General features: G+C 41.6%; 2 protein-coding genes across 9 annotated transcripts; one reads left to right on the top strand and one right to left on the bottom strand.

Moving 5' to 3' along the window:
• Positions 1–36,622: 36,622 nt before the first annotated feature.
• pdzph1 (PDZ and pleckstrin homology domains 1) lies at positions 36,623–97,686 on the top strand. 4 transcript variants are annotated; one of them, XM_080189053.1, is made up of 13 exons: positions 36,623–36,871; positions 42,850–42,956; positions 45,203–47,911; positions 49,586–49,783; positions 57,208–57,378; positions 63,072–63,173; positions 66,049–66,159; positions 67,238–67,416; positions 70,763–70,920; positions 72,254–72,296; positions 74,543–74,729; positions 87,891–88,026; positions 89,750–97,686. In XM_080189053.1, exons 2-13 carry the CDS (start codon positions 42,902–42,904, stop codon positions 89,847–89,849), a joined length of 4,149 nt encoding a protein of 1,382 aa, XP_080045179.1. In that variant the 5' UTR covers positions 36,623–36,871; positions 42,850–42,901; the 3' UTR covers positions 89,850–97,686. The 4 variants fall into 4 exon arrangements, with proteins under 4 accessions (XP_080045179.1, XP_080045182.1, XP_080045181.1 ...); XM_080189055.1 differs by lacking the exon at positions 36,623–36,871 and adding an exon at positions 38,043–38,128; XM_080189054.1 differs by lacking the exon at positions 36,623–36,871 and adding an exon at positions 41,438–41,582.
• A 5,500-nt stretch (positions 97,687–103,186) lies between these two features.
• macir (macrophage immunometabolism regulator) lies at positions 103,187–119,899 on the bottom strand. Of its 5 annotated transcripts, none has more exons than XM_080189060.1 (4): positions 119,778–119,899; positions 118,949–119,008; positions 118,432–118,759; positions 103,187–109,155 (listed from the first exon to the last, which is right to left on the bottom strand). In XM_080189060.1, the coding sequence occupies exon 4, from the start codon at positions 109,131–109,133 to the stop codon at positions 108,510–108,512; it is 624 nt and encodes a 207-aa protein (XP_080045186.1). In that variant the 5' UTR covers positions 109,134–109,155; positions 118,432–118,759; positions 118,949–119,008; positions 119,778–119,899; the 3' UTR covers positions 103,187–108,509. The 5 variants fall into 5 exon arrangements, with proteins under 5 accessions (XP_080045186.1, XP_080045184.1, XP_080045183.1 ...); XM_080189058.1 differs by lacking the exon at positions 119,778–119,899 and having other exon boundaries at positions 118,432–118,522; positions 118,662–118,759; positions 118,949–119,067; XM_080189057.1 differs by lacking the exon at positions 119,778–119,899 and having other exon boundaries at positions 118,432–118,522; positions 118,616–118,759; positions 118,949–119,067.
• Positions 119,900–126,324: the final 6,425 nt, after the last annotated feature.

Genomic DNA, 126,324 nt, shown 5'->3' on the forward strand with positions numbered 1-126,324 from the left:
TGGCTTGGTAACATGACTCTTAACACGATCTTTGCATATTTAAATTGGCTGCCAAATCCCATCTCTCATTGCTATTAAGGTTTTACTGGCCTTCTGCCTCCATTCCTGCCACCTGGAACAGTAAAATTTTGCCCTTGTGTATCTAATCAGTGACTGGGAATATCGATGCATGCCATCAGTCCAGCCAAACGTCACAAATGCTTTCCTTTTAAGACCATCATCTGAACCAGGTTTATTTAAAAGCCTTGATTAATTACACTAGTAAGCCAATTACAAACGGCAGCAGAGTGCAGATATAACCAGATCCATTCAGTTATCTGGATTATAGGTCATACAATTGCTAATTGAAACAAGGCCTCAGATGCCTCTGCAAATCACACTGAATTTACACTAAAGCTACACCATGATTTCCAAGAATATTATTATCTGCTGCACGCTGAATAATTTTGCTGACTGTTGCACTTTTTTCTACTGCCTTCTCAACACCCTTATTCTATATCATCAAAAAATAATCTTCCGATTGAACCACCAGACACTAGGGAATGAATAGATAATTCTCTATCGAGAACCATGATTTTACATCATGGTTGCCAATGATGGTTAAAGAACTAGTAGATGTACATATATTCCCCTGAAGCAGTCAAAAGGTCATTGCAATGAAAAAATCCATCAGGCATGCAGTAGACAATTTAATTAAGAAAGATGTACACATAGATATAAAAGACTGAGGGGGTCTTACTGAGATGTCCAAGATACTTAAAGGAACTTACATGTTGAATCTTGAACTGTTTTGCTATGATTCTGAGGAGAGGGCATGAGATGAAGATTAGATCTGACTGTTTGATCCATGATGATAAACATTTGAAATTAATTTTCCACAGAATTGGTTGAGGGCAATAACATTAGCCATTTTAAGAGAGAATTAGCCAGGTGATGAAACTCAGTTGAGTAATATAGGTATTGGTGAGTTCTCATTTCCAATTCTGGGATGGCCCAATGGACTGGTTTTTGTGGTCCTATGTTCCTGCATTCTTATCTGCAGGTACTCATTTGAAGATTCTATGATATTCATTATTCACATTACATTACATTTATTAACATATATATGTTATGCAAATCATAATATTTGAAAATGTTTGTGCGTGGTAACATTCATCTACCTAATGTAGTAATTCCACAAAGATGAGTGTATCAAATGGAACTGAACGTTGGCTTAGAGAATGAAAGTTTACTCAAATAGCCACTAGATGGAGGCCATGGGCTGATACTGAAAATTAGAAACTAGTATGCAATGAACACAACTGGGTCAATGGCATTATACAAGCATCTCTTAATGAAATGCTGTCACCCCATCAGCCAAAGAAGCAAGTCTGAACATCTTATTACTGAGCTTCTGATGTTGTATGTATCTGATCAGGGCTAAGTTCCAAAACTGGACCTTTTTTTGCTTCAGTCTTGAAGCTATCCTTTGTTACAGTAGTTATATTTCTCTTATTTTCACTTAATTATAAGAGATAAATTGAACTCCTATAGTGTTGTGTTTTGACAGCAATCATAGATGTGATTTTTCAGCCACATTGTGCCCAGCACAAGTTGTGTTAGAACGCAGCGAGGTTGGGGAATTGCGGGTGAGGAGTTTAGCATGTCCAGTGTCGGTGCGAAACCATGTTGCAAACCTCCCAACCACTACTCCGGGAAATAATCAAGCGTGTGATTCAGATTTGCATATTTAAACAAATATTTAAATACACTGAGTTCATTTAAGGCCGGATTCTCCCTGCTCCCAGGATGTTCCGAGGCGGGGGGTGGGGTGGGGTTGGGGGGGGGGGGGAAGCGGATGGAAAGGTCCATAGCAGAGGGCCGGGATGGTACTAAGAAGGTGGATCTGAGTGAGGTGGGGCTTGAAGAGGTGCAGCGAAAGGAGAGTGGATCTGTGGGGTTGGGACAAGACGGGGGGCGGGGCCTGAGTGGGAGTGGGCCTGCGGGATGGGGCATGACGGGGTGTCACGAAGATGGATCCATTGGGAAGGCTCCAATGCCCCGATGCTGGTGATTTTTGTTGGGGAGGTGGGTGGGAAACATCCCTTCAATGGGGGTGGGGGGTCCCTGACGTTCATGGAGAGAGGAAGGGGGTCTTCAACTTCATTTTGAAATTGGGACCCTTTAAAATTGGTGCTGATCTCTGTGAAGCCACGCTTGCCAGCTTGTTTAGGGGCTGCCTCTCTCAGAACAGGTGCAAAATCCACCCTTCTTCCAAAAAAATGTGGGAAAATTCCGCCCATATCGCTGAATTAAACAGCTTTGTGTCCCATTCCAGGAATTTAACCATAATAAAGTTAATGTCACTTTAGGGAGGGAGTGCTGCATTCCCAGATATTCATAATCAACTGAAGATAACCCAACATTTTGTGCAGCAAAAAGCAGAGCCGTCAAGTAAGTTATTCACAGTTGGCAAGACAACCTAGATAACCATAAGACCATAAGACATAGGAGCAGAATTAGGCCACTTAGCCCATTGAGTCTGCTCCGTCATTCAATCATGGCTGATATTTTTCTCGTCCCCATTTTCCTGCCTTTTCCCCATAACCCCTGACCCCCTTATTAATCAAGAACCTATCTATCTCTGTCTTAAAGACACTCAGTGATCTGGTCTCCGCAGACTGCTGCAGCAAGGAGTTCTACAGATTCACCACTCTCTTGCTGAAGAAATTTCTCCTCATCTCTCTTTTAAAAGGTCTTCCCTTTAATCTGAGGCTGTACCTTCTGGTTCTAGTTTCTCCTACTAGTGGAAACATCCTCTCCACATCCATTCTATCCAGGACTCGCAGTACCCTGTAAGTTTCAATAAGATCCCCCCTCATCCTTCTAAACTTCAACAACTACAGACCCAGAGTCCTCAACTGTTCCTCGTACAACAAGCTTTTCATTTCAGGGATCATTGTTGTGAACCTCCTCTGGACCCTTTCCAAGGCCAGCACGTTCTTTAGATATGGAGCCTAAAACTGCTCACAATACTCCAAATGGTGTCTGACCAAGCATTATACAGCCTCAGTAACAAATGAACAATCCACAGTCCTTCAAGATAATCTGTCATTTTATGAAGTGGATTGAGAGATAAACATTGGGAATAACTCACGTGGTCTTTTTCAAAATAGTACCCATGTGAGCTTTTACAGCCCCCTGAGAGGGCAGATAGAGCTTTGCTTTTACATCTCATCTGAAAGGTGGCACCTCTTGCAGTGCAGCACTCCCTCACTACTATACTAGATTGTCAGTCTTGATTTTGTGCTGAAGTTCTAGAGTGGAATTGAAATGCACTATCTGACTTTGTAGCAAAAGTAAGTAAAGGAAAATACAATTGGACACATTTGCACCATTGACCCATCCAACTTGGATTGTGGGCTGAGAAAGGCTGGGCATCACTGAACATGTCAATAGTAATGGAATGGCAGAGCTTGGGTTCTCATGCAAGCTCAGGGGGTGTCAGAATAGTGTGGTGGTATAGTCTGGAGCAGCAATCAAAGATCCATTGAGACAAATTTTGCAGGAAGAGTGTGCAAGACTCATGTCACATCTTGCCCACAGTGTTCATCGTCCCGTGGCTTTGTCTTCTCAGGAATAATGCACAATGTTTCTCCCAAGGCAGGATTGTCATTCACACACTGACAACTACCTGAGGATTCTCAATCCTTTGGAAACAGTGAGGCTTCAATTGATATAAATGCATTGCAAGGTGTTGGCTCCATTTAACTGGAGCCTTCCATGTGCAAAGTCAATATAGTTCATATAATATAGAGGATAATACTCCAGATTGTAAAGGTACTTCAGAGTAAACATAGGTCTACTGTCTGAAATGTACATATTATACATTAATGTTGGTAGCCATGATGATGTAATAGGATAATTAGACCTCACTGAGCATTGAGAAAAAAATCCCAGGGGTTAGGGAGTTGCCACTCAACTGGCAGCTCTCTAAAGTGGGATTTTGTCCACAGATGGGGTGAATGTCACACCTGTAGCTAATTCACTGAGGTTTAATTGGCTGCAGGACTGCCAGTATCAGCAGAAATGGATTTTGTGTTGACTCTTGAGAGGCAGGTTGGGAGACACCACCATGCAAAAAATCCTGTCCCTGGTAATTAAATCAGACATAACTGCCCCATGTTAATGACCACTGTGCAAAATATTACCTACCATACCAAAGACTGAGCGATAGCAAATTGTTCTACACTCAACCAAATTCCCTTTTCCATTTAAGTCAATGGACAAGAAAATAGGGCTGTGTGTAAATGAGGAATCCAATTATTTACACACAGTTGCCAAATGTTGATTTTCACTGTGATGTATTTTTCTGCTGCTGCATTATAGCTTGGTATAATCTGACATGTACCATCGCAGCCTCAGGATTATAATTCAGTAACATTCTGAAACTAATTCGGAGTTTGGATTTACTCTTAGAAAGATTTTGAAGTCTGAGTTTAATCAGGGGATTATTTTACAGCTTTGTTAATTGTAAATGATAGATGAAAGTACAACAAAACCCTACTTTATAATCTGTAGAGTATATATAAAACCTTTAGAGTATATATAAAAATAACTTGTATGAAGTAATTACATAGCAAACAGTCTAAAAGAAACAAAAGCACAAAATGCTGGAAAATCTCAGCAGGTCTGACAGCATCTGTGGGGAGAGAATAGAGCTAACGTTTTGAGTCTTGATGATCCTTTCTCAGAACTGCCAAAGGGTTATCTAGTGTTGAAACATTGGCTGTATTCTCTCCCCACAGATACTGTCAGACCTACTGAGATTTTCCAGCATTTTCTGTTTTTGTTTCAGATTCCAGCATCCACAGTAATTTGCTTTTATTTCAGTCTAAAAGAAAAGTTAATAATAAATTTCTTGTAATTTAGTGTTGTATCATCCCATCAATTAAGTGATTTGTTTGCTACAAATCACGTTCTCTATGTCATATTACTAGGTTATATCATTTCTCGGTGCAACACAATATAAATATTTCTACAAAAAAAAATCAGTGAAACTCAACATCATTAGAACATGCCAAATGGTAGACAAATTCGCCACATCAAATTATGTGATTTAATTATGGGATGTTCTGTCTAATATAAGAGGAAACAAAAATTGTACTGAAAAGAAACATAAATTATCCACCAATAATAGAATTATACAAGTTGGATTGTGTTACAAGGATGTAATCCTTCTTGGTATTAATATCATTAGGAAATGAGACATTCATAAGATCATCAGAGACTCTTGGTAGGCGATGGCTGCACTACGCAGATATGTTATTCCACATCCATTTTAACAATAAAACGTTACCAATTGTAATATAAATGCACCCTTCTCATATTCTCCAATACATTAGTAATTGGAAAGGTTGTCATTATTGGATTGCAACTCTGCTCCTATTTTTCTACCTTACACTCCACATTCCTCGCACTGACTTCTGACCAGGGCCTGCTAAAAAATGTAAAGCAGAGCTGCTCCTGGAGTCCTTCAGAGTAGTGTGGGAGCATGTGGGAAAACTGAGCCACTCTCCCTTTTTACAACATTAGCTGCCAAAGTTTAGCGAGTTTAAATGCCACTTTGTTTAAAAGCCCCTTTGCAAGCCAGGGAGAGAAGGTAAGCGTATAAGGTATTGGGCCGGGTGGGGTGGTGTGGCACAGGCAGTCAGGATCATCAGGGTCGGGACTTAATATTATAATTCCCCAGGAGTCAGAACTGGTTTTAACCCTTCTAACTTTTCTTGGGTAACTATTCTACTAAGTAAGCTGGAACAATCTTAAGTCTCTGATTAATATCAGAGTTTGGAAGGGTTCCAGAAAACTGGTCAATGAAAGTTTAAACTTCCCAGGCAATCCCTTCTAAGAACTTCCCCAATGCATCTTCTGTCCAATGTATGACCCCAGATAGGGTGATCTGGGTCATAAAATTACATTTAGTCACACAAATAGATCTTTGCTTTCAATTTTTATGGATGAGAATCTTCGTAAGACAGTCATGTTTTAAAATGTTTAATTTAAGGTGAAATAGAGTGACCTAAATAGGGGGATGGTGAAATCATACTAAACTCTGCCCAGAAAGAGGCCCATGTGATTTGGTTGTTATGGGGAAAGAGGTCCAGTTGAAACCAATTTTCACACCTTGACACAAATGGGGATCAGCTAGTTTTTCTGTACACTGACTCTCAGCCCCAACGCAGAAACAGCCGCTGTGCAATGAAACAGTCAGTTTTGTGTTAGCCGTCAAAGAAAATTGATCTTCTGTACAAAGAGATGGGACTGCTGGAGATTGAATGGCCAAGGAGTCACCAGAGTGGTCCTTGCTACTGGAAGTCAATTCAAGGATACTCAGAAGACTGAGTAGCACAACTTTCAAAAGATACTTAGAGACTCAGCCTGCTGTCACAGGGGAAAGAGAGGCCTGCTGCAAATTTGGCAGGAGTTTGGAACTGAACCTACAAGGTTACTTATCTGCTGGGGGCATGGCACGATACATAAATGGCTTATAATGTTTTTTTGATTGTGTCAATTTGTTAATGGGGAAGGATATATTCTGTAGTTTGGTGTATTGGCTTCCTAATTAAGTAATGATTAGTTTATGTTGATTTTAGTTTGCTACAAGGATTAAAATGTAAAACCTTGTGCTATTCTTTCCATTATTTGTTGAGAAATTTAAATTTATTTTTAAAAGTTATTGTTCTCTATGGGGATCACTACACCATAAGTTAATATTCTGCTGTCTTAAATTTTCTGAAAGGTATATAGAAGTAGAAAAAAAAATGCAATCAAAAGTTCACTTAGAATGGTGCTTTGGCGCTACATTTAATTCCATTATCACATTTAATAGTGTGAGTCAGTGCAATATCAAAACACAATTTTTAAGTCAGCAATGCTTTTTCTTTTATTGTAATTATGTATGTGCCATCAAAATAATAATTGATAGAGAGTGACTAAGGCTATTATGTAATATGAACTACCCCCAGCCCTATTACTCACTCCTACTTTTCCATCATTCTGCAATACTTTCAAGGTAATATTACAAAGAGAAAGCATCAATTATTGCAGCAGAGAAAGGCATCTTAGGACAGCCGGGATGGTTGAAATCCAGAATATTCACCATTGGGATCAGGAAAAGTATTTCTGATTGTCCACACGCAGCAACTGGGAATGATCCGTTTGTTGTTGTCTCCCAAACACCCATGTTGCCACATGATGTACTGCCTGTACGCTGCATGTCTCAGTTCGCGGTTGTGGTTTTCAGCAGGGTGTGAGTGGAGGCCAAACAGCTCATTACGATATATCAGCATTAGACGCAACACTGCTTCATTCAAGCACAGATTCGCCATAGCACAGCTTTTACTTATACAATGTTGCTCCGTCTTCCCGCAGCACACTTTCTCTATGTCAGTCGGCATCTCCCAACAAAAGGCACAGACACACCAGCTGGGTACTTCTGTGGAAGTTCCATGTAAGTAACAGTCTACTGGAGCATCCTGGAGCAGGTCTATGATCAATCCTGGATTCCTCTTTGCCAACCGCACAAAAGTATCTTCAAGCTTTGAACGGCTAAGTTGGGAAGCCAAAGTCTGCAAAGAATTGTAAATAATAGGTGAGAATGCTAACTGTGATCCTTTGTCAGTTATTTTATGACATTTGGACACACATTGGGCTTCACTAGCACCACTGGCAATGGTGCCTCGGATGCCCATCACCCTGTTACTGGGGCATTGCCATTATTTCCAATGTGGCCCTGCTTGAGAAAGCCACTCCCATGGGTGCCCCCTGTATGTGCAAGAATCAATTGTTCTGGCATTGTCCTGATGTCATTCAGCCTTATTAGATCCATGCAGGCCCATTAAACCATGCACATTATATTCTTAAAAAAAAATTTGCCTGCAAGATGGGCACCATCTGGCCTATGTAAAAGCAGTAAAAAGTCTGACAACACCAGGTTTTAGTCCAACCTATTTATTTGATAACATACTCACAAGCTTTCGAGGGGACTGCCTCCATTCACCTGACGAAGAGGCAGTCCCCTCAAAAGCTTGTGAGTATATTATCAAATAAATAGGTTGGACTAAAACCTGGCTATGTAAAAGGCCAGACTCAAAAGGCAAAAGGCAGGCAAGTTGATTTTCAAAAGCATCTGCTATTGCAAAGTGTCTGGAAATACTCCTGTTATGTTCTTGGCAGTGTAATTCCTGGATTTGCCAGAAAATGCTGTTGCATCCTCACAGTAATGGCAAAGGATTAGATGACTAGACTGCAACAGATATGGGAGCTGCAATGGCAGTGCCTCTAAGATTGCAATACCACAGGGAGTTAGAGCAGAGGTTGTGGAAGGATCAAGCTCTGCATCATGCCCCCTTGCTAATTTGAAGCCTGATTCCTTCAAGCTGGTCCCTGAAGATTGTCTGGCAAGCCAGCAAATGCACTCAGGGTCTTGGTGTACTTGCCTGTTCAGTGTTCTCTTGTACCTTATATCATCAAAATCAGCATCTGAGTCTGCGATCTTGCCATCTGATAAATGGCAAAGAAAAACATCCTCTACCCCTGACCTGGTTACAGCCCACTCACGTCTAGTGATTTATCAGGCTGACACCAACTCTATAGTGGCTTCCAAGCTACAGGCAGTGTCAGTGTCTCAGCTGGTGGCTGCAGGCATCAGAGCACGTGACAAACCTCTGCATCAGTACTGTGCTGTTGCTCTATCTCTTCCTCATGGGCTGCTGGGCTGGGCAGACAACAGGTTATTGTTGTCTGAAAGCAGAAGGGAAAGCTTGGCCTGAGGGAAATGGGTGATGGGAACAGCGAACAGAGGCCATCTGCACTTTGCTTATTGTGCAAGGTAACAGGATGTGGCTGAAATGGGAATTGAGAAAAGGCAAACATTAAAAACATAACGTCATCCTCAATGTTCAGTCTCAGTGACATGGGCCCCTTGATGCTAAGAGCCTTTTCTCCATACTTCTCTCCACGCAGAAGTCCTTGTCCTCTACAGGTTTTGCACTATTCCTTTCTATTATGTGCCACCTTGTACTGCAAAAGAGAGGGAATAAGTCAATGATTGTGTAACACTGTCTTTGGATGATATCCTGCCATAGGTGAATGGCTGGAGATACATTGAGGTAGCAAGAGATGGGTGTGATACTGACAACACTAGCAGATATGCAAAGATGAGGTGAGGTATTTGGATACTAGACACAAGTCCTGAGTGCCAGAGAGTGCAGATGGGGTGAATGATGGGGTACGGTACATTGAGCAGCATGAAAGGTGGGTTGTGTGATGACAAGACATGCATGTCTCGCGATCTTGTGCTACTGCTGGGACCTCATGCCACCCTGGCCACTGCTCCTCCTTCCTTTTGAGGCTCTTCTTCAGAGTTTCCCCTTCTCCTTCTCAGAACAGTGACATTTCTCCACCTGCCCACCTCCACCACTAAAATCACCAGTTCCCCATCTGTGACCCTAACACCATCTCTCTGCCCTGGTGTTTCATGTCCCATGTTTTAATTTGCAGCAGTATTATTCTGTGTGGCTCCTCTTTAAGGGGGATGGGCAGCCTTTAAGAGTAGAAGGCTGATTGTAACACGCGCTATTAGCGCAACATTACTCAGTCACCAGTAGAATGCAGAGGCAGTCAGCAGCATTGGATTTGATTGGCTCTGAGGTATACAGCATCAAATTTATGTTCTCCCCACCCTCGGTGAAATTAGTGATGCCAGGTCACAGAATGCAACCCTTGCGCCCCAAAAATGGTGTAAGCCCATTCTAAGCCTTTAATTCTTTGCAACAAATATGTATCAGGCAATCTTTTCTGGTTACTGTCATATTACCTGGATTTCTTTATCCATTTCCTTCTCAATCTTCTGTTGTGCTTTCTTACATTGTAGAGTTGCACCGGCAGTTGTATTTGAAGTGCTAGTTCGTCTGTTCTTATTCTTTATTTTACTACTCTGTGATGGACAATATTTAGCACGTCTTTTTCTAACTTGTCTTCCATGTCCTTCTGCTTGTACAACTGATTGATTCCTGTTCATCATTATTAATGTTAACATTTAGCAGCAAGTAACATCTTTCAGCATTTTTTCTCTCGCCTTTGTTTTATGCAACTTATGTCTGAACTATAAATTTTATTTTAAGATGTACTTTATTTTAAAATATATTCTATAGGTCAATATGGCCCATGGTTTGGGGCACAGTGCCCTGACTGCAGAAGTAACCCTGAGTCTTTGTAGCAACAAATGAGTTAATCAAAGTACTGTGGTTACTGGATTAACCACAGTAAATCCACTGTGGAAATTCACAGAAAATTCTGGAAATACTTGGCACATCAGGCAGAGAGAAATTCATGGATGCTGCCTGACTTTCTGAATGTTTCCAGCATCTTCTATTCATAAGGGCAAGAGATGTGACTAGAGACATTGAGAGCACTGTCCTAAGCTTGAGGGGGATGTCTTAATGGTGGGGGAATATGCAGAAAATAAAATATCTCTCCACAAGTCTGATAAGAACATCACTGTGTAATTTACTCATTAACCCATATTGCCATTTGAAGCTCAATTTAAGGATTTAGACTTAGAGTCATAGAGGTTTACAGCTTGGAAACAGGCCCTTCGGCTCAACTTGTCCATGCCGTAATTTTTTTAAAATTCCTACGCATTCCCAATTGCCCGCATTTGGTCCATATCCCTCTATATGCATCTTACCCATGTAACTATCTAAATGCTTTTTAAAAGACAACATTGTACCCCCGCCTCTACTACCACCTCCGGCAGCTTGTTCCAGACACTCACCTCTCTCTGTTGTAAAACAAATTGTCCCTCTGGACACTTCTGTATCTCTCCCCTCTCACCTTAAACCCATGCCCTCTAGTTTTAGACTTCCCTACCTTTTGGGAAAAAATATCGACTATCTAGCTGATCTGTGCCTCTCATTATTTTATAGACCTCTATAAGGTCACCCCTCAGCCTCCTATGCTCCAGAGGAAAAAATCCCAGTCTATCCAGCCTCTTGTGCAATTTTTTTCATTGTTATCTGATTACAGTCCATTGCAATCTTTACAAAAACACGGATAGAAAACTAAGGAAATAATTTGCAATTTCAACTGCCAATATGGAGACTTCAGAGCAATTTTACTTGTAAATGTTTCAAAATTCCTGGCAAAGAGAATATGTGATAAACATCAGAAGCTAGAAACATCGTTATAGGAAAATTTCTACAACATCAAGAAAGATTACATTCATATTTCAAGCTTTGTACGATGTTTTCCCTGCCCTTGCTATTCCCACTCTCTCTCCCATTTTCATCTCCTTTATGCCTCTGTATACCATTCTTTGGGTAACAGAAAGAAAGAATATCCTCATGCTTTCAGTGGTCAATGTTCTGTTTAGCCATAGACAGCACTGTATGATTCTTTGTCTAGTTCTGTCTCAGTTCAGCTGGAAACATTCTCCTCACAGTAAGGCTGTGATAAGGCATTTTTAAAAATCTTATCTGGTCACTCAAGTGCAAGAACATGGCAAAGAGCATTGATAACTTCAGGGTGTCAAATCACAATGCTACTTTCTCACAGACAGATTCCCTTTTGTCCTTTTCTCCTATTCCGCGTGGGAAAGTGTAGCATTTTGTATCATTTCTATGTTTATAAATTGTAGAAAACTTACCGAATAATTTCATGTTTTGTGAGAAATGTGAGCTCCTGCATAAAGAAATAAAGTAAAATATATCAATAAACAATCCTTGAAACTGTATGATTATGACAATGTATTTTGCCGGGCTGTGGATTTCTTCACAATTTAATGGATGTGAATGAAGTGTGTCTAGTGATCAAATAGAAATAGAGATAGATTTTAAATTCTGGATCATCAGTTCAGATCCTGGTACGACTCCACACCAAACACATGCAATGCCATTTTCGAATGGAGATTGCCTAACTGGGCTGGGATGGGTCAGGGGCCTCAGAAATGTTGTCAAAAGCAACTGGGAGGTGGGACACAGTCACCAAGGGCGTTTTGAAAAGGAGGGCAGCAGCCATGCCTGTTGCTGCTGTTCAGGGTGAAGAATGGTATCAGGCTGATGCTGCCAGAAGCTAGTAGACACTGGCAGCCTCCCAGAGCCCTCACAAGATTGTGGCTGAGAGGCACAGGTTTTGCTCCAGAGACCAAAAGGGCGTGGTTGGAGGCAATGGAGGAGATAATCAGCCATGGCATCACTGGAAGAATGCAGGAGCAGTGCTTGAAGCACTTCAATGACTTCATAAGATCTTAGAGGGCAAATGGTAAGTGACTCCCAAGAGACAGACCTCCAATCTTTGTATACAACAGCATGGTCACAAGTTCAGCAGATTGCATACCCGCAGTGTTCCCAAACAATGTCAAAATAAGTGGCCAGTATTACAAACTCTATAAGCCTCTATAATTATGTTTTAAATTGTCACCTTTAATTTAACATCAAAGAGTATTCTGGAGACAGGCCTAGTGATCATACTAATTCTGTTTGGAGGCAGGCCCATGTCATCTACAACCAAAACTCACTGAGCATCGAGCGATGGATTTCATAAATTGACGCCAAAGAAGGGGCAGCTGTTTTCTGGACAAAGCGGCACAGTGGAACAGAAGGCAGCAGCTAGTGCAGTAAAGAGCAGAGGAAATGAAGACTTGTATAAGAACATAAGAAATAGGAGCAGGAGTAGGCCATCTAGCCCTTCGAGCCTGCCCCACCATTCAATAAGATCATGGCTGATCTGTCGTGGCTCAGTTCCACATTCCCGCCCTCTCCCCATAACCCTTAATCCCCTCGCTTATCAAAAACCTATCAACCCGCGTCTTAAAAATATTTAGCGAGGCAGCCTCCACCACTTCAACGGGCAGAGAATTCCAGAGATTCACCACCCTTTGAGTGAAGAAGTTCCTCCTCAACTCCGTTCTAAACCGCCCCCCCTTTATCTTGAGGCTGTGCCCCCTAGTCCTACTGTCCTTTCTGAGCGGGAAGAGTCTCTCCACCTCTATCCTATCCATCCCATTCATCATCTTATACGTCTCAATGAGATCTCCCCTCATTCTTCTAAACTCTAACGAGTACAAGCCTAGTTTATTCAGCCTCTCCTCATAGCTCAATCCCCTCAACTCCGGTATCAGCCTAGTAAACCTCCTCTGCACTCCCTCCAAGGCCAAAATATCCTTGCGTAAGTGCGGCGACCAAAACTGCACACAGTACTCCAGCTGCGGCCTCACCAATGCCCTATACAGCTGCAGCAAGACCTCCCTACTTTTATATTCAATCCCCCTCGCTATGAAGGCCAGCATCCCATTCGCCTTCCTGACCACCTGCTGCACCTGCAGGCTGGGTTTTTGTGACTCATGCACAAGGACCCCGAGGTCCCTCTGCACCGTCGCCTGCTGCAGTTTTTCACCATGTAAGTAATAGTCCTTCCGACCATTATTCCTACCAAAGTGGACAACTTCACATTTGCCAACATTAAATTCCATTTGCCAGTTCCTGGCCCATTCGCCCAGCCTATCTAGATCCTTCTGCAGACTCTCCACACCCTCCGCACAATTTGCCGTTCCACCAATCTTGGTGTCATCAGCAAACTTCGACACCATACACTCGGTTCCCTCCTCCAGATCATCTATATAAATGGTAAATAGCTGAAGCCCCAGCACCGACCCTGGGGCACTCCACTAGTCACCATCCGCCAATCCGAATAGCACCCATTGACGCCCACTCTCTGCCTCCTATTTGACAGGCAATCCCCTATCCACACTAACACTCTACCCCCAACTCCATGCCCCCTGACCTTCTGTAATAACCTCCTGTGAGGCACCTTATCAAACGCCTTCTGAAAATCAAGAAACACCACATCCACCGGCTCTCCTCTATCCACCGCCCTAGACACATCCTCATAGAACTCCAATAAATTTGTCAGACACGACTTCCCCTTAACGAAACCGTGCTGCGTCTGCTCTATCAAACAATTCTCCTCAAGATGCCTCGCTACTTTCTCCTTGATCACGGATTCTAACATTTTACCTACAACAGACGTTAAACTAACCGGCCTATAATTCCCTGCCTTTTGCTTGCCACCCTTCTTAAACAATGGCATAACATTAGCCGTTTTCCAATCTTCCGGCACTTCCCCAGAATCCAGCGACGTTTGAAAAATAATCACCAAGGCATCCACTATCACCTCCGCCATTTCCTTCAGAACCCTTGGATGCATTCCATCCGGTCCTGGGGACTTGTCCACAATCAGTTCCTCCAGTCTGTCGAGCACTGCCTCTCTGGTAACAATAATGTAATTCAGGCCCTCCACTCCTACCATCTTTCCATCGCTAACACCCGGCAAATTATTCACGTCCTCCTCCGTGAAGACCGAAACAAAAAAGTTATTCAAGGCCTCAGCCATTTCCCCATCCCCTACCACTAAGTCCCCCCTCTCATCCTCTAAGGGTCCAACGTTCACCCTAGCCAGCGTCTTCCTTTTTATATATTTATAAAAACTCTTACTATCCTTTCTTATATTAAGCGTTAGCCCAGCTTCATAGTTTATCCTACCCTTCTTTATCTTTGTGGGAGTTATCAGGCTAACTGGTTCTCTGTCCAAACAGATAAGACTTATGGAGATTTAAGGAATAAGGAGGCATAGGAATGGGCTTTGCGGCTGGAAGTCAATTTGGAGATCCTTAGAAGACAGTGACGCAATTTTCAAAAGTTACTGGAAGACTTGACCTGTTGTGGCAGGGACAAGGGAGATCGCTAAATGTCAAGAGGAGCTTTAAATTGAATCTTTTAGGCTACAAATTCTGACTAGGTATGTTGAAGTTATTGTCTCAATAACTTCAGACTGTGTCCTTTCTTCTCCATCTTGGCCCTTCTTTTTATATCCAAAACATTTTTTGTCCCAACGAAGCCCTCCCCTGCCGGTTCTTCTGTCACTTTTTCTTAAATTTCGCTTCCACTGAGCACTGACCTTTATACTCCCATTGACACATTCTGATATCTTACCTTTATGCAACTATTAGCATCTTCTCCAGCCATTAACATTTTCTCTGTCTTGTGACCTACACATCTCTCCCAGCTCCCACCAATTACTGACCTTCTACCCTGTTCTAGCTGCTCCTATCCCACTTTCATATTTTTCCCTCCCTTTAACTCTGAAGATGAGTCATACGGACTCAAAATATTACATCTGTTTTTTCTCTACACAGCTGCTGCCAGACCTGCTGAGGTTTTCCAGCATGTTCTGATTTTGTTCTTTAAGACAACATATCTGCTGGAAGTACGATGTGAAGTAAAGTCACGTCATAATGAATATTTGAGTTGTATTGATTAATTAATAGCCCCTATCATCACTATCCATAGCTATAGGCTATGACAAGCATATAGAAGTGCAAGTTGACACTGCAACCCAGAATTGCTGGGGGGGGGCAGTTGAATCAGTTGCTGGGCAGTTAGTTTGAATCAAATTGGTGCCAACAACATGGGGCGTGATTCTCATTATGGATAAGGTAGATCTGGGACCTATGTCCTTGCCCAAACCATGGTGGAAGTCATGGATCAGACCTGTTGCCAGAAAGAGAACTCAAAAAGTTAGTTAATGTGGAAGTGGCTTTTTTAGCTTGGTGTATTAGTTGCCCACTAAGTAATGGTTTCACTGTGTTGATTTCAGTTTATTTGTTACAGTAAAAGTGATAATCTTATCATTTAGTCACTTCCATTAGTTACTGGGGAATTAATTTATTTTTAAAAGTTATGGATCTCTTCACAGACTGTAACAGCAGTCACACTGAAATTAGCCACTTCCACTTGTAGGGGGCACAAGTGAGCAGGAGGCACCACAAAGGAGCATAACAGCTCATGTCAATGCCATGCTGTAAGAGTTGAGGGAGGGCATCATTCTCTGCTCATCCTGCAGGAGAAGTGTACACGCAATAGCTGAGAACTGGCACAGACAAGAAACAGAGTGCCAGACCTGCACTACCTCACAGCCATGAAAGAGGCAGCATTGGACATAGAGCAGTGTCATTGTGGCAGGTCTTTAGTGAGAGCAAAATTGGAAGCTGAGAAGATCAGGGCTATTTAATAGCTCTATCCTCAGATTCCTGCCTAATGCATGATGTGACATGTCGATTAAAGTCATCTATGGGCTTGGTCATGCTGAGACATTTGTTGAGTTGTTCAAGTTTTCATCAATACCTTCATCTTCCAGACTCTCCTGCAGCCTTGATCACACAAAGGAGCAAAAACAAATTACTCCAACATCCTTGGTGAGGGGGAGACTCTGGAGACTCTGTACCGTCCTAACTTCACTCTATTCATCCCCATGGGGCCACAATCTCAAAAACAGTAGGGAGCACAATGGGTGCGTCACATCACCAATGAGCATTAGAAGGAGAATGAGGCAGAGTCAGCTGTGTAAAGTCCCCTTCTGAGCAGAGAGGACAGGAGTAGCCATAATTTGCTGAGAAAAGATATAGGGCCTCAGGTGGCATAGACAAGGTGGGTCTTCCTGTCTCCCCAGAGGCAAATGAGATTTCAAACATCAGGGATCCTTGAGGTATTGCTTGGGCAGTGAATAGAGAAGTCCGGGCAGTATGTGTACTCTATCATGGATGGGTCAAGGACTGCAGCGCATGGGCTCCTGGTTGAAGAAAATGGCCACTCTCTTGGAGAGCCATACACAGCAGCACCCTGAGTGGATGCAGTAACAATGCATTGAACTGTGCAGAATGCTCAGTGTCACCAATGTGACACAAATGCTTAGTGGATGCCAGCTGCATTGAGCCAGTGGCCTTGTCCAGCTGGCAATAGCACCAGGAAAGTGCAATGAAAGAGGCTGATGAGGGAGGCCTGCCTCAGGGAAAATCGGCATCATCCTCCTCAACCCCTCTGATTCAGGCAACATCCATGCCATGTGGCCCAGTTAACAGGGGCTGCCTCTGCAATGACACAGATGCAGCAGCCTGTTGGAGGAGTGCTCACAGGCCCCTATAAGATATGGATGGAAACCACAGTCATCTCAGCTGAATGCTGATATAATGGAACAGGCCTCCACCTCATCCTTAGCCACAGGGAAGCATGATGCAGGAGTGGGAATATGTTCAAGGCACATATTCCCACCATTAGCTGTACTTTATTAACTGTACTGTTTATATTTTCACAGATTTATCTAGTTATAAAAACATTGTCTTTTGGTATTGCTCAAACTTACGTGCATTTACGTGCATTACGTGAGGCCGCAGCTGGAGTACTGTGTGCAGTTTTGGGCGCCGCACCTGCGCAAAGATATTTTGGCCTTGGAGGGAGTGCAGAGGAGGTTTACTAGGCTGATACCGGAGTTGAGGGGGTTGAGCTATGAGGAGAGGCTGAATAAACTGGGCTTGTACTCGTTAGAGTTTAGAAGAATGAGGGGAGATCTCATTGACACGTATAAGATGATGAATGGGATGGATAGGATAGAGGTGGAGAGACTCTTCCCGCTCAGAAAGGACAGTAGGACTAGGGGGCACAGCCTCAAGATAAAGGGGGGGGCGGTTTAGAACGGAGTTGAGGAGGAACTTCTTCACTCAAAGGGTGGTGAATCTCTGGAATTCTCTGCCCGTTGAAGTGGTGGAGGCTACCTTGCTAAATATTTTTAAGACGTGGGTTGATGGGTTTTTGATAGGAGAGGGGATTAAGGGTTATGGGGAGAGGACGGGAAAGTGGAACTGAGCAGCGACAGATCAGCCATGATCTTATTGAATGGCGGGGCAGGCTCGAAGGGCTGGATGGCCTACTCCTGCTCCTATTTCTTATGTTCTTATGTTCATTTATGTAGTGTGGTGGGGATTGCCTTGAGAGCCTAAAGGGAAGGGGGTGTGTGTGGGGTAGGGGCCATAAAAGTCTTGTGGGTGTCGGGTCTGTGAGGTGATATTAGTGATGGAGACCCCATGGTCCATATCCTTAGGAAAGGGAAATGGGATTAACCTGATATGTGTGATGGTTGAATGGTTCAAGTTCAGATTGAAAGTCAGCTGACATTGGCCTGGGAGACATACAACTGAAGCATTGATGAATCAGCACGGACCTTGGCCATGCTAGCCTCCCAATCGCCATGAGACCTGGGATGGCATCAAAGATTTCTTTCAAATGTGTGTGCACTGTGTTCCCCTGGTCACAGGCCAGCTGGACATTCAATGAGTGTGCATTCTGTTGAGAAATCTAGCTGGCTTCTCCATCAGTGTCATAATGCTTAGAGAGAGTAATCAATTCTTATGATTCTTTAGATATTGGGAAACCCATGGATGGCAGCAAACCCCTGTGCGATCCGTGTCCGCACTGGCCGCTCTATCAAAATGGATGTATTTCCAGATCTTTGGAATAGGGGATCAATGACATGCCTGTAGCTACTGACTGCACTGGTACTCTGTCAGTGGCAGGTAGCTGACTCTTGAATAGTTTGTTAGGCAAAGATGATGACAGGTAAAGCTTGTTCAGAAGGGGGTTATAGAATCATAGAATCCTGAAGGAGGCCATTCAGCTCATTGGCTCACCAATCACAATCTCACCCAGACTCTATTGCTATAACCCCTAGCGAGTGCCCCTGACACTAAAAGGCATCTTAGCAAGGCCAATCAACCTAACTCTTAAATCTCTGGACTATGGAAGGAAACCCGGAGAAAACTCACACAGACACGGGGAGAAAGAGCAAACTCCACACAAACATTGACCCAAGCCAGAATTTGAACCCAGGAGCCGGGAACTGTGAGGCAGCAGTGCTAACCACTGTTCCATCATGCCACCCCAGTCAAGAAGATAAGATATTTTATCTCAGTATTGCCCACTATTTTATAGCAGAGACATTACATTAAATCAGTCTAATGGCACATCTTGCATTCATAACTAGCTGCCACCAGTGTAACCTCAGTGTATCTGGATGAGCTGATCCCTCTTAGAATAATCTTGTTGTATTCCCCATACATAAACTTCGCATCCCATAAAAACTTGAAGCTGCAGCCCTGTGATTCTCGCCTGGAGAGAGCTTGTATTCTTTAGTACTTGCATAATCCTAGATTACAAGTGCACTTTACTTCCCTCCAGTCCAACACAGAAGACAGTATTATCAAGACACTCAAGTTGATCTCAGATTCTGAAATATGGAAAAGCAGAAGCTTTTGCGCAATGACAGCAGTAAATGGCCTAATCTTGTGAAAGTAGTCTGCTCCTGACAGCAGTGACAGTTTCTTCATAAACAATGTGTAGCATAGTTCTTTGAGCCTGTATTACTCAAAAGGACACTTGATTCCTTCACTTTCATGTTTCAGGCTTCTTAATCCCGTAGGCTTAAAATATATACCCTTTTCTAAAAAAAAACTCTGATATTCTAGCTTATAGATTTGATCATATTAACTGCTCACTTGATAATATCATGTTCAGGTTGAATGTTGTAAGCGAAGCTATTTCCATCTCCAAAGCAAAGGCTCTAAATTTGTTATTTAAATTTTCTATCTTCATCGCACTTACTGTTCTCACAATTAAACTAAATTAAAAAGATCAAGGGAACATAGATTAAGGATATCATGTCATTTATGCACCATTAATGCAATAGATTCTCATGTCTTCATCTTTTTGACAGCTTTGACAATACGTCTCCAAGCCTCATGGTATTGATTTTAAAGCAGTGTGCAGTCAATTGCCATCGTGCCCAGAATTTTTACTGTATTTACCACAGAAGCAGTACGGTGGCACAGTGGTTAGTAGTGCTACCTCACAGCGCCAGGGACCCAGGTTTGATTCACGACTTGGTCACTAACTGTGCAGAATTTGCACACTTTCTCCGTGTCTACATTAGTTTCCCCCGGGTGCTCCGGTTTCCTCCCACAATCAAAGACGTGCTGGTTAGGTGCATTGGCCGTGCTAAATTCTCCCTTAATGTACCCATACAGGCACCGGAGTGTGGCTAAATAAATAAACTTAAAAAGAAGCATAGAAGATTTATGGTGTAGAAAGAGGCCGTTCAGCCCATCATGTCTAAATCAGCCCAAAAGGAAAAGAGAAAAACCAGCTACTCATTTTAACCCCAATTTCCAGCACCTGGTACATAGTCTTGTTGGTTCCAACACCATAACTGAACTCTGAGGTTATGTACACTTGTGGCAAACAGGTACAATTGCTTCCCAGCTCATTTGTTTCTGCTGGAAAGGAGGGGTTTTGAAGGATCTAGCATTTTTTGACTCCTTACCTCAGCAGAGTATTGTTCACTGAGTCTTGTCCTCGACCCACCAGCCCCAAAACAACCATGGATTTTTCAAAAGCCCACCAAAACATTCTGAGGACCACTCGGGAGAAGGTGTGACATTCCCCATGGGCATACCTCTCTATGCCATCTTTAGGGAGGGAGAGGGAGCATGGCACTTGGAGGCACACAGCAAATATGCTAGTCCACCAGGTACTACCCTCAACAGCATGTAATTCAGCCAGCACAGATTCAAGGATCTACACCAGTTTATATGGAGATGGTACAGGATGGAGATTTTACTTCTCATAATCATAGTTACCTGGTACTCCTTGAGCTGAACCTGTGACAGTCGATCATTTGCGATACGCCATGGGAAGGTTAAATTTTGAAAGCTCCATGAGCTTGGTTTAAGAATATCTAATATTCTTGATTTAAGTCCAGACTCTGCCATTTTTTCAGCCTCACAGGTACACCTTCTGTAACAGATCAAAGACTATCAACTCCCAGGAGCAATAGATGACACTAAGCACTAGGAATGAGGAAGAATGTCAGTTATTCAAGTTGGCTTTGCTCTCAGGATGTAATTGATGTCACTTAACAGTTAGCATTCCATTCTAGAATATGGTTTTAAACTCATAACAACCATTTTGGAATATTTATAACAACCTTTGTTGCTAGGATGCAGCCTCTTATGATGTTGCTTTCCTTGCTTTGTTACTTATTTCAGCCTTAAGGCTTCCTTCAAATAACATGAGGTAAAAAAGGGCTTTGTTGGGGCAGCCAAAATGGCGAATATCAAAACTCCGGAGCTAGTTAATTTCGAAGACACTTTGGCCCAGAAAATGGCATGGCTGTCAATATAGTATTTTAGAAATGATACATTTCAATTCCCCTACACTGAACACAGTATTCAATGATATTTAAAATGAGAAAGTGTGACGATAAGGATTGTGACATCAGACAGATAGGTGGCACAATTCTGCTGGTGATATAATAACTGCTGATGATGTAATAAATTAGAGATCTTATTTTAATCTCTGTCCTATGGCTGTTGACGATATCACATAGCATGTTGTGGTGCAATTTTCAGTACAGTTACACCACGTCACGTAGATGCCATGACCAACATGTTATTCTATATTCTTTCAAAAAATATACCTGGGTAGCTAGGCTGTGACATGTGCAAAGTATTTCTTGAATGAACTGTTGTTGCAATGTAAAACTGATAGAGCTATGATGGAATGAAAATTATCTCAATACCTTACCCAAAGCATGGGTTTACTTCCTTATTGTTAAATTACCATCAGCCTGAAGGAAGAAGCTACTAGGGTTTTCCTGTCAAGCAAAATCAATAAAGAAGATCTGGGACGTTTGTGCGTCTGTGTGCATGAGGGGGTAATTGTCCCAAAAAAAACTAAGTACGTGACAGGCGGGGAAATGAGAAGATTTTCCTACCCGTTTTTTGGGTGAGCTGAATGGAATGAATCTAACATGACTCACTCCAGCAGAAGGGGGTAGGTGGCCCCCTGATTGCCCACTTCCGAATGCTTCCCCCGACTCCCCTCCCAATCACCAGCCTTCATGGCTCCCGCCCCCATGTCCAGCCTGACCTCATCCCCCATGGCTAGCCCAATAGCCCACTCCCATTGTCCAGCCTCGATCACCTCCTCCAAATGTCCAGACCAACCTCCCCCCATGGCCGGCCTAATTCCCCCACCATGTCCAGTCCTGATCGCCCCTTCCTCCAACTCCACTGATGCCTAATACAGAGAGCACAGTCCCCAATACCACCACTGATCAGCCTTACCACCCAGTAGGCCCCACCCCACCTCTTTGACATTGCCGGGTGCCCAGTGGGCAGTGTCAGGGTGCTCAGTGGGCAGTGTCAGGGTGCCCAGTGGGCAGTGTCAGGGTGCTCAGGTGGCAGTGCCAGTGCCCAATGGCATCCCTCTGCCCCTGACTTCCAGGAGGTCTCAATGGCCTCTGCCCCCACCAGTGGGGTGATCACGCCTGGTCCCCTTCAATGAGGACAAGTTTTAATCCCCACTGGTGGGAACCTCACCTGACAGTGGAGGAGACACTAGCAAGCCCAGAGAATATTGTCCCAGGCTCGCTAATGGTATGGAAATTCAGATTTCCGTATGGTAATCAGCCTCGTGCTGATTTTCGGCATGATGCTGATTATGTTAAAAAAAAGGTATGAGAGCGGTGACTGGCTGGATACTAATTGAGATTCCTGTTACAGGTCCCCAGCTGATGTCTCCCGGGCCACTGCGTTACTTGAACAGTGCAGCACACCAGGAGAATTGTGCTCCCCTCCCCCGGAGTCAGAATAGGACAAAAATAAATATATTGGGCCTTACTTTATTATTTTAATTCTAAGTGCTCAGCAGACTTGAAACTGGGAGTGTTTCAGATCCGACTTTTAGACCTGTTCTCGGGCACCCCCATACGCACTCTGCCTGCAAAAATATCAGTGATTCCGAATTGCGCTGCAGAAGCCTGTGGGTGGAGCTTAACATGCCTGAAATCCTGCAGCTCCAGTCAGAGTCTCCAATTGCTCATACCCAGGAAAATAAATGATAGAATGCAGCTCCCTCACTGATCTCAGGCAGAGTGGCAGCAGATTCCCATTCCCCCTCACTGATCTCAGGCAGACTGGCAGCGGAACTACCCTTCCCTCCCCACCAATCTCAAGCAGAGAGCTGTTGGACATCCAGCACTTACCTCCTCATTAACTGGAGCGTCTGAATCAGATTTTTGTGGAGTATGTCTGTCTTGCGCCGAATCTCAACGGGCAAATGCAGTGGTAAAGGGGGAAGTGCCAGAAAGTTAGGGCATGCAGCTCATTAAGTCAATTTAAATGGCCGTCACGCCTGTTTCAGTCGCAATCCCATTTTCAGGTCTCGGTAAAGGAGGAATCAGCACGGAGGTGGGCCCGGATCGCGCTACTTGCCTCACACCCGACATCACCAAGTTTTCGCGCTCAAAAATGGACTCAACTTGATGGTAAAATTGGGCCGATTGTGTTGCTTTCTATGTAGGACTTGGAGGAGATGTTGTAGCAAGAGACTGGCAGGTTGCTGACTATAACGACATTTCCAGTCTAGCTGGCTCATGCCATCTCCCAGCTGAACTGCACCATGACCAGGCCAACAGATCAACTTGAGCAAAGTCTCAGAATGCTTGACAGCAATTCCACTGCCAAGACCAGTTCAGTAGCTTTATCCAATACAACTCTCAAGAAAGAGTGTCTCATAGCATTATACTTAGTTGTTTTCTGCATAACATTGCCCTACAGTTAATTCAGTCTCTGGTTTACGATTTCTGGTCTCCCAGGCCCACAGTTTCTAGAACAGAGATGATGTTTAAAGTTGAAGTGAGGTTCTGGTATAGTGAAGGGTTCACAGCAGGTTATGAGGTTTCATGTAGTTGAATATCTAGGGAGGTTGGTTCTCACGTGAAGTGGAACAGCTAAAGTACTTTAGCTGCTTGATGACTTGCAGTTGGTTTCGAAGTCCAGTTCTTAGATTGGCTGATCACTGAAGGTTTTGATGACCTGTTGTGTCCTGGGGTAATAAAGGTGGAGCCACTGAACCCAGTTATGATCACATGACAACTGGGTTAACACTTCTGAAGCTTTTACAGTCTAGGTTGGGTGGGGAGATACAATGGGAAGTTGATAGCAACCACTGACTTCCATAATGATAACAAATCATGAGGCTTGGCTGAGAGCTCAGAAGTGCATTAATCTGTTGAAGGACATAAACCTCAGGGAAAACACTGTTTGATTGACAGCTCTGACCTATGCTGTGAATTGCACAATATTTATTAACACAAAATAAAAGGTATTTGCTGTTTCAGCTGGTGAAACTTTAAAGATTCTGAATGATTGGTACTTTTATTGGGCTGTGGTAAATAGTTCTTTTAAGTAGGTAGGAAGTTATCAATGAATAACTATCTTTTAATCTTTTGTACTTTTAATATTGTCACGATAGGGATCATTGCTTTCATACAGCATCTGATGGGTGCATGGGCATTGAAGTGTCATAGCTTATCATGAAGATCTATAGCTGTTGCTTGGGGGAGTGGGGGACATCCTTGACATGGGGAGTATAAGGCTCCATGGGAAAACTGATGTGGGTCCACAGCCTGGATGGAATGGTGTGGGGGAGTGGGTGGGGGAATATGTGGAGTACTTTTTGAACGTACTTTTTAAAAGAGGCCCCTTCATGCAAACTATGGTTCACAATACCTCCAAGGTGCCAGGAACCAAGACTCTTTGAAAACCTGATCCAAGAAAATTCTCTTCATGGAAAATGTGTCAGTTCCAGTCAAATACAATGAGCATAAGTGCCCATCATTGTGGAAGGGTGAAAGACTGTAGGAGGTGCATGTTGTCATTTATTCTTACTGTCAGTTTTTAACTTCAGGGTTTTATAAAGGATTAACTTGTGTGAACACATGCTTTTAGGCTCAACCACAAACACGTTTATTAACAAAAAAAAATCCTAATACAGGGCGGCACGGTGGCACAGTGGTTAGCATTGCTGCCCTACACTTTCAGGGACGTGGGTTCAATTCCTCCTTTGTATGGAGTTTGCACGTTCTCCTCATATCTGCATGGGTTTCCTCTGGGTGCTCCAATTTCCTCCCACAGTCCAAAGATGTGCAGCTTAAGTGGATTGGCCATGCTAATTTGCCCCTTTGTGTCCTAAAATCTGTAGGTTAAGTGGATAAGCCATGGTAAATGTATGAGGTTATAGAGGGGATAGGGCAGAGGAGAGAGGTGGGTAAGATACTCTGTCAGAGATCTGATGCAGACTTGCATGTATGTAAGAGTGTTTTTCCGAGACAAAGTATTAAGCTGGCTTTCACAGGAGGGATTTCCCTTCTTAATTACAGTTCAGCTAACACAAAGGATTGCAGAGACAAGTCTTCTGGTTACAGACATTTTCTTTATTTCCCAAGCTTGGTTCTATATACGAGGGAGAAAGATTTAGGGCGGTTCCAAATAACTCTGAAATTATGTCACTCTTAGTATTGCAATTATACAATTTTCAAAAGCCATGTGCCCACCCCTTGCTTAACCTAGCTGGGTATGAGCCAATCATTATCAGTATTGATTATTTACCTTGACCAATAAAAGTTACCTTCAACAGCATGGGACTATGTGAGTTCACGGACTCTGAAAGTCTTTCTCATAGTCACCTGACACTCCTCTCAGACCTTGTTATCTGGTGTAATGTATGTCCTATTCACTAAACTGTCTGAGACCTCTAGCATTGTCCTTGGCTAGTGAATATTCTATTAATTAAGGCCATCCAGAGACACTGATAAGAATTGTTTCTCACTTCATTCAGTAGCTGCATTGTTCTGATAAATGTGGTTATTTTTATTTGATTAGATTCCATCATGCCTTAGAGCATTGTGTCATTAGCCAAGGTGTATGCTTTTAATATAAAATGTGTTTTCAAAATTACATGTCTAAATTCTCTAACACTGCTTATATGTGTCTCTATGCAAACAGTACCTTTGTAAACTATACTCCAGGCACTTTTTTGTACTGTATTCAGTCTGATCTAATCTACACTCAAGTTATTCTACACTACTGTTTACAGGCTAAAAAGCCTCTTCTGCACTGCAGGGATTGTATGATTCTATAAGAACTCTGAACTAGTGGAATGACACCATGCAATCCTTGAAACAATGAAAAAAAACCTCCATGAAGAACCACAAGCGAAACCTCACATTTCTGCCCAAAAGCCAACTCAAACCCCCTCAAGATTTAGCTGCTACCCTTAAACTATCTTTAAACCTCAGCCCAATTTCCCTCAGACCTGGCTGATACTTGCAACTCCCTAACAATTGGTCCTTCTGGTTGGAACTGTGAATCAGGTTGACCTTTCCCAACTCTTCTTGGTGACTACAGTGTAATTACATAATGTATTGGTCTTTTTATTACAAAACTTTACCAGAAATATCAAAGCTTATTTCCTGGAGATACTTCATTTGAATGGTCAGTGATTAATACCTTTGAATATCTTTTAGCTTGATTTTTGCCTTGGTTCATTCCATTCAGTGTGATGTTTTTTCCCACGACCAAAACAATGAACCCCATTCAGACGTGATGTCTCTGGTTCCTAAATTCATACAAATGTGATAAAGTCCCTTTCTCCTTAGAATTTGTTGATGCTTGTTTGTATAATAGCTGTTATCTGGGAGCCATCAGCTCTGATGGTCTCCCAATTTCTTTAATTGGATTGTCTGTGACCACTGTTTTGTCTTTGAGATGGTAATGTTCCAGTGTCTTTACACAGTCCCTATCTGCTTCAAGAAGACAACCAACATCCCAGTACTAAAGAAAACCAAGCAGCGTGACTTACTGATTATTGTCTGCTGGCTCTGACATCCATCATTATGAAGTCCTTCAAAAAGCTAGTCATGGCACAAATCAATTCCAGCCTCCTGGACTACCTGGATCCTTACAATTTGCCTACCACCATAACAGTCCACAGCAGGTGCCATCTCCCTGGCCCTGCACTCAACCCTGGAACACCTAGATAACAAAATCACCTATGTCAGACTCCTATTTATTGACTGCAGCTCAGCCTCCAAAACCATTATTCCTATGAAACTGACCTCCAAACTCCATTTCCTGGGCCTCGGCTCCTTCCTCTATGACTGGATTGTCAAATAGGAGGCAGAGAGTGGGGGTCAATGGGTGCTATTCGGATTGGCGGTTGGTGACTAGTGGGGTGCCCCAGGGGTCGGTGCTGGGGCCTCAGCTATTTACCATTTATATAGATGATCTGGAGGAGGGAACCGAGTGCAGGGTGTCGAAATTTGCTGATGACACCAAGATTGGGGGAAAGGCAAATTGTGCGGAGGGTGTGGAGAGTCTGCAGAAGGATCTAGATAGGCTGGGCGAATGGGCCAGGAAATGGCAAATGGAATTTAATGTTGGCAAGTGTGAGGTGGTCCACTTTGGTAGGAAGAATGGTAGGAAGGACTATTACTTACGTGGCGAAAAACTGCAGCAGGCGACGATGCAGAGGGACCTCGGGGTCCTTGTGCATGAGTCGCAAAAACCCAGCTTGCAGGTGCAGCAGGTGGTCAGGAAGGCGAATGGGATGCTGGCCTTCATAGCGAGGGGGATTGAATATAAAAGTAGGGAGGTCTTGCTGCAGCTGTATAGGGCATTGGTGAGGCCGCAGCTGGAGTACTGTGTGCAGTTTTGGGCGCCGCACCTGCGCAAGGATATTTTGGCCCTGGAGGGAGTGCAGAGGAGGTTTACTAGGCTGATACCGGAGTTGAGGGGATTGAGCTATGAGGAGAGGCTGAATAAACTAGGCTTGTACTCGTTAGAGTTTAGAAGAATGAGGGGAGATCTCATTGAGACGTATAAGATGATGAATGGGATGGATAGGATAGACGTGGAGAGACTCTTCCCGCTCAAAAAAGACAGTAGGACTAGGGGGCACAGCCTCAAGATAAAGGGGAGGCGGTTTAGAACGGAGTTGAGGAGGAACTTCTTCACTCAAAGGGTGGTGAATCTCTGGAATTCTCTGCCCGTTGAAGTGGTGGAGGCTGCCTCGCTAAATATTTTTAAGAAGCGGGTTGATGGGTTCTTGATAAGAGAGGGGATTAAGGGTTATGGGGAGAGGGCGGGAAAGTGGAACTGAGCCACAACAGATCAGCCATGATCTTATTGAATGGCGGGGCAGGCTCGAAGGGCTAGATGGCCTACTCCTGCTCCTATTTCTTATGTTCTTATGTTCTTATGGATCCTGAACTTCCTAACTCACAGACCACAATCAGTAAGGATTGGCAACAATACCTCCTCCATGATCATTCTCAACACCAGTGCCCCACAAGCCTGTGTTCTCAGCCCCCAACTATACTCCTTATACATCTGTGACTGTGTGGCCAAATTCCCCTCCAACTCAATTTTCAAGTTTGCTGATGACACCCACCAAAGTGGTCGGATCTCAAACAATGACGACACAGAGTATAGGAATGAAATAGAAAATCTGCTGAACAGGTGCAGTGACAATAATCTCTCTCTCTCAATGTCAATAAAATGTAGGAGGTTGTCATCGACTTCAGAAAGCATAAAGGAGAACATACCCCCTGCCTATATCAATGTGGACAAAGTAGAAAGAGACAAGAGCTTCAAGTTTTTAAGTGTCCAGATCAACAACAACCTTTCCTGGTTCCCCCATGCCAACACTACAGTTAAGATAGCCCAGAAACACCTCTACTTTCTCGGAAGACTGAGGAAATTTGGCATGTCAGCTACAACACTTACCAACTTTTACAAATGAATCATAGAAATCACTCTTTCTGTTGTATCAAAACTTGGTATGGCTTCTGCTCTGTCCAAGAAACTATAAGAGGTCGTGAATGTAGCCCAATTAATCACGCAATCCATTGACTCTGTCTTCACTTCCTGCTGCCTCGGGCAAAGCAGCCAAGATAATTGAGGACCCCACGCACCCTGTACATTCTTCTTCCACCTTCTTCCATTAGGGAAAAAGATACAAAAGCCTGAAGTCACGTACCAACTGACACAAGAACAGCTTCTTCCTCACTGCCATCAGACTTTTGAATGAACCAACCCTTGCATTAAGTTGATCTTTCTCTACACCTAGCTATAACTGTAACACTACACTCTGCACTCTCTTGTTTCCTTCTCTATGATCAGTATGCTTTGTCTGCATAGTGTGCAAGAAACAATATTTTTCACTGTATGCTAATACATGTGACAATAATAAATCAAATCAAAGCAAATCAGTATCAACTTGGTTTCAGTATCAATACGTTTTGAGGATTAACCCCTTACTATACAGTTGAGGTTTGGTCTGTTTGTTTAGCTCAAAATATCTAAGCTCAGATCTTTCTTGGACCTGGTGAATTAACAAGGTAAATTCATAATAAATCTAGAAACTTATTTAATGAAAGTCCAGTTGGAGGGGATTCTGAACCCACAAAACCAGCCTTGTTAAGAAGAAACTGGTTAGCAGCATTTAAGTTAAATTGGAACAAGTTTTCTCCTACCAAAGAAAAATTCATATCACAAGATGGCATGATGATAGGTATCCTCAGGTGTATGAAACCAATAAAATGATTCAAGGATACAAGGCAAATGTATGGGTTCAGAGGAAAGCAAGGCGAGTCATAGAATCCCCACAGTGCTGACAGAGGTCATTCAGCCCATCGTGTCTGCACTGACCCCAATCCCACCCAGACCTTATCTCTATAAACCCACGTATTTACCCTGCTAGTCTGTCTGATCCTTAAGGGACAATTTAACATGGCCAATTTACCTAACCCAGACATCTTTGGAGTCCATTGTAGGTTTCACCCAGTATCTTGTGCTCTAATGCAGGGGTCTCCAAACTACGGTCCGCATCTGGATCAGAGTTTGGAGACCACTGCTTTAATGGAAAACATAGAGTAAGAACATTAATTCTAAAGTCTAACAGAGTAACTGGGTTACTCCAATAGTGATAATGCCAAAGTCAGATGGGAGATTAGAAGTAATCGTAAATGTAATCCACCCGATACTTTGTAAAATATGGAGGATCTGTTCACAGTGTTGGCAGGACATCAGATTTTTTCGAAGTTAGATCTAACAAATACCTATCTGCAACGTGAGTTAGATTATGAGTGTAAGGCATATTTAATTGTTAATACACAGATCTATTTCTGTTTCATAAACTGCCAGTGGTGTTCCTTCAGCTTCCAGGATTTTTCAAGTTAATGATCCAAAGTTTCCAAGCAATTTAGGGACTACTGTGCTTTTTGGATGACATACTTTTCTGCTCCAAATAGGCAGGCCCATGATGTTTGGCTGAAAAAGGTGTACCAGCATTTGGAAAAACAGAGAGTTTGGGTGAGAGCATACAAATGTGAAATGTTTCAAAACTCTGTGGAGTATTTGGGTCACAGAGTAGATAAAGGTGGATTACATCCTACCAAGAGTAAGGTTCAAGCAATAAGAAATAAGTCACACCTTCATACGATCTAAACTCAGATCTTTTTTGGATCCAATGAAATAACACAGAAAATTCCTATCAAATTTGGAAACCTTGTTGCAGCCATTAAATTAACTCTTGAGAAAAGTTGTTCTGTGGAATTGGACAAAAAAATGTGTGAAAGTATTCAAGTTGTATAACAGTCAACTGGTAGATGATATATACGTGTACATCACAATGAGTCCAAAACTATGAAGCTAGCGTTGGTGCTGCTCCCTACAGAATAGGTGCTGCAGCTCTGATTTGTTGGATAGTGGTGAGGGGAGACCAATTGCATTACACCCTCTCACTGCCAATGAGCAGAAATATGTTCAGATAGAACATGCAGCGTTGTGCTTGATTTTTGAGTCAGAAGATTTCATAAATACTTACATGGTCAAAGTCTGATGATGGAAATGACCATAAGCCACCGATGGATACATTAAATCCAAAGGGGGCGATTTTACCATCGAGTTGTGCTCGTTTTCGGGCACGTAAATTTGGTGAAGTCAGGTGTGAGGTGAGTAGCACAATCCGCGTCCGCCTCTGTGCCAGTTCCCACTTCACCAAGGCCCAAAAATGACCACGATCGGGAACTGACCCAAAACGGGTGTGACTGCCATTTAAAATAATTTGCATGTATTCAATCCACTTAACGAGCTGTACGCCCCACTTTACAGGCACGTCTGCCTTTACTGCCGTGTTTGCCAATCCAGAATCGGCCTGGAACAGACACATTAGTGAGGGGATAAATGCTTACTGTGCTGCTTACAGGGGTCCTTTTGTGGTGGCCATGTTGTTTTTTAGGTCGGGTATATGGGGAATGGGGGCTATTGCTCAGCAAGCTGTCAAAATACTAATTTGCAGCATGGACTCGATGTCAGCACTGACCTCGGGTCTTCTGAATGCTGCTGGGTCCTACTGCACTCAGCACTCTTCCAGATGAAGAATGTGCACAAATCTCTTAGAAATTGTACTGCTGCAGCCTCAGGTCTTTTCAAGGAGCTGTGTTGCTGAGGGGCATGTGGGTGGGGAATGGGGGTCTGTGTTGCTGGGGAATATGTGGTGGGGAATGGAGGTCTGTGTTGCTGGGGGGGCATAAGAACATAAGAACATAAGAAATAGGAGCAGGAGTAGGCCATCTAGCCCTTGGAGCCTGCCCCGCCATTCAATAAGATCATGGCTGATCTGAAGTGGCTCAGTTCCACTTTCCCACTTTCTCCCCATAATCCTTAATCCCCTTGCCTACCAAAAACCTGTCTACCCGTGTCTTAAATATATTTAGTGAGGTAGCCTCCACCACTTCAACGGGCAGAGAATTCCAGAGATTCACCACCCTTTGAGTGAAGAAGTTCCTCCTCAACTCCGTTCTAAACTGCGCCCCCTTTATCTTGAGGCTGTGCCCTCTAGTCCTGCTGTCCTTTCTGAGCTGGAAGAACCTCTCCACCTCTACCCTATCCATCCCTTTCATCATCTTATACATCTCAATAAGATCCCCCCTCATCCTTCTAAACTCTAACGAGTACAAGCCCAGTCTATTCAGCCTCTCAAGGGGCATTGCCACTCTGCCTGCGATCACTATAGGAGAAGGGGGGGGAGAAGGCTGCGATTGGTCTGGATGGTGGAGGGTGGGGAGAGAAGGGGATCAGTAATATTGTGGGGGGAGCAATGTCTGTGGGAGCCAGGGGGAGGCAGTATCCGGCCCGGGAGGAATGCGGCAGGGGAGCAGCATTCTATTTTTTTATTTTGCGCATGTGCAGTTGGAGGCTCTGATTGGAGCTGTAGGGTTTCGGGTGTATGAAGCCCTGCCCTCAGGCTTCCGTAGTGAGATTCAGAATCACTGATATTTTTGCAGGCTGAATACTTAGGGGCACCTCAAAACGGGCCAGGAAATGAATCTGATACCCTCCCAGTTATAAGACCACACAGCACTTAGGATAAAAATGGTAAAATAGTGGCTTGTCTCCAGTACCCACTTTAGCTGCAGTTAAATTCAAAGAAAGGATTTGATTTTGGCTGCTTTTCAATGTAACACTAAGTACAGACAATCAGAAGTTGACGATAATGCCAATGCGATATTTAGATGAGAGGGCATGGGATCCAAGGGGCTGTTGCCTTGTGGATCCAGAACTGGCTTGCCCACAGAAGGCAGAGAGTGGTGGTAGATGGGTCTTTTTCTGCATGGAGGTTCTGGGACCCTTGCTGTTTATAATTTTCATAAATGACCTGGATGAGGAAGTGGAGGGATGCGTTGGTAAGTTTGCCGACGACACAAAGGTTGGTGGTGTTGTGGATAGTTTGGAGGAACGTCAGAAGTTGCAGCATGACATAGATAGGATGCAAGGTTGGGCGGAGAAGTAACAGATGGACTTCAGCCCTGATAAATGTGTAGTGGTCCATTTTGACAGGTCAAATGGGATGAAGGAGTGTAATATCAAGGGTAAGACTCTTAGCAGTGTAGACGATCAGAAGGACCTTGGGGTCTGGGTCCATAGGACTCTTAGATCGGCCTCGCAGATAGAGGATGTGGTTAAGAAGGCGTATGGTTTACTGGCCTTCATCAATCGAGAGATTGAGTTTAGGAGTTGGGAGATAATGTTGCCGCTTTATAAGACCCTAGACAGAATCTCTCTTGAAATACTGTGCTCAGTTGGAGTCGCCTCATTACAGGAAGGATGTGGAAGCTATTGAAAGGGTGCAGAGGAGATTTACAAGGATGTTGCCTGGATTGGGTGACATGCCTTATGAGGATAGGTTGAGGGAGCTCGGTCTTTTCTCGTTAGAGAGGCAAAGGATGAGAGGTGACCTAATAGAAGTGTATAAGATGTTGAGCGATATAGATCGGGTGGATTCTCAGAGGCTTTTTCCAAGAGCTAGAATGGTTGCTACGAGAGGACACAGGTTTAAGGTGCTGGGGAGTAGGTACAGAGGAGATATCGGGGTAAGTTTTTCACTCAGAGGGTGGTGGGTGAGTGGAATCAGCTGCCGTCAGTGCTGGTGGAGGCAAATTCGATGGGGTCTTTCAAGAGACTTCTGGATGAGTACACGGCACTGAATAGAATTGAGGGTTATAGGTAAGCCTCGTAGGTATGGATATCATCGGTGCAACGTGTGGGCCGAAGGGCCTGTTTGTGCTGTAGTTTTTCTATGTTCTATGTTCTATTACCATCACCATCAAAGGTAGCTGAGCCCAACAAGGAAGCTATATTTTTTCTTTTCACAGAAAGATGAGTTTTCCGCCACAGCAGATCCATTGAAAGAACAACTAGGAGGATCTCTGTACTAGCAAGGATCAATGATAATATTACAAATGGAAGGCCAACATAAATGCTGGATTTAGAAAACAGGCCTTTTGTTATGTGTAAGGATGCGATGACCATTGATGAAGACTGTGCTATATGGCGAGGCAAGGTGATAATTCCTGAAAGATAAAGATCATGGTTACTATGTGATCTTCATGTTTGGGGGCAAGCCTGACAGTCTCATGAAAAACTATCTTTGGTGACTAGGTAAGGACATAGAAGCCACAGTGAAAACAATCTAGATTATGTCAAGCAGTAGAAAAGAAGCCACCACTGGTACCTTTATGATCATGGAAATGACCAGCTAGAGTGTGGCACAGGCTGCACATAGATTTTGCAGAATTTGAAGGACAATAGCTACCCACTGCATTGATAATCATTTGAGGTTCGTTGCAGGGTTTTTGATGAATTGAAAAACAACCAGATATTTTTCATAGTTTTCTTGCTGCCTATTAGTTTCTAGAGGACAACGTGTAGGTAGAAGAGTTTGTAAATCATGCTACTTGCATCATGGTACAGTGGTTAGTACGTTGCCTCACAGCACCAGTGACCCGGGGATTCAATTCCAGCCTTGAATGATTGTCCGTGTGGAGTTGCGCATTCTCCCTGTGTCTGCATGTGTGCATGGCTGCTCTGGTTTCCTCCCATAGTCCAGAGATGTCAGGGTTAGGTGGATTGGGCATGATAAAATTGCCCCTTAGTATCAGGGGGACTAGATAGGGTAAATGTGTGGGATTACAGGGATAAGGAGCCTAGATGGGATTGTTGTCAGTGCAAGTTCAATGGGCCAAATGGCCTCCTTCTGCATTGTAGGGATTCTATGAAGGTGCTGAAATGCACTGGGATAAAAACTTTCTGGTGCTGCCTGCCATGGGAATTGTCGCGGGTGAGATAGAACATTTGGCAGCACATTTAAAGGTCTGTTGACCTCGGACAGGAATTTCCAGTCTTGGGGCAGGTGACACTGGAAAATCTCACCCTAAAATTCCACTGTATCATCCAGCTTCAGCAACAGAGCACACAGTACAAAGGGTTAAATATACTCTTTGTTAATCAAATACTAACGTACAAATCAGAAGAAATGTCTGCCGTTATTGAGTCACAATCTTGAGATTTTCTTGTTTATTTATCATAACACATCTCACAACTACTATTGGCAGAAGAGCAACTGAATTGTTTCTTAAAAGACAGCCTAAAATGAGAATTTCCTTGCTGAAGCACAGTCAGTAGGACAGGAACCTCCAGAAAGAGCCTCACAAAAGGGGCAGAGTGAGAGAAAGAAGCCTGAATTTCAGTCAGAATGTTAAGGTGAAAGGTCATCATCATAAGTGGTTGAGGTGGCTACCAGGAAGAGTCCTGAGAATATGGGTCCTTACATATAAGCTGTGCCAGTTCAGATCTGCATCAGAGTCCGATAGATATGTTGGATGAAGTGAAAAATTCAATTGAAGAGAAAGATGGATTTTTTTAAAGTGGAATCAATGTGTCAGGTTGCTAGCTGGATCTAAGGTGCAACTTTCTGTATCTCCAGATATCAATGGAGGAATCCAATAAATGGAAGTTTTATCATAAAGTAAAATAATAATAAAAATAAAATAAAAATAGGCAGGACAGTCAGTTGCAATGAGGAAATAAGGACCTTACAATGGTGACAGATTGGTTAGGAGAGAGGGTCAAAATGTGGCAGATGGAGTTTAAGATGGATAAGCCAGCCTCTAGAGACATGCATTTTGGACAGAAAAATGGAAAGGCGACTTATTATCTAAATGGAGAGCTACTTCGGGGTGCTCTGGTGCAGAGGGATCTGGTTGTCCTCATTCATGAGTCACAGAAAACTAGCATGCAGGTACAGCGGATAATAAAGAAATCAAATGGAATGTTGGCATTTCTAGCTAAAAGAATAGAATATCAAGGTAAGGAAGTATTGTTGCAACTGTACAAGGCATTGGTGAGGCCAGAACTGGAGTATAGTGCGCAGTTTTGGTCCCCTTATTTGAGGGGAGACATAGTGTCATTGGAGGCAGTTCAGAGAAGGTTCACTGGATTGATTCCAGAGATGAGGGGTTTATTGTATGAAGAGAGATTAAACAGTTTAGGCCTATAGTCTCTGGAATTTAGAAGAATGAGGGGAGATCAAATTGAGATATATAAGATTATAAAAGATATAGATAAAGTAGATGTGGAGCAGATGCTTCCTCTTGTGGGGCATTCTAGGATGAGAGGTCTTCGTCTTAGGATAAGGGGTAGCAAATTTAAAAGAGAGTTGAGGAGAAACTACTTCTCCCAAAGGGTTGTGAATCTGTGGAATTCACTACCCCACAGTGCAGTGGATGCTGGGATAGTGAGTAAATTTAAGGAGGAATTTGACAGATTTTTAATTGGTAATGGGTTGTAGAGTAGGGGGAGAAGGCAGGAAAATGGTGATAAGGAGTATAGCAGCCATAATCGAATGGCAGAGCAGACTCCATGGGCCGGGTAGCCTAATTCTGCTCTTATATCTTACGAACTTATGAATTTAACAACCTCAGAATTCTATAATTATTTTGACTTTCCAATATCCATAAAGTACAAAAGTTTGCACATAAAAAAATCACATTATTGTATAAATTTAGAAAATAATATAATTCTGCTGATTGTAGCTTAAGGACAAAAATAATAAACCTTGCTTTGCCATTTCAAGGCCTCTCGATTAAGGACAGGCTTGGAAGCTTCCAAGAACACACCACCACACCTGGGCAGCTGTGTCTAATGCTCTCTTACACCACTTGTTTCTGGCTCTAATCTGAGTTCTCTATGTTTCACTTTGCGCCAAACAAAAGGGTTAAAGAGGCTGGAGACAATAAAGACAGTAGAATAATCAGATGAAGCAAGAACATTAAATGTGTCTTTGTCACCTTTCCTCATAATTACAGCTCTTGAATTAAGTAAGGAGACCTTTAAGCAAAAAGCACACCAGTCACAGGGAAAGACACAGGTAGAACATTTCTTAAGCTCTGAAGGATTAAGCCAAGTAATCAGCTTCAGGGCTTAGAGACAAAAATAGAAACAGAAACTGGAACAAGCAAAGGGAGACAAATAAAAAATGTTCTGGTAGTGACTGCCTCCACAGAAACACACTTCCCGAATTCTCAGAATTCCCTAAAGGGGTATTTTACTTGCATGACTAGAACCTATTGAACTGAAATAAGAAAAGGAGAACTTCTGAATTTCTTTCTAATTTCAAAATCAAAGGAACAGTTGTCGGCTTTTAGGCATGGGTTGCCACAGAAACCGATCTTGCAGCATTTAGGAGCAGCCAAGTTAAACAAGGTAAGAAAGATAATCAGATTTCATAGACATGTCAGGCAAAGTAATGTTATTAATGTAGTGATATTCAGATTTACCTTTTTCCCAAATTTTAATGCTCTTGATGTGATATTGCATTTAATATTACAGTATAACAATAATTTGGCTTTTGTGAGATGTTCCGATCTCCTTTTCTCCCACTCTCTTTCTCTTTTTTCCTGTTAATCTGTGGATCATGTCAACTTGCATCCGAGTTGTACTTGGGCACTTTTCCCTCTGATCTTTGCTACCCCTCTGTGGCAGCTGTTAGAAAATTAACCAGATTTTTCCAGGCCTTTTGGGGATAGGCTGGGAAGTGGGAGGACTGGCAAAATGTTCCAGGATGGCATCTCAGTAAGGGGCACCCAATGTCTTCCCACTGCCATTTTGCCAGCTGTAAAGTTGGAGGTCCAGCCACTCACTGAAGACCCCAATTGAGCCATTTAAAATGGCCAATTAAGGGCCACTTCCAGTCCCCATGGGCATTTCAAACTTGGTGCACTCCCAATGGACTTTGGGAGAGAGGGGCTACCCCCTTTATAGACACTCCATGACCCAGTGAGCAGTTCCTTGGCCTTGCCAATAGGCCTTGGCTTACCCTAACCTGCCTGAATTCCTTTCGACAACACTTAGCCTTTAAGGCTTATCACAGGAGCTGCAGATTTTGTAGGCCCAGCAATGAAACCTCTGTCCTCTTGACACAGTTCAGCCCATGATCTTTACAGATATCCAACCTGGTATAGAATGTGGAGAATATCAGAGACTGAGAGTACTTAACCCAAAGAAATTTGTGGGAGCATTCCACTCTCCCTATTTTCTACCCCATGTAACGATTACCCCTAATGGTCTAGAAAGGACTTTATCTTCCCCCAGGGGCTAAAATTGCTGGCCTCTTCACTGCGTTTCATAGAATTAACACATCAGATTGGTAGCTGTGGTGCACTTTAATCACCGGATTCTCTGGCCTCCCTGTGGCATTCTTCTCAGGCAATGTGCCATTGATCAATGGTGGGATCTTCTGGATCTTCTACAGCTGTCAATGGGATTTCGTATTAATTTCCCCCCCCATGCTGCTGGAAAACACATGGCAGGGGTATGCCATTGGTCGGACTTGAAGATCCTGCCGGTGTGAACGACCAGAAGATTACAATCACTATACCACTGGACAATTACGAAGGAACCAAATGATGCAAGTTTTATCAGGAAGGGCAGAATTTAATGCCCCCTCTCCCACAGCCCCAGGTATGTTAGGTGGCTGGAGAGATTTAATCAGATGGGAGGGTTGCAGGTGGGCAACTTGCTGCATTTCCACTCCTGCTCATGGACTCCCCGCCTGCCCCCCAACCAATTGAGACCTTTACCAGTGCAATTAATGCCCATTTAAAGGCCTCATCCAGCCACCAGCGGCACCAACCCAACGGAAGGTGGGAGAGCTTGTCATGAAGAAAAACAAACCATGTTGGGATTGCATCTCTCTAGCTTCTATCCTATTTATTCTCCTGGCCCCTTTCACATCAACATGTTCAGATCCATCACCAGCTTTCTTGTCCCTGTTCTTGTCCCTATTCCCACCAAATTGCTTCTGATTCTGGTCACCGTGTAACGTGACTTTGTAAAACTCATCCATTTCCTTTCAAATTAGCAGTCCTCATCCATTCCTCAAACAACCCACATTAATCCTTTTGCTTGTTCAACCTACTGTCCCACCTTCAATGTTGTTTTCCTCTCCTAAGTCTTTGAACAAAGTTCTTGCCTCTAAAATCCCTGCCAACCTTACTCGCACTCCTTTTCAAACCTCTTCAATTTATTGACATTTCTGCAACAGTCTATTTCAGAAACAGAGCCACAAATTGCATTCCATCCGGAATTCCCCCCTACCTCCCACACTCCCCAACTGGAAGCAATTTCACGGTGGGGCAGTCAGGGCCTCAGGGGTGTTAGGTTCAGGAATTCACTGCACCTCATCAGTAAATTGTAAGGGTTTATTAGAAGTTCAAAATGTACACCAGTTTTTCAGTTTTGTTTGCTCTCTCTCTCTCTGCGTCTTACTGACAAGATGTTGTCAATCTTCTACCAGATATCTCCTGTCTCTCTGCCAGTCTGTGTAATCTCTCGATTGTTCTTGTACAATATTATTATTCAATACCCATTTACATTCAATGGTCCATTAAATACATCTGCAAAGGGTGGCCGACACCAATTCATTCTAACCTCCGATCATGCATTGTACAGGAGGTAAAGGTGGTCTTTGCCAAGGTTAGCTGAGAGCTGGGTGTGTGCAGAACACATTTCAGCATTTTGTAGATTTGTAACATGAGGACCCGATTCTCCCATCCCGGCATGCACATATTTTGGTGCGTTGGGATGGGAGAATTGCATGCCAGCTATTTTGCGGGGTCTCTCACAGCTAGAGAACAGTCGGGACCACGCTGGAAACCGGCAGGAAGAGAGGCAAGTCATTTAAATCTGTCTTTAATGTATTTTAAATGTGATTATCGGGCCTGGACAGAATTCTCTGGGTCCAATAGCATCTCCCACCCCGCCAGGAGTATTTCACTCCAGCAGGGTTTAGGTAGCTCCCTACTTGCGGGGAATGAGCCCATTGAAATAAAGGGGGGAAATTTGGGGCTCCCCCCAGGGGGTCAGCCTGTGGGGGGCTGGTGGCCCCTGGGCATGGGCACCCTGGCACTGCCCAAGGGGCAAAGTCCCCATGTTCAGGGGAACTTTGACACTGCTCATCGAGCACCGGGTACTGCCAAGAGGGTGGGGCCAAAGAGGCAAGGGGTGGGGATAAGGGGTCAGGGCCAAGTGGGTGGGGTCTATTGTGGGTGGTGACAAGGGGGCAGAGCCTATTGTGGGTAGGGCCAACGGGGCAATCGATGCGGGTTGGGGGGTCCTGCTGCCGCTCTGCATTGGGATCGGTCAGGGTTGTTGGGAGGCCAGCGATCGGGGCAGGCTGATCTGCCAAGGGAGGGGTCTGCCTCTGTGAGGGGGTTGCCACTGCTGCGGAGTGGGACTGGAGATGAGGGCAATCCGGGGTGGGGGGGGGGGTTGTGGTGCGGGTGGTATAGCCAGCACTGCAAGGGTCCCAGATCAGGGTCACTGCATATGCACAGAGTACCACAGCTGTCAGACTCTGGCACGAATAGGCCCCGTTCTCTCTGGGATTTTACTGATATTCATGATTGTGATGTCTGCAGTGCACAGTGTGTGGGAGATTCAGGTCTGAAGTTGAACTGAGAAAACAGTTGTGATTTCCACCAGTTTTTTCGCCGATTCAGGATTTCTGGGAGAATAACCCCTGATATGTCCCAGCACAAGTGAACTTTAGCAGGGTTATCCCATGTGAAAATGTTGATAAACATATTCCATTTATCCCATCATACTAACATGTGAGAATGTTAATAAGAATATATCCTTGAAAATGTTGCACAAATGTTGGACCTAAAAAAGGTAAAATAAATGTAAAATGGAAGTAATATAAAACAGAGGCTTCCCACAGGGGGAATGTCTGCCTTTGCCCAGTTAAGGGGTTAAGTAGCTGTTTAATTGCCACAAGAGCTTTTTCCCACCCAGTTTCAATTTTCAGACTGACGGGCAAATGCTGGATCAAGGAGAGTAAAGAGAAAAACCATCAAACCTTTATCTCCATCTCAAACCTCCTTCTGATTTGGGGTGCCCTCCCTTACCGTACTCTCCGCAGGACACCTACCACTTACCTATTCTCTATGTGTCGAAACCTAGCTCCAGGCACATTGCTGCAGTGTCTCTTCTAACCACTGCACCGCTGTGTCTGGAGGGTCTGGAGACCGGCTGGCCAATCAGTATGGCTGGCATCTCTCCAAGGCAGCTTACACCCAAAACTCTGCAGCCCAAAACGTCTCCTACAATTTATTTCATTTGCTCATCACCCTTGGGCTCACTGACCAGCATCAGTTTGCCAGAACTTCATATTTAATACTGTTATCCTTATGTTCAAATCGCAATATTATCTTACCCTATACCCTCACCCATCTCTGTACCTTGTCTATCATATGAGAACTTAGTTTTCCTCCAGTTCTGGAACTCATGCATTATTGACAATGTTCACCAGTCCACTCCAAATTTCTCTGCTTCTCCAGCTCACTTTCCCTCTTCAAATCTTTTTCACCAAGTTTTTAGTCACTCGTCCTATTATCACATCTTTGATTGAGTGTCAGTTTTTGTTGCATTGTACTCCAATGGTGCATCTTAAGGCAGTTCTTATGTTAAAGTTATATCAATGAAAGCTACTGATTTTGCTGATTTCATTTAAGGTAAAACCTTCAGAGTTCTTTTGAAATTAAGAATTAGCACAGCTTCATCCATGTCAGTGTTAATATGACTCCACAGTAGATAAGCTGAAGATTATAGTTCAGTTAATTAACTGATGTGTTTTATTTTGGAAAGAAATCCCACAACACCAGCTTAAAGTTCAAACAGGTTTATTTGTAGCAAAAGCCGCAAGCTTCCGGGACAGCCAGTCCCAAAAGCTTGCGGCTTTTGCTACAAATAAACCTGTTTGAACTCTAAGCTGGTGTTGTGGGATTTCTTTCTGTTTTACCCCAGTCCAACGCCGGCATCTCCGCATCATTTTATTCTGGAGGCAGCCTAAGGAGGGTGTTTACGAACAGATTCTTTAAATATGGAAGAAAATTCAGCAAAAGTATTTCAAAATGTAACAGCAAAAAAACTGTCAAGATTGATCTTAATGAAGGTTATTTTTCAAAGTCAACTTGTAGTGCAATTTTGATATGTCATAATTTTCCCTACTTTGTAAGAATGGTGTCAGATAGGGGACTGCAGTAAAAGTAAATCTCTTTCCACCAAAATTGGTGGAAAGGCAAATTGTGCGGAGGGTGGGGAGAGTCTACAGAAGGATCTAGATAGGCTGGGCAAATGGGCCAGGAAATGGCAAATGGAATTTAATGTTGGCAAGTGCGAGGTGGTCCACTTTGGTAGGAATAATGGTAGGAAGGATTATTACTTACGTGGAGAAAAACTGCAGCAGGCGACGGTGCAGAGGGACCTCGGGGTCCTTGTGCATGAGTCGCAAAAACCCAGCTTGCAGGTGCAGCAGGTGGTCAGGAAGGCAAATGGGATGCTGGTTTTCATCGCGAGGGGGACTGAATATAAAAGTAGGGAGGTCTTGCTGCGGCTGTATAGGGCATTGGTGAGGCCGCAGCTTGAGTACTGTGTGCAGTTTTGGGCGCCGTACTTACGCAAGGATATTTTGGCCTTGGAGGGAGTGCAGAGGAGGTTTACTAGGCTGATGCCGGAGTTGAGGGGGTTGAACTATGAGGAGAGGCTGAATAGATTAGGCTTGTACTCGTTAGAGTTTAGAAGAATGAGGGGAGATCTCATTGAGACGTATAAGATGATGAATGGGATGGATAGGATAGAGGTGGAGAGACTCTTCCCGCTCAGAAAGGACTAGGGGGCATAGCCTCAAGATAAAGGGGGGAACGGTTTAGAACGGAGTTGAGGAGGAACTTCTTCACTCAAAGGGTGGTGAATCTCTGGAATTCTCTGCCCGTTGAAGTGGTGGAGTCTGCCTCGCTAAATATTTTTAAGACGCGGGTTGATGGGTTTTTGATAAGAGAGGGGATTAAGGGTTATGGGGAGAGGGCGGGAATGTGGAACTGAGCCACGACAGATCAGCCATGATCTTATTGAATGGTGGGGCAGGCTCGAAGGACTAGATGGCCTACTCCTGCTCCTATTTCTTATGTTCTTATGTTCTTATATTCTAACTCACACTGTTAGTATCAGTAGAACCAATTTGATAAAAATTCATTAAAAATAGAAAAAAAGGGTAACAGCCACTGCTAATTATTATTTACTGCCATCCAATCATATAAAAGAAACTAACAACTGAAAAAATAAAGTTTGTGTTCTTAATTTTCACAATATCATTTGTTGCTTTATGTACTTTCTATTTACAGTCTCAGAATTTAAAGATTTGGACATATCAGGAAGCCTTCAGCTTCCCTCAAGATGACTCGGAGAAGGAGAAGGAGCAGAAAAAGGAAATGTTCCAATTCCAAAGAGAGTAAGTAGGTTGTCAAGATTGTTTTTAGAAATTCATCAATGTTTATATGCAGCTAAAATCAAGCAACAGTGAAAGATAAAATAATGCATGACAAATTACAATTAAATAAGGTTAGCACTGTTGCTTCACAGCACCAGGGACTTGGGTTTGATTTCTGGTTTGGGTCATTGTCTGTGCAGGGTCTGCATGTTCTCCCCATGTCTGCGTGGGTTTCCTCTGGGTGTTCTGGTTTCCTCCCACAGTGCAAAGATGTACAGTTTAGGTTGATTGGCTATGCTAAATTGCCCCTTAGTGTCATGGCATTTAGCAGGGTAAATACAGGAGATAAATGTGGGAATAGGGCCTGGGCGGGATTGTTGTCAGAGCAGGCTCGATGGGCCTTCTGCACTGTAGGGCTTTTATGACACCAATGGTGATACAAGTGGATCTTGCAATATTGTTTCATAACAAAGGTTAACAGGAAAGTTATGTTTTTTTGCCTGTGACTAATTTTCTTACCCTCCATTTCTCGTGTCTCTTCTGTTTATCTTTATGTTTTCCATTATTTCTGTGTACACTTTTACTAATTGCTTCTGTACTCCCATCTCTAACTCTTCATTCTGTCTCCATTTTTGTAAATTTCTATCTTTTACATAATATTTCACTATAATCTTTTCTCTCTCCACATGTTTCGCCAAGTTTACAGAATTTGCATCTTTTACTTTTCCAAGGACTGGCATTATTGTGAGCATAAAGCACCTGGTTAAAGGTGTCTGTATTTATTCCAAATAGGAAAAGACCAAAGCTGAATAGGAAAAAGTGTCTAGAATACATTGAAAATTGCAATGGTACATGAGAAACTGGAGTGAAAATGCAGACTGGAAGAGGACGGGATCAGGACCAGAGGCAGCAGAGAGGTCATAAGCTGGCCAAGTGGTCATCCTGTTGGTTTTGCAATGTGATGGTTGTCATGGAATTACTGCAGCCTAGGAGGATGACAGATAAACCAGGATCTGAGTCTAAACTGGAACAAAGGACTAGGACTGTGTGGGGAGATGGTTGGATTTAATGCCAGGTGGGTAGGAACTGAGGTAGGCTCTCAAACCAATGATGGAAGGAAAGTGCTGGAGAGAGGGTGGATCTGAGTTTCTGGATGTAAGCCTTATTTTGTTCTTGGAAACAAGGGAAGATTGGACCAAAATTTGACCTGAACAGAAGAAGTTTACAAGAATGTTGCCAGGGCTAGAAAATTGTAGCTGCAAGGAGAGGTTAGTTAGGTCGGGCTAATTTTCCTTAGTACAAAGAAGGCTGAGAGATAACTTGATTCAGATGTACAAAATTGAGAAGGGATAGAGTGGTCAGGGTAAAATTGTTTCAAAACCAGGACACATTAATTCAAGATAAGTGGCTGAAGGTGTAGTGGGGACATGACAAAGAATTTTTTTGCATAGGATAGTTGATGTCTGGAATTTGCTGCTTGAGTTGGTGGTGGAGGCAGAGACCCTAAACTCTTTTAAACATACCTGGATTGTACCTTAAGTGCTGTAAGGTACAGGGTTACGGACTGGGCACAGGAAAGTTGGGTTAGAAAGGGCACCTGGGTATCCTCGGGCCTGGATTGACAAGTATCAGCAGCAAACTTGGATTTACAGCTTTTTATTTCTTCATCCAATATAGAGTAGAAAACGAAATCCCAGTACAAATACCAAGGGACACGTCCCTTTCACTTCCCACTAATTGGAAAATATTCCCCTTTCCCCACTTCTGTCCCCAAATTCCCAATTAAATACCAATCCATTTGAAAAATTAACATAGAGCAATGATAAAAATAGAAAATGGAGTACATGACACAAGCCCAGTACAAATGACTAAGATTAGTGTGATTGATTGCTTCACGGAGAAGCTGGATAAATATTTTGTTGGAAATGAAGTTGAAAGTTATTGGAATAGATATAGACTGAGATAATTAAATACACCACTAGACTCAATGAGATTGTTCTGATTCACAAGGCAGAAATAGAAGGGTTAGGAATATTCTAAAATTTATTTCATTACCTTTGAGAGTCGAGTTCTATTTTTGTACAACCTTGCCTCAAATGATTAAATGGATGGGATGGAGTTAATAATAGGATATAATATGAAAATGAATTATTGAAGTAGTGAGGTTGATTGGCCGAATGCGTTTATCTGCATATTTTCTAATGACAAATTTTAACTTGTCCTTTATATAACCTTTACATTAACTGAATATACATTTTCCTTTTAAGGTGGCAGTTTGCCCATTGAGTCCAACTGTCTGAATACCAACACTGAAAAGTTGGAAGACAAAATATCCATGAACTCTCCCAGGAAAAATAAAACTGCTCCACCAGAGAGTGGAGTAGCACAGTCATCTGAGGAAAGCAGCGATGAAGATAGTAGGAAAAATTGTCAAGGTGCATTCAAATCCAAAACACAACAAAATGTATCAGACTACAATGTATACACAGGAAAGGACAAAATCATCTTCCAAACATTGATTCAACAAGCTTCAGCAGAAATGATAACAGTCACAATAGAACATTCACGGTTAGATCCAGAAATAATCGAACCAAGTGGAATTACTTTGCAGCATCAGCAACTTCCAAAAAAAACAAAAGCTGATAACACAGAGCAAAAGCTTTCTGCCAAAGTGAGATGCAATTTATCCAGCATTGAAGTGGAAATCAAAAATATTTCATTTTCTGGTGATGGAGCAACTTTTGTGATAGGAAACAGAGGAAGTGTATTCGATAAGGATGACTGGTCAACACGTCAACGGCATGATTCGCTCTTGTCCTGCTCTGCAACTTCAACCAATGGCATGCGACCAACTGATAGAAATTCTTGGCTAAAACTTAATATAACAACAAATGACACAGATCTGAGGATACCTGGGAGACATAACTTCAGACACAGGGATGATATTTTAACAAATAAACAAAACTTTTATGAAAATTTTGCACATGAAAAGAAACATAATGATGATAGGATTTTATATCCCAATGGCTACCCAGAATCGCAAGGACCTTGTAGCTCATTCACAATGTCAGACTTCAGTTTTCTCTCTGGACAGCACAGGTCCAGTCAAAGTCTATATACAGATTGTTCTTTGAATGTGCCACCTCCTGAAGTGTTTGCAGATGACCGTGAAGATATGGAACCATTCACCATGACGCCTGAGAGCAGATATAAAGTTCAATCGAATCATGGCAGAGAGTCTGATAACTCACCTGTTACATCAGCAGATTCAGAGGGACATCATTCCTCAGAGCTAAACGAAATGATGGAGAAACAATCTCCAAATTCAAGATCCGAATCCTCTTCTACAGATAGTAGACAGGATTGCACTATGGGCATTTGGAAATATTTATCTAAATATGACCTCAGATTCCAAGCATTAGAGGAATCTCCTGCACCATTCAGAACAAGTCCTACAAAGAATGAGCTTGTCAAAAGTAAAATGAAATTCAGAATAAAAAGCATTGCTGACATAAACAGTTCTTCTACACAAAGTGATTATCAGAAACGACTAGGGGTAAGGAGAAAAACATATCCAGAAGTGGATACTATCAGTATTGCTTTTCAGATGGAATGGAAGGAAATTCCAAATCTTCTGTACCAAGGGCAGCAGCATTCTTCACTTACTCCTCTTCCCCCTTTCTTTATACAGACACTTCCCAGGAAACAAGGTAAACCAGAGAGAGTTTCTATTGAAGATATTAAAAGTTATATGGGTTTTCAGGAATACAGCAGTCAGGGCAGGGGAAACTGCATGGATTCCCAAGACTGGGGTAGAATCAATCACTGGTCTTCATCAGACACATTGAGTCTCGTGAAATCCCCAGAAATGAATTCTAGTATATTAGCTGGCAACAACACTGGTTCATTTGGATTTGAATCTGAAGAAAGTATCGATAATCTGTTTTGTCTGAATCCAGGTTCTCAATCAGAATTTAATGGGGATAGTGACATTTTTAGAACAGATTTGTGCTTATGTCAAAGTACATTCTCTAAGGAAGGAATGAACATTTTCACCAATAGAGATGTAGATTCGTGGCAAATGGTAGAGCCACAGGAGCAAGGTGATTTTCCAGAAAGTGGATTTGACGAAACTTTAGATAGTGACTATCCAAGTGAAATAGTTGAGGACATGACACGAACAACTGAACAACTTCAGATTCACGTCACTCCATCGTCACAAAGCTCAACAAGTGACTATGTATCAAGTCAGGCAAATAACTTATCAGCAGAATTGGCAGATGGGTTGAATACCACTTCTGAGTTGAATGCAGGTGTCACAAAAAAGACAGCCGATAAAAACACCGAATTCAAGAAGAGAAGACGGTCAGTGACAATATTACAGACAAGGACTCTTGATCAAAGGCTAATTATTCAAAATAGCAGTTGTATGACTGGAAATGCTAATGTTTCACAACATTGCCCTGCATTTGATGAATTTAATGAGGAAGAGACATTGATCAGTGCATTGAATTCAGCAGAAATGCCTAATGATGAACCAGACTGTAGTCCCTCAGGCACTGTGGGACATGTGCATGCTTCACTCGCAACTGAACATCTGTCACAGACTTCCCTTACTACAACGATGGATACTCTTGAACAGAACCTTGAGAATGCAGATTCCTCAACTTGCAAAGAAGAAGAGAGCAGTCTTCCTAAAGACTTACAGGGGGAACCAATGCATGTTCATTTTGCCAATAACAAGCAAGATAGTTACATAGAATATTGTACTGACCAAAATGACAATGCTCAGATTCAGGGGGAAGAAAAGGAAACAGTGAACAGGGACACGGATGGTGAAGACAAACCTGTGACAGTCAACTGTCCAAGTGAAGTTGCAGAACAGCCAGACAATGCAATATCCAATGAAAGTCAGAAAGAAGTGCAAACAAATTGCCAGCAGACAGAGTGCACTGAGAAAACAAAATGGCAGCAAGGTATGATTAATGGGAAACCATAGATATCCAATTTTTTCTAGTTCATGGGAGATGGGCGTCGCCGGTTGGCCAGCATTTATTGCCCATCCCTAGTTCCCGAGGACAGTTGAGAGTCAACCACATTGCTGTAGCTTGGGAGTCACATGTAGACAAGAGCAGGTAAGGATAGCAGTTTTCCTTCCCTAAAGGGCATTAGTGAACCAGATGGGTTTTTCCAATAATCGACAATTGCTTCATAGAACATAGAACATTACAGCGCAGTACAGGCCCTTCGGCCCTCAATGTTGCGCCGACCAGTGGAACCAATCCAATGACCCTCTAACCTAAACTATTCCAATGTTATCCATATGATATGACAACTTTTCATGATCATCAGTAGATTCCTAATTCCAGAATTTTTTATTGAATTCAAATTCCACCATCTGCTGTGGTGGGATTCGAACCCAGGTCCCCAGAACATTAGCTGAGTTTCTGGATTAATAGTCTGGTGATAATATCACTAGGCCATCGCCTCACTGTGATTAGAGAAAAATCACCAAAATGAAATTAAATAAAAGTAATGAACGTAAAGGCAAAATCATTTTCTAGGCTCCAACACAGAGCTGGTTTGCCAATGATGCTGGAATTCTTTAACAAGGTAACACCTGATTTTAGACACAGGGATTTGAGCAAGTATGGTTAAATGTTTCCTATAGTATATTACGAACAATAAATACGTGTAATGCTATGGGGAGAGCAAATTTATTGATATTTATCCAACTTTGTTTTCTTCTTCTGGATCAATTCTCGATTAATATTACAGAGAGTCAAGAATTAAAATAGTCTTGTACACTATATCCAGATCAATGCTAATATCACAGAAGGAAAATGCTGCAGCTGATAGAAATATGAAATAACCCTTACTGATGATGCTCTGTTCCTAACCACTGGAGGGTGTGCAAGAGCAGCTTGGAGTGATTCACGCTCCAATTTTAATCCTGGATAGATTTCTTTTACACCAAGCCGATTATAGAATCAGAGAATCATAGAATCCCTCCAGTGCAGAAGGAGGCTATTTGGCCTATTGAGCCTGCACCGACAGCAATCTCCCCATATCCCCATGTATTTATCCTGATAATCCCCATGACTAACAGGCAAACCAGAGCACCAGTACAAAACCCACGCAGACACGGGAAGGGTTTGCAAACTCCACACAGATAATCACCTGAGGCCGGAATTGAACCCGGGTCCCTGGTGAAATGAGGCAGCAGTGCTAACCACTGTGCCTCCGTGCCACCCATTGAATTATAAATTATAAATATAGAATTGGAACCCTGTTACTTATAAACATGCTAAATACACAGATGGCCCTCACGATGGAGGAAATCTTGACCCATTCTGGAAAAATCAGCTCAGCTGAATTTGTCACTGAGTGACAGGTTGGCACACAGCATGGTACACCAAGTCCTGCACCAATGAGAAGTACTTTTCAATCGGCTCTGTCCATTGACAACTTTTTCCTAAAATTCATGGTGAGACAAGTAATGTTACGTACTATGTTACTGTTCTTCAAATTGCTGTGGCTCATTTCAGATAGTGTATAACTATTTGTCTTATAGGATAAACAAAACATAGCTTACGAATGCAAAAGTTGAAGACTTATAACATTATTGATATGCTCTCTGATGCGAATAGATCTGAAGGCAGAAGCAAGTGGTCTTCTGCAGCTGCCCACTGATTCTGTGCAAAAAGATGGGGAGGTTAATGAGATTTGCAAGGTAACTGCTTCAACAGAAGGATCTGATCACTGGGCGAAGAGACGTAAACAGTTTAAGGAGAGCAAGCATTGCAACTCAACGGGAGCAAATTCAATCACCAGCAATCAGGAATCAGGTAAGAAATGAGGACAGACATAAAGAAGGAAGTGGTAAAACATTTGATTTCTAGGTTTCAGTATTCCTTGGGCTCTGCTTTTCAAAATTCTTTGGGAATATTTACCTGCTGGCTATCTATCTTTTTAAGATGCCTACACAGTACACAAACAGAATCAGAAACTCATTGTTTAGGCAACATCTGTAGCGACAATTTACAAATGAACCTTTCAGATGTGAACCTTTTTATTAAAATGGAAAGATATAGAACTAACACGGGTGGCACTATGGCCTCAGAGTGCCAGAGACCCGGGTGCAATTTCGGTCTCAGGTCACTGTCTGTGTGAAATTTGCACATTCTCCCCATATCTGTGTGTGTTTCCTCCTGGTGCTCCGGTTTCCTCCCACACTCCAAAGATGCGCTTTTAGGCTGATTGATTGGGTAACAAATTGTCCCTATATTGGACCTCCCTGATCCTCGCACATTAGGCGTAGACTAAAATCATGAATAGGTCACTGAGACAATGGGACGGCGGCGCGGGCTCGTTGGGCCGAAGGGCCTGTTTCCCGTGCTGTGTTGTTCTTTGTTCTTTGTTCTTTGTATATGCGGATTAGTTGGATTGGCCATGCTAAATTGACCCTAGTGTCAGGGAATTAGCAGGGTAAATATGTGGGGATATGGAAATAGGGCTTGGGTGGGATTGTGGTCGATTCAGACTCGATGGGACAAATGGCTTCCTTCCTTCTACACTGTAGGGATTCTACGATTCTATGAACAGCAGTTAAAAGGGAATAGAATGAGGGCAATGGGGGACAGTAAAACATAAATATGTTCACGCAAACAGGAGAATCATTTGGGTCCCTGTAAATTAAGAACAGGAGATGCTTAACTGGAAATGATAGCTTTGAGATGTGGGAATATGAGGAGGAAAGGGATGCATGAAAAACTGGCACAAAAGGATCAGGCTTCAAAAGGCCAGACATCTGGCAAGAAGAAAAAACTGACACCCAGGTGGCAATTTTAATTATGCTGTGGGATTGCCTAACTTTGTCTATCGCATTCTGCCACTGAGGTTTGGCACACAAGTATTCCTTCATTAAGGCTTCACCAGATTGACACTTTATTTTTAAATATGTCTGGTATTGCTCCTGGCACCATCATCTTCACTGAACCAGATCCCCTGGCTTACTGATAATAAGTGGCAGGCTGGCAAATGGACAGCAGGGTGGCACAGTGGTTAGCACTGCTGCCTTACAGCACCAGAGACCTGGGTTCAATTCCAGCCTTGGGTGACTCTGTGGAGTTTGCACATTCTCCCCGTGTCCATGTGGGTTTCCTCTGGGTACTCCAGTTTCTTTCCACAGTCCAAATATGTGCATTTGGTTGACTGGCCATACTAAATTGCCCCATAATATCAAGGGTGCTGGCAGGATTACGGGGATAGGCATGGGTGCGATTGTTGTTGGTGCAACCTCCATGGTCAAATGGCCTCCTTCTGCACTGTAGTGATTCTATGGTAGTGTGGGGGATATGCTGGCCATGAGGTTACAAATTGTGGTTGAGTACAATTCTGCTGCTGCTGATGGCTCACAGTGCTTCATGGTTGCTCAATTTTGAGTTGCTAGAACAGTTCAAAGTCCATCCTATCTCTCCCAGTGGTAGTGCCACACAACACCATGGAGCGTATCTTCAATGTGGAGAACTTTGTCATCACAAGGACAGTGCAGTTGTCACTCCTACTGACACTTTCATGGACAGATACATCTGTGACAGGCAGACTGATAAGTATGAAGTCAGTAGGTTTTTTCTCTTGTTGGTTTCGTCATCAGTTGCCGCTATCCCTGTCTAGCAGTCATGCGCTTTAAAACCTGGCCAACTCGGTCTATAGTGATGCTACCAAGCCACTCTTGGTGATGGACTTGAAGTCCCCCACTCATTCTACACCTTTGCTGCCCTTGCTGCTTAAGTGGACTTGAACATGGAAGAGTACTGATTCACCAGTTGAAGGCTTAATCAGGTAGATTACAGTTTTCCAAACTTTTGAGCTGTGGAAACTCTACTGACACCTCCAGTGCAACAAGGAACCCAAGCATTCTCGTAAATTTGACGTCTCTTTTATGCTGGAAAATAGGTGTGAACACAGAAACAGAAATCAAATGTAAGCATGTCTTTTCCGGCTTTATCTATGTATATTTTAAGCACACCATCGCAAATACGTTCGCCAGCTCCACATCCCCTAAACATTAACCTCTGAAAATAGTGGGTGATCAAAAATAAGACTTACCTTTTGTCCTTGTTATTGGGAGGTGTGATACTGGAAATCTGACACTCATATCGGACACACTCAAGAACACTACCGTGCTCTCTCACACACTCACATCCCTCTCACACACACACACACCTTTCTCTCACACTCACCGTTCTCTCTCTCACACACACACAGTTACCGCTTTCTTTCACACACACTCTAGCCCCCTCTCTCGCGCACTCGCCACCCCCCCCCCCACACGCACTCCACTCCCTCTCACACACTCTCTGCTCTCTCTCACACACTCACCAGGCTCTCTCTCTTACACACACTCTTATCCCTCCCCTGAATCAGTTGCATTGCACATTTCTCTCCTCTTCTGACCCAAACCTTGTGAGAAATGTGTAGCTCCCAATCTGGGTAAGTACAGGAATGGAGTGACAAGCAACTGTGATTCCCACTCATCAAAAATTCTGGTCCCTTATTGTTGTTTCATGAGTTCAAACTCCACAATGCAAATAGCAATTGATAAAAATGACGCAACTTGCAGGATTTCCGTCCATGGAAACTAACCATATTGTCCAAAATAATTGTTTCAAAATATTATATAATATTTGAATTCTATATGAAAGCTCATAATGCTGCTTAATTTACTATGTTATTTAATAAATACAACAATGGTAGCACAGTGGTTAGCACTGCTGCCTCATAGCTCCAGGAGCCCAGGTTCAATTCCGGCCTCGGGTCACTGTCTGTGTGGAGTTTGCATTTTCTCCCTGTGTCTGTGTGGGTTTCCTCCAGGTGCTCCGGTTTCCTCCCACAATCCAAAGATGTGTGGGTTAGGTGCATTGGTCATGCTAAATTGCCCCTTAAAGTCCCAGGATGTGTAGATTAGAGAGATTAGTGGGGTAATTAGATGGGATTATGGGGATAGGGCCTGGGTGGGATTATTGTCAATGCAGACTCAATGGGCCAAATGGCCTCCTTCTGCACTATAGGATTCTATATTTCTAAGAATAAATGATCTATTTGTGCTATGAATGAATACTTTTAAAATTATTTTTCAATTTTCATTAGTTATTCCATTATTTATACATCTCTTTATTAATTGAACCAGAAATGTGAAAAATTAAATTAAATTTCTGGCTCCATCAAATTTCAAATATAAACAGCTTATCTAACTTTTATTGATTGACCTTTCTTTTGGAGAAGGGATATTGGTTACCCCCATAGTCATCTCCTCTTCCTGCTCGAAGAGCGAGCATAAATAATGTTAAATCTTGTGAAAAAAATTACACTTTAAAAATTGTGATTCTGTTTGCACATTTTGATTTATCATTGTCACATGTATTAGTATACAGTGAAAAGTATTGTTTCTTGCACACTATACCAAGAAAGCATACCATACATAGAGTACATAGGAGAGAAGGAAAGAAAGGACAGAGTGCAGAATATAGCATTTACAGTCATAGTAGGTAGGGTATAGGGAAAGATCAACTTAATATACAACTTAATATATAATATATAATACACCAACTTCAAAAGTCTGGTGGCAAGAAATTGAAATAGGACATTATTGGACAGTTTAAAAGTATTAGAGTACAGTTTTAAAATTGTAGAACGAGAGGTAAAGATAGAATTAGAGGGTATGTTAGGAACAGCGAGGGGGATTGAATATAGCGAGGGGGATTGAATATAAAAGGGAGGTCTTGCTGCAGCTGTATAGGGCACTGGTGAGGCCGCAGCTGGAGTACTGTGTGCAGTTTTGGTCGCCGCACTTACGCAAGGATATTTTGGCCTTGGAGGGAGTGCAGAGGAGGTTTACTAGGCTGATACCGGAGTTGAGGGTGTTGAACTATGAGGAGAGGCTGAATAAACTAGGCTTGTACTCGTTAGAGTTTAGAAGAATGAGGGGAGATCTCATTGAGACGTATAAGATGTTGAATGGGATGGATAGGATAGAGGTGGAGAGGCTCTTCCCGCTCAGAAAGGACAGTAGGACTAGAGGGCACAGCCTCAAAATAAAGGGGAGGTGGTTTAGAACACAGTTGAGGAGGAACTTCTTCACTCAAAGGGTGGTGAATCTCTGGAATTCTCTGCCCGTTGAAGTGGTGGAGGCTGCCTCGCTCAATATTTTTAAGACGCGGGTTGATAGGTTTTTGATAGGCCAGGGGATTAAGGGTTATGGGGAGAGGGCGGGAATGTGGAATTGAGCCACGACAGATCAGCCATGATCTTATTGAATGGCGGGGCAGGCTCGAGGGGCTAGATGGCCTACTCCTGCTCCTATTTCTTATGTTCTTATGTTAACAGCTCACAAGAAGTCACAAAGCTCCGGCACCATCCTAAAAGATTTTGTTGCACAGGAGTAGCAGAAATCTTAAGAAATTAATTAGGAAGCTCCAGAAATGTTCTATAGGGACAAAGGCTGAAAACCTCAGATTGCATCTGTGGCTGGGATTCTCCAGTGCCGCTGCAGGGAATGGGGTTGTAGCTGAGTGCCAAATTCTCTATTCTCATTGGCAGTGGGGTGGGAATGAAAAAGATCAGAGAATTTCCCTATAATGTTAAAAGTGAAAATTTATCTGAGGAAGTATCAGGGAAAGTACCAAACGTGAGTGTTGCTGAACAAAGAGACTCATTGTCAAAGTTTTTCATTTTGCACTCCTCAGGAAAGCTGCACAGATACAAAATTTCAAAGGGAAAAACAATTTATACTGCGTGAGAAATGGGTGCTGATTGATTGGCTTGTGGACACTTAGTCGAGGTGTTGCCATGGAGCATGCACAGTTGTCCCCCAAGCTTTTGTTTAAATTCCTGCCAACTCAAGATGTCCACCAACAGCACTTCTGTGCATGAATATTGCTCTGCATGTGCGCATGCAGAGATCCAAAGTTGTCACTGCTGTGCCCACTCTGCCAGGACCACTTCGCGCTTGCACTGATGATGTAATTGTGCACAGACAAGCACACTGACAGGAGAAGAATCGTGCAGTGCGAATGTCTTTTTTTTAGCTATGTAGGGAGAGAGACTTGCAACCTAATCGGCAATGGCTGCCACACACAGCCACCATGAAACCTGACAGTTTCCACGGGGATCACTCCTATACTTCTCTATCTCTGATATTTTCTCCAGTATCTACAGCTATCACTAACCTATCCAGACCTTACATGCTTCCCTATCTTTATGACCTTCTCCAACCCCTGCAACCCTTTGTGATGTGTGTGTTCCTACAATTCCTGCCTCTATTATTCTTTATTGCTCCTAAATCAGCGCTTGTGTTTTCAGCTGCTAAATCTCTCATGTCTAGAATCAACCTCCTTAACTCTCCATTCCAAGACTCACTCTATCAAAACTAAATTTGCAGAACTAATTTTATTTTGGATGATTACAGATTCATACATTTCACTATTCTACTGTGTGTGCACATTAAAAGGATGCAGCTGCCCAACTGTGATAATCTCAGCAATGTAATCTTTGATCCTGGCTACTGCCTACTCTGTTGTTTCAAATGATGTCACAACACATCATGCTCAAATTCCACATGCACAGAGCTTGCACAGAGCACACAGACTGTGCAGAGAGCATGCAGGGAGCACGCAAGCAGCATGCACTCAGCATGCACAGAGCATGAATGGAGCATGCATACGGGACATACCAGTCATGCACAGAACATGCTCGGAGTACACACTGAGCACACATAGAGTATGCACAGGACATGTGCAGAGCACGTACAGCATTCTTAGGAAATACAGCCAAATTCAAAAAAGACGTCAACTCTGTTCAGTCAAGGAGAATGCACCAGGGATCAATTGCCGCCATTCCCCGCCCCCCCCACCCCATGTTTCTGGTCAATTGAAAAAGGCACAATGCCGAGAAATATTCTTTCTGCTTGCCAGAAGCTACATATTTTAAATGTAAAGCTCAGTCCCAGTTCCCTTTTTTGACTTTAGAATTCTTACTTTCTCAGGCATGGCAACTACTTTATTATTTCACAGATATACAGTGTAAAATGGAGGTACTTTTACAATTACTTCACAGGATCTGTGTTTAATTTTTCATTTTTGATTTACATGTTTTCCCTTTCCTGAAATGTTGAACAGAGGAAGCATATATCCTGGTTAGCTAGTGACATAAATATTTCCATATTTGACAGGCATCTGACACGTAACCACTTATGGCTTCAACGTGCCCTGAAACCTGAGCCATCTGCATTTTCAAAATCATGTGGAACAGTAATCCTATAAATACGTTAAATCCAAAAACTCAATATGCACTTCTACGTCCGTCTGTGACCTTGAATGACTTTGAACCGACATAGCAATGAGATATCAATGACTAGGAACAATTATTTCACTTTGTCCACCCAACCACTCATATGGATTTTCTGTCTGAGATATCAATGTGAAGTCAGTCTATGTCTAATTGTACTACAGCTTCATACTCACTGGGAAAAGATCACAGACTGACATTTCATAATGGATATTTACTGTTTCCAGAGAATGGAGCACCTCATCCCCTTCAGACCAGATTGGATGCAAATATCAATGTGCTACCTCACTGTATAGTCCAGCTTCCCTCACTCATAATTCTGATTGATGATTTATGATATCAGAAATTTCCTATGAATCCATATTCCTGACATGGAATAATAATGTCTGTTTCCTCTGGGTACTCCAGTTTCCTTCCACAGTCCAAAAGGCATGCTGATTAGATGCATTGGCCGTGCTAAATTCTCCCTCAGTGTACCCAAATAGGCGCCGGAGTGTGGCGACTAGGGGGATTATCATATTAATTATTATGTTAATATAATCTTACTTGTGACACCAATAAAATAAAGTTTAAACTTTTATTGTGAACACATCCTGCAGAACACACAGCCACTAATGAATAAAAAACATGCTAAAGATCTTGAGATGAATTTCATTGGGGATTGTCACAATCATTCAGGTTATTTATATGCGCTAAATGCAAATAATGAAATGTGCACAATGATATTTGCATCCAAAATTAATGTAAAATATTGAATGTTGCTCTAATAATTTGTTTTTAACTTGAAATAAATTGTAGGTCCAAATGTTAGAGAAGGATTATGATCACTAAATCCAGTCAAGATTATGATCACTAAGCTATTATTATGAAAGTCATGTACATGCAGTTTTTATAGTTATTTCTGTTTTCTCTTTATGGTGTGCAGTAAACTCAGAGGACACACGTTCCGTGGATCTGGCCCAAGTCCGGGCTGAGAGTGAGCAAAGGGGAATTTACACTGAAACTTTTAATGCCATTTCCTGGATCTTCAGAGGTGATGAGAGCAACTCCGACAATACTCCCCGTTGTCTTGGAAAGAGATCCCGACCTGTAGCAAGTAATATATTTACACAATTTTATGCAATTTATTAAAGCAATTGCTATTTTTTCTTAAAATAATAGTTCCATAATTTAAAACAAAAATTAGAATACAATATCCTACAGCTGAGCTGCGCCTGGAGTCCAAGTGCATCTTAGTGAAGGCACTTGCTTGAGCCAAATTTGCTATGTAAGTGAGCATTATACTACAACATAGAGATGAAGGCAAAGGGTTAACAGATGTGATATGCTCATGTATGACGTAGGTGATGAGATTAACCATATGTTAGATTTGAGAGAGAGAGAGAGAGAGAGAGAGGTTGGAACGCTGTATCAAGGAGCAACATGCCTACTCTGAAATCTATATGGTTGTCGTGAATGAACAAGTATTAAGCAGATACCAGAGTATGTGTACAGTCTGCCTAGTAACCAAGTACCTTGTTTAGAGTCCTCAGAACCATTTCAGAATATGGTGGCAGCAATGGAGACATTGATGTAAAACATGCATTGGTGTTACTGAAGGAAACACAAAGTGAAAAAAAAACTCAATAGCATAGCCTAACATCTCAATAGAAGCAGGAGTCACACTGGAAATGACCATATATTGTGAAGCCCCTATCCCTACACATCCCCCCACTCCCTTTTCATTGTCTTGGGGGCCCACAGGGAGAATAGAATTGGTAATTACGGAAATACTATTCATTTCCTATGCTATCAAGCATTATTGGGCCTACATGCTAAAGAACAGAAGCATCAAGTCATTCCAATCTTTATGCTGTAAGTCCAGTAGCAGACACCATTCTCCTTTAGGCAGGAAGTGGAGTAGTACATTGTGAACTTTGAGACCATTCTCAAAGCCTTTAGCCCAAAGTGAAATTAGTTATTGTACCAGCATGTTTTAACCAAAGGTTTCAACGAGTTAGGAAGTCAATTGAATTACTTTTAACCAACCTAGCTAGTTCTTGGCTGAAGTATGACTTAATCCGTGATCACATTGGGATGAAAAACTCTCCAACTTTCTCCAGACCAAAAATGATCTTACATTGTTGGTTCAAGTGGTCCAGTATCCGAGCTTAGAGAATTTAACCAGCGTGGTTCTGTGAAACCAGCAATTTGGCATGACTCTAAAGCTTCACATTACTCTGTTGGTTGAATAGGCCCACAGGCAAAGGCCTCACCCATTTGAAAGGCCACCAAACTGGGCAAAAGGGCAGGAAACCCTGCATCAGCAGCCATTTTGAGATGCTTGTGGTACAAATATCCAACATCGACACCAGGAGTGCCCAGCAGGAGGTGCAGAATGCTCTCAATGCAACAAAACTGAATATGTTAAACATTTCTGCAAATCCAACAACATTAATTGATGTAGAAGACAAGAAAATATTTATGAAACATATTCCATATTCCATCCAAAAAAATTGAAATCTAGGTAAAAACAAAATGACAGAGTTCGTAGGGAAAGTTAACCGGATATTGGTCAGCTCTAGTGCCAGTTTGAGGCTTCAATGCTCAAATTGAAGCTCATCTTTCAAATTGATACTGGAACTGTTGTAAACATTTAAGATGATGATTTCAATTAGCTTCAGCCATCAACCCTTCGTCCATCAGATATCAAATTACAAGGTCCAAATTACAACGTATGGCACTGACCTTCAAATTAAAGGCAGGACTATTATTCCTCTTCACTGCAAGGGGCAACAGACTTTTGATTCTCTCTCTGTTATCCACAATCAATATACACCTTTATTGAGTGGCAATGTTGGCATGCTACTAGGAATCATAAAAAGAACCAGATGATGCCCAGCATTAGAACGACTTACCATCTTTCATGGAATAGTCTTCAACCTTTTGTTTCGAACCAGTGAATCTTCAGCCTTCAGCAGCTGAGGACCTTTATTCACTAGGCAGCAAGTTCCTTTCTTCCACAGAGGTACGATCCACTAGGCCCCCAGCAGAGATTGAAGTTATGGATATCTCAGTTCTTCTTGAAATTGGGCCAAAGGTGGGCAGAAACAAAAGGCACTGTGGCACATGGCAACAATCTACATGAAGACCTGAATTGGCTCTTCCCAGAAGAAACTAATGAGGAAGACGTTGCAGCAACTGAGTGAAGTGTTGGTGAACAAAGTCTTAAAAGTTGAGAAGTGCACCATGAAAAGCCTCTGTTGTTTTGGAGTCAGTTGTGTTCCTAGTGGCTAAGCAGTATTCAGACCTTTATTCCACTGAATCTAATTTATCTCTCATTGTTCAGGAAGAGACTTCCAGACAGAATGCCTTGCCCGATTCTATTTCAAAGATCATAGAGAATCACACTGCCAAAGAGCTGGACCTTCCAGTAGTGAAAGTCAAGTGAAACCTTTACCCAGCTGGAAGACTTCTTCCCTCTGGAGCAGCACCTCAGCACAAAAGCCACAGCAGAATCTTTAATATTTCTGCAGCTCCAGAATCCTGTAGAGCAATTTTGTTTCCAAGTTAATCATCTACAGGAAATTCATTCCATCACAGAAGATGGTGCAGTCTTGTTTCCATATCCTCAGCTTTTCCTGAAAGGCTTACAGGAATTTTGTTTTTTTTCCCTGTTTGTTGTCCATATTCATTGAAATCTCAGATATTCAATATCTTTTCAGTCTGTGATGCGGCAGTGGATGATGTGGCTGTGACAGTCTTTCCTGGAGTTAAAGATCATTCATCTTCTATAGGTCTTTCCCTGAGTGCTTCGAGGGAGCAATAAGTTCCTCAGAGAATCCTGAGTCCTCTCTTCTAGACCAAGAGAGTCCAAAGCTTGATGCTCTTCAGTCTTCTCTCTTGGATCAGTTTTTTATTGAACAGTCATTACTGTCATGACAGTTTAATCATCCAACACTCTGCTTCCCAGCAACGCTGCTATAATGCTGCTCCATTCTGCTGCTACTGATGTCCGCTAAGACAAAGAAGAAACTCTCAGGTTTCCCAGACCTTTTTCAGGGAGGCAGTGGTGTAGTGGTATTGTCACTGGACCAGTAAAAGAGACCTAGTTCAATACTCAGGTGACATGGGTTCAAGTCTTACTGGAGCAGCTGGCAAAATTTAAATTCAGTTATTATTAATATAGGCCAATTGTGACCACAAAATTGTCAATTGTTGTAAAAACCCACATGATGCACTGATGTTCTTTATGGGCGGCACAGTAGCACAGTGGTTAGCACTGCTGTTTCACAGTTCCAGGGACCTGGGTTCGATCCCCAGCTTGGGTCACTGTCTGCTTGGAGTTTGCACATTCTCCTCGTGTCTGCATGGCTTTCCTCCAGGTGCTCCGGTTTCCTCCCACAGTCCAAAGATGTGCGGGTTAGGTTGATAGGCCGTGCTAAAATTGCCCCTTAGTGTCCTGAGATGTGTAGGTTAGAGGGATTAGTGGGAAAAATATGTAGGGATATGGGGGAAGGGCCTGAGTAGGATTGTGGTCAGTGCAGACTCAATGGGCCGAATGGCCTCTTTTTGCACTGCAGGGTTCTATGATGCTATGAAGATGCCTTCCCTGGGGACCAAGAATGCTGTGGGAGACTGAATTCCTCAGGACTAATTTGAAGAGGAGCAAGAGTAGAAATTGGAGTTGGTTAGAATCTGTAGTTGTAAAAAGGCAGTTACAGAAATACAATGTAAACAGTTAGAGACATAGATCAAAATTTTCGGGCCATTCCCCCAGTGGGATCTTCCTGTCCTGCCTCTGACCAATGGTTGGCCACCGACATGAATCACGTCAGGGAGGGAGGGGGCAGAAAATCTCATCCGTAGTTTCATGTTGCTGTTAAAAAATTGGATAATGTACCTGGGATGGGGGAATGTATTATAAAATGGTAACAGAATGGATAGGCTAACGTATGGTGTAGATGATGATGCATCGCTATGATCATTAATCATGTGTTAGACTCGAGAGAGAGAGGTGGGAACGTCATGCCCATAAGCAGCACACCTACTCTGTTTAGAACTAATACCAATAAACACTGTTGAGCAGATACTAGATTATGTCTATAGTATGTCATAGTCCCCAGATAAGAAGGACCATGTCAGAACATATATAGCCTCCATGTGTGCAACTGTGAACTAACTAATGTGTTATACAACTTTAACATCATTCATTTATTTCAAAAAATGAATTTTATAATTCATAAAAGTGTCTTGCAAAACAATTAAAATATATTACATAAAGTGCAATATAGACTAATTTTGTTCAATGCTGTGCATGGTGCTCTAAGGTGCCTCACTCCATTGATATTACAGGTAATATTTATGTTAATAGTTAATTAAAAACATTTTCCAATATACAAATGTAACCCAAGGTGTTTCCCTGGACTCCAGCCCCTATGTATACTATGGTGGGTGGGACCTATAATGTGCCCTTGCCTAGTCAGACATTGTAAAACTGTGTTCTTCACGTGGTTGTCCTTGACCTTGAAACAGGTCAATCTGCAGCACTCAGTACTGGACAGCTCCTTACACTCAAAGACTAGTAGGCTTCAGCAGAACAAAAAGCATCTTTCACTGAGTTAATGGCCTTCTGCCAAACTGCATCCACCAGCTGTTGAATGGGAGGTCCTGTGATCTAAGTTTCAGCAAGGCTTCTCATACTGCAGCAGATACAAGATTAGTCCATAATATTGAAAATAATGAAAGCGGTAGGCAGTTACTGAAGTGGATTATCAACCAATTCCATTAGGGAAACAGAGGGTAGTCAAGCAAGGAACTACATCAGAATGATAGGATGTGATGTGCAGTTCTCCAAAGAGCAGTACTGGGACCTTTCACTATTTTTGAATGATATAGAGGTAAACTTGTCAAAGTTGCCTAAAGACATCAAGACAAAGGGGTTGAAAACAATCTGATCAGGTGCAGAGGATCTGAATGGATTGGGAGATTGTTCCAATAAATTACAGATGAAATTTAATGTTAATATATCAAAGTAATAAAATTGTAGAAGGGGGGTAAACATTAGAAGTATAAACTAAATGGTGTTATTCAACAGACTACAGCATGGAGAATAGATTTAGGAGCATTGGTGTCATCACCACGGTTGAAACCATTGGCACTGTTTGTAGCATCAGTAACCAAGAGAAATGAGACAAATGAATCTGGCTTTATAACACATGACATAAAACATAAATCATGGAATGTAATATTGAGCATCGATAGGGAGCTGGTTCATCCCCATCTGGAGTACCGTATGCAGTTCTAGTTGTCACGCTAAAGAAAGGACATAAAGCAACAGAAAAGCAAAGAGTTGTAGATTTGTCGATGTTGTTTTGTATTTAAATGAAACATTTCTTGCACAACAAAACTCAAATGGTGAACTGAATTAATAATTAGCTCAAACTTTTTTGATAGCCTTGGTTGAGGGAGAAATGTTGACCAGGACATCAGATAACTCACTAACCCTTCTTGGAGTAGTGTCATAGAACCTTAGACAGTCAAGTGGGTCCTTACTTTAATATCTCTTTCAGAAAACAGTGTGGCATTCCCTCTATGATGTTCCAGAGTATCAGCCTCAAGTGTTGAAGGAAGGATCTGAAACGATGATCCTCTCACTTAGTATAGCCTGTTCTTGACCTGATCTTCTTTAACTTTGGTCTTTTCCAGGCTGCCACAGGGATTGTCAATTACATCAGTCAGTCTTCCATGCACACATCCGTTCATGTGTCTGCACATCTGTGACATATTTGTTTGCATTATCTTCCACAGTTCGGGAACGGACAGTGAAGATTGCCAAAGGAACTGGTGACTATCCCTGGGGATTTAGGATTCAATGTTCGAAACCCATTCGCGTCACAGAAGTTGACACAAGTGAGTTATGGGAACTATGTTTAAATATATTGGCAAGATAATCTCCTCTGCTGAGGTTAACCAGAATTTGAAATTCAGAAAATGTATAGGAGGCAACTTTTAACTTTAGCAGGGGAGGTAAACTGGTGACAGTGAACTAGATACATGTTATACACACTTCCTTCAATAAAAAGTGAAATTGCATGGGGTAGGCAATTAGTTACACACTGTTTCTACTGATGCCAAATTTGCTAGATACCACCATAATTAAAACTATTTTAATGGTGCAGTCTACTCAACAACACTGTAGTGCCAAATAGAATGCAGGGCTGTACAATTCACCCTTAATCTCTGATGTACTACCATGAAATGTGCCATGCGCAACTGCTGCCCAACATCAGGGAGGGAGAAAATGAGCAAATTGAATTCAAATTTTATTGTTTATTCAGAAATTCATTCTGAATACATTGCTTGTTTGTTAAAAAAACACTTTAAATGCATAATTAATAATGAAAAACAAAAATTACATCATCACAAAAATCTGATTTTGATTTTATCATTGATGAGAGTAAACTGAAACGATGAAGAATTAAATCCCGTGTCGCTGTGGTGCAACACCATCTTACATCCATTTCAGCCTGAGGAGGGCTCTAATATTTAAGCTTCTAAACTTGGGTGTTTCTCTGCTTTTTGAGATGTTTTTTGATCCATTTTGTTTGTGTCTTTTTCGGCATTGCTCATCTTTGTATCTCTTCAAAATATCTTCATGGGTCTGAGCAGACACTCCTTGTCCTCAGTGAAAGAGGTCGGTGTCTGAGCTGGCACAGAGCTGGCCAAGGTGGCAGTGTTCCAGCCGCAATTCTTGCTGACTCCCAGTATCAAACACTGAGTGTGATCAACCATTCTCTCTCATCCCTGTCTCTCGCTCTCTTTCTCTCTCTCTTTCTCTTTTTCTCTCTCCCTCTCTCTGTCTCTCCTCGCCAGCTCACAACAAGGCCAACTAATTCTGGGGGATGTGAGTGAAGCTGCAGCAGACTCAAAATGAACTTTCCCCAAGACAAGCCTCCCGTGGGTTGGCTCCTGATGATTTTGTCTGTGTGGAGAGCAAGAAACTAACAATACTGAAGCCAATCTCACATAACACATGTTTTACGAGTAATAGCAATAAAGTCCTCGGGACAGTCACTCATCTGTGATCTCAGCCGTGGAACAGTTTGTGGTAAATAATAAATGAGGAGGAAAAGCGGTGTAATGTGTGTTCGACAAACTGATTATGGCTTTTAACAAATGTAATAAGGTGTCTTATGTCACAACCCATGACCTAGTAATCAATTGTTCCAGACTTGGAAAACAATAAAAGGAGGAGGGGATAATGGACTGGATTTTCCGCTTTGAGGTGGGAAGCAGAAGCCTGGTAATTTTCAGCCAGCTTGATCCCACCTCTCATCTGACAATGCCCACCCATGTTATTTTCATAGTGGGGTGGTAGGAACAGGCTGAAGTCAGGACTATCCAAATTGAAGCTATAACCCCTATGTGCCATATCTTCCATCTCATAACGCTTTCAACCTGTGCCCAGTATGCCCTAGGTACTGAATTCATTAACCCAATAATAACTTTGGGAAGCTTTGAGATGCTCATGAAAATTTAAAATAAACACAGACATTCAAAAACCACAAAGAAAAACATCAGATGGGATTTTCTAGCCCTTAGGTCTGGCAGAATCTACTGATCCCACTGAAGGTCACCCCTGTCCACCCATGAGGAGTTCCACAATGAGACAGCTTATGAGCAACACAAATGGCCATTGACTTCAGTGGGACTGGGAAATTCTGGCAGTGGTCAATGTCAAGCAGCTGCAGCAGGGCTGGAAAATTCCAGCTGTTCAATTTTTCAGAGCTCATAAAACTCAATACAAATAAACTTACAGTCCAGGACAACTGAGTCACCATTCTCTACTGAGCTTAATGAATTAGTTTGCTCTCTTCAAGTGTCTCATCAGTTATAAAATCAAATGTCAGCCCATCATTCATAATGAGATTTCATTGCACAACTGTGTCAACAAAACAACTGGAGCTGAATACATTTTAGCCTTTGAAGTCATTCAGAGAGCTCAGCCATCTGTTCAGAATTTAAAGTAGTGGAATAGAGTTATGAGCTGTTATTCATTCGGCGAAAAAATACACAAGAGATCCAGTCAAATCTGAATTCAACACTATTCAATGAAAAAGCAATGTAGTCCGATGGCAGACAAATTTTAATGTCACTGAAGATTTTTCCACTTTGACAATGTTAGTCAATTTAATAATCACTTACCTTCTCAGAACAGAGACCTACCATCAATCACTATATTAAAAACATATTTAACTTATCATACAGTATCGCATTATGACATGTGAAGTTAGCAACAACTTTTGAACCGACCTGTCAGAATTTCCCAACTTCAGAGCAGGGCTCACCCATGGTTTGTGGCAGCTCTGAGACAGTGTGAAACCCATCTCCTTCAAAATCCGGCCTGATGCCATGAAATGCCCAATCCGGCCTGAAATGCCCAATTCCTCGTTAGAATCGACAACATCAGGATAATTGGGTGTGGGCTTGCAACCTTCATCCTTATTCTGTTTGCTGCAAAATTGCTGGTGAGGAGAATAGGGAAGAGAATCCAGGAAACGGGTCCCACCTGGCATTTTTAAGTTCTGCCCAATGTGGGTTGGCCCCTCAACCAGAAGGGAAAATCCAGCCCAAGAAGCTTTCCATTAAAAATACAAAATGTTTGCTTAGGTTATTTCATGCATTTAGTTTTCAGGTGAATATAATTTTTCAAAGATTTTCTGTACGCAAAACAGAGATGCAAACTCCTGATTAAAATTATTGTGAATTCTGGCCTTGATTCCAGATGGAGCAGCTGAAGAAGCAGGACTGCAGATTGGTGACATTGTATTGGCTGTTAATGGAACTGATGTGACAAGCATACCTCACTCTGAGGCAGCCACCCTTGCTCGGCAAGGTAGGGGGAATCATAATGAGCTTCAAGCAAAATGTTTGCTTGATTTTGTAGCTTAATCTTTTTGTAGTTATAACACATTCTGATTAATTATTTGCAGCATACCCATTAATGTGGTTAATTATTAACTGTCCTGTGAAATGGTGCGGCAAACCATTCAGTCCAAGGCCAATTAGGGGTGCACAGCACAGCTTTTTCAGTGATACCCATGTCACATGAAAGAATATAAACTGAATGCAGGCAAGGTGGCAGGGGGGGGGGGTGCTCTCAATCCTGTTGGGAGCCCCACAATCAATGAGCGCTCAGCCCATCATCTCCTTTCAAGAGGGTTCACTGAATTAAGTGTGAATCAGGGCGATGACCTGATCGGGAGGTGTTGGAAAAAGGCGGGGGACAACGCTCAGGAAACACCCACCCTCTTGACGCCAGGTCCCATGATTTAGTGCTGAGCGCTTGATAACAAAGGATTCTTGCAACTCCAATTTCCACCCCACCCCCACTATACCTCAATCATCTGCAGCCTGGGTCCCTTGACAAACTTAGTACTCCAGTGAGTGCATTACCAGCAGAAGCCATAGCTGTTTGTTCTGGTGAGATGATGGCAGTGCTTGGAGAAGCAGGTGGGTGGTGGAGGATGGTGGGGGGTGTGGTGGTTGGCAAGATTTCCAATTCTGGGCCCAGCAAAAGCCCACCACTGGCCATTTAGGTGCAAGAGCAGCACTGCATAAGGCAGGCCTCCCTCAAAGGAAGCAATGCAGGGCTCCCACCAGTTCTCCAGCTGATGGATGAGAGCCGCATTGCCTAGAATAAATCCCACCATACATTCTGCACCCTACCAAATGGAGGAAAGTGGTGCCTCCATTGCTTTAAAGGATGAAAAAAGAGCATATCCTGGTTCCGTTCTCTTCTCTTCCTCATAATTGTACAACGATTATACTGATTGTACAATTCAAAGTACTTCTTACGAAAGAATTTTAAAAAATGAATAAAATGAAGTGACTTAGTAGACTGGTTTTTATGAATCAAAATAGAAAGCAATGAAATAATATCAGATAATTAAATTTCATTTTTGTATTTCCAGGTCCAGACATTTTGACGCTGGTAGTAGGGTCAAACATCAGTCGATATCCAAACACCCCAAGGCCAGCATGCCGTGGCTATCTGCATAAACGTACTCAATCTGGATTTCTAAAGGGTTGGAGAAAGAGATGGTTTGTTTTAAAGCACAATGGCTTATTCTACTATTACAAGAACAAAAAGGTGCGAAGAAATTATGAAGCTTTCAAATGTACGACAATCTTATTAACTATGAATGTGAATCATCCAGCATCAGAAAAGAGAATGAATAGAAGGTGGCACAGTGGTTAGCACTGCTGCTTCACAGCACCAGGGACCCGGTTTCAATTCCTGGCTTGGGTCATTGTGTGGAGTTTGCAAATGTCTGCATGGGTTTCTTTCAGGCGCTCCGGTTTCCTCCCACAGTCCAAAGATGTGCAGATAGCTGGATTGGTCATGCTGAATTGCCCCTTAATGTCAGCAGGACTAGCTAGGGTAAATGCACAAGGTTATGGGGATAGGGCCTGGGTGGGATTGTGGTCAGTGCAGACTTGATGGGCCAAATGGCCTTCTTCTGCATTGTAGGATTCTATGATTCAATGGGAACAACACATTTCTACAGTACCTTTGACTGAGCAACTTGTCCCAATGCTGTGAATGGTTGAAGTCATATGTAGGAGGGAAGATAGCTGGAAGCACAGTTAAAAAAATACCTTGGCGTTAAAAAAAATAGTCTTGGTGATGGACTCAAAGGTTTGAAATGTGTAGGGTAACAAAGTTGTTTCACACAGTCAGAAGGAGGGATGTGATTGGGGGCTAAGGCACAAAGCACCTGACCTGGATTGAAAAATCTGTCTCATCTTTGAACACATTGAATACCCAGACTCTACAGCCCTCTTGTCGTTTCGAATTCCACAGATTCATTATCTTCTGAGAGAAGGAATTCCTCCTCCACTCTCTTATAAACGTGTGATCCCTTACTCTGAGATTGTGCTCTCTGGTCCTAGACTCTCCAAAAGGAGAAACAATCTCTCAGCATCTACCCTGTCGAGCCCTCTAGGAAACCTGTATGTCCCAACAAGGTCACCTCTCATTCTTCTAAACTCTTAACCTCTCCTCAGAAGAAAGTTTTATCATATTTCATTTTCAACCTCTTCGGACTTTGCTAGACTGCCTCCAATGCCAGTTTATCTTTCTTTAGATAAGGGGACCAAAACTGTTCACAGTATTCCAGGTGTGGTCTAACTAGTACTGTTACATTGAGCAAAACTTCCCTATTTTTATGCTCCATTCCCTTTGAAATAAAGGCCAATATTTCATCTGCTTTTCTTGTTGCCTGCTGAACTTGCATGCTAGCTATTTTGTGATTTATGCTCGAGAATCCCCCAATTTCTCTGTACGGAAGCTTTCTGCAGTCTTTCTTCATTTAAATAATATTCAACTCCTTTATTTTTCCTACCAAAATGCATAACTTCACATTTTCCTACATTTGTATTCCATCTGTCAAGTTTTCTCCCACTCACTTAACCTGTCTATATCCTTCTGTAGACTCTTCGTGTCATCCTGAGCACTTGCCTTCCCACCTATTTTCATGTCATCCACACTTCCCTCATCTAAGTCATTAATATATATTGTAAATAATTGTGGCCTTGGGATTGGTCCCTGTGGCACTCAACTATTTACAGGTTGCTATCCTGAAAATACCCTTCTTATCCTAACTCTAGTCCTCTGTCCATGTTAATATACCACCCCCAACACCATGGACTCTTACTAAGTAGCTTTTTGTGCAGGCACATAACAGTAACAGAATGGTCAGAGTAGTAAGGTGAGTGTTATCTGTGAACATTAGGAAAACTCAACCTGTGCCTACACATGATATCTGCAAAGAGTAGCATATAGATGAGGAAGAGAATACAGGAAGTACAAAACTTTAGGGATCACTTGAAGTAGCCATCTAAACACATGATAAGAAGCCACTGCAGAAACTGGTCAGTGCACTGGGAAAAGTAGAAATGAAACCCATTCAGTGCAGTGCTCCAGAGGTAAACGGCAGAGCAAATACACTGGAGGCAGATAGTCTGGTCAACGATGTCAAAAACAACAGAGAAGTCAAGAGACTATGCAGCTGTACAAAGCTGAACTCATCCCATGCATCACTGACAGAACCAACACATAATACCCCTTTCTCTATCATTGACAGGTATGGGCTCACGTCAAGCACACAGCCCTCCCCAGTCACTAACAGGAACTGGACATCTACCCACCATATTCTGTCACATACCTCCACCCTATCATTGAGGAGAACTGATCCACCAACACCCTAATCCTGTTACTGACAGCAACTGATATACACACCAGCCATCACTGACAGAACTGACCCACACACATTACTCCATCATCATCACTGTAATTTGGATATACATGCAAATTTGTTCAATCCTTCTGGAACTCACCAAGTTACCACTAATTCAGAGAGAGATTTACTTTGTATTACTAAGCTATTTTATTTCACTGTAAGATGAATGTACAGGATAACAGTTATGTTTTACACAGTTGTGCTGTACAACATCCAAGACTTTCCTGAGGCTTTGGCCTTCTTGCGCATGTCATCTTGCAGCTTTACAAGTCTGTAAGTCCGAAGTGGACAACCAAGTCATAGCACTATGTGTTTTTGGGTGTATTGCCTTAAATCTTGCAGCAAATGTTCATAGGTCACATTCATTCAAAATGTACAGAACAGTTTGAGCTGGATGGCCACATTCACAAACTGGGCAGTCCATGAAATTCCATTTGTGGAGGAGGTGTGATGTCTTTGTGTGGAGTATGGATCCTGCTGAATGTTCAAAACTGAGGGAGAATGTTCAAAGCTCTCAGCTCCAGTGTCAGATCACTCAATAGATCCTTATTGGGGATATTGGTGGTAGCAGAGATTGCACCATTTACCATTTTTGCTCAAAGCATTCAGAGTTCTCAAAAGGTTTGCGTATTGGAGTTGTATATTTGGCACGTTCTGAATGGCAGTTCTGCGTTGGCTTCAAAATGGTCAAACTCTTTCAGCACTTTTGCCTTCTAGCTCACACCAGAAGGTGGGATACTAGGCAGGATCGGGCATCATTGCATAGGTTTTGATTTGAGTGCTCAAAACTGAAAATCTATAGTTCCAACCATTTGCCTGTAATCTAAGCATAAACTACAATGGCTTTGCTTAAACATATTCCATCAGCCAGTCTCTTCTGCTGCAAGGAAATGTTATCCACACAATCTGGGTCAAGGAGTGAACACATTGCAATGTTTCCAGTGACAAAGGGAGCAGGGAGCATGTTTAACTCACCCACTGACTGGAACAGTTTGTAGTAATTACAGTATAGAGCAGCAGCCCAGATTGCCACTAATTCCATTTTCTATGCACCACCTACCCTGAGACCTCAACCGTGACTTGATCACCAAACAGGAGCACAATTAACACCTCTTCATTTTCAAAGTACTCAGGTGAAATCTTGATCTATTAGATTTGGATTTAATCTTACTTCAACAATATTTTTATGTGTAGGATGAAGGGAAGTGCCAGCCACTTGATGTGATGAAGTTGGAAGGGGCTGAAGTTGCACCTGACACCAGCCTGGGAAAACCTTTTGTCTTTAAATGTACTCTACAGTCGAGAAACCGAATGTTCTACTTCTGTTCAACTTCAAATCAGGATATGAAAAGGTAAAGGGTTATTTAATTCTACTTTGTATCGAATAGAGAGCGCAGAATGAATTTTGTTTACTTTGATTTCTATTCTTAATCACTAAAACACACAAGCCCCAAAATCATCCAGTTGACCTGGATCTTGGGGTCAGTGGTGAGGGAGAGGGGTACATCGCTGATCTTCCCATAGGCTACAGCAGCAGCTCGTTCCTCAGCTACAACAATAACAAACAGAAGCCTATATGTGTATTCCTGGCAAAGCCATACCTTCTCGAATGTCATGAGCCGAATACAGGCCCCCTTGAGGTTTCTCTCCAGCTCAGTGACAGATGAGAGTTTTTTTAATGATCTTGTACTCTTCATTGCAGTTCCATCCCCACCCCCTTTCTCTCTCTCCCTCCCTCCCTCCCTCCCTCCCACCTGTGCCACTGACACCCTGAGCCCCCACCTCTCTCTGGCACTTCAGGCTAGAAGCAGCCTGAAACAAATCAATGTAAAATCTGTGGTGTAAATGCTTTAACTATCAGGCTAAATTTTCATGTTGACAGACCCTGGCAAAACCATCAGTTTTGGAGTCAGTTGTCACTATTGGCACCACAAGATCCTGACCAGTGTGGTTCTAGCACGCAACACTTAAAGAACAAACTTGTATTCATGGCATTGATTTCAAAACCTCAGATCATCTCAAGTAAAATATCTCTGAAGTGTTGTTAGTATCGTGATGTTGGGAAACGAGCAGTCAACTTTCCTACAAGTTTTAATTAACAGCAATGAAGTAAATGACAAAATAGGCTGTCTTTAGTGATGTTGATTGAGGAAACAACGTTAGCCTGGATACTGGATGAACTCCCCTACTTTTCTCTATTATTGAAATTGGATCTTTTATATTGACCTGGGTTTAGCAACAAAGCACAGATCTCCTGGCATTACATTGGATTTTCATTCTAAACAATGTGCACAGGTCTCTGAAATAGGCCTTGACCTCCTATGTTTCAGATTCCCTGGACAAAAGTGGCATCATTAAGCCAAGGGTGACACCTGATGCACTCACCTGCAAATGCTCCATTGTTATTTTCGATACAGGCAATCGCCCATTTAAAACTACTGGCGAACTGGACCACGTTTCGTCACACCTTTGAGATAGAATCACTGAATGATGTTTGGTTTCCTTCTAAACCAGGCAGCTCAATTTGTCTGGGGCTTCCAATCCGGTTTGGTTTCTGTACCAGATGCACATACCCATCGGGGAGAAAAAAGTGAAATGTAATATTGTAATTTCCAGAACATTGAAAATATAGAAATTTATTAAGTGAAATACTTGTTAAATGAATTTGTTTCCTATTTGTTGCAGGTGGTTAGAAGCAATGGAACGGGCTGTACATCCTGTTCATCAGGTACATGGCAGCCAAATTACAGCAGTAACATTGTTTTCTCCTTTTCAATTACCTGACAAATCATCTGAGTGAGAATCTTTTAATACATTTTGTTCTTTAAGCTAATTGCTCTGTCCTTGGTAAATGTGTCTCTGGAACTTTTACACATTTCCCTGTTACAATATGCTGAGCCCCATTTCTTTTTTAATTTGAAGGTAAACTTTTTAGGTGCCCAACTGATTCTGAGCTGGATCTCTAGATGTGGAGATGCTGGCATTGGTCTGGGGTAAACACAGTAATAAGTCTCACAACACCAGGTTAAAGTCCAACAGGTTTGTTATTACCAAATAAACCTGTTGGACTTTAACCTGGTGTTGTGAGACTTCTTACTGGATCTCTAGCTCAGAAGCACATTGAAAAAGTTGCAAATGAGTTCAAGACTTGCCAGGGCCAGGACTTACACAGATATTTCTCAGATGGCCTATTGATTGTATAGACTTCACTGGCCTACATCAACACAGACAAGGGTGACACAGAGCAGAGGTTGCTACACTGGGAGTGTTTGCATCCCCAGCCTTTAGGGAATTCCACCTGGCCTCCCAGGAAGAAATGTCATTTAAAAATATAAAGCAGATGTACTTCCATAGGAATGGAGCCACTGGGAAGTTCTCTCTATAACGAGCTTAACATTCTCTCTATAACGAGTTTCTCCATAAACAGCAATAAGCACTGGACTTCCTGACCTCTGGCAGGCATTCCAGTAACACCCCTAGTAGCGGTTTCCTGCCAACTAGATAGAAAGTGATGGACTCATCTTGATGCCATGATGCATCCCATGCATTGTTGGCCCCTTCTGTTTTTCATCTCTGCCTCTCTCAAATTCTCATGTACAAGATCCCAGTCTTCCAGGAATGCCACTTAAAAGACATAGCACACCAATGTGATGACGCTCCTTCTCCATCCATTGGAAAGCATCTGGACTCCACAAATGCATTACTGTTGCAGTGGCAATTCAGAACTCAACTATTTGGGGGTTGGGGAGAGATTATATTTATTTCCTCATTCTTGGCACCATGAGCTTCAACCATCAGTACTGCTATGTAAAGTTTTAACTACACCTTTATTTTTAATCTATTGCTCATGTTGGTGCTGCAAGTATCAAAGTTTAATCCCTTAAACTACTGGAACGAAAATAATATTTTGACAAGTACTCCTTTTTAATTTTGTTCCAGTAAAATACCACAAAACATATTAGTGAAACCTTTTACACAACTTTGTTGTGCTACAGAAAGCCTAAATATCTTGTAATTCTGGAGAAGTTCTCTTGAGCTCTTGCCACAAGTTGGCGAGGCTTGATGGAATTGTCAGGAAAAGGCTCAATCAAACATTTAGTGTGCACAGCTTATGTTTGGGATACTTGTCCATTCTGGGTATTTTTCCATACAACAGCTAATGCCACATATTTAGATTTACTGCAATTTGCCTGTGTAGTCAGGGGACAGTAAAACCATCTGAATGAAGCTGCTCAAAGTCTCCATTTTCCAACTGCCCCTCGTGTTGTTAATAATATAAAGTTTCCTTCAGTTCATCACACTGTGCATTGGGAGACACCCCAGTAGTTCTCTCCATAATGATTTTCAGCTATAGGCTGCAATAAAAGCCAAGAATATAAACTGCAAATCAAAAATTAAGACAGATTCATACATGGGCAGCTTCAGCCAGTATGTACTGAACTGCATAAAATAGCCAGCATGATTGATATGTTGATGCCTACAGGGATAACAAATAGTTCATGTCACTGCCTATTTTCCTGATATAGATGACTGTCCAGAGTGGATTCAGATTGCCGATTCCAGCTGGGTAAATTCCTAGAGGTTTCGTCACATGATCTTTTGTCAAAAACTGTCCCACCCTCCAGTCTACCACTGGACTATCCTTCCTGCACATTGCCTTTCCATGCCAATTGGAAACCAAACAGACTGTGTTAGTTGATTAAGTGATGAATCATGCCTTTTCCCCATCTTTAGTAATTTTATCATTAATTAGTGAAAGTGTTCAAAGGAAAGGCAAAAATTACAACTGTTTTTGTTACCATTTTATATTTTCTCCCATGTTGCTCACACCATTGTTCTTGATGAATTTACAATTCCTGGCAATGCCAGGACAAACATGGAGGGTTAACAACACTTTTCGTGTTGTGGCAAGAGGTGAGAATTGTAACATTAATGCATACCAATGTGTTAACAAGGCGATCCCTTCATTTACAGAATCATGTCTGGGTAGATGTGACCCATCACAATGCCAACCTTCCACCATTGGCCATCAAGAGTCCAGAATGTCTCGGCCTCCTTCATCAGCTGGGTCGGAATAAGGATATAGGGACTCAGCATTACTGCGTGCTGAAGGATGCCTGTATTTATTTCTATGCAGGGATTCGCTCTACACACGCACAGGGTGAGTAACGCTTGGAATGTAAATGATACATGAAAACTATTAAGCAATAGTTAATTTTAAACAGTGAGATATCATGCACTTGTAAACAGAAACTAATCTTAAAATGGTGAGAAGTGAACAAATGGATCAGATCTCCATAGTTGTATCTTCATTAGTCTGGCCTTTAGATAATCCCCAATCTGTTCAGATTCTTCATATCCGCTAAACCTACATCACTGCACTTGTTACCAATGCATAGTTAACGGGAGCTTAAAAGCCAGGGTAGGCCATTGTTATAGACAGGAGTGGGGTTCAATTTAAAACAGCCCTGATTTCTCCTCTCACCATCCATCTATAAACAGGATTTCCCCATTTGTAAGTGGTGAGGTATTTTCCCCAGCTCTTCAGTTTTGGAGTGATGAAATGCCCCGTGAATAAACCGGCAGCAAATTTGAGATGAGGGTTAGTTTATTTGACACACTCAAAACATGAGAAGAGGATTTGTGCCACCCTTTCCTTTTTCCATTCATACAATAAAGAGGGATAAGGGAAAGAAAGAGATACAGGACAATGTACACAGATAAAATAAGAATTATTGTTTCATATGGCTAATGTTACGCCGTTGTTTAAGAAGGGTGGCAGGCAAAAGGCAGGGAATTTTAGGCCGGTTAGTTTAACGTCTGTTGTAGGTAAAATGTTAGAATCCATCATCAAGGAGGAAATAGCGAGGCATCTTGAGAGGAATTGCTTGATAGAGCAGACGCAGCACGGTTTCGTTAAAGGGAAGTCGTGTCTGACAAATTTACTGGAGTTCTATGAGGATGTGTCTAGGGCGGTGGATAGAGGAGAGCCGGTGGATGTGGTCTTTCTGGATTTTCAGAAGGCGTTTGACAAGGTACCTCACAGGAGGTTATTGCAGAAGGTCAGGGGACAGGGAGTTGGGGGTAGGGTGTTAGCGTGGATAGAGGATTGGTTGTCAAATAGGAGGCAGAGAGTGGGGGTCAATGGGTGCTATTCAGATTGGCAGATGGTGACTAGTGGAGTGCCTCAGGGGTCAGTGCTGGGGCCTCAGCTATTTACCATTTATATAGATGATCTGGAGGAGGGAACCGAGGGTATGGTGTCGAAATTTGCTGATGACACCAAGATTGGAGGAAAGGCAAATTGTGCGGAGGGTGTGGAGAGTCTGCAGAAGGATCTAGATAGGCTGGGCGAATGGGCCAGGAAATGGCAAATGGAATTTAATGTTGGCAAGTGCAAGGTGGTCCACTTTGGTAGGAATAATGGTAGGAAGGATTATCACTTACGTGGCGAAAAACTGCAGCAGGCGACGGTGCAGAGGGACCTCGGGGTCCTTGTGCATGAGTCGCAAAAACCCAGCTTGCAGGTGCAGCAGGTGATCAGGAAGGCGAATGGGATGCTGGCCTTCATAGCGAAGGGGATTGAATATAAAAGTAGGGAGGTCTTGCTGCGGCTGTATAGGGCATTGGTGAGGCCGCAGCTGGAGTACTGTGTGCAGTTTTGGGCGCCGCACTTACGCAAGGATATTTTGGCCTTGGAGGGAGTGCAGAGGAGGTTTACTAGGCTGATGCCGGAGTTGAGGGGGTTGAACTATGAGGAGAGGCTGAATAAACTAGGCTTGTACTCATTAGAGTTTAGAAGAATGAGGGGAGATCTCATTGAGACGTATAAGATGATGAATGGGATGGATAGGATAGAGGTGGAGAGACTCTTCCCGCTCAGAAAGGACAGTAGGACTAGGGGACACAGCCTCAAGATAAAAGGGGGGCGGTTTAGAACGGAGTTGAGGAGGAACTTCTTCACTCAAAGGGTGGTGAATCTCTGGAATTCTCTGTCCGTTGAAGTGGTGGAGGCTACCTCGCTAAATATTTTTAAGACGCGGGTTGATGGGTTTTTGATAAGAGAGGGGATTAAGGGTTATGGGGAGAGGGCGGGAATGTGGAACTGAGCCACGACAGATCAGCCATGATCTTATGGAATGGCGGGGCAGGCTCGAAGGGCTAGATGGCCTACTCCTGCTCCTATTTCTTATGTTCTTATATCAATTCAGAGTTCAGAACCAAAAGTCCAATGGTGTAGAGCATTGGTTCAGAGAGGTTAGGTTGAAGCTGATACAGGATAATCCACTTTTCCATTAGCACTGACTTCAAAATGGGAGAAGTACGTAGGGATGAACTAGTCTTGCAGTAGGCATGGGAACAGACAGTCAGAACTTCCAGTAGAAAGTGTAAATGAGGGCCAGACAATTTAAACCCGGACAGAGCTCCAGTTCTGTTGTTGTTCTGTTGATGCAAAATGGAGACTGTTTCCTCAAAATTAAGACAGATTCATATATGGGCATCTTCAGCCAGTAAGTACTGAACTGCATAAACTAGCCAGCATGATTGATATGTTGATGCCTACAGGGATAACAAATAGTTCACATCATTGCTCACAAGGCAATGTTACAGGTTTGATTGGCTTTGGGGCGCTGTGTGGTCAGGTAACATAACGCCCACTTCCTTCCCTTGGTTTTGGCGAAGAATATACATTCCTGGTCTAGGTTCTCAAGGAGGTTAATATTTCATCCATTAATAAGTTTACCAGAAGTTTCAATGTTCTTTGTCTTTGGTGCATTGCCATGAGCCAGGGTTTGCCTCAGAAACATAATGGGGCCTTTGTGAATTTCCTTGGAATTTGATTTCTGCAGTCATGGAGAGCACTGGTAACTCTTCAGTAATAGTGAGGTTACTGTGATTTTCCAAAGGCTAGAAGTTCCTCTTGTGTGAGTCGTGACTAGTCATAGTTTCAGTCAGTGTATAACCTTTGTCTGTTATATATTCTTCTAATATAATTTTATAAAGTAGCCAGGATGATATAGAGATATACATTTTCTTGCATATCTTATTGGCATAGCAGCCATTCAGCCCTTCAACCAGCTCCACCATTGAATAGGATCATGGTTGTCCTGGTAGTGGTCTTTCCCGTCAGATACTTTTCTGTCTGACCCCAAGTTGATTCACTTTTCCATCAAAAATCTGTCTAACTGTTTCTTGAATAACCAATGACTCAGCCGCCACTGTGTTCCGGGGGAAAGATTCCACATACTAACAGTTGCCTGAGAAAAAAAGTTCTCCTCATCTCCATTCCAAAAAGGAGACCTCTTATTCTTAAACTGTAGGCTCTAGTTCTAAACTCCTTCATTAAAGGAAAACATCGTCCTTGTAGCCACTCTATCTTCTGTCAGTGTGCTTTAACAAGATAATTTCTCATTCTTTAAAACTCTATAGTTAAAGTTTAAAGTTAAAGTTTATTTATTAGTCACAAGTAGGCTTCCATTAACACTGCAATGAAGTTATTGTGAAAATCCCCTAGTTGCCACATTCCAGCGCCTGTTTGGGTACACTGAGGGAGAATTTAGCATGGCCAATACACCTAACCAGCACATCTTTCAAACTGTGGGAGGAAACTGGAGCACCCAGAGGAAACCCTCGCAAACACAGGAAGAACATGCAAACTCCATGCAGACAGTGACCCAAATTGGGTAATCGAACCTGGGTCCTTGGCACTGTGAGACAGCCAACTTCATTTAATGGGATTGAATTATACAACCTTGTATAACTTATCCCGACGAAACTTAGTCTCACCTCTGCAGTGCAACAAAAATGTCCCTAATTTAGAAGCAGTTCAGAGAAGGTTCACTTGACTCATTTCAGTGAAGAAAGACTTATCTTATGACAAAACATTGAACAGATTGAGTCTATACCCTATAGCACGGTGTGCCACTGTGCTGTAGGGTACAGACCCAATCTATTCAACCTTTTGTCATAAGATAAGTCTTTCTTCACTGAAATGAGTCAAGTGAACCTTCTCTGAACTGCTTCTAAATTAGGGACATTTTTGTTGCACTGCAGAGGTGAGACTAAGTTTCGTTGGGATAAGTTACACAAGGTTGTATAATTCAATCCCATTAAATGAAGTTGGCTGCACTAACCTAAGAATATAGAGGGAGAATAGAGACATTCCTCTACCAATTCCCAAGTTTCAATAGCTAATTTGTTGCTAAGGAAGTTGGCTATAAGTTTGTTTGACCTCTTCTAGGCATTTTATTATTGCAAACAGTTTCAAAATCCACATTTTAGTCTTTTGATTTCCAGTCTCTGTGTGTTCAGTTGTGCTGGTGTACTCAGCTGGGTATTGCAAATACTGGACAACCACCAATTAAATCTCAAATGTAGAGGCTTGAAACCCTAGTAACCAGCAGCTGCTTTGCCTCTTGCCTTTGTTTAGTCTTCTAACATCCAATTTCAAGGAAAATTAAATATATGGCAATGTCAGGAACTAAAATATCTTTAATTGGCTTAAATTCTAATAACTTGGGTGAAGAGTACTCTTGTATAAATGGATATCTTTATGGAGTAGCTTAGCAACAATTTACAGTAAGCGCTAGAAAATCTTTGGGCAACATCTGTGGAGAGAGAAACGGAGCTAACACTTCGAGTCTAACATGACATCTTTGTAGTCAACATCAGTTGGCATCAACTCCGAAGAGTTAATTTGCAATGTTAACTGTTCCCACTCCAGAGATACTGCCAGACCCGATGACATTTTCCAATACTTTGTGTTTCTATTTCAGATTTCCAGCACCCGCAATATTTTGCTTTACAATAATTGCTTATAGTTGACCAATCCTAGTGAAATATAAGATATCAATGAAGCCCTGACATCAGAGAAACAAAAGAAAAACAGGATGAAATAAAGGGGTATTATGCAAATAAAACAATTAAGGACAACAATACCAGCTCCTGACATTTCATAATTCACAGTGACTTGTAAAAGAGCATGACTACGTTGCTGTGAATCAGTTGGTTAGCAGCTGATTACAGAGGATAACTGAGAATAAATCAATGTTGAAGATTATAAAGGTCAGAAAAAAGAACTTAAAAATCAAAATAATTAAAAATTACCAATAGATCAGTCATCAAAAATGTCTCTACCATGTAACCTGCAGCTTAGTTGTGAAAAATTCTTATTTTGCTACAATTAAAAATGTTTAGTATTCTGATTTTTATAAGATTGTAGCTAAGGTACAAGGAGGCTTATGGTGCAATGTGTAAGAGAACTACAGAAATGTTACAACACAGCTATTCAGCCCATCTTGTCCATGCCTGCTGGGCCAGAAGCGCTGGGCTCAAGTCCCATCTCAGGATTTGAAGGTGTGTTCACGATGTGGCCAAGCTGGTTGATTATTAGGCTGCAATTCCTCCCAAAATACCTGGTGGCAGACAATAAGAATGGGAGAGTCTCCTGATCAGCCATACTGCAGAAGGCAATGACAAGTCGCTGTAGTATCTTGCCAAGCCATCAATTCTCTTCGGGCATGTTACCTAGAGTAGAAGGAACTAACAGTTAAGAGTTTGTGCTTTTGTTTTGTGACCTGTGGACATGTTGCAAGACTATCTGCCTCCACCACCCTCTCATGCAGCACGTTTCACATTTCCATCACCCTCTGTATCAAAAACATTTTTTCTCAAATTCCCTCTAAAGCTCTTACTCCTTGCCTTAAACCTATGCCCTCTGGTCTTAGACACCTCTGCCAATGGGGACAGATTCTTACAATCTCTCCTATCATGCTTCTCATAATTTGCTACACCCCTATCAGATCTCTGGTCAGCCTTCTCTGCTCTCGAGAAAACAAACTCAGCCTGTTCAGTTTCTCCTCATACTGAAACTTTCCATCCCAGCAACACCTGATGAATCTCCTCTGCAGCCTCTCCAATGCAATCATGTCCTTCCAATAGTGTGGCAACCAGAACTATGGCCTAACCAATGTTTTGTAAAGGTGTACCATGGCCTCCCTGCTCCTATCTTACTTGTGCAATTCTGGTCATCCTATTGTAGAAAGGATATTATTAAACTAGAAAGAGTGCAGAAAAGATTTACCAGGATGCTACTGGGACTTGATGGATTGAGTTATAAGGAGAGGCTGGATAGACTGGGGCTTCTTTCTCTGGAGCGTAGGAGGCTGAGCGTAGGAGGCTTTAAACTAATTGGGGGGGGGGAGGGTGCGAGGGTAGGTGACGTTACGAGGCCTAAAGTTAAGGAGATGGTACAGGTAAGGGTAGAGGCCGAGGATGTCCCAATAATAAAGGGAGTAGTGAGTATGGTTGGTGGCGTTCCGGCAAATAGGGTCCAGGTGAAGGCTGGGATGAAGGCACTTTATCTGAATGCACGAAGCATTCGGAATAAAGTGGATGAGCTGGTGGCGCAGATCAGCACAAATGGATATGATCTGGTGGCCATTACAGAGATGTGGCTGCAAGATGACAGGGACTGGGAGCTGAATGTCCAGGGGTATCAAGTGTTTAGGAAGGATAGGCAAGAGGAAAAAGTGGGGGGGCGTAGCTCTGCTGATTAAGGATAGCATCAGGGTGGTAGCAAGGGATGATATAGGAACCAAAGAGCAGAACGTGGAATCGTTGTGGGTGGAGATTAGGAACAGCAAAGGGAGGAAGACGCTGGTGGGTGTCGTCTATAGGCCCCCGAATAATGATCTGGAGGTGGGGCGGGCTGTTAACGCGCAAATAAGTGCGGCGTGCAGGAATGGGACGGCCGTAATTATGGGGGATTTCAATCTACATATTGATTGGTCGACCCATGTTGGATGCGGTGGGCTCGAGGAGGAGTTCTTGGAATGCTGCCGGGATAGTTTCCTTGAACAGTGTGTGTTGGAGCCGACGAGGGAGTGAGCTATCTTGGATCTGGTGCTATGTAATGAGGCGGGTAGAATTAGGGACCTTGCGGTGAAGGATCCTCTTGGGGAGAGTGATCATTGTATGGTGGAGTTTCTGGTGCAGATGGAGGAGGAGAAAGTGGGTTCCCGGACACGCGTCCTTTGTTTGAACAGAGGGGAGTACGGTAGGATGAGAGAAGAATTGGTGAATGTGGACTGGGGGAGCGCATTGGAAGGTAGGTCTGCTGAGGAGCAGTGGAGGATCTTTAAGGAGATCTTTCTTGGTGCTCAGCAGAAATTTATTCCAATGGTCAAAAAGGACCGTAGGAGGAGAGGTAATAAGCCATGGATAACGAAGGAGGTGAAGGAGAGTGTTAAATTAAAAGCGGAGGCGTTTAGAGTAGCTAAGAGTAGTGGGCGAGAAGAGGATTGGGAGAGGTTTAAATGTCAACAAAGATTGACAAAGAAGTTGATAAAGAAGGGTAGGAGAAACTATGAAGCTGGGCTAGCGCTTAATATAAAAAAGGATAGCAAGAGTTTTTATAAATATATAAAAAGGAAGAGGCTGGCTAGGGTGAACATTGGACCCTTAGAGGATGAGAGGGGGGACTTAGTGGTAGGGGATAGGGAAATGGCTGAGGCCTTGAATAACTTTTTTGTTTCGGTCTTCACGGAGGAGGACGTGAATAATTTGCCGGGTGTTAGAGATGGAAAGGTGGTAGGACTGGAGGGTCTCAATGACATTACTGTTACTAGAGAGGCGGTGCTCGACAGACTGGAGGGGGCTGATTGTGGACAAGTCCCCAGGACCGGATGGAATGCATCCGAGGGTTCTGAAAGAAATGGCGGAGGTGATAGTGGATGCCTTGGTGGTTATTTTCCAGACGTCGCTGGATTCCGGGGAAGTGCCGGATGATTGGAAAACGGCTAATGTTACGCCGTTGTTTAAGAAGTGTGCCAGGCAAAAGGCGGGGAATTATAGTTTAACGTCTGTGGTAGGTAAAATGTTAGGATCTGTCATTAAGGAGGAAATTGCGAGGCATCTTGAAGGTGATAGAGCAGACGCAGCACGGTTTCATTAAAGGGAAGTCGTGTCTGACAAATTTACTAGAGTTCTATGAGGATGTGTCTAGGGCGGTGGATAGAGGAGAGCCAGTGGATGTGGTCTTTCTAGATTTTCAGAAGGCGTTTGACAAGGTGCCGCACAAGAGGTTATTGCAGAAGGTCAGGGGACATGGAGTTGGGGGTAGGGTGTTAGCGTGGATAGAGGATTGGTTGTCAAATAGGAGGCAGAGAGTGGGGGTCAATGGGTGCTATTCGGATTGGCGGTTGGTGACTAGTGGAGTGCCCCAGGGGTCGGTGCTGGGGCCTCAGCTATTTACCATTTATATAGATGATCTGGAGGAGGGAACCGAGTGTATGGTGTCGAAATTTGCTGATGACACCAAGATGGTAGAACGGCAAATTGTGCGAAGGGTGTGGAGAGTCTGCAGAAGGATCTAGATAGGCTGGGCGAATGGGCCAGGAAATGGCAAATGGAATTTAATGTTGGCAAGTGCAAGGTGGTCCACTTTGGCAGGAATAATGGTAGGAAGGTTTATTACTTGCGTGGTGAAAAACTGCAGCAGGCGACGGTGCAGAGGGACCTCGGGGTCCTTGTGCATGAGTCGCAAAAACCCAGCATGCAGGTGCAGCAGGTGGTCAGGAAGGCGAATGGGATGCTGGCCTTCATAGCGAGGGGGATTGAATATAAAAGTAGGGAGGTCTTGCTGCGGCTGTATAGGGCATTGGTGAGGCCGCAGCTGGAGTACTGTGTGCAGTTTTGGGCGCCGTACTTACGCAAGGATATTTTGGCCTTGGAGGGAGTGCAGAGGAGGTTTACTAGGCTGATGCCGGAGTTGAGGGGGTTGAACTATGAGGAGAGGCTGAATAAACTAGGCTTGTACTCGTTAGAGTTTAGAAGAATGAGGGGAGATCTCATTGAGACGTATAAGATGATGAATGGGATGGATAGGATAGAGGTGGAGAGACTCTTCCCGCTCAGAAAGGACAGTAGGACTAGGGGGCACAGCCTCAAGATAAAGGGGGGGCGGTTTAGAACGGAGTTGAGGAGGAACTTCTTCACTCAAAGGGTGGTGAATCTCTGGAATTCTCTGCCCATTGAAGTGGTGGAGGCTGCCTCGCTAAATATTTTTAAGAAACGGGTTGATGGGTTTTTGATAAGCGAGGGGATTAAGGGTTATGGGGAGAGGGCGGGAATGTGGAACTGAGCCACGACAGATCAGCCATGATCTTATTGAATGGCGGGGCAGGCTCGAAGGGCTAGATGGCCTACTCCTGCTCCTATTTCTTATGTTCTTATGTTCTGAGGGGTGATCTTATAGAGGTCTACAAAATAATGAGGGGCACAGATCTGCTAGATAGTCAATATCTTTTCCCAAAGGTAGGGGAGTCTAAAACTGAAGGGCATTGGTTTACGGTGAGAGGGAAAATACACAAAAGTGTCCAGAGGGACAATTTTTTCACACAAAGGGTGTTGAGTGTCTGGAACAAGTTGCCAGAGGTAGTAGTTGAGGCGGGTACAATTTTGTCTTGTAAAAAGCATTCAGATAGTTAATGAGTAAGATGGGTATTGAGGGACATGGGCCAAATGCGGGCAATTGGGACTAGTTTACAGGTTTTTTAAAAAAAAAGGACAACATGGACAAGTTGGGCCGAAGAGCCTGTTTCCATGCTGTAAACTTCTATAACTCTATGATATTCTTTGTCCAGCTAATGAAGGGAAGCATTCCTTATGCCTTCTTCACCACACTATCTACCTGTGCTGCCACATTCAGGAATCTATAGACTTGTACACAAAGATGTCTTTGTTCCTCAATATTCCCGAGGGACCTACCATTCATTGTATACATGGTACCCTTATTAGACCTCCCAAAATGCATCACTTTACACTTATAAGGATTAAATTCCATCTGCCATTGCTCTGCTCAATTTACCAACTGACCGATATCAGTCTGTGGCCTAAGATGTATCCTGCTCACTATGAATGGGGTTTTCCTTAATCTTATCTGCCAGAGATATTTCATGGCCCCTCTTTGCCCTCCTAATTTATTTTTTAAGCACTGCCTTACACTCGCTACACTCTTGAGGGGCCTTCCCTGTTTTTTTTTGGTGCTCTGTACTTACCATATGTTTCTTTATCAAACCTTCACTATCCCTGGACTTGCCAGCATTGCCCTTCACTCTTAGAGGAACACATTGGCTCTGAACTCTCACCATTTCACTTTAAAAATACTCCCACTTTCCAAATGTAAATTTAGCTGCAACTAGCTGCTCCCAGTCTATGTTTGTCAGATTCTGTCAAAGGATATTGAAATCAGCTTTCCCCAAATTCAGACACTTGATTTCTGGACTATCCTTATCCCTTTCCATAATGAGTTTGAAACTTATAAAGTTATGATCACTATCCTCAAAATGCTCACCCACTGACACTTCAACCACTTGCCCAGCCTCACTCCCTAGGATTAGATCTAGCACTGCCCCAACCCTAGTAGGAGTAGTTATGTACTGGCACAAAAAACTCTCCTTGCACTTTAAACATTCCACCCAATCTAATTTTTCACAGTAAGGCGATTCCAGTTTATATTGGCAAAGTTGAACTATTACTATAACTATTCATCTCACACCTCTTCGTGATTTGCCTACATATCTGCTCCTTTATCTCCCTTTACAGTTGGGAGGTCTGTAGTATAATCCCAGCAAAGTGATCAACCCTCTTTTATTTCTAAGCTCTTCCCATATGGCCTCATTTAAAGAGCCTTCTAAGACATCTTCCCTCATTATTGCACTGATGGTTTCTTTTATCAATAATGCAATGCCCCCTCGTCTCTTGCATCCCCCCTATCTTGCCTGAAACTCCTATACCCTGGAACGTTGAATTGCCAGTCCTGCCCTTCTTTCAACCATGTTTTAATGATTGCAACAGTATTATACTTCCATACGCTGGTCAATGCTCTAAGTTCATCTGCTTGACCTGCCAGGCTCCTTGCATTAAGAAAGATGCAGTTTAGCTTCCCAATCCTCCCTTATCATGTCCATTCTTGTCTGCTCACTGGATTGACCTAGTTTTCTTTCTATATCAGACTGAACCTCACTCTCAACTGCATCCCATCCCCCTGCCAAATTAATTTAAAACCTCCCCAGAAGCATTAGCAAACCTCTCAGCAAGGTTATTGGACTGTCCAGTTCAGGTGCAACCCATCCAGCTTGTACAGGTCCCACCTACCCCAGAAACTGTCTCATTGACCCAAAAATCTAAAGTCCTCCCTCCAACATCATCCCTTTAGCCATGCATTCATTTGACTTTTCTTCCTATTCCTATACTCAGTAGCACGTGGTACCAGTTGTAATCCAGAGATTACAACCTTAGACGTCTTGCTTTTTAACCTACTACCAAACCCTCTAAATTCCTATTGCAGGACCTCGTCACTTTTTCTGCTTATGTTGTTGATACTGGTGTGAACCATGACCACCGGCTGTTCACTCTCCCCCCTCAGAATGCCTTCCCTGACTCTGAGACCAGGGAGATAACTTGCCATTCAAGAGTCATGTTTGTGGCCACAGAAACACCTGTCAATTCCCTTACAATCAAATCCCCTAACACTAAAGTTCTCCCAGTCTTTTTTCTCCCTAGCTGTGCAGCAGAGCCAACCGCTGTGCCACAAACTCAGCTTTTGCTGCTTTCCCCTGAGAGGCCACCCCGCTGCCCCAACAGTATCCAACACAGTATATTTGTTAGAGAGGCGTATAACCATAGGGGGCTCCTGCACTACCTGCCTATGTTTACTACTCTTCCTACTGGCCACCCAACACTTTTCTACCAATGCAGACATTGCTTGCAGTGTGACCAGCGCGTTAAATGTGCTTTCCATGATGGCCTCAGCATCACGGTGCTCCATAGTGAGTCCATCTGTAGTTCCAGACGTGCAATATGGTCATTCAGGAGCTGCAACTGGACTCACTTCCTGCACACATGGTCACCAAGGACACTGGAACTATCCCTGATTTCTCACATATTGCAGGAGGAGCATAGGGCTGCATTCTTCTGCCATACCCTTGAACTATGCTCTTAGTTTCTGCCTTTAATTTCGAGTGCTGGTTACACAAGGGACCTTCCTGTACTTTAAACACTAACAACTCCAAACTAACATTTCTGAATGAGTGAAAGGGAAAAAATGCTTACCTGACTGTTTCTCACCCATCAGCTGCCTCCGCTACCGCACGTCACCCTCTGAATAATGGTGTCTTTCTGAGCTCTGCCACTACCTCACTTTGCTGTGCTTATTCTGGAATTCTTTGCCCCACCCCATTGCTTCCTCACAGGTCAGCTCCCAACTGTGAAGTTACCAACTACAAGCAATAATCTAGTAACAATTAGTCAACCTTATCCACTACTCACAATGAGTTCCATCGCTCTCTATCTGTGTTTATGAAGCTCAGCTGCACTCTGGTCCTGCCCAAAAACTTCCTGTTTTCAGCCAACTCCAAAGCACTCTTGTTTCACCAAACAGTAGTCACAGTGCGGCAAGTAACAATGAAGGTTATCTCCCTTTTCATCAGCCCTAAAAATAATGCTTCAGAAAGTGGATTAAACCAGTAATCCAGTTAACCAGCTTCAGCTGAGAGTGACTCAACTGACTTCTGTTTCAGAAATGCCTCAGAAACAACAACCAGAACCCTTGGGTGACAGAGAGCTGCAGGGATATTTCAAGGCCAAGGACAATCTACCACAAGGCCAATCTTTTCCAGGCAATTTCTTTGTTTGGGCATCCCAAGGATATACTGAGGACACTGAGGCTCCAATACCTCATTACTACCTTGTGAGCACACGGTGGCACAATGGTTAGCACTGCGGTCAGCGTCAAGGACCTGGGTTCAATTCCAGTCTCGGGTCACTGTCTGTGCGGAGTTTGCACATTTTCCCCGTGCCTGCAGGGGTTTCCTCTGGGTGCTCCAGTTTCCTCCCACAATCCAAAGATGTGCAGGTTAGATGGATTGGCCATGCTAAATTGACCCTAGTGTCAAAAAGATTAGCAGGGTAATTATGTGGGGTTACAAGAGTAGGGCCTGGGTGGGATTGTGGTTGGTGCAGACTTGATGGGCTGAATGGCCTCCTTCTACACTGCAGGGATTCTATGAGCATCCATCCTCGATTTCCTTTTCCCTGTGTCAGTGCATCTGGTATTACCAACAAAGAGGACAATCTGCTCTTTGGCAACACCATACTAGGTAAGAAAATACAGGTGCCAGAGTTCACATCTTGCTCAGGTTTCTAGAGTTATTGTGACCTAAGCATTGTAATTTTCTTTGGGGCAATTATGTAATAGATTAGAGTGTTCTGTCATGGGATTGATTTCCTCATATTAAATTTTTCTACTCTTTACCAATAGGGGGGATTTACTTGCAGGGTTACACAGTGAGTGAGCAGAGCCTTGGGTCAAAGCGAACTGTGATTGAAGTGAAACCACCTTCTGAAGAGTTTAAAACCTTTTATCTGTGTGCAGACAATGCAGCCGACAACAAGCGGTAAGTACAGTGCACCTCACATACAAACCTGCTGAAATGAAATTTAGTTAAGTTCAATTATGACTTTTTAAACAGTGTATATATATCCCGTGTCTGGTGTTTCTCAGATTATTAAAAGCCTCAAAAAAAGCACCACTATTTTATAATGACTTTCAAAAAAAAAGGAATTAAGTCTAATGATGATCACAAAACCATTGTTGATTGTCATACAAACCCCTCTGTTTCACTAAAGTCTTTTAGGGAAGAAAATCTGCCACCCTTACCTGGTCTGGCCTACATGTGACTCCAGATCCATAGCAACATAGTGAACTCTTAAATGTCCTCTGAAATGACCAAGCAAGCCACTCAGTTGTAGCAAACTACTACAAGGAGCTAAATGTTTCCATAATCAACGGATCAGACCTCAGCTTTTTAGTCCTGCCATATCTAGTTGTAAGTGGTGGTGGACAATTAAACAATTCAATGGAAGCGACCAGTCAAATATCCCCATCCTCAATTATGAAGACTTGTGCTGTGCCTCTAGCCAAGCTTTTCCAATACAGGTAAACAGTCATCTACCACAACATGGGAAATTGCCCAGGCATCCTGTACGCAAGCAGTATTTCAAATCCAACACGGCCAATTACTGCCCTATCAGTCTACTTTCAATCAGCAGTAAAGTGATTAAAAGGGTTGTCAACAGTGCTATCAAGGACATTTACTTAGCAATAACCTGCTCACTGATGCTCAGTTTGTATTCTGTCAGGGTCACTCTGCTCCTGACCTCATTACAGCCTCGGTTCAAATGTGGACAAAAGAGCTGAATTCCAGAGCTGAGCTTAGAGTGATTGCCCTTGACATTAAGGTAGCATTTGACCGAGTGTGGTATCAAGGAACCCTAGCAAAGCCCGAGTCAATGGGAATTGGAGAAAACTCTCCACTGATTGGAGTCATATTTAGCGCAAAGTAAAATGGTTGTGGTGCTTAGAGGTCAATCATTTCAGTTCCAGGACATCACTGCAAGATCGTGTCTTCAAATGCTTCATTAGTTTGATTGGCACTCCCTACTACATTCATTCCCTTCTCCACAGACAAACAGTAGCAGCAGCACATATCATCCAGTATCATCCCATAGATGCACTTGATGCAGGGTGTAGAAACTCACCAGGCTTTCTTAGGCAGCACCTTCCAAACCCACAACCATTATCATCTAGAAGGACAAGAGCAGCAGACACATGGCTACACCACCATCTACAAGTTCCTCCTCAAACCACTCACCACCTGACTTTGAAATGTATCGCTATTCCTTCACTGTCACTGGGTAAAACCTCTGGAACTCCCTCCCTAACAACACTGTGAGTGTACCTACATTATATGGACTGCGGCAGTTCAAGAAGGCAGCTCACCACCACCTTCTCTGGGATTATTAGGGATGGGCATTAAACGCTGGGCTCGCCAGCGATGCTCACATCCCCTGAACAGATTAAAAAAAAGAGGTAATTTGACTAAAGAGCGCCACTAAAAGCAGATACAAGATTTAAATGATTTGAACTTTGCAGTTTCGCAAAGAGACAAATTAAAGATGCTACAAGCAGTGGTCTGGTATTTGCATTGGACCCCAGGAATGAATCCACTTTGCAAAGAAGCCACAATATTTAATAGTCCGCTGCTTAGAAATTGAGGTTTAATTGATGCTACAGAGGTAAAATCTTAAGAAAACTAATCTCTGAGTTTCTCTTTCCAGCTGGATCATGGCATTAAAAGCATCTATAGGCAAATGGCTGCCCTTGCACCAAGCCATCCATGACTTCATGACCAACCCTCCAGAACAGACACGGATGTGAAGGGAAATTCTTGCTAAACAGCAGAGTTCTATAAATAGCTGTGAATGATGAAAGCACTTCTTCACAAAAAGGATAGGCACTTCTTCACAAAAAGGATAGTGGAAATCAGGAATCTTTCTCCAAAGAGCTGTTGAGAGTAGGTGAACTGAAAATTTCAACATTGTGATTGAACCAAGGCAGGTAAATTGAGTTAAGAATCCGATGAACCATGTGCTAATTGAATTATTAAACAGGCTCAAGGGTTGAATGGTCTACTTCTGTTCTTATGCTCCAATATAGAACTGATAGCTTTAATATTAGTATTTGAGTGTCTGTATCACTTAGATATATTGCAAAAAATACTCAACACCCAGAATTTTTCACATCGTTACAGAACAATGAGATGGATTTTAACACCCCAAATGTGTGGTTTGCGTCAAGTCAGGTGTTGAAATTTTAAACTCTCTTAGTTTTGGGTTCAATAGAGGCAAAATAGCAAGTTAAATATGTTAATGAAGGTGAATGGTTTAATTTTGGCCAGCCACACCTCCCAGACCTTGGAAAGCCTGACAGCTGAAGGGGACAGAGGACAGCTCCAGATTAAAGGGAAGAGAGGACAGCTCCAGATAGAAGGGAAATGCCTTCATGCTTGTGGGCCAGGAAAAGAAGAAATGTTTTACCTTGCTGCCTCCAAGCCCCCTTCTATCCGACCCCAGACAAGGAACTTTGTCCTGCCTATATCTCAACTATTGTTGCAAGGATTAGCAGTTTGACTCATGCTGTAAAAATTATTGCAATCTTCCTGTACATTTGTAGTTGGAGTGGGTAAAGAATCCATATATAAATAATATAAAGGCAAAATATTACTGATGCTGGAATCTGAAACAAAAACAGAAAATGCTGGAAAATCTCAGCAGGTCTGTCAGCATCTGTGTAGGGAGGGTAGAGCCAATGTTTTGAGTCTGGATGACGTTTTGTCAGATAAATAAGCAATATACAAATAATGTTCACTAAATATCTTATCACCACCATGCTGTGGGAGTTGCTTCATGTCTTTCCCTTCCCCTCTAGTGCTTTATAACATTTCACCTCGCAATCTGAATGACAACTGGTTAAAATTACCACAGAGAGAAGAAGAATATGTGGAAGACAGGACGATTCACTTGTTCTAACGGGCACTTGACTCCATCCAATTAATGTAATCTTCTGAGGAAGATAAATAACTGCCTAATACTTTCAAGACCATAAAGCACAGTACGTTTCCCCTAACTTGAGCGTCATCTACAAAAACCTCAAGACACAAGTTAACATTAAAAACGGAATTACTGAACACAGGCCAGTCCAATTCTACAGTTGATATTTCTATAATCTCAGCAATATCATAATTAGGATATTTCATTTTTACACTTTTACAGCGTTGACCCATTTTTAATTGGATAACCCTGCTGGCTACTTTTTAAAACTTCACTTAAAAAGCAATTGATCTTTGGAGCACTGAGCGTTGAGAGCTGATTGGGCTTTAGAGCCATCAGTGAGGTAACTTCAAATCACTTCACCAGTTGACCTTATGTTCATGTCAAGCCCATGGCAACCTTTACATGCCCAGGCCTTGACTGCTTGTAAAGTTTTCACCCAAGTACAGGCCATGTTTTACCACATGGACTCCACTTCCAAAAGTGACAATAGGCTTTTCGATACCCAGGGAAATATTACTGAAATGTGTCAGGCTCTTTTCTTTAATAAAACACACACAGTTAGAACAGGGTACATTAACTTGGAATAGAGTTAAATTTAAAAAATATATCGTGAAGAGAGAATGGAATGCAGAAAGATTAGAAAAATAAATTCAATATTTATTTGATGTCGTTCTAAATTATCATAGTTTTGTAAATTTGGATTAACATCATAGAAATAACACCACTTCTAACTTGTTTATGAATAGTTCTAACACTGGCTGGAATTTTATCACCACTCCAGTCCTGGAATCGGCACAGGCACAGCTGGCAGAACAGAATTCCCCATTGGCCTTTTGAGTCGCGCCAGATTGAGGTCATAAAATGCCAGCCACTGTGTTTGTTTCAATGTTAAAATGTACAAATTGACAAGTTAGTTTTAAAGGGAAAGCCACTTTGGGTAGCCTTGAGTTCCCCAGAGTCTCCGAAAATTACTCCATCTTGTGGCCAGCACAATCAATGTGTTTTTACTGCTAAGTACAGAAATGTAGGCTGAATCTTAACTCCCAAAAGTGGGTGGGTCGGGTATGTGTCAGAGGATGAAAATGAAAATAAAATCTGAAACAATAGCCAAACCCGCCTCAAATCCATTCACTTCCCATTTTTGATAGAGGCTGGAGGAAAGGAGAGTGATCAAACCAGTCATGGGAAGTGGGCTAGAAGGAACATAGGAATTAGGAGCAGAAATAGGCAAATTCAGTCCCTTGAGCCTGCTCGCCATTCAATTAGATCATGGCTGATTTCTCCCTGGGCTAAATCTACATCCCCACCTGTTCCCCATATCCCTCTTTCCTTTTTTTTATTAGAAATACATCTATCACCCTCTTGAAACCATTCAACAATTTCACCGTGCTATGAGGCAGCAAGTTCCACAACTTCACCACCCTCTGTGAGAAGTAGAGTCACAGAGATTTACAGCACAGAAACAGAACGCTCAGCCCAACTTGTCCATGCTGCCCTTTTTTTTAATACCCCTAAGCTAATCCAATTTGCCTGCATTTGGCCCATATTCCTCTATACCCATTTAATCCATGTAACTAAATACTTTTTAAAAAACAAAATTGTACCTGCTTCTACTACTATCTCTGGCAGCTTCTTCCAGACACTCACCACCCTCTGGACCTTTTGTATCTTTCCCCTCTCACCTTAAACCTATGCCCTCTAGTTTCAGACTCCCCTATCTTGTTGATTTATGCCCCTCATTATTTTATAGACATCTATAAGATCACCCGTAAATCTCCTGCGCGCCAGAGAAAACAGTTCCTCCTCATCCCTGTTTTAAATCTACGCCTCTCAACCTATACCTGTTACCTCCTATTCTAGATTACTCCATAAGAGGCAACATTTGGTCTACATTTACTTCATCAATTATTTTTAAAATTTTATACACTTTGATCAGATCCCCTCTTATCCTTCTAAACTCCAGTAAGTATAAGCCCAAAATGTTTAATCTCTCCTCATACATCAACACCTTTGTCCCCAGAATCAAACTGGTGAACCTCCTCTGAACTGCCTCCAATGTCATCCCATCCTTCCTCAATTAAGGAGACCAAAACTGGAAACAATACTCCAGATGTGGCCTTTATTTGAACAGTCTTTCTATTTATTGACTGGGTTTCCCCAGGTGTTGGGAAGCTTGACAATTGTGTGCAAGTGAGAAAGGCTGAACTCATGAGGCATTTGCAGCATTCCTGTGAGCCTGGAGGAGTGCCAGTAAACTGCCTCGCCGCCACTCCAGATCATACAAGGTCTCTTTCCCCAATGTAAGACCCCAGAACATCACTGGACCATCCTGCAGATACTGACAGTCCCTGCCAACCTCCACAATTGATCTCTTACTGCCACACTAGTTGGTGTTGGAGGCTGCAGCCCAGTAAAGCAGTTGGCTGACTGCCTGCGGGCTGGGACCCCGCAATAAAAATTTAAAACTAGCCCTGCAGGAAGTTCCTTCTTCCGGGTTTAACAACCTTGCAGCAGCCCCCTTGCCCTTTACCCCAGATCCTAATGTTCCTAGCATTGCTCATTGTTTTCAATAAAGGAGTGGCGATGAATCAAAATTAAGCTCTACCTCCTAGCCTTTGCAAGCATATTAGCAAAGGTCAGCAGATTGAGTAAAGATTGCCATGATAGTGAGGTGTTTGTTTAAATGCATTGGATTAATTTTGAAAGTTGTAGGCAGATGTACGGTTTGACATGAACACTTGAGAAATAAAGTCATTTAGAGGTTTATTCATAGGGTTCCTTTGAAGGTGAGAAGAATAAGGAGATGTCAGCAATCTGAATTTCAGGAAGTTTCTTCTACGAAACATGAAATCCAAGAATGGAAGGTACCAGTTTCTCACTTTAGTACTAATGCTGACCAAATACAAAATGCTACAGTGTGGGGAAAGCAGATAACTGAGTAAAACTGAAGGGTGCACGATTGCAGGGAAGTCTTTTGGATAAAGAGGAAAGTCTGCTCACAATTCTGGCACAATTGTCAGGTAGACATATTAATCAACATGTATCCTGGGAAATGAGGATAGGAGCAGCGATCAATGTTTAATAGGTTCCAAAAACAGTTTGGCCAGGCAGTTTTTCCTGTGAGATTGGATAGAAATATAAAGACACTGTGGCTGTAATTAATTATTTATTTCAGTTTGTACATAAGTTTTTTTTGTACCATTTTCACTTTTGTTTTGCTTTTCCCCATGTTGTTCAGTATAACATTCTTGGATTTGGAACATCAATAAAAACCTTAATTGAAGGAATGTTTGTTTCTTGAGGAATTAGACTGAACATCAGTACACTAAGTTTTGCTTCTTCATTAGTATCTGATGTATATTTTGCCTGGAAGGCTGTGCTATAAGGGAATAAAAACAGATTAATGAACTGCTTTATATAGAAGCTGGAGATGGTATCTTAATTTATGCTCATTATGATAAATGCGATCACAAGAATCATTGTGATATTAACTTCCCACATCTCATAATAAATATAATTGGTTTCAATTAGTTCATGCTATCCTTGGAAAGGAACACTCATCACGTCACTGTGGTACCTATAGACATCTGTCTGCTCAATATTTGAAACACCATAGATGTTGGCATATAAGTTGATCTCTGAAGTCTCAAAAAATCCCTCCAAAACAAGGGTCAGTTTACAGACCAAAGGTAAGCCAGCAACATGGGTGTGGTGGTTACCATTTTGAAATGTTGTGTCAGCATCAGTTGTCGAGAGGGAGCATGTCTCAAACACCCAGCATCTTTGTGACAAAGCCCACGATGACCTGCTTAATTCCTTGTGTCCAGATTCAAGGTACCAGGAAGTAAAACATATTGATTCATATGCCAGGCATATGCAAAATATGACATTTGGTTCCAGAAAAATTGGGTTGTCTTTTTTTACCAGGTCACCTTATACAATTTTCTATAGGTAAGGTTCGGCTAAAGAGAATAATGAATGAAGATTTTAAGACTGCATGGAAAATGCGGGTAAAAGCTTTTTCAAGTTGTCCTTTTATACAATCAGCAACTGTTGCTGACAGTGTCAATAGAATGGTAAAGCTTTGCTTGGAAAACTGAAATGATTCATGCTTAAAACATATGGATTTTCCCAAGTCTTTCCCTGTCGTCCAAAGCCAGGCTTTTGAAAATTAGCCACAACTTGAAGGAATACATTAATGTTTAGTCTTGTCAGTGTGTCGTATAACAGAGATCATAGTTCTGCATGTTAATACTGAAGTACACAGATGCATTTGATTGCAAACTAAAAAAAACTGGAACTTATTCAGAAGGTCAGTCTGCATCAGTAAAAAATAAATGAATGTTCACACTTATAAACCCACTGGCAGCAGATAATTATCTCAAAGAGTATGCAACACAATGCCAGTTTGCTCAACCAATAATTATTCACCATCACAAATACACAGAAATCTATTGAACACTATCAATCATTGTCATTTGGTGATTTTGATCATTGTTCTGTCACTTTCAGTGTGCATTTGTCTGTGTTCTGATGGCCAGTTTCTATTAAAATTGAAGATTCATGTTACAATAATTAAACTGAGATAATTCTGAAATGAATATGTCGTTTGATATGGATGAATCATGCTACTTATGAAGTAAGAGAAATGGAAACATTGGGTAACCAGGCTGTTTAGAGCAAGACTCTGATAAATATGTACTGCAGATTGGACATGCTTTGGAAGAAGCTCAAATTCATTGGTACAATTAAATGTTTGCGCAGTTCCCACACCTCAACTTCCCAAGTTTTCTTTCAATTGAAAAAGCAGCAAAAGGTCGGCTTATCATAATGTCATGATGACAGATCATATAATTGTGGCACAATGGCACAGTGGTTAGCACTGTTGCTTCAGAGTGCCAGGTCTGATTCCTGGCTTGGGTCACTATCTGTGTGGAGTTTGCATGTTCTCCCCGTGTTTGCACGGGTTTCCACAGGGTGCTCCAGTTTTCTCCCACATTCTGAAAGATGTGCAGGTCAAGTGCACTGACCCGAACAGGCGCTGGACTGTGGCGACTAGGGTAATTTCACAGTAAGTTAGTTGCAGTGTTAATGTAAGCTTTATTTGTGACTAATAAATAAACTTTACTTTAGAATCCTGAAACTTTAAATGATAATGGATGGACTGAATATGAAATAGATATGAACAATGGAGGCCCAGTAACACTCAGGGTTCCTGACATACCAATGAATAAGTGTACAAAAAGTATGATTTGGGAGTTGGAAAAATGGAGTTGTCTTATTGGCTGTGATTTACAGTAAGTCTGATTTTCATACATAAAACAGCAATGGTTTCTGGTGAGGTTATCATGAAAAGAATTGGTTCCAAAAGGTTGTTCTTAGATCATAATGCAAGGTAATGATTTGCATGTAGAGGATATATTGTCAGCAGTTAAAATAGGTGGCTAAAGACCAGTCAATAGCATTAAAAAGTAAATTATACTGCAAAAACTAAGGAACTGAGCAGGACACTGAACTGTTAGTGATAATGGATAAGACTAGCCCAGAGAGCTGGTCTTGTATCTTGTTTTGGATTGATATCCACCAAATGTGGAATCAGCAATGACTGATTCCACCAGTTTATGAAAAGATATTATTTCATAAAAGGTTTGAAAAAATAAATTAAGAAAACTATTTCAATGACAATCTGATATAGTATTCACATATTTTAGTTTCTGTAGATTGCTGTAAGAAGCGGTGTTTTGTTACAGGAGTCAATGGTTAGGATTTTATGACCTTGCTTGGGCGAAGCTCAATAAACCCCGTCCGAGGCCAACAGAGAATTCCGTTCTGTGAGCCTTGCCCGCCATAATTCTGGGACGGGTGTGCCAGTAAAATTCCAGCCAATGTGTTTGAGAAACATGCAACAGGTACCAAAAAAGCAGCTAATAACCGATTTTAGTTAGAGATTTGTTACTTTGTAGAGTTAATGGACCTTTTTTTTCTTTAGATTATCCTGGGATTTTAGACTATGTATACAAAGTCATCAGAGTTTTGATTAGATTGATTGACAGGAACAAAATCATGTGATTAATGGGAGAAGCTAAGGTTGCAGGACAGACCAGTTTCATTTTCATTTTAAAATACAAACTGTTCCTGCCTGGACCTTCTAGAAGAAACATGTGTCTCTCTGTCTCCCTCTCTCTCCATTGGTTTTCGGAAAGCTTCAGGACTGTTTTGCAAAGTCACAAGTAAGTATGCCTGTATTTAAATCTATAAGACAAATATTGCTTGATTGTAACTCAGTAATAGGTTAGCAGTTAAGAATTGTATCTTTTCATGTTTAAGTATTGTTCAGTTTTTAAAACTTAAGCTAATTAATTTGTTTTAGTTAAACTGTGTTGTTAAATAAAGTTGTTTTGATAAAAGCTTCCCAGTTTTTCAGTAGAATTATACCTAGAGTGAAACATCATATTCTCACATTAGTGCCAAAATAGAAAACTGTTGTGGTCTAATCTGCCTTCATAATATACCTTGGAGTTTCTGATTGGTACCCAAACAATAGGGGCACAACAAAATAGCAAAATAAACAAAACATTTGTAACTGACAATAAATATGTCTGACAAAGTGCATCCACATTAAGATTGTATAAACCAGACAATAATGGCAGGTGAAACAGGGAATAATGAACTTGCATTCACAGCATGGTGCAATTCCAACCTCGGGGACACTGTCAGGGCAAGAAGTCAATTAGAGGTTAGGATTTATGTTCAGCAGAGAATGGCAAGGTAGATGAGTAAATCAGCCTACAAAACACCTTCTGCCTGGATTAAACCACTATGGTCAAACACCTGGGGCAGACTGGGAGTGGTACTTAAAAGAAGGATATTAATTCTTCCTTTTAAAAAAGTACAAATTATATAAAAGATCAGAAATTAGATTTCAAAATTGTTCCTCTTCAAAAACCCAAGGTTTTACCTCCCTCGGCTTGACGTTACACAAGTTATGCTCCATTTGATGATGCAAACCCTCCTCTGCTTGGGCTAGATATCCCTTTTAATTCTGTGGATGACAACTCCATCTATCACGTAACATGGAGCCTCCCACTCAACCTCTGTGTTGATGCAGTGAAAAATATAACTGCAGGTATGAGGATTGAAATGGGCTGTGCATAAACATACTATTCATCTTAAATAACAACAGAAACGGCTTGATCAACTGAGTATTTCCAGCATTAAGAGGAGTGAAAAAGAGTTAATGTTTGAAATCACTGACTTTGTATCCATATTCCTGTTAAATGCAATAGTTGGATGTGTAAAATTCATACTACACAACAAAAACAGATTTTGATAATCATATTCCAATTTAAATTGAAATTGTATAGCCCACATAAAAGAATGCATCAACTGTAAATTGAAAAAAATATTTATCTTAAAATTTGGGAATGAAAAATCCATTTGAATTAGATAATTTTATGTTGGTTTGTAATGCACTCTCAAGTCAAGGATAGCTAAAAATAAAAATTACTTTGTATATAACTTAAAAAGCCATCTCATGAAAGATTTGAAGACATTCCATTGTGAATATGCCATTTTGAACAAACATAGCCAGTTGAGAGATGCAAAAGCCATAAAGCTGACACAGGAAATGTGCAGACATAATTTAAATCCAATCCATTCAGATACAGAACTCCAAAGCACAGAGATAACACCACAAAGAGCTGATGATGCTTTTACCAAAGGATTAATGAATAAAAATCAAAGGAAAATGAGTTGCACAAAAAAGTGATGATGAATGGGAAAGCGGAAGAAAAACAAGTTGTCTTCTGGATACTAACAATTATCATAAAGCCTGAGTGTGACACTTAAGGATTAGGTGGATCCTAAGATATCATACATTGGAGTATCTCAGAGCTGCAAAGGGGCTACACAGTGGCACAGTTAACACTGCCGCCTCACAGCCTAGGGATCTGGGTTCAATTGCAGGCTCGAGTGACTGTGTGGAGTTTGCACATTCTCCCCACGTCTGCGTGGGTCTCCTCTGGGTGATCCAATTTCCTCCCACAGTCCATGGATGCAGAGGTTAGGTTGATAGTGTCAGGGGGATTATCAGCGTAAATTTGTGGGGGTTATGGGGATAGGGCCTGGGTGGGATTGTTGTTCATACAGGCTTATTGGGCCAAATGGCCTCCTTCTACACTATGACTCTAAAGGGCATTTAGTTCCTATTTCCCAACAGAAGGGCAGCCAGTACTGCAATTGATGTGCACTAATGTCCATAATTGAGGACCTTTGATCTTGAGACATTAACTGGAAGTTTATTGGTAAAATCAATCAATGGTTAACAGAAAATGACTTAATCACCATACATCAGATCCAAACAAGTTCAATCATTTTACAAATTAGTTGAATAGCACAAGAAGTGTGTACTCAAATTTTAAAGAAAACACATCAAATCACTTTGATTTCTTTTTGAAACAAATTGAACATAAGAATTAGGAGCAGGAGTAGGCCATCTGGCCCCTTGAGCCTGCTCTGCCATTTAATATTTAAGTGAGCTTTGGTATTGGCAGAATTTGCATGCAAATCTACATCTGCGTTTACATAAAATCTTCTACATTAAAAAAAACCTAAGACACTTCACTGAGAGGCAAAGAAAGAAACAACATTAAGTCGAAGGGCTAGCAAGGTGGTTGGATTTTATATAATTTCTCAAAGGAAGAAACAGAGATAGAGAAGCAAAGGTCGAGGCAGGAAATTTCAGATTATATGGCCTACGTGGTTAAAAATGCAGATGAGAGATCCAATAACTAATTTTGAAGGCAACAAAGACATGAATGACGATTTCAGGAACAACCAAAGGGGATGAACAAGGCAAGGAGAAATGGAGAATTGTGGAATTCCATTCCACAGAGTCGAATGGGAATTTAAAAATAATTAAAGTTGTATTGATTATTTGTGTCACAAGTAGTCTTACATTGACACTGCAATTAAGTTACTGTGAAAATCCCCTAGTCACCATACTCTGGCGCTTGTTCAGGGGGAGAATTTAGCATGGCCAATGCACCTAACTAGCACATTTTTCAGACTGTGGAAGGAGAGCAGAGCACCTGGAGGAAACCCACACAGACATAAGGAGAATATGCAGTTTCAACATGGTGATCCAAGCCAGGAATTGGAATTGAACCCAAGTCCCTGCCGCTGTGAGGCTGCAGTGCTATCCATTGTGCCATTGTTGAGGCATTGGTAGGGAACCGTAGGAAATACATGTCAGCAAGGACATGGATAATGATCAAATGGTCTTGATGTGTAATGGAGCAATGTTTTGAATGAGTTGAAGATTACAATGGGAAAGATTTTAATAAATGATTTTGGAGGGAACAAAAACATGAATGAGATTTTCAGAAATGGGTTGGCTTGGTTATGACTGGAAGGTGTTATGAGAGTGGAAAGAAGGAGGGGATAACAGAGAAGATGTGGAGTTCACTTTAGGATCAAATAAGATGCGAAGGATACAAATAACTTCAACATGGAAGGAACAGGATGGAAGACCAGGAATGAGACTGTTGGAGAAACCAAAATTAGAGATGCCAAAGCCATGGCTAGGACGAACACAGGTGATTCTGGGTTCTAGGTTCTAGGATGCAATACAATAACATTACTCTAAATCATAAACATAGTATTTTGAAATAGTGGGGCTTCCTTGAGAATGATAATTATTAAAATTTATTCCACTATTGCAGTTGAGGTAGAATCCTGATTCCTCACGGGTGGCTGAACTTGCTCATAAGAACATTGTATTTTTCATACACAACTCTACGTAGATTATAAAGGTAGTGAAAACTGGCTAAGGCAGGTTTAGTTTGACCTGAATAAAATTAAAGTGAAGGTTTAATAGATGCAAATTGTTTTGCATTGATTACTTACTTAGGCTGATAAACTGTGTTCAATTGTGGAAGACACCTCATTCTTTTTTCTAAGGTTGAATTTTAAAGCGTACGAGAGCTGTATTTTCAGCAATGTGTCATTTACTCAGCTCTATGGTGGATGTTAGAGCTCCATTATGACCAGATTAAAAAATTGTTAGAGCTGCTCATTTAAGTTCAGTTTTACTCAGAGAATTAGTGACGAGTTGGATGTTTGAAAATAATAAGCTATGGGATGAAAGTTAAAAATTCTGTAAGCAAGTTGATATCTGATTTTCAACTACTGATTTGTTAACCTAATTTGTAATTTATGTGAGGCATACGGTCTGATGGTGTTACATAAGAACATAAGAAATAGGAGCAGGAGTAGGCCAACTAGCCCCTCGAGCCTGCCCCGCCATTCAATAAGATCATGGCTGATCTGTCGTGGCTCAGTTCCACATTCCCGCCCTCTCCTCATAACCCTTAATCCCCTTGCCTATCAAAAACCTATCAACCCGCATCTTAAAAATATTTAGCGAGGCAGCCTCCACCACTTCAACGGGCAGAGAATTCCAGAGATTCACCACCCTTTGAGTGAAGAAGTTCCTCCTCAACTCCGTTCTAAACCACCCCCCCTTTATCTTGAGGCTGTGCCCTTGAGTCCTAGTCCTGTTTATTCTCTCATTATTAAAAGAAGACGGGCACATTCCCTTTTATTTAGGTTTTCATCACCTCATGCTATTCTCAAGCGTTTCAGATGCGAGTCAAAGTCATTAGAATATTAGAATCCCTGCAGTGCAGAAGGAGGCCATTCGGCCCATCGAGTCTGCACCGACCAAATCCCACCCGGGCCCTATTCCCATAATCCCACTTATTTACCCTGCTAATCCCCCAACACTAGGGTCAATTAAGAATGGCCAATCAACCTAAACTGCACATCTTTGGACTGTGGGAGCAAACAGGAGCACCCAGAGGAAACCCATGCAGACACAGGAAGAACATGCAAACTCCACACAGACAGTCAACCCAAGGCCAGAATTGAACCCGGGCCCCTGGTGCTGTGAGGCAGCCGTGCTAAGCATTGCACCACCATGCTGCCCTCTTGTTCTCGTAGGTGATACTTTCAGGGTAGGTAATGGCCCATTGGTTTTATCACTGTACCATTAATCCAGAAACTCAGTTAATGTTGTGGGGATCCAGGTTCGAATCCTGCCATGCAGATGGTAAAATTTGAATTCAATATTTTAAAAAATCTGGAATTAAGAATCTACTGTGCAAAGAAACATGGCAGCCAACTTATGCACGGCTAGATCACACAAGACAAATGACCAACTGATCTCTTTTGTTTTAAGTTCTTGTTGGATACTCCTAGTGAGAGCTGAATGGGAAGGGTTGTGATTAATATGCTGGAGATTTGCTTGATTAAATGTTGTTCAAATTTTAAAAAGCTTTAGTTTTGATACTTTAAATGAATTTTTTGCCTCCCCGAGGAGATTAGTTAATTTATTGAGCCTGTGACAGTGAAAGTTGCTCATGATCTTCAGACGAAAGTTTTTGATACCTTTTATTTGATACACTTTACATCCCTAATTAGACATTTATTTATGATCAACAGATCTGAAATCTCACTCCTTGGATTAATTTTCCTCACTGTAGTTAGGAAGATACTCATAGCAGGTTGACCAAATGCAAAAGGTGCATCAATTATGACTCTATTCCATGTGACAAAAGGAAGTTATTTTGTGGTATACTTGTGAAGTGAAAGTCTTTCCCTACCATATTATCAGGATACTTCATGTTGTATGAAGTTATGGCTCATTTCTTGATGCTGTCATTTTAAAATGTGTACAAAACAGATGAGTCAATAAAGGGAATCTCCCAATATAGTCTACAAATTAATTATCTGTGGTTATGGTGTTCTCTTCAAGCCACTCGCCCATTCTAAATGCAAAACACCACAATTACCTTTTGAAAATATACTTAGATTTCCCCATCTCCAAGACAAGGTTTCTTCATTCAGCACTATACATTGTGGACATCACATACACTGCACAACCTGTACAGAGAGCATTCGGTTCAACTTTGGTGCAAAGATCTCAGGTCCTTACAGCCATCCCTCTTTATTAATTCCTTTTCTTCTTTAAAAGGCATCTGTTTTATTAAAGAGTGCTCATTAAACTTTTTTAGTTGCTTGTCAAGCAGTTCTTATTACACTACAATCAATACAGTGACAATTGACTAAAAGATGACAAAAGACAGGCTCAACTTACTTTGGAAATTATCTTTATTGTTGATTATATGCAGTTATTTTATTCAGCTCATCTATGACTTGCTGAAGATTGTATACAATATATTAAACTTGATACAAAATTATATATTTAAAAACATAATAAGTATCCAAACCCTTCCTGGAGTAATGAGCATATATGCTTACAAATTGAATTGCACTGAAGGAGGGTTATCACTGCTATAAACTGAAACTAGTGGTAAAATGAATGCACTGGCAATCAAGCACATTGAGCCATTTTGGCATTAATTAATGGAATAGGAACAATGTCACTTTGTAGCCATGAGTCAGTTCAGATGGAACACCTTGCCCTATTTATAGAAGATATCCCAGGGGATGTGGAGAACGCTCCAGATAATTCAAGGAAAGGTCTTTTCAAATAAACCCACATCAATGCAAAAGTGACACGCTGCACACTTAACAAACCAGTGCACAATTTGAGTGAAACATGTAACTAGAGTTTAAATGCAAGGTATATTCTGTAAATTATCCTATTCCAATTATATCCTGGCAGAGAAACTGGCCTCCATACAACTCTTAAGTTGCAGACCAGGATGTGACGCAAGTGTTGCCTTAAGGGATCCCAGAATCAAACAATCTCCTGCTATCTCCACACTGAAGCCAGTCCAGATAAGCGCAGGAATAAGGGGAAATAAATTAGAGGATGGGATTATTTCTACGTAGTAGTTTATTGGACTAACAAAAAGAGGATTCAGGGAGCAGATTAAAAAAAATACAGAACTGTTTGAGAGAATAGAAGTTCTATCATATTTCAATTTTAGTTATGTTTGTTGCGGTGCAGGCAAAATATTTACATGGGTTAGCAACAAAAGTAAAAGTCTTGAGTGCTTTTCAAACAAAACAACATGATGGGAAACAAAACAGAAAATACTGTGGATGCTGGAATCTGAAACAAACAGAAAAATGCTGGAAAATCTCAGCAGGTCTGACTATCTGTGGAGAGTATAGCCAACATTGAGTAAACTCAAAACGTTGGCTCTATTCTCTCGCCACAGATGCTGTCAGACCTGCTGAGATTTTCCAGCATTTTCTATTTTTGTTTCCGATTCCAGCATCCGCAATATTTTGCGTTTAACATTTTAGGATTGGAGGAGGAATGGAGAAGATGGGAAATGCAACTGTAGTTGCATCCTGTTTCCAAATGACTCTTTTTTGGGCTCAATTCTTGGCAAATTTAGTAATGCATTAACCAGAGTTCCACAGTATGATCTAATCATATACAGCAAGGCATATGGTTAACTGCCCATATAAAATAAATCTGTTCAAAAGTGAAGCTATAACCGTGCACAAGTAGGCCACTGAAATTTTAAAAAGCATATCATAAAAACAGTTTAGGACATGGAATATTAGGTTTACAAAAAGAGAAATGTCACTTTCATCTTTACCTTACATTTAACATTTCCCAGGTTAATCATTGAAAAGGCAATTCTGGGAAATATGCATCACCTGCAGCTTTAATTGTCAAGAATATCCGGAGATTAAATATTGTCCAACTTGAGTAAGAGACACATACAACTGATACAGCACATTGCAATGTTAGAGTTTTATATTGATGCAATCACACAGGAAAAGAAAAGTACATCCACAATCATTCCTAGTTTAAGTATAGTATTTCATTGCAGAATTGACAATTCCCTTAGTAAAATATGCTGAGTAATCTGTCTACCATCTGCTTTGATGTTGCCATGTATTCTCACTGTATGTAATGTGGGATCAGTGGACTTCTATACTTCTTGGTTCCAATTACCATGAATTTCAAACAGTGACACTGACAACTCATCTGAAAAAGCTAACAGGATTGGGCAAATGAAAGTATGAATAACATTCCAGCTAGCTGCTCAAAGTGATCATATCCTGCTTTATTGGCAAACTGTTCTTAAAGGTAGCAGACGTCACACTGATAATGCCACAGCAATAACATTGACTGAAGTATAGTTGGGCATTTCAGGCATCACAACGGATGAATTAGACTCCACAGAAAGGTAATTATTCAGCCCAATATCACAGAGCTCTAAACGCTGTTCAAACTTCACTAAGTTTTTTTTTGTGAATGGTATTGACTTGCAATCTGACTTAAAGTGTTTACAAGCATTCTTATTTTGGCACTGGTGATTTCATTGCATTGGTGACCCTGTTTAAAACTTGGATGTAGCCAATTCCCTTTTAAAATCAATATGAGCAGCATCTGCTCATATATCTTTCTGCCGGTGCTAGGGGGAAAAGCTGACATCTCGAACTTGCGATTGAATAATGGGTCAACACTGCTTAGTGTTACAAAAAAATACAGTAGCCGTTTGTACTCTAAATTTGTCACCAACTGCTGCAATGCCTTGTTCATCAATTGCGTGGCTTTAGCCAGCGTTAAAACACCTTTAATAAATATTTTAAAAATTAAAGTAAATTCTAGCAATCTTAGAATCATTCCAGCAACTATAAAAGCAATTGCTTTTATTCCATGAACAAGTCATTGTAATTATTGATACACATCTTGCTTGATATTATTTTCTCAGTGTATAGCAGAAGATTTAAAAGACTGAGAGATAATGAGAGAACTGAGAATGAGCTGAAAATAAGTCACACTGCAGATTCAAGTTTCTGGTCCAATTCAATGACAGACTGCAGTAAACATGCAGTCTACTGGCATTGAACAATTCATTTAAAGGACAACTTTAAATGGGCTCTGATTGCCCATTATCAAGATTTTCAATCATACAGGCAAAGAATAAGTTACTTTCCTTCATAAAAGGCTTTGAAAACTGAAGTGCACTCCATAGGACTGATTCACTCTTGTTTAATTAAGTGCGGTTTTAGAAAGACAATTTTGTTGTGCTAATGCTACATTTCAACAGATACTTCAGGCTCAGAGATTACTATCTATAATAATGCCATAGTATTTAGCTGCAAGCGTTTCCTTATTTCAGAATATTACCAGTGATTATAGAACTGGATATTTACAATATAATCAATGATGTGGGATTAATAAAGAAATCAAAAATTGTTCCTGCCAACGAGAAGCTACATTGGTAATATACGTAATAGTCTTTACATGTGGGGCAGAGGTCTGGAAATAAAAAGGAAATTATATTGATCTCAACCATCTTTACATTAAATACAAATTCAATCCTTTGGGGCAATTGCATTCTTTAAGGCTCAAGAGTAATTCAGGCTTTAGAACAACAAATGCTAAAATTTAATAGAACACTAAATGAGATTAACCTTTGAAGGTTACTGGCAGAGCTTGTTAGCATTTTTAAAAAATTGAAATGTACTGCTGTTGCTGACTGTCTTTTTTTTGTTTCAACCATCCATTTGTTTGGATTTTATGATGATGGTGTAACTGCTGTTAATGCTAATAATTAATAAGGAATGTTTTAAAAAATAATTAGAGCTTGCAGCAAATGATGCAGCTGCTCAGGACAAACGTCCCAGCAAACTGGCCCTCAAAAATTGGAAACATTTTACTGGGACACCAAAAGCAGATCAGACCTTTTTTTTAAGCATGTTCCCACCATGGTGGCCCCATGTTTCAAAGAATCACACCCAGAATTCTAGAAGGCAACACTGGATGTTAAAAAGAATCAATCATTTACTGCATGGAGTGTTTCAACTCCCAGGCGTGTGCTTTATAATGTAAAACTAAATCAGTACAGGCCAACCTATTTTTACAAGGCAGCTAAAAAGAAACCTACACAAGTTGCCACAAAAGCAACTGGGGAAAAAAGCTTTGGCAAAATTGGCTTAACAATGCAAGATATAAATAATGAATAGTCAGTTAAAGCAAGCAGTCACATCCTAGCTTCAGTGGACTGTTGATCAAGTCTAAATAAATTGTCAGATAAATGTCAACAAAAACATTAATATTAAAGTATTAGAAGGTTGAAAAATGAAACCAATATGCAAATGTAAAAAGTTAATTAACAGAATTTGAGTTTGGGAATATTTCCCCCCCCCCAAAATACAAATTTGATTGGTAAATAGAAGGGAACAATTAATCCCAATGACTAAGTTGTGAGACATTATCCAATGTCTAGCAATACCATCTGAATATTCAGCTTTCTAAAAATATATCAATAGCTTCTGACAGGTTTCTGGCAATAAAGACATCCCTTTTCTCCCAACCCATCCATTTTATAAACTCCCATTTTCTTAGGTTAAAAAATGTGGTTAGTTGAGAACCATTTAACTTAGACATAAGCAGGTTCTTGAGATAATAAGCATCTGCCTGGTAATGAAGATAGGTCAGACATGTGTTAGATAGTGTCAGTTTAAACACAATGAGAAAACCTTCCCTTACATTGAAATTGCACTGTATGCTGAAGAACAACAGAAAATTGTGAAATGGCTGAGTGGGAAAGAGTTAACTAGAATGTCAGCTTTGCTGACATTTTTGCTGCACTTGAAAACTTACTGCTGCAATATAGCTTAGTATCAAAAGACACCATGAGAAATTCTGCATTGTGTTCAGCACTTCTCCTTACAAAGTCAATTGGGTTGTGCAGAGCAATTGGGAAATAAGAACCACTATTAAATCACTACTAAAAATATTGAAAAATTAGAAAGTAATTTAAATTTTTAGTTTGCATCTGCTATCTGATAAGTATTATCAGGCAAAGAATAGTTTGTCAGTACACCAGTGCAAATGTTCAATAAGGATCTTCACCCTGTATGTAGTTGCCTTCTAATGAAGATCAAATGTTTATCATTTTAAACTGCAGACAATAATTACTGGAACATTTATATAACTCGAAAATATAGTCATTTCAAATGAACCGTTTTCATTGGGTAGTAGCTGAACAACTATGTTTAATTAGATCAATTTCAAATGCCTTCCAATAATAAATGTATATGCTATTTATTATTCAATTAATTTCAAAATCATAAAATGCTGAAAAGAGGTTAAACTGAAGACAACTTTTGACTAGGTTATTATTGCTACAAAAACAACAGTTAGCAGTACTTCAGCCACTTCATATTATTCTTACCATAACAAGAGACAACCATTTACCAGTAACATTGGAGTACATTGTTTCTAATCTTTCTGGGATGTAACATATTCCACCTACGTTATCTAATCCACATTAATCCTATCACAGGGGGCACTGATGTTGCAGCCACCCCGATGCAGTTTGTATAGAATCAATATTCCATCAAGGAAGTAAAAATCTACTGTCAAGTTGTTCAGTTCGTCAACTCCCATCAGTCGCAATGAAATTCGGGCAAGTATGCCACTGACTTCCATAAGCCCAGTGTCGTTCCTTGTGCATCTTGAATAAAGCAATATATTTTATTTTCAAGTTTTATTTCTGCTGAATACACGTTCCCCTCTAAGTGTGAGATGTTGTAGCTGGTACTGCAGCACCTCTGTATCTGCGGGCTCGTTAATATTCATTTTATCTAGGTTTAGGTAATCCAAGGATTTTGACTGAGCTTTCTTTCCCTTAATGAGGCAAACTGGCAAAGGGCCACGTAGACATTTGTTGGATTCGAAGGAAAATGACTTGACAGTTCTTTCCCCTGAACTTGGCATGCGTCGTCGTCTTCTGCCATTGGCAGCTGGGATCTCGTACGGTTGATAGTATCGATTCTTGGTCCTGTAGATGCGAGAACTTCTAGTCACTCCGACATCCTGCTGTTTAGTATGCTGGCTGGGCAAAGCCTCCGCTGCACTCGGCTCATTGCCCGACCACCTCTGAGCCAACTTTAAAAGTTCCCCGCCAGTAGTAAAGCCAACTAGGTAATTGGTGTCCATGTGAAGAATCTGATAGCTGGGCACAGTCCGCTTCACTGGAGAGCATGGGGTGCTGGAGCTGCGGGGCTTCTCTGCTTCAGCTTTATCCAGTGAGTTCACTTCCACGGCAGGGGCAGTGAGGATCGGCATCGCTGCCCTGGAAACACCACTGAGGTCCACTTCCATTCTGAAATTGGCAGCTGTCAGACTAAAGTATAACATAACACTTATTACTTTACTAACAGAAAACAAGTATAACATTCACACAAGGTTACAAACTGGGCTCTGAAGACATGATCATAATTCTTAAAAAGGCCATAAACAATTAATTAGTAACCTGGTAAACTTCAGCTCTTTACTGCTTTAACTGCTATTTAATCTCTTTAAAAGGCTGAACAGTGTTTAAACAGATGGGTGAGCGCTGGAGCACAAACTCAATGTCACAGGCATAATGCAGCAAATGGCTCACAACCTAAATCTGCATGCAGTCCTAACCTATGTTTAAAGAAATAGAATCCATAGCAGTGTGATCAGCTTTCCAACTGATTCATTTAAGATGTGAAAATTCAAGCAAACTCGGCCTGCAGGCTAGAGTGTGGTGGTTACGTGTGGTCCTTCAGACTCAGTCACAGGACTGTTAATCCACACTATTTGAATAAACACTTTGTTAAAGATTATTCAAAATGTCAGACCAGAATTACAAATAACAGCAGTCTATTTCACCGTTTCAGGCCTAGCTAGCGCTTAGCTCTTTAAATTAAGCCATAGCTTTTTTTCTTGATATTTCTGTGCAGCTGACTGGCTAATTTTACTGTCCTTGGCAAAGAAGAGAACAAATGTGAGCGTGCGCCTGTGAAACAGAAATCAGGCAATGCGAAAAGATGGTTGAAATATTGATAATGTCACTAAACTGGCTATCCAGAAGCCCAGACGAATGCTCTGGGTACACAAGTTCAAATCCCACTATGTCAGCTGGTGGAATTTAAATTCAGTCAATAAATATGGAACATGAAGCTAGTCTCAGTAATGGTGACCATGAAACTATCACTGATTGTCGCAAAGACCCTTTCTGATCATTAATGTCCTTTAAGGAAGGGACTCTGCCATCCTTACCTGGTCTGGCCTACATATGACTCCAGACCCACTGCAACGTGCTGCCCTCTGTTGCCCATCCCTAATTGCCCTTGCACTCGGCCATTTCAAACGCTGTCCCAGCCAGTGACACAATTTATTCCATAAATGAATAAATTTTTGAAAATGCAAGTCTAATTCACATTTAAATTGGTAGGAAAAGAAGATGACAGAACAAGAACAATGAATTGATCAGAAACATTAACTCTTCTTCTCTCTTCACTGAGTATTATATGATGAATATGGCCAATATTTTCTATTTATAATTATGAGGACAATTATTTTCAAATACAAGTACAGCAGGACTTTAATCATTAAGAAACACTCAAATTTACCCATCACAGAAGACACTCTGCTCTCCTAGAGGCTAATTTCCCTGACCCCACAAAAATGAGCACAGTGGCTCTTACTGGGGAAGCATACTACCATTTCCTGTACTTGTCTCAAAATGTATTATTCCACTCGTTCACATTGGAAAGATGTGCGGTCGATGCAATTCAATGTGCTAATCATGCCATTGCTGGCTTGAAGATATATTTTTTAAAAAACTGTACTCCTTTCAAATGGACCCTGATGAACTTTGAGATGGCTGTCATGGGGGTCATTCGACTTTTGCAACTTCCAACAACCTCCTGACCTTATTGAAAAAATTCAAATTGATTATATTGTGCAGGGGTCTCCCTTGAATAGATACGTTTAAGTAGCAGTCTTCTGTGGAATTTCACATCTGCTATTATCAAGACTTCTCCAAAACACGGGGGCAATAAACCCTCAGACTCTCTGACTCAAGGTCCGCTATATAATAAAGCAGGGCTAGCAGATTGAATACCCGCAATGAAATGCTAAGACCGTTCAAAAACTACAGTCTTCACCCAATTCCCATCCTATGAGTGGCAAGGAATAAGGCGGGAAAGATCAGAGAGGGATGAGGATGAAGAGTAGGTGGAGGAAAAGAGATGAACAGGGATAAGGGTAATTGAGAATGAGAAATAAAAATGATAGGTCAAAACAAAGTAGAAGATGCTTAAAGGGGAAAGTTAAGTCCCATCATAAATGTGAAATATCAGGATACTAGTACGCCACTATTAGCACTTGTCATGTTGAAGATCATTTATTTTCGTTCCAACCTAAAATATTGTACACACCAGACTTAATTCCCAAATCTAACAAAGGAAAGTATAAGTTTGGCTAATTGAGCAAGACCATTCTCAAGAATAGTTGAAAACAAGGTGACAAAACGAAACGGTGTACTTTCCAAGGGTGAATCATTGATGGAGAAATATACTCTCTATACTCACACATCTACTTCACCATTCCAGTTGAAAGCTCTTGTGACACAGGTAGCACAGTGGCACAGTGGTTAGCACCGCTGCCTCACAGCACCAGAGACCCAGGTTCAATTCCCGGCCTGGGTCACTGTCTGTGAGGAGTCTGCACATTCTCCCCACGTCTGTGTGGGTTTCCTCCAGGTGCTCTGGTTTCCCCTCTCAGTCTGAAAGACGTGCTAGTTAGGTGCACTGGCCATGCAAAATTCTCCCTCAGTGTACCTGAACAGGAGCTGAAGTGTGGCAACTAGGGGATTTTCACAGTAACTTCATTGCAGTGTTGATGTAAGCCTACTTTTGACAATAATAAATAAACTTTAAACATAAGAAAAATGCACAAATGAGTTCAAGAACTAATTCAAGAGCCTACTTCTAAGGGGTTGCAAAACCTTTTCCCCGAACATATCCAATTCATCCATTAGTGATATTAAGACAAGAGTGGTTATCAATAGTACTATTGTTCAACTTTTCCTCATGACACAATCCCTTTATTCCAGAAATCAGCCTATTGAATCTTCTCTGAACTGCTTCCAATAAAAGCATAGCCTTCCTTATATAAGGAAATCGAAACTGTGCAGAGCTCTGGACGCAGTCTCACCAATTCCTGCACAGTTGTAAGAAGACATCCCAATTTTATACTCCATTCCCTTTGCAATAAAGGCCAAAATTCCATTTGCTTTCCAAATTACTTGTTATACACACATGCTTATTTGTTAAGATTACGGCCAAGGGCACCCAGATGACTCTGCACTACAGCCTTCGGTCTCTCCCCATTGAAATAATGTCCTGCATTTCTACTCTTCCTGCCAAAGAGGACAACCTCACATTTTCCCACATCCTACTCCATCTGCCAATTTTTGTCCACTCACTTAACCTATATATCCCTTCGCAGTCACTTTCTGTCCTCCTCGCAACTTAAATTCTATCCATCTTGGTATCACCAGCAAACCTGACTATAATAGTCAGTCCCTTCATCCAAATCTGTATTATAGGTTTACACTGTCGAGACACCAGCACCGATCCCTGTGGCATTCTACTCATTATGCTTTGCCAAGCTGAAAATAACCCATTTATCCTGACTGTTTCCGACTAGCCAACCCTCTATCATGTCATTATACCACCATGAACTCTCATCTTATGCAGTAACCTTTTATGCCACTATATCAATGTTTTCTTTTCCAAATCTACTGCATCTGTTGGTTTTTCTTTATCTGTCTTGCATGCTACATCTCCAAAGCACTCCAATAAATTGGTCAAACACCATTCCCCTTTTATAAAACTGCACTGTACCTGCCTAACTGTATTATTATGCCTATCACTCCCTTTATGTTACATTTGTTTTCCAATCCCTTGGGATATTTCCAGAACCTAGGAAATTTTGGAAGATTACAACCAGTCCATGCACTATTTCAGCAGCCACTTGCTTTAAGATCCCAGGATAAGACCATCAGGTCCAGGGACTCTTTAATCCCATTAGTTTTCTGTGTATTTTTTTCTCTAGTGAATTGATAGCGATTGTTTGAAATTCCTCTCCCCCTTTTGCATTCTCCTTTTCTTGTGTCTTTTACTGTGAAGATGGATACAAGTACTTATTCAAAGTCTGTGCCAGTTCCTTGCTACCTATAACTCCCCAGTCTTACTCTCTAAGGGACCAACAATCAATGTCACTACACTTTTCCTTTTTATATACTTGTAGCATCTTCCTGATGTCTCTTTTCATGTATGCCTTGCTAGTTTACTGTCAGATTTCAATATCTCTCTTGGTATTATTTCCCAAGTCATTCTCTGCTGTTTTCTAAAATTTTTCCAATCTTTAGGGCCATAATTAATTTTTGCAGCGTTGTGTATCCTTTCTTTCAACTTAATACCAGCCTTACCCTTTTCACTTAACCATGGATTCTGAATCTTTCTTGCAGTCTTTCTCAATGGATGTACTGAGTGTTATGGGTCACAATTTTACATTGTTCTAGTGAGAGCGCACCCAACCCACAAGCATGTAAAATTGCGTGAGGAGACATTGCGTTCCAATGTCATCACACGATACTTCAGTCAGTGAACACGTAAGGGAGTTGGAAGCATGCCCGCCATCCTTTAAATCGGAAATAATGAAAACAATTAAAAATTAATTCACGTGTCCCATTTACTTTTATGATTGGCTGGTGGGCCAATTGGTCAGGCGGCCTTCAGGTTTTAGCTGCAGTCTTGATCCAGGTTGGGATGAAACATCAGGGCTGAAATAAAATTTATATAAATGTCTGGGGTTTGAGGTTTTCTGAGTTCTGCTGTCAGGCATTTGAATGTCTGCCCAGACACAGTTCACTGTACATTTTCATCACATTTAATTTGTAGAGATCTGCAGCAACTTTCTGACTGGAGGGAGCCAATTGGAAGCGCAACCTGCACCTTCCTTTTTCTTGGTGCCTGACCTCTCCCCACCCCATCCGCTGGAAGTGCCAAGCTCCTCAGTGCCAGCTTCATAATGGCTGCTCATTAATTGCCAGCCAGCGTGAAATCACATTCCAGAGCTGACCACCACTGGAAGCACATCTCACATCTGCTTCCAGGCCCATCAAATGAGTGTACCAGATGGGCGCAAAATTCAGGGCATGAACCATCTCCTTAAATGTTTGTCATTACTTCTCTACACCTTAGCATTTAACCAACTTTCTCAGTCCAATTTAGCCACCTTGATATACATAACGTTAAAGGCATTACAACATTTGTTTCAGACTGTAATTTCTTGCCCTCAAACTGTGTATAAAATTCTATCATGTTATGATCACTCTTACCTACAAGACTCTTTACAATGAGGTAATTTATTAATGGTGTCTCATTACACAGAATCTAAAAACAGCCTTTTTCCTTGTTGGTTCCAGAACATTTTGTGCTCGGAAACTGTCCCGATAACAGTATTTAAGCTCATGTTTTAGACTGCCTTATAAATTTGATTCCTCCATTCTGCCTAAAGATTAAAATCTCCCCAGAGATGGGTGAAGACTAGTCCTTTCACTTGTAGATTTCCTATATGTCAAAATCATGACCCTCTTCTCTCATGTATCAGCTCCATAGTCATGTCTACCTGCCAGCACTGAAAACAATCCAGAGGTCAGCTTAAGCTCCCTTTGCAAGGCCTCAGATTCATCTGAATCTATGTCATTAGTTAGAATATGAACCATGATGTTCATCTGCTGCTTTCTTTCCATTAATTCCATAATGTTCTTCACTCTGGAACTGGAGGAATAATGTTGCACTTGGAACTCCTAGTCATAACTGCAAGTGAAGAATCATGCACCAGGACCACTTCCTTATAACTGAAATCTCAGTGTCTAAAGTCTGCAGAGTTTGATTCACAAACCAATTTTTTTCCAAAGTTGTGAAATTTGGTTACTTTCTGCCCAGACATCAGAATTCTCCATTACACTTATTTTCAGACATGGTACATAAATTACACAAAAATCCAATAAAGAAAATTGGCAATTTGATCCACAAATAATGGTCCTAATCCCACAGGCTGACCATGTTCCCACATATCTTCACTCTCCTTTTACTCATCCACATAACTGATTTATTCTTAAACATTGGTATAGTCTCTGGTTCGATTATTAACTCTAGTGGTATTCCACAACCTCAAAAACACAAAGAAAACGGCGCGTGCACTCTTCCCTAAAATTTACATATTTAATCTTATATTCACACGTACGTTTCAGATCCTTCAACCATTGGAAACAATATTTTTAACTATTTGTACCATCCCTTCATAAATTTAAAATCTCTAGCAAATCTGACTCCAATTCATTTGTCCATGATAGTAGCAATAGGAAAGCACCAAAGCTCGTGGAGACAATTTCTCATCTTCAGAGTGATGGCACTCTACCCTCCATTGTGTCATGCAGCACTATCACTATTCTGAATTGAACAGATTCTGAACACATCCAGCAGCTCCAAACTAGACATCCTTGAGGTGCTGTGGGCCATCAGCACCAGCAGAATTGTACTGAAGCATAATCAGTAATCTCAAACTCTATCTGGAACCAAATTTAGTTCAATAGGGAGTATAGAACAGCATGCCAGAAGCAGCATTAGAAAACTAAAAGTGAGATGCAAAGAGGAAGCTACGTGCAGTAGAAGTGACCCCACAATAGATGAATCAGATCATGTCTGTCTAGTAAGCCACATCTAATTATGAAAAGTGGTAAACATTCAGCAATTAACAGAGAGAAGGTGATCATATCAGGATCAAAGAACATCACAGCTGTAGTACTGAAGGATGAGGTATTCCAAAACTGGCTGTGCTCCTAGTTAAGCTACTTCAATTAGCTAGAACACTGTCAACTGTATAACAAATCAGAAAATAACATGGGTATGTCCTGTCAACCAAAAGCAGAACAAATCCAATCAGACAATTACCACCCCATTTGTTTACTCTCAACCATCAAAGTGACATAAGTTTTTCTTCCACCCTGCTATTAAGTGGTAGTTACTCAGTAATAACCTGTTCATTGGGTTCCACCAGAGCCACTCAGCTTTAGCCTAAACATGGCTAAAGCTGAATTTCAAAGCTGGGGCAAGAGTGACTGTCCTTGATATTAAGGCAGCGTTTGACTGAGTGTGGTGACAAGGAAAATTGAATTTAATGGGAATAAGGGAAAATGCTCTACTGACTGGAGTCATTAAAGAACTGTGGGCTATGGAAAGCCAACCTTCTCAACCCTAGGGATTAAGAATAGTGTGGAGGCCCAATCACTGTCAATTGATTCAATTACTTTCCTTCAGTCATAAGGTAGACTATATTCACTGATGATTGCAGTGTTCATCATCATTTGCATTATTCGCATCATTTCAGATAACAAAGCTGTACCTAACCACATACAGCGAGGTTTGGGCTAAGTGGCAAGTAACATTCACACCAGACAACATACAGTCAATGACCACGTCGAACAACAAGATCTAAATGACTGCCCCTTGAAATTCAACAGCATTACAATTGCCAAATCCTTCATCTTCAAGATCACCTTTGCCTAAAACATCAGGCCAGAGGCTAGATACTCTGTAGCAAATGATTCACTCTCCATCTCCTCAAAATCTTTCCAGCATCTATAAGGCACAAATCAGGAGCGTGATGCAAATTTTCCATTTGGTTACTGGTCCAACTATACTTAAGTTCAAAATCTTCTAGGAATAGCAGTAGTTTGGTTTAGCATGATTGACACATCATCGACCACCGTAAACATTCATTTCATCCTCCTCTGTTGGCCCACCATGGCTGCAGTATGCACTGTGGTGACTTTTCTTTAACAGTGCCTCCTAAAACTGCAGTTCTCCTACCTAGGAGAAGGGTAGCAGGTACATGAGGCCATCAACACTTCTCAGTTCCCCTTCAAATCACGCACCAACTATCTCCACACTGTCTGCAGCCATTTGAACTGTCAACTCACCACCACTTTCTCAAAGGCAATAGTAATAGACAATAAACGCTGGCATTGCCAAAAATACTTATCTTCATTGGATGAAAAAATTAAAAGATCATTCCTTAATGTTTTCTACTGTAATGAATACAGGCCAAATTTTTCCAATTCTGTTTTTTGTACTTTCACAGGCCAGGTGATATCGCACTAAATCCACATTGTAGTATTTTTATCAAATTAAAATCCCTCTTATGGTGTGGAGCTCAAAACTGTGCCCATTACTCCAACTGTAGCTTTGCCATATATACTTAGAATCCAAATCCAATTAAATTTTGTCTACTATATTCTACAGTTGCTGTCATGCAGCTCAATGTACCATTAGCTATTTTTGATACCTTCATCCACCTGAGGTGCTGCTTTGACACTTTGAGAGGCTGAACCCCAAATTCCTCTTCTTCTGTATCAGCCCAGTAAGTGTGCTGCCATTGGATACACTGAGGATCTATGGATACACACATCTCAACCCACCTCTCAGTCATTCCCGTGCATCTTACTTTAAGACTGTAGATAATACTAGTTTAGAACTTCCACGTGAACTAAACTTTCAGAAGAATCTAAATTTTCTCATTCACTTCAGACAAAGATTAATTTTAGGGGAACAATTCTCCTGCTCAATATGACCTCTCAAAGTTGACCTTCCAATGGTGTTAAACCCCTGGCAGGTCTCAACTCTGCTGCCTTCTCACCTGCCAGTGGCACCTCAGATCATAACAGAAGCATAGGTTTTATCAGCACTATAATAATCTCATTCTTCTCCCAACAACTCTACACAAATTCTCAGGGTGGAAACTTTTGCAGATCTTCAAAGTTTAAGGGTGGGTTGATTAGTCAAATTAACAATGAAGGAATCTGCAAGCTACATTTGTCCATGGGATAATCTCAGCACCAAATACTGATCCAAGCTTACGTATCACAGCAATATCACTGACTATGATTTTATTTGGTAATTAGACTTCAAACACCACATTCTGGAGCTGAAAATCAGAGAAATATTACAAAAAGGTCAAATGTATAAAATAAACTTAGCTGACTAAATTTCTCTCAGTAAATGAGATATTTAAGGAGGGAAAGATTTGGAAGGCACCATTTTTATCTTACAAAATGGCATACCTCTCTTTATATTTAGGACAATGTGATCAAATATGTGGTTGACTGGCCGTGTCCCAGAGTCAAGTATTCGCTGAAAGGGCGAGTGATGTATTATGTCCTTTAAATTAATATACACTCACACACAAATAGCTATTTCTATCAGCTACCGGCCTATTATTATGTCGTATTTCTTCATAACCAATTTCCACTTATTGCGCTCTAGCTGCATTATATTTTTAGCATTATTACGCAGCATATCCATGATGTAAGGGTTCAGCGCACCCAACAGGTTAGGAATACAACGGTGTAAAATGCACAATTTAATTTTCACTTCCGGCAACTCTCAAATTAACTATTACGAATTCTATATGGTTTTTACTTAATGAACGCTTAAACGCGCCTGATCGAGGATTGCAGTGATACTTAAACCACATCCCCTCTGTATCAAATCGTCCAAGGGAACACTGTACTTACAACCAGCCTTTCCTCTTGACTTTGAATGCTGTTCAACGTACTGGGCCGGCTCCACGTTTATTCCAAAACCTTCTGTCACCGTTTCCTGTTTCTAAAAGAGCCGTGGCAAAATTACAAATATGAAATAAGCGATACTGCAAGGCATCATTCTAAGACATTTCTAGTCTACTTGCTCAAAGATTACCGAGCGATACTCCACCCCGGAAAGATCCGAATCTTCAAATGCTGACCTCCAACACTGTTCTTGTTTCACGTTCGCCAGTCATCAGATTCCAGCGACCTTCTCCCCCCCAATGAGCTAACCTTAGACCAAGGCAGTTGAACATACCTACAGGACAAGTTGATCAATGTCTTAGTCGATTTAAACCAATTTCCCCATCTGTGTCTTTTTATTTGATGTCTCGCACAGGGGGCATTTTTATATACAAAATAACAGCATGGACCATATCGGGTTTTGTCATTTTTCTTTTAAAAAAAGAGAGTAGACGGGAAATTGGGGAAGCAAAATGAAACTAACCTGATCCCGAAAGTCTGAAATACCGGTCGGCTTCCAGCGCTGCTACAGAGCCGGTTATCGCTAAAATGCCGTTATCAGGAAGAAAAAAGAAAAGCAGACCCAGTTCAGTTGTGGCAGTGGAGAGCTCCCGGATCTGTCACATGATTCTGATGTAAAAAGACATGGCAGCCCCTAGGAATTGCAATGGATTAAAAGAAGACCGCACTCACCCTGGGGGTTTAGTGCGATTTTAATATTTTGGAGGGAATGTTTAATGAGCGAGTAGTTTATAATCTCACCCAGTTTCTAGCAATATAATATTGCACTAACTATAAGGCTACAACCAGAAATTTTATACGAATCCATTTTGTGCTGTTTCTATAGACTAGTTACTCACCTTTTCCTGTCCCGCCAGTTACGCTTTAGGAGGATATATGAAACTGAAATGTGGGATAATGTATTTTACGTAGGACTCGGTAATTCATGATTAAGTCCCGAGAGGAAAAAAAAGTGCAGGTGAATGGAACTCATGTGAACACTATCCACATGAATAGTCCATATCCCAGGGCTCCATGTTATGTATTCCGTTTATAAGGCATATTAAATAATTAAAATACCAAGTTACGTTTAATTTTGCAAGTAAATTCATAAAAACGTAAAATAATAGAAACAGCCATCGTGTCTCTGCTGCTCTTTGGAAGTGCTCTCCCTTCGTCCCCATTTTTGAAAAGCCTTGCAAGTTGTTTATCCTCGTGCACTTGTAAAACTGCTAAGCTTCCACCACTCTTTAAGGTAGACATTAAAAGTTTACTTCAGTTCTTAATTTTACAAATGATTTTAAACACATCACCTCTGGTTATGGACGCACTCGCCCGAGGTCTACTCTAACAACTTTATCAAAACCTCCGATCATTTTGAAAAACGCGATTATGCCAACTCTTACGTTCTCTTTTCCCAGGAGAACAGTTTCAACTGAAGGTTCAGCCTCTCTGCATAACTAAAGTCCCTCAACATGGTAAACTTTCTCTGTACTTTCTTTCGTAGCCCCAGGCTAAAACTTCAGTAGAAGTCTGAAAAGTTTCCACCTGACATGCAATGTGCATGCCTATGCCATGTGGACATCTCCTGGCACTCATATACCAAAGCAGGGCCAAATGGTTTACTCTTGCTCCTATTTCTTTTGTTATCTTTCAGCTCTGGGCACTGAGTTTCATTAATAGCAACAAAACTATATTTTAATCTTTAACCTCTTGGCACAGCACATCCCACACACTCCATCAGCTGACCAATCCCATCATTAGGAGTGTAGAAAATCATGTAATGAGCAGCAATATCTGAAAATAAAAGTGCAAAGCTATAACCCAAAATTGGATGAGAAACAAGTAGCCATGGATGGTGCATCTTTCTGGTAATCTTTCTTCCCCAGTGGAATATATCAGTGTGTTCTGAAATGGCTCCTTAAATATCAGCCACTGCATCTCTTTCACAATAGTTTTAACCAATTTTACCAATCCATTTTTGTCAATTTGTCATCACATGTAATTGCCTCCATTTAATTGCCTTTTATTTATGTCACTAGTTATAGCCATCTCACTTGCAAATTGAACGTGATTTAATTATGATCACGCTTGCCTCAAGGATCCTTCAGTTAATTATTCCTGATTCATGACACATTAGCTGGTCCAAAATAGCCTGGTTCCTGACGGGTTGCATTTGGGACAGCTCTTACAATCATATATTGTGGAACCTATGAACTCATCTTCTAGGCTATTGTTTTTGATTTAATAAATCAACATGAAGATTTAAAGTCACACATGATTATTGCAGTACCTTGTTTCTCTGTCCTACTGTGCAGCTACTGTTAGGGGCCTACACACTACTCCCATCACTACTTCTTTCCTTTGCTATTTCTTACCTTCATCCAAACTGATTCTACACTTTTAGCCTCTGAACAAACATCATTTCTCACTATTGTACTGATCTCATCCTTGATTAACAGTTGTCCCAGCTGCTTCTCCTTTCCTCCTGACCTTTCTAATGTCAAAAACCCTTGAATAGTCAGGCCCCAGCCTTGGCCCCATTGCAACCCTGTTTCTGCAATGGTTATTATATGATACTAATTCATTTCTATTTGGGTTACTGAGTCATCCATCTTGTTACAAAGCATCAAGATAAGGAGCCTTTAAATATCTTTATTTTTACTTTTTTTGCTTACTCTGAACTCATTTGCCAGTGCACTTTTATCTGAATGCTCTGCCCTTCCTGTCACCCTTGGGTTATCATTACCTGTTTCATTATCCTGCATTATTGCCTTGTACTTTCTCTTGATTTTTTTCAAATCTCCCCTCATATGAATCCTCCACTCTTATTTAAGAACTTAAGAAATAACAGCAGACCATTCAGCCCTTCTAGTCCACTCTGCCATTCAATAAGATCATGGCTGATTTTTTACTTCATCACCATTTTCCCACATCATCCACACTTTCCTTAATATTTTTAGTTGTAGATATCTATTACACTCAGTTTTGGATATTTTCATTGGCTGAACCTTCACTGCCCTCTGGAGCAGAGATTTCCAAAGATTTGCCGTGGAGAAATTCCTCATCTCAGTCCTAAAAGGCCTGTCCCATATTCTGAGAATGTCCCCTGTTCCCTGATGTGGAGATGCCAGCGTTGGACTGGGGTGAACACAATGAGGTCTCATAACACTAGGCTGAAGTCCAACAGGTTTAAAGTGGCGTTTGCTACCAAATAAATCTGTTGGACTTTAACCTGGTCTAGAAACCCTAATGTGGATGTGCCGGCATTGGACTGGGGTAAACACAGTAAAAAGTCTGACAATACCAGGCAATCGGTTGGACTAAAACCTGGTGTTGTCAGACTAGAAACCCTAACCAGGGGAAACATCCTTCCTGCATCTGCTCTGCTGAGACCTACAAGAATTTTGTATATTTGAATGAGATCTCCTCTCATTCTTTTAAACACCATGAAAATGTGTGCAGTTTTGGGCGCCGTACTTACGCAAGGATATTTTGGCCATGGAGGGAGTGCAGAGGAGGTTTACTAGGCTGATGCCGGAGTTGAGGGGGTTGAGCTATGAGGAGAGGCTGAATAAACTAGGCTTGTACTCGTTAGAGTTTAGAATAATGAGGGGAGATCTCATTGAGACGTATAAGATGATGAATGGGATGGATAGGATAGAGGCGGAGAGGCTCTTCCCGCTCAGAAAGGACAGTAGGACTAGGGGGCACAGCCTCAAGATAAAGGGGGGGCGGTTTAGAACGGAGTTGAGGAGGAACTTCTTCACTCAAAGGGTGGTGAATCTCTGGAATTCTCTGCCTGTTGAGGTGGTGGAGGCTGCCTCGCTAAATATTTTTAAGACGCGGGTTGATGGGTTTTTGATAAGAGAGGGGATTAAGGGTTAAGGGGAGAGGGCGGGAATGTGGAACTGAGCCACGACAGATCAGCCATGATCTTATTGAATGGCGGGGCAGGCTCGAAGGGCCAGATGGCCTACTCCTGCTCCTATTTCTTATGTTCTTAAATAAAGGTCCATGTCCATTTAATCTTTCCACTTAAGACAATCCCTCCAACTCACAAATTAGTTTAGTGGACCTATGTTGCATTCCCTTTGAGGCAAGTATATCTTTCCTTAGGTAAGGAAAACGAAACTGTACACAATATTCCAGGTGCGGTCTCACCAAGGCTCGATACATTTGCAGCAAGACATCTTTATTTCTGTACTCAAATTCCCTCTCGATGGTGCCTTCCTAACCGCTTGCTGCACCTACATGTTAGCATTAACACGGATCCTTTGCACATAAACACTTCCCAACCCCTCACTGCCGGAAGAAATAACCTGTTTTTTTCCCTACAAAACTGGATTAGTTCACACTTATTCACATTATATTCCATTTGCCATGTTCTTGCCCATTCATTTAGCCTGTCCAAGCCCCCTTGAAGCTTCCTTGCTTCTTCCTCATAACTCATAAGGACTGAATGGTCTTCTCTTATTTCTTTGGTTCTTAAACAAATAAGAGTGGAGGACTCATATGCCTACCTAGTTTTGTATCAGCAGCAAATCTGGACAGATAGTGAACAATTGTTACCCCAGCACTGATTCTTCCAGTACCCACAAGGAAAAGCCTGCCATCCTGAGAATGATCCATTTATTCCTACTATTTTCTGCCTGTTTTCAATCCATTCCAGTATATTACTTCAATACCATGAGCTCTAATTTTGCTTACTGGACTCTTGTGTGGGACCTTATCAAAAGCCTTCTAAAATACAAATATACCACATCCACTGGTTTCCCTTTATCTCTGCTACAAGTAACATTCCCAAGTTTGTTAAACACAATTTCCTTTTCATACACCCATGTTGACTCTGCCCAATCATATAATTACTTTCCAAGTGTGTAGTTATCACATTATTTATAATAGATTCTAACATTTTCGCTGCTGTGTCAAACCAAAAGGTCTACCATTCACTATTTTCTCTCCCTTAAATGGGAGAGAGAAAATGTTATATTTGCTACTTTCCAGAAAGCAAGGACTTTTCCAGAATCTATAGAATTTTGTAAGATATCCACCAATGCATCCACTAACTCTATAACCACATCCTTCAACATACGTCAGCATACAGCATCAAGGCCTGGGGATTTATCAACCTTCAATCCAATTATTTTTTCCAGTCCTACTCCTTTATTAATACTAAGTTCTTTCAGTTCTGCATTTTCTTAAACTTGCTAGGATGTGGAAGATTTTCTGCATCTTCCTCCATGAAAACAGATTTTTTTTTGTTTCTCTGTCATTTCCTTATTCTTCTGTTTCCATCTGTGATATATCCACGTTTGTCTTTGCTAATCTTTTCCTTTCCACATAGCTAAAGATTTTACAGTTTTTTATGCCTCATGTTAGCTTTCATTTATATTCTCTTTTCCCTTTATCAATTTCTTGGTCCTTGTTGGTTGGTTTCTAAAATGCCCCCAATCCTTGGGTTTACCACTTTTTGCGACAACCTTATAGGCTACTTCTTTTGATCTAATGCAATCTTTAACTTCTATTAGCCACAGTTGATTCACCCTTCCTGCTGGGCTTTTGTGTCTTAGAGGAATGTATATTTCTTGTGCACCATGTAATACCTTTTTATTACTAGCCACTGCTTATCTACCATAAATTGTTTTTCAAAGTATATTTTCCCAATCAACCATAGCCAACCTGCCCCTCATTCTCTCCTTTGTTCAGATTTAGGGATCTAGTTTTGAGATGAAATATATCACTTTCACATTTAATTTTAAATTCTATCAGGTTATGGTCACAGACTTACCCTACAGCAAGGTAATTAATTACCCCTTTATCATTATGTAATACTAATCAAAAATAGCCCAATCTCCAGCTGGTTCTTCAATGCGCCACTCCAGAAATGCATCTCACATTCCAGACCCTTTGACCCAACTTGTCCATGTCAACCAGCTTTCCTAAACTGAACTAGTCCTATTTACCTGCGTTTGGCTCATATCCCCCTAAGCTTTTCCTATTCATGTAACTGTCGAAATGTCTTTTAAATGTTGTAATTGTACCTGCCTCTACAACCTTCTCTGGCAGCTCATTCCATATATGCACCACCCTGTGTGTGAAAAAGTTGCCCCTCAGGGCCCTTTTAAATGTTTTCCTTCTCATGTAAATCTATGCCATCTAGTTCTAGATTCCCCTACCCTGGGGAAAAGATGTTTCACCTTATCCATGTCCCTCATTATTTTTTAAACCTCTATTAGGTCACCCCTCATCTTCCTATGCTCCAGGGAAAAAGTCTCAGTATAGCAAACTTCTTTTTATAATTCAAACCTTCTAGTCCTAGTAACATCCTTGTAAATCATTTCTGCACCCTCTCCAGTCTGATAACATCCTTCCTATAGCAGGGCAACCAGAATTATACGCAGTACTCCAAATGTGCCCTTACTAATGTCTTGTACAGTTCTAACAATGTTCCAACTCCTATACTCAATGCTCTAACTGATGAAGTACTTAACCAGGGCTTCACCATTCAGAAAAGGTGTCAACATTGAAAATGAAATTGGGTAGATAGAAGGAAAATTAATTCGGTTTATCCAATATATGGGCAAACTGAAGTCACTCATTACTACTGTATTACCACCATATTACATGCAATTCTAATTTCCTGATTTATAACATGCCTAATGTTATCACTATGGTTTGCTGGCATATAAACAAATTCCACCAATATATGCTGTCATTTACTTTGTTTCACTCAAACTGATTCTACATCTTGATCTTTTGATCAAAGATCTTCTCTTCACTACTGTACTAATCTTGCCCCTGACTAATACTGCTATACTACCCCATGTCCTTTTCTCTTTTGACAATCCTTCCAAAATGACGAATATGACAAAAATATTCAATTTCCAGTCTGGGTCACCCTGTAACTACATCTTCATAATGACAATTAAATTGCACTCATTCATGTCTATTTGTGCCTTCAAGTAGCTTGTTGTGAATGCTATGTGTATTCAGATAGAATGCCCTTAAGTTTGTCTTTTTAACACTTACATTCTGATCGTATTTGATGCTTGCCTTCATTTCGTCTGCCTTCTAATTTTACTCATTACTTTTCTATTTCCTGATACCAGTTTTGCTTCCCTCCAATTTGAATTTCCACTCCAATTTCCATCCCCCGCCAATATAGTTTAAGTCTGCCAATAACATGAGAGAATCTTCCCGCATGCATATCATTACTTGTTTTGCTAAGGTGCAATCCATCTATCTTATACAGGTCCCATCAGCCCCTGATCCGTTCCCAAAGTCTGAGAAATTGGATTCCCTCATTCCTATACAAATTCTCCAATCATGCGTTGAGTTGCTCAATCCTTGTTTTCCTATGCTAACAAACAATAATATTGAAATCACTGTTTTAAGATTCTGCTTTGTTTCCTAATTCCCCAAATCCTGCTTTCAGGACCACATCCTTCTTCCTATCTATGTAGTTGATACCAATGCCAATTACACTCTCTGGCTACTCATTCTCTCCCAGAAGAATGTCTTGCAGCCATGATGTATGTCCTTAACCCTGGTCATGATGTGGGAATGCCGGCGTTGGACTGGCGTAAACACAGTAAAAAGTCTGACAACACCAGGTTTTAGTCCAACCGATTTATTTGATAATACTCACAAGCTTTCGAGGGGACTGCCTCTTCATCAGGTGAATGGAGAGTTCTGAATTCTCCATTCACCTGACGAAGAGGCAGTCCCCTCGAAAGCTTGTGAGTATTATCAAATAAATCGGTTGGACTAAAACCTGGTGTTGTCAGACTTTTTACTGTCTTAACCCTGGTGCCAGGGAAGAAATAAACCATTCTGGAGCCATACCTATAGCCACAG

Source organism: Carcharhinus amblyrhynchos, chromosome 5 (assembly GCF_965287045.1).
Source record: "Carcharhinus amblyrhynchos chromosome 5, sCarAmb.v2.hapA, whole genome shotgun sequence".
Taxonomy (NCBI): Eukaryota; Metazoa; Chordata; class Chondrichthyes; order Carcharhiniformes; family Carcharhinidae; genus Carcharhinus; species Carcharhinus amblyrhynchos.

Coding starts and splice junctions, on each gene's coding strand:
- pdzph1 (XM_080189053.1), top strand. CDS start 42,902: ATGACTCGGAGAAGGAGAAGGAGCAGAAAAAGGAAATGTTCCAATTCC. Junction 42,957..45,202: donor ATGTTCCAATTCCAAAGAGA/GTAAGTAGGTTG, acceptor TTTCCTTTTAAG/GTGGCAGTTTGCCCATTGAG. Junction 67,417..70,762: donor ACTATTACAAGAACAAAAAG/GTGCGAAGAAAT, acceptor TTTTATGTGTAG/GATGAAGGGAAGTGCCAGCC.
- macir (XM_080189062.1), bottom strand. CDS start 109,133: ATGGAAGTGGACCTCAGTGGTGTTTCCAGGGCAGCGATGCCGATCCTC.